General features: G+C 40.8%; 2 protein-coding genes across 4 annotated transcripts in view; both read right to left on the reverse strand.

Moving 5' to 3' along the window:
* Positions 1–9,431, reverse strand: part of C1H5orf47 (chromosome 1 C5orf47 homolog) — a 14,162-nt gene extending 4,731 nt beyond the window's left edge. Inside the window, exons 1-2 of the mRNA XM_044240914.1 lie at positions 9,155–9,431; positions 1,130–1,215 (exon numbers count right to left, since the gene is read on the reverse strand). Coding sequence (XP_044096849.1) covers positions 1,130–1,215; positions 9,155–9,431 — 363 coding nt within the window. The remainder of the gene's footprint in view (positions 1–1,129; positions 1,216–9,154) is intronic.
* A 17,668-nt stretch (positions 9,432–27,099) lies between these two features.
* Positions 27,100–90,444, reverse strand: CPEB4 (cytoplasmic polyadenylation element binding protein 4). Of its 3 annotated transcripts, XM_044229368.1 has the most exons (10): positions 87,918–90,444; positions 71,108–71,189; positions 52,273–52,323; positions 43,158–43,181; positions 41,248–41,421; positions 37,643–37,732; positions 37,136–37,254; positions 35,410–35,524; positions 33,974–34,155; positions 27,100–31,558 (listed from the first exon to the last, which is right to left on the reverse strand). In XM_044229368.1, the coding sequence occupies exons 1-10, from the start codon at positions 89,040–89,042 to the stop codon at positions 31,331–31,333; spliced, it is 2,190 nt and encodes a 729-aa protein (XP_044085303.1). In that variant the 5' UTR covers positions 89,043–90,444; the 3' UTR covers positions 27,100–31,330. The 3 variants fall into 3 exon arrangements, with proteins under 3 accessions (XP_044085303.1, XP_044085312.1, XP_044085321.1); XM_044229377.1 differs by lacking the exon at positions 43,158–43,181 and having other exon boundaries at positions 87,918–90,443; XM_044229386.1 differs by lacking the exons at positions 43,158–43,181; positions 52,273–52,323 and having other exon boundaries at positions 87,918–90,443.
* Positions 90,445–144,179: the final 53,735 nt, after the last annotated feature.

Here is a 144,179-nt window from a genome sequence, read left to right on the forward strand (position 1 = left end):
CAAGATCTATAAAGTCCTACCTAAGTTGTTCCAACACATCCAATTTTGTTTTTAATGGTATTTTTTTATTTTCTTGCAGTTTTTAATGTATTTTATTTTAGTTAAGAATTAAACATTTCTCCTAGGATACACCAAAGCAAAAATACCAGATAGTTCTCCAATAAGAACTATGGAAGCAAACAAATCTAGGCTCAGATTCTGGCTTTGCCACTTAACAGTTGCTTGATGTTGGGAAGTATTTTACATCTCATCTAATAATAACTTCATATATTGAATTATTAGAATTAATGAAAAACATTTATAAATATATGAAATATATATAAAGCACATACCCCAGTGTGTAACATATAGTAGTTATGAGTAAACATTGGCTACCGCTCTGTTCTCCTCACCCAAGGGGAATTGGTTCTTGGAAGAAATAGTTCTTAGTATAGTGGGAAGATGAGATGTACACTCAAAATACATTTAGGGTGAATCTCCTTGAACTTTATTTTATACAGTGCATGGGTTGTAACTCATACAGAGTCAAAGTGCAGAAATAATACGATTTTATATGTCATTATCACTAATAGTTTCTTTAAACCAAAGTGTAAAATATATGGTAGAAAACAAAGATTTGTAGAGCTAGTGATCTTGAATATGTTTAAAACACTCTAATTACCATGATATGTGGACAACTAGAGGTGAAAATGGTTCAGCAGTAAAGGATCATCACTGTTAGCTTTCCTTCTACAAACTAAATGTATATCCCTTGTCTTTAAAAGAGCAATATGACACCAATACAGATGTTATTCTTTTCTGTTAAATCCATGATTTTCTCTTTATAATATACTAACTATTGAAGTCTGCTATATTCTATGAGACATACATTTTCATGCTTTGAAAAATCTCCCATTACATTTTGATTAAAATGTGTTTATATCTCCAAACACTGGAAGGACTGTTCTCTACAGTTAATAAATATTTCTAAACCCAATTCCATTTCTGCTAAATTAATTCTATTTTCTCACTTCAGTAAATTAAACTTTCAAAAGATGGAACTATTTTTACTGTTGAGTATCTTCACACATTTGTATTTAGAAAGGCTAATCTAGAATTCAAACACTGCTCATTCTCCTTTATAATATACCTTTTTCTTTTTCTTCGCTACTTTGGAAGCTTCTTTCAAAGGGATGGGGAAATCAAACTTTTTAGCTAAATTCTTCTGGGTTAAAGCTAATTTAAAAAAGAGAAAGAGAGAGAGTGAAAAGGTAAAAGATCAAGGCTGGCACATATTTTACAGGATTCACTATCCTGATAACAGGCACAATTATAAATGTCTCTTGAGCTGTCTTTGAGGATTTTTACACTTGTTAGTATATTTCTATTCACTAGATAATACCAGGTTACAAATAAGGTAGTAATATGCTGGAGGAGAAAACCAAGAAACTACCTTGGAAATGCCTAGAAAACCTCCTTTCTTTACTGATTTGACAGATGAGTCCCAAAAGGTCAGCAACATCAAACAAATACCAGAAGCCACATCTTGACCCAGTGCATCTCTATATTCTCCTTTCTTCTCCATTAAACTCCAGACATACATTATGATTTCAACTGTCCCAAATACCTTTGGTTCCTCAAATGCCTTGTTCTTATACTTCCCAGCCTTCACACATGCTGTTCTATGTGGCTAAAACACTCTGTGTACATGCATGCGTGTACACACACACACACACACACACACACACACACACTGGCCAGGCAAATCTCTACCTGCTATTCAAGACTCAGCTCACACCATCACCTCTCTACAGTGCCTTGCACAGCACTAGCTCCAGGAACACCAAAGTCACATCACTTAGCACACTCTTATATCACATATTTATAATGTGTTTCCTCCACTAGGCTGTGACCTCCCTAAGGGCAAAGCTATGTGTATATTTGTCATTTTTCTACCTACACTACCAAACACATAGTAGGTACTAATAAAGGTTTGTCAGAGTGAGTAAGTTTCCTTCCTCTACTCACTAAACCATGCTGCCTTCCCAAATATTAACTGTTAGAATAAAACACAAGGGCTTGTGTGTCCAAAAACAAAGGCATAAAACAGTTAGCATGTGCTCCCTGAAAGCCTTTATATTTGTCTGTAATCCGCTCACCCAAACCCTTACCCACCTTATCCCTGCCCTACCACTACCACTCTATACCTGGCCTTCTTCCCCCCCCATTCAATATTTAGCTTTCCAGGAACCTTCTCTGATTTCAGAAAGCACCCTATGCTCAATTACCATGAGATTTTTCATGTTGTTAACTTGGGAAGTGTGTTTTATTCTTTATTAGAGATCCAGTATCTAATACCATTCATATTAGATAGGCAATAAGTACTACTTTTGCTAGTGAATTAGAGTATGTTCTAAAATGGCATTTCCCAATTTGTGAGAAGCGTGCCACTGATTCTGGGTGGGGCACAGACCTGGCACTAAAGATCTTAAATCATACAGTGAGAAACTCATTATCTGTCCCATTATTTTTTAATCTGATTACATCAGGGAGAAAGTCTGAGTTTGGAACTACTAGGTCATTATGACTTCTCTAAGATTTGTTTCTCTCTCTTTATGACTACAGACAACATTTGTTAGACAAGCTATTTGGCTAGAATTTAATAATATTGCTTTGTCTTTATTAGATTGCTTTTAATTAATTTCTATTTGTGGCAAGCTGTACAGGTTTGTCACTGAGATAATGATGTAAAGTGTTCTCAAAAGAAATTTAGTTGAGAGGAAAAAATGCAAATATTTAAATAAATATACTAAGTAAATGATAGTGCAGATGATATGCAGATATAGGGTAGGAAAACAACTCAAGTCTAAGAATCTCTGTTCTTTATATACCCAGATGTACCTTTTTCTCTAAATGCCAACACCTTTGGAATACTGTACTTGCATCACTGTCAAATGCTTTCCATTTGTAAGTCTTGCCTAACCTAGACATTACTCCTTAAGGTCAGGATAGGAGCCATCAAGTCTACCTGTAATTACTGGGGATCTAAAATATGTCAAGGAGTATAGAGGATGTAAGAGAGAAAAAAGACAAAATCATTTCTCCTACTTGTTTTGCAAACTTCACTAAGGGGAGCTCCAGTCTACACCAAAGACTTTGTTCCAACTTAATGTTTCCAGTCTTTCTCTAGCCTTCTTTCTACACACTCAAAATATACTCCTACTTCTTCCCTAATCACTCTCTGTTACAGATCTATACACAGGGCTATGCTCACACAATTTTTCCCACCAGTAATTCCCTCCTGGCTTAGCAACATGTGCGACTCTCAGGGAGCTTCAATCACCATAAAACCTTCCCTGATTCCCTCACCCTCAAATTATTCACCACTTCCAAAGCAATTTTTTGTACTTCCACAAGAGCACTTGTCATCCTCTATTGTATATAAATTATGAATATATCTCCCAAGTTCTGTGAGAATTGATTTATTAGTCTTGCTTGAAATGTTAGAAGAGTTTCCTGATTTTCCTGCTCCTGGATTTCTAAACTCCACTACACTTTACAAAAACAACTTCAAATATATCTTACAGAAGTGTACCTGTCTCTAATCACTTTACTCCACCATTCAAAAATCTTCAGTGACTATGAAATGACAGTCTCCAAGTCATTCTACAATCTGGTCCAAAACTTCGTTTTCATTCATTCAATATTATTCAGGCTTACTATATACTGCTGACTGGGATAATCCCCCCCTTTCCTCCAAACCATCTCTGTACATTTATTCTATATCAAACACTGTGCTGGGTAATCTGCATGCATTCTGTACTTCTCCTAGTCTTTGCAGTAACCTGTTGTGGTAAGAACTATTATTCCCATTTTACATATAAGGAAACAGAGAATCAGAATAGTTAAGTTGGCCAATATTATACTACTAGTAAATGACAGAGCCAAGATTATATCTTTCTGATTTCAAAGCCAATGCTCTTGATAATCTCAACCTTCCACTAGCAATTTCTCCATTTGTGTCCCTTTATTTCCTACCTTTATGACTTTCCTTTCCCTAAACTATTAAAGCCTTTGTAAGATTTCTCTCTTACAGCATTCCTGTCTACTAGCTTGTATTCATATTATTCATTTAGAAGTTCCCTGACAGCAGAATATTCTGATTCATCTATGTCACTAGCACCAAATCTAGTTCCCACAGTGCTGAGTGTTCAATGTTGTTGAATGGATACATAATTTACCTACTCCCCATAGAGTACCAAGCATAAATATTTAATAAACATCCCCTTAATATTAATATTAAATATACCAAAAACAGAGCAAAACTTAAGCACTTCTGGTTTGGTTTAAATATAAATCTATGACCCTATTCCTGGTCTCACAAGCACAGCAAGGGGGCTCTGAAGTTAATGGCTCCATCATCTGCCCAGCGGGCTAGTGCATAAACTTCAGAGTTGGCATCAAAACTTCCTTCTCCATATTTTAGTCAGTCATTGATCCTGTGCATTCTATATGGTCGCTGCCTTAGGTGAGACCTTTTATCTTTGCACTGGACTACTGTGACTGTCCTCTAACAGGACTCTGGCCTCCAATCTCTCCCAGCCCAACTCTGTCCTCCATGTCAGATCATGTTACCCCTACTACAAAGGAGCAGCAAAAATCCCAAAATTTCAAAACCAAAATTCAGGGCAAACTGCCTTATCGTCTTTTCCCACCCCAGCAGAGAAACCAAGTCAAAGAAAGTGATCCTAGGTCTGCACCGCATAAAGTTACAACAACACAACACTACTTTTATAATCTCAGCTACCCAGTTACTCCTAACTGGCATAGGTGGTGATCTCAAGCACGAATTCATGCACCCCTTCCATTCCACCCCTCTTTCTTCCAGAAGCTTCTTCATCCACTTTCAGTGTTCTTCACTTTTAATCTGCTATCTTGCTGATGGACTATTATTTGTCCTTTGATTTGTGGCACTAAAGCAATATAGGCTCTCAATCAAATCCACTGTATTTTTTCCTGGTTCCTTGCCTAAGCTGTAGAACTCCTCACCACCACTACCACCACCACCATCACCATATTCTCTCCTTTTCCTAGAGTAAACCTTTTATCCTGTTTCGACTATTCAAAGAAGCTGGAAACCCAGGGCTAAAGTGTCTTATACTACCCCTGGATTTTTCTGATCCCTGGCAGAGGGGTCAGAACAAAACAAAACAAAACAAAAACCTGAGGGCCTTTTAACACTAAGGCCATTAGAGGGGCTTGGGGTCCAAAATCATGGCCCTGCTTAGTATATCTGAAGGCTTCCTGCCACAGCTCATTCTCATGAGTTAATCATGTCAGACAGAGTACCATCTTATACATCTAAATTATCAAAGTGAATTTAGTCTGGAAGGCTAACAAACAAAATATTTATACATTCCTCAACTTGGGCTTCAGTCTTGCCTGCCTCCAATTCGATCTCCCTTATATAGCATGACCCCAGTAAATCTAACCCTATCACTTCTCTCTTTTTAAAATTTATTTACTTGAGAGAGAGAGAGAGATGCATGCAGATTCTGTGCAGAACACAGACCCAATGTGGGGCTCAATCTCACAACCTTGAAGTCGTGACTTGAGCTGAAACCAAGAGTCGGTCCATTAACCAACTGAGGCACCAAAGTGCCCCTTACTTCTCTTGTTCAGAAATCTTCAGTTTGGGACTTTCTGAGTCACTGAAGACCATGAGAGATGTAGAGTAACTGCATTCCCAAAATTTCACACCAAACAACTTCACATTTTGAAAATTCTACACAAAACCACACCCTCAGCTTTACTTAAGGACAGAAGACACTGAAACTGCAAAATAACATTGAAGTAAAATAAGAAAAATCATTCAATTACAGAGCTATGATCCTATATGCTCCAGCTCCACCCAAGCAGGGTTTTGTGGCCACCAGGGAAGAGAAGAGGGACACCAGAAAAAGTACCTGCAGGAGAGCTGTAGCAACCAACAGAAAGATTAAATCCACCCTAAATATGAAAATACTAAAATAACACCAGACAGATTAGAGCACAAATGACAGAGAAGGGATTTCAGTGTGCAATTTAAAAGGCCAGACATCACATAAAGTGATGCATAACGAAGCATGCCATTTAATGGAACTGACTGAGTTTAAAGGGAAAGCTGATTTAAAGGGACAGTCTTCCAATTGCATGGGTTCCAGGGGAGAAAAAGAACAAAACGGAAGAATCATAAATTAGGTCACAAAGAAAACATCAGTAGCATCCGTAAAAATGGAGACCTTACAAACACTCAGATCGAAATGCAACAAAATAGGGACAGCTGGGTGGCTCAGTAGGTTAAGTGTCTGCCTTCGGCTCAGGTCATGATCTCAGGGTCCTGGGATCGAGTGCCACATCGGGCTCCCTTGCTCAGCAGGAGCCTGCTTCTCCCTTTGTCTGCCACTTCCCCTGTTTGTGCTCTCTGACAAATAAATAAATAAAATATTTTTTAAAAAATAATGCAATACAACAGTGTACTAACAAAAACAAAACAGAAAATTCCCAGACATTTAAAAAAAAACCTTGACTCTATTAAGTAACTCTAGAATGAGAAGGGTAATACAAACTGAAATTATACTTTTAAAGAATAGTGGCAATGGAAACACCGTGTATTAGAATCTATGGGACTTAAAGTAGTAGTTAGAAGAAACTGCATCGCACTAAACACTTATCAAGAAAAAGGAAGAATAAAAAGAAATGAATGAAATGTCTTGCTGAAAAAAAAGTATAAAAAGAACAAAGTAAACCAAAAGAAAGTACATGCAAGGAGATAATAAAGTTTCATCTTTTTATTTTTTAATGAGAAAGAGACTAGAAAAACAAGATGTCTCATTAATAAATTGAAATCCTGTTTTTAAAAAATTAAAACAAAACACTAGCTAACTTGATCAAGAAAAGGGGGGAATACACATACATACAGAAAAAAAATGACAAATGGCAAATAACCATTGAAACACAACAAATTTTTTAAAATTATAAGACACTACTTCATGCACACTACTTCGCGTACTTCTACGCAAATAGATTTAGAAACACAGATGAAACAGATAATTTCCTAGGGAAATATAGATTACCAAAATTCACCCATTAGAATTAGAAAGCTTAAAAAGAGCAATTTCATAGAAGACAGAGAAAAAGTTGTTAAGGAATTATTCCACAAAAAGCACTAGACCCAGATGATTTCACAGAATTCTACGAAACCTTCAAACACCAGGTAGTTCCACTGTTCTACAAATTTTTCCAGAGCATTGAAAAAGAAGAAAAACTTTGTAATCCCTTGTATTAATATAATTTTAACACCTAAACCAGATGAGTACAAAGAAAGAAAAACTATAGATCATGATGTAAAATTCTAAACAAATTATTAGCAGAGTTCAAGCTACTTTAAGAAAATAACACATCATAACCAAGGAGGATTTATTGCAAGAATGCAAGGTTGGTTCAATATTGAAAATCCATTTATATTATATACCATACTAATAAATCTAACAGTAATATGTGTTTATCTCCATAGGTCTGAGAAAGCCTTTGACAAAATTTGATACCCATTTATGATTTGAAAAAAAAAAACTGAAGAAAATAAAAATTGAGGAATACTTTTTAAGATTTTAAATATGTATGCCTTGGTCCTAAACCAGTACCTTATTTAGTGATGAATACTAGAGGCATTTCCTCTAAGGTCAGGATGCCCACAATCTCCACTACTATTCAACACTGTACCTGAGGTAGTAGCTAATGGATGCAGTAAGACAAATCTACTTCAGGCATAGAAATGGGTAAAAAAAAAGAAATGAAATTTTCTCTATTTGCAAATAACATCATCATATACCTGGACAATCAGTATCAATGAGAAAACTTACTCTAATAATAAAAGAATGCCCTGAAGTGCTAGGATCTAAAGTTAACACACAAAAACCAATACGCTAATCCAAAGAAGATAATCAGGAAAGCTCACATATTGTATGATGCAATTTATATGCGATGTCCGAATCTATCGAGACAGAAAGTTTAGAATTTGCTTAGCAGTAGGGTTAGGGTTAGGGGTGGGCAGTGAGAGGGAATCCTGAGCGTTAATGGGTACAGGGTATGGCACAAATTACAGGTTTCTCTTTTGGGGTATTAGAAATGTTCCAAAATCAAGTATGGTGATGGTCGCACATTTCTGTGAAAAGCACAATTGGGCGCTTTTAATAGGTGAGCTGAATGAACACTTAAAAAGCACAGGTGGTGGGATAAGCTCTCAAAAAAGAGGAAGGGCTTTTCCAGGAAATAGAAATGCTCTGCATCTTCATTGTGGTGGTGTGTTACTAGAGATAAAACTTTATCGAACCCCCTCAAAATGTATATAAAACCAATCCTAAATACAGTTGAATTTTTTTTTTTTTTTTAAGAGATCAAGAAGTGGGGCGCCCGGGTGGCTCCGCTGACTGAGCTTCTCAGTCTTGATTTCAGCTCAGGTCATGATGTCGGGCTCCTGAGATCTAGCCTCACCGCAGCAGAGTCTGCTTACCCCCTCTGTCTCAAGGACCTTCCTATATACAAACAATAAACAGAGGGGATTACGGAGGAGACCCCATTTACAACAGAAAATCAAACACCTAGGAATAAATTTAACAAAGAAATACGCAAAACCTATAGGAAAATTTCAAATCTAGAACATTCCGAAAAGACACAAAAGCAGTCTGAACAAATGGAAAGTCATTCCCATTTTTAGAGAGGAAGTGCCTCAGCCTGGTAAAGACGTCAGTCCTCCTTAAGCTAATATATAAATTCAGTGGCCACTAAGAATACCAACAAGCACGCCACAGGCCCCCTCATTGTGCGGGACGCAAGTGGCTCCAACCAGTGACCCTTCCTGTCAGTCTGGCGGATCTTACGTGAGCGGCACGTGCCCTTCGGCGCCCTTTCCAGGACCCGCGTAAAGCCAGGGACAGGTGGGGGGCTCCTGTTTGGCCCCGCACCCGCCGGGCTGATGGGAAGCCGAGAATGGCCGCCCGCGGCCCCCAAGCCGCGGGTGGCGCGGGATTACCGAGGCTGGGAAGGCTGACAGAACGCTGAAGGGAGGCTGAGACGCCCACCGCTCTGAGACAGAGGCTCGCTCCCGCCCGCCCGTCCGCCGCCCACTAGGCGCCACCTGCTCGCGCTGCCGGCTGGGGACAGCTCCGCGCGCTCGACGCCGGAGGGGAAGCAGCCGGGGTCCGGGACCTAGGGCCGGGGGCCAGCTCCGCGCCGGCTGGGGCCGCCGCCCACGGCTCCTCAGGGCTGCATCCCACCCCGCGTCTGGTGCTCCCGCGGCCCTGAGCCCGGCGGCTGCCCAGCTGCAACACGCCGCCGCACCGGTAGGAGCCGAAGCGTGTCACGTAAATGAAGCGCGCCACGTCCCGCCTGGGCTCCCGGCCAGCCGCCGCCATCGCCGCCCTGATAGCGGAACCGCCGCGGAGTTTCCTCTGGACCCGCGAAGCGCACGTCCGGGACGCGGGGACGCCGGCGGACTGCCGGGACCGCCCGGCGGGGGCGGGGGCGGGGCCATGGTGCACGTGCGGAGGGGAGGGGCGCGCGCTGCCGCGGGACCGTGGGGCGGGGCTTGAGCAGTAAGTGGGCGGGGCGTGGACAAGGGGGTACGCGAGGCAGGAGGGACGCCATGTGGTCAGGGGACAGACAGCGTCTGGGGTCAACCGACAGCAGTCAACCGGGGGGCGGGAAGCGTTCGGTTGGGGCCATGGTGGACCACTCAGCTGGAAAGTGGCCGTGCGGTTTGGGAACCGGATCACTGGGGATAGAGAGCAGACTATGGGGCACAGCCCTTTGAAGAAATGAGCTGAACCAAGAAGGGGTGGGAGGAAAGGGAGCAGGCCATTGGGACACCCCTCCCCGTGGCTGGGTATGAGGAAGGTTTTAGAGTGAGCGGCTGGCCCTGGATTTGACCAACGTGGAGTGTCAGTCTATGAAGTTGGGGGCTTGGGGGAGGGGAGAGGAGACAGCACCTTTTGCTGCCAGAGCGTTCCAGGGGGACGCTGGTATATGTTGTGCTCGGCCATCGGCCTGAGGCCAGCTTCTTACTCACACCTATTTGAGGCCCATCGTGTTTCCCAGCTGGATTATTTGGGCAAGCTACTTTTCTTCTCTAAGCTTCCAGTTTCCTCAGAAGTAAATTCAGGGTAAGTGGGTTGTTAAATCAAAATAAGGCATATCGGGCATCTGGCACACAGAGAGAGTTCCCTTAAACTTAACTTTCATGTCACCTTTATTGAGTACATACCCTATGAAGTATATGTGGCACTATCTTTATATTTATACTTTACAGATGGTTTTCCCATAGACAATCCTTTTAAATCCATGCAGCATTTTATAGCAGAGGAACTGAGGCTCCAAAACAAATAACTTCCCTCAAACAGGCAGTGACAGAGACATATTTTCTTAAAATGAATCTTTTTAATTGAATTATAAATATGTGCAGGAAAGTGCACTGATCATCACTATACAGATGGATGAATTTTCACACCCTGAATATATCCATGTAAGATCCACCCAGGTGAAGAAATGGTGCACTGCGGAAGCTTCTCATGTCATCGCCCAGGTTCAATCCCTGTACTTTCTTCCAATTCAAACAGCATCAGTGAGGTTTGCCCACGGTTTGACTTCCTTCACTCAAGCTATGATTGTGAGATACAAGTTATTATATGAGTTTCTACATCATTTGATTATAATGCCATTCATTCATCTATTCCGCTGTTGGTGGACATTTGTTTGTCTCCAGTCTAAGGCCATCATGAATAGTGCTGCAAGGAACATTAATGTATATCTTTTGATGAACATTTATTAGCAGGTTTGTGCTTTATTGTGGAATTGCTTAAGGTATTCACAGGTTCAGCTTTGGTAGCCACTGAAAAACAGGTACCTGAAGGGGTCGTACAAATTTCCACTTCTGCTAGCAAAGCACGCAAATTCCAGTTACTCCATGTGTTCAACACCACTTGGCCTTGTCAGTGATTTTCATTTTAGCCCTTTTGTTGGATATGTGTATTAGGGCTTTCCAGAGAAAGAGAGACAATAAAGATGTGGGTGTGTGGGTGGGTGGAGGTGTATATATGTGTGGAGAGAGAGGGAGAGGTTTTAAGGAATTGGCTTACATAAATATGGAGGTTGCCAAGTTCAAAATCTTCAGGATAGGCAGCAGGTTGAAGAACCAGGGAAAAGTTGATGTTGCAGTTCCAAGTCTGCAGACCATCTGCTGGCAGAAGTCCCCCTTCTTCAAGAGAGGTCATTCTTTTTCTATTAAGTCCTTCAAGTGATTGGATGAGGTCCAACCATACTATAGAGGGTAATCTGCTATATTCAGAGTCTACCCATCTAAATGTTAATGTCATCAAGAAATACCTTCGCAGAAACATCTACAGTGATGTTTGACCAAATATCTGGGTACTGTGGCCAAGGCAATTCGACATATAAAATTGACCAACACACTGTGGTATTGTTTTCTTATAATTTGCATTTCCTTGATGACTTAGGAAGTTGGGCTTATTGTCTATTTGGATATCATCCTTTGTGTTTAAATCTCTTGTCTAGGTGCACCTGGGTGGCTCGGTTGGTTAAGCATCTGACCTTGGCTCAGGTCATTGTCCCGGGGTCCTGGGATGTAGCCCCACATTGGGCTCCCTGCTCAGTAGGAAGTCTGCTTCTCCTTCTCCCTCAGCCCCTCTCCCCCGCTCTGCTCTCCTTCTCACTGGTCTCTCTCTCTCTTTCTCAAATAAATGAAATCTTTTTAAAAACTTTAAAAGCTCTTGTCTATTTCTATATGGGGTTTTCATTCTGTTCTCAATCATTAAGAGGAGGTTTTTTAATATATTCTATATATTAACTATTTGTTAGTTGTATGTATTACAATTTTTTTTTCTAATCTGTGACTCACCTTTTATTCTATGAACTCCTAAAAGTTTTGTTAACTTTAAAGTAGTCCAGGGGCACCTGGGTGCCTCAGTCGTTAAGTGTTTGCCTTCGGCTCAGGTCATAATCCCAGGGTCCTGGGATCGAGCCCCACATCAGGCTCCCTGCCCTGCAGCAAGCCTGCTTCTCCCTCTTCCACTCCCCTGCTTGTGTTCTCTCTCTCAATGTGTGTCACTCTGTCAAATAAATAAATAAATAAATAAAATCTTATAAAGTAGTCCAATATATCAATATTTTTCTTTAGAATTATACTTTATGAATTTGGTTTAACAAATCTTTGTGTATTCCTGGATATTCTCCTGTTATCTTCTAGACACTTTGTTTTATCTTCACATTTAAATATTTAATTCACCTGGAATTGATTATGAATAGTATGATGTAGAGAGTCAAGATTAATTATTTGTTGATATGGATATCCAGTCCACTTTGGCTAAAATCTCCAATATAATTTGTGAATACAAATGATGATAGTAAATATTCTTATTTCCTATCTCAAAGGGAAGTTTTAGTGTTTTATTATTAAGTATAATATTTGCTGTAAATTTGTTTTTTATCATAATACTTATCAGATTAAGGTAGTTTCCTTCTATTTTGAGTTTAGTTTGGTGTTAAATTTTATCCAGTACTTTAGCTATAATCTATTGAGATGATTATATAATTTTATTCCCTTATTCTGTAAATGTGATGAATTGCATTGATCAAATTCTAATGTTAAACCAACCCTCTGTCTGGGTTAAATCCTACTTACTTGTGACATACTATCGTACTATATGATTGTTATACCTCTAAATATGGTTTTTCAAGATTGTTTTCTTTAGACGTTTCACTTCTATGTTTATGACAGAGAATGGCTTACAACTTCTTATGTATTTGATAGTACTTACTGATGAAGACATCTGGGCATGGGGTTTTCTTTGTAAGAACATCTTTAGTTGTTATAGGATTATTCAGATTTTCTATTTCTTTTTGGGTCAGTTTAGTAAACTGTGTTCTTCTAGGATTTGTTCGTTCCTTCTATCATTTAAAACTGAGTAACAAAAATTATTCAAATATTTCTTCATTTATCTCCTTAATGTCTCTAAAAGCATTGGGATATCTCCCTTTTCATTCCTGATATTGATAACTTATGAACCGCTTTTTATCTGATTTGTTCTCAACAGTAGGTTACCAATTTTATTAATCTGTTCAAAGAATCAACTTTTGACTTTGTCAATTCCCTCTATTATTCACTAATTCCCTTTATAACATCCTAAGATAGATATTTAAATCATTGATGTTGAGAACTTTTTTTCTAATGCAGGTATGTAAAGCTATACATTTTCTTCTGATCATAGCTTTAGCTGCATGCCACAAATTTAATATGAGAAATTTTCATTATTCAATTCAAAATATTTTAATTGTAATTTTTTAGGCCTGTGGATTGTGTATAAGTATACTGCTTCATTTCCAAACTTTTGGGAGCTTTTCAACTTTGTTATTTATTTTTAGCTTAATTACATAGTGGTCAGTGAATGAATTTCAGTCCTTTGAAATTTTCTGAGACTTGCATTAGAATGCAGCATATGGTCTACTTTTGGGAACTAACTGTGTGCAATTGAAAAGTATGTATATTCTGTAATTGTTGGGGCCAGTGTTCTATATATGCCAATTTGATCAAATTTGTGAAGTGTCTTATCTAGGTTTCTAAATTAATGTATCTTGTTGATTTCTTTTTATCTAGGTTGTATTTTCAACTAAATTAGGTCAGACTGTTCTATCAGTTACTGACAGAGGTGTGCTGACGATCATCCTCTATAGCTCTGAATTTTTATTTGTTCTTTTAGTTCTATCAATATTGCTTAGTGTATCTTTAACTGCTATTAGGTGACTACACATTAAGAATTGTTATATCTCCTGGTAACTTGACCCTTTGATTTTTATGAAGAGTTTCTCTTTATTGCTAATGATACTTCTTGGCATATATTCTGGTGGTTTTTGTTTCATGGTATGTCTTTTTCATTATTTTACTTTCAACCATTCTTCCTTCTTATGTTTGTAATATCTGTTGTAAGCAGCATATAGATTATTTTGGTAATTCTACAATGTATTTTAAGCATCGTGAGACATTAATTTTATTACTGTTTTAAACAGTCACTATTCATTTTGATTTACTGATTATGGATGTATTTACCATCTCCATTGTGTTTTTATTCATTCCTATGTATCCATTTTTCCAAATGGGATTATCTTACCCCTACCTAGAGGACAACCTTTACATTTTACATCAGTATGTTGTAGTGGTGATGAATTCACTTAGTACTTGTTTCTCTGATGTGTCTTTTTGTAACAATATTCAAAGAACATTTTTGCTGGGAATCAAATTCAAGACTGCCAGCCATTTTCTTTCAGCACTACGAAGAAATTCCATTGTTTCACAATTTCTATCTCCTTTGAGAAGTCAACTGTCAGTCATATTACTGCCCCTTTAAAAGTAACACAACTTTTCCCTTTGCTTGTTTTTCAGGTTTTCTTTTTGTCTTTGATTTTTAGTAGTTTTGTCATGAAATGACTCAGTATGATGGTCTTGGCATCTATCCTGCTTCTTGAATGTGTGCTTTGATATCATTTATCAGATTTGATCAAGTCTAGGCTATTCTTTCTTCTGGTATTGCTTCTGTTTCATTCTTTCCCTTTTCCTGTGACCCCACTACATGTTAAATTTTTTTACTCTGCTTTGTTTATCTCTTTTGCTCTTTTCTGTGGTTTCTGTTCTTTTTTCTCTAGATGTTTCTGTCCAGTTCTTTTCTACTCATCTGTAAGCCAATCCACTACTCCTCTTTTCAGTACTATCTAATCCGCTTTCCTAAGGTGTCCCAGCTTAACATCTAGGGCATTTACTAGGGCCTTCTTGGGTAACCCTGAAGACTAGGCTCCCTCTCATACACTGGACGGCATCTGTGGGTGGAGGAAAACTATAGAGCCACCTTAGAGCTTTTCTTGTCCCTGGAATCTTGACCCCTTGAGGTCCTCTCACTTCAGCCCAAGCTCTCCAGTCCTTTTGAACAGACTTATTTCTCCTCTTTAATCCAGTGTTTGAGGACTTTATTGGCAGGAGAAACCATGGATCTGATACAAAGTAGTGCCCTCTGGCCACAGCAGGAATGGGGCAGATGCAGGGAACTGAGGAGACCAAGGCTGCTGTACTTCATGGGCGTATTTTGGCCCACCCACATGCAACAAACACGGATTTCACTCTCGCTGCCCCTGTCCCCTGAAGCCCACCCAGTGCTCCACTAGCAGTCAGTGGGGATGGCCACTGACAAGATAACAAGGGGGGATGTCAGGAGAGCCTAGCAGGTGCAAGGAGTTCACAAAGCCAGAACCTTCTCAGAGTTCAGATCTCATCCCAAAGGACCTTCCTGAGAGCAGCCTCCCTGGGTCCCTGACTCCCTGTCCCTAGTCCCTTCCTTACACATTATCTTCACTGCAATCTGAAAGTATCTAATTTAGTGGCTTACTTCTTGTCATGCCACAAACCCTACAGCTGCTACATGAAAGCAAGGACCTTGACCTTTTTGTTCCCGCAACATGTCCCCAGGCACTTAACACGGTGTCTGACACACACAGGGCATTCCATACTCATGTGTTGTAACTGTAAAGAAATAAGTAAATGAATGATTAGACACATTAGAAAAGGCCAGGAACAGAAGGAAGATGCTCAGCTAACATCATCCACCAGGTGGCAGTCACAGCTCCCTTATAAAAAAGAATCTCTTTATTTTCCACACCCTTCAAAAAACAACTCAATTTTTATTTTTACCAAGAGTTAGTAGCCTGAATTCAAACCACGACTCTTTCATTTGGGATTTTTGAAAATAACACTTGGAGAAAATGCATTTCCAGTCCCTTTGCCCTTGTGGGGTGAGTGGCCCTGGCAGCAGGTGCGGGGCGGGTGGGGGGGGGGCGCTGCTTAGAAAGACCAAGAACAGTTGTATAAGATGTCATCTCAGCCCACAGAAGAGATGATTTGCTCCTCCCTCCCTCACCCCTTCATCAAACAGCTGCAGGAACTGAGAGAAAAACCAACGGATGCATATTCCTAGTCATGAATTTCATTTGGCCAGCCGTAGGCATGGGACATATGGTCCCCTAAGGAGACAGCCACAGATGACTGTCAGAAAAGGGCCTTCCCACCTCATCTGTGCCTGAAGTGCTGTTCCTCCACTCTCCCCTGGTTCTGACAAGTCCTTCCTGCCGCTTCTACCATGTTCCTGGGAGCATAAAGTGTGGGGATCTGGAACCAACCCTGCTGCTCAGCCAGCCCCAGCTTTCAAAAAGCTAACCCCAGGGCTTCTTGAGAAAGAAAAGGGCCCAGGCCAATTTCATTTCAGGGGGAAGGAAGCATGAGGGAAGGTACATTTTTTTCACATGAAGAAATTATGATATATTTAAAAATGCTTGCAGTAAAGAAATAGAGCTTTAACTCCCAAAATACAACATAACAGAATTATGTGTTTCTCAAGAAATTATAGGTGTTCTTTTTTAAGACTGGATTCTTTATGCGTTACAGACGGAGGTTGTGATAATGGTGCCCAAGCTTAAATGGGTATGATGATTCTATTCTCACACCCATCAGCAGATCTCTATGGCCATCGTTTAATCTCAAGATAATGTCAACTGACTCCATTTTACAGACCCTTTGTGAATGAGAGAACTTAGGGCCCCAGGGGAATGAATGGATGGGAGGACCCTGCCCTGTGGGGAAGGCAGAGGAATTTCTCTAGACTTGGTCACAGGAAAATTGAGCATTCCCTCCCTCTACTGCTGCCTCTCCACCACCAAAGCACACATTCTCACATGTACACACGCGTGCACACATGCCTCGTCCCCTGGTTATTAAGCCCATCTCTAAGATTAATTACATTGTCTGTGTCAGCCATCTATCTCATCTTCCTTCCATACAACCCCTCCAAATTAAAATAATGCTTAATCAGAATTAGCACCTGCTCAAGGCATCTAAGTGCCACTTGCTCTTGTTAAAGATGGATCTCTCCTGTTCTTTCAAACAAGCAACGAATTTCAATGAGACGTCCAAGGACAGGGAGGGGAATGTGGTAAAAATTTCCCCTTCTAATCAATCGATATCCTCCTTTTGAAGCTTCTGTGTGTCTAGGTAGGATTGGAACTGCCTTGTTTCCTCCTGTGGTTCCACGGAGGTTTTGCTTTTGCCCCAGTGTTCCAAGGGAGTAGGATTAGTATTGCCTGGTAAATTGTGTTTCCTCCAATAACAGCACAGCTGTTAGTGGGATTTTGCCAAACCCAGGTCATTCTCCTGTATCTGTGCCTCCAACCTGTAGCCCTAACGTGCCTACCTCTCTCTGTTCTGCCATCATCTTGGCCCACGCCATCGGCATCTACCAACATCCACCGTCCTCACTCCTAAACACATGGCCATCACTGCTGAAGTGTTCTTCTGTTCCCACTCTTGCTCCCCATAAGCTCTTTTCCACGCCATCATGGCGATCCTAAATCAGTTCCCGTCCTCCCCCTGTGGCTGCTGAATCTTCAGCAGCTCTCCATCTACTTTAAAATAAAACCCAGAGCCTTACTGTGGCTAACAGGCCTCTGCCTTCTCTGGCCCTTTGGCCTCTCTGAGCTCATGTCATGATCTCTTCCTCTTGTCACTGTGTCTAGCTGCCCTGCTCTTCCTTTCCTAAATACGCCAAGCTTGGTTCTGCCTCAGGACTCCTGCATGGGCTGTTCCTTCTGCACAAAGTACTTTTCCCTCAGATTTCACCATGGCTTTTTTTCCCTCATTCCTCAGGTCTTGACTTAAATCTCGACTGTCAGAAATGTCTTTTCTAACCTCCCAATTAAAGTAGCCCCACTTCTAGTCTCACCAAATTATCCAGTTTTATTTTCCTCATAACTCTCAGAACACTTTGTTGTTTATATATGTGTTTTCTTGTTGATTATGTGATTTCTCCCTCCAAATGTGAATGCCAACAGGACAGCGACTTCGCTGGCTTTGCCCCCACAATATGCCCAGAGCCCAGAACAATACAAACACTTGGATGAATGATTGAATGAACAAGAAAGCCCTTCAATGTAATTCTCTTTTGCTGATTTCCACCTTTGGCTAACAGAGAGCAAGTTCACAATTCACATGAGTGGTTCTGTACATAATAAGAATGCATGATCTTTGTCAGAGGCTATCCCCCAGCAACTCCCTATGTTGGGAACTGGCATCATATTTTACCAGGGCTTGAAAGTTCAAAGGACTTACCCAAATATCTCTCTCCCTCTCTCTCTCTCTCTCTCACATACACACACACACACACACACGAGGTCTCAAATCCAGGTCGTTTCCAGGATGTTCATGACAAGAGGACAGAGACTTTACCTGTCCTGTCCCCACAGTATCCTCAGGATAAATAATGTGCAGATATTTGCTGAAGAAATGAGTGGATAAATGAATGAGCAAATTCTGGGATAGAAATATCTCTCTGGGACTAAAGGCACATCCTAAATAACAAGATTCCAGCCTCTCAACCCCATCTTGCTGGTCTGCTCTGGCATTGGGAGGATACTCTTCCCCTCCTGGCCCCTGGGTCCTGGGTCCCAGCAGCTTCCAGTTCCAGAGATGCACCCACAACCCAGTCCAGTTCTGCTTTCCCAGCCACTACGCTGCCCTGTCCTCGATACTCCAAGGTTTAAAAATCCCAGGTTTTCATGGGGACTAAGTTCTTGCTTCTCCTCATGGTCTGAGAAGCAGCAGCGTGGGGTTCCCCTGAGAGCTTGTTAGAAAGGTAGAGTCTCAGGACCCCAGATGCGCAGAATCAGACCCTGCATTGGAACAGTATCCCCAGATGAACTTGGCGCCCACGAGTACAGCAGGGCTCCCAGCTACTTTTATCTGGCATTCCGATCTCTATTCTACTTGTGAAATACCTGAGCCTTGGGGCCCCATTAGCTGTCAGCCTCCCCCCTTCCCTTTCTGAGGCACAGATCCTTTAGCGGCTGTTTTGAGAACAGGTCTAGGAAAGAGAACTAATGTCTGGATCCTGTGAGTCACTTGTTCAGTAAACATTTATTAAACACTTATGATGTGCACCACGCATGACTGGTCCTGAGGACCCAAATATGCCTAAGACAATATTTATCTCCTATACCCAGGAAAACCAGGTAAACAAATTATATATAATGCTAATTACACATTGTAAGAAGTACTAGTCAGAAGGACTGCTTCTGATAACAAAGTGTGATGCGGGGGTGGGGTGGGAGGGGGTGTTTTAGAAAGAATGACCCAGGAAGTTCTCAGAGGTGATGTCTAAGCTAAGTCCTACAGGGCAAAAGGGGAGTTGAGCTGAAGCCTGAAGTCGGGGAGACAGGGCTGAGAATTTCTCACTGAGGAAACAATCTGGGGAGGGGGATAAAGACGCTGCCCTAGGAGAGGGGCCTTGTGTCAGAGGACAGAGAGGGCCACAGTGAGGCTGGAGGGCACAGTGGGGAGGAGGGCGGAGGGGGGGGGATGGAGGCCAGGGCAGATACTGCAGGGCCTGCGGACTTGAGAAAATGGATGGAGATTTCTCTCCAGGGCCATGGGAGGCTGTGGGAGAGTTTGGCAAGGCAAGGGTTTGGCAAAGCCAGATTTATGTTCCACTCCAGCTAAGGACTGGCAAGTGGAGAGCGCATGGCACAGTGTGGGGAAGGCTGGGGGGAGGAGAGATGGGGTGACAGCAGGGAGGCTCTGCGGAGTTGGGGCAGGCCAGGGGCACTCCTCTGACTCGGTTCTCATCCCACTTCTGGGAGATGGGTATCACTGACTCCTCTGTACAGAGACAGCGAGTGTGGCATCTCAGGAAGAGAGGGGAAGGGACATTCCCAGAGTTGCTGTGGCCTGCAGTGGCTGGATCTGAGACAACAATGGTGATGATGACAGTCTCCACAATGGCCTCATTGAAGCCTTATGGCAACCTGAGGATGGAGATATTATTTTCTGCCCCTTCTGACTAGTGAGACAACGCATATTCAGAGGTTACCTAATGTAGCCAAATTCACTCGCCCAGGGGTGGCAATGGGACATAAATCCTGGGGTCTCGCCCTAGAACTATGTCCCTAGCCCGAGGGACCCCTGATTTCAAAATCCAAGTCACCTCTTCTCTCTCTTGCCATGCCTGGGTCCACCTTTACCTGCGTTTTGCCATTTATAAAGGCAGAGGGGAAATAACTGAGAAACTAAAAAATCAGATTTCCTCGAAGGCAGTATAATTGAACTGTCAGCTGACAGCCTCCAGGCTGAATCTCTAGCTCCTACCTCTCTCTTCCTGCTTCTTTGCCTAAAGAGATTCTCTGCTCATCTGAAACTCTGCAGAGCTGAAACTCACCAGGGTTCCAGGGCATAGTCCCTGGGAGTTTGTGTTCAGATCAATAGCCCAGACACCTGACCTTCTGCTGCAGTGTATGGTCTCCCACTGTGGGAGGAATCCCATCCCCAATGAGTAAGGGAGACAGCAAGAACAGGGCGCAGCCCAGGCAGGCACTTGGCCTGAAGCCTCCACACTTCCACCGTCACCATGGCAACTCTTACAGGCTGGATGGGGCAGAACCCAGAGAAGACATGGAGGGGAAATGATGGAGGATGGCAGCAGCAGAGGACTTCTGCCAGCCACACGCATGGTCACCCTGAAACCTGCTCCTGCCTCCAACCCAGCGTAGGGACCGGCACTTTGTAAGTGTACAGATAACAGCAACAAGAATCTTTAGGATTCTCATAGTAATAGTTAACATATGCCAAGGGCACTAACTGCTATCAGAGACAGATTAAGACATGCACAGACCCCACTTCTGAAGGTCATGGAGCTGCGCCCTCCCTATTTACTCAGAGGGGAAAGTACTATAAAATAAGCATAATGAAAGCCAAAAAAAAAAGATTCCAATTTTCTGCCATCGTGGGTGACTACTGCCATCATAGCAAAATTTCCTCATTCTGGGAAAGAGAGGAGACAGTGTGGAAGGTTGTGGCCCCAGCTGCTGGCTCTGTGTATAGAGGGAGAGCTACAGATTTCTGGCACAGAACTGTATTTGATAACTGAGTCCCACTCCCCTTCTCCTGTCCTTCCCATTCCCCCTACTGTCCACCTTCACCTGCCCTCATTCCCTGGACCCTGGGACACCCCTCAGGGAGGGCTACTGATTCTGACTTAAGTAGGACACCTTAGGGGACCAAATTTGAGTCCCCCATAGTATGTCTTCCAATTTTAGAATGTCATGTTTGGTCTTTGTTAGACTTGAATTCTTTGGGTGGCAAAGAAAAAGGAAGTTGCTGACGACTGTATTTGACTGTGGCCTTACTATTTCCCTCAGAAGGGCATTTTGCTGCAAATCTATGTTCAAACATTCTAAGTTGGTTCTTCTAGGCTCTATAGCATCACATCTGATGAGGAGCAGCTATTTGGGCTGCAGCAATGATCAAAGCTCTGCCCTCTGGAGCTCCAGAACTCTAAAAATGGCAAACACTTCTCTTTCTCTTTTTAAATATATATATATATATATATATATATATATATATATATATATGTAAATACATATATATTTATATAAAATCAGGAAATACGTATAAATATATATTCTCTGCAGAAATCTATTTTAATGATTCTGACATCTCAGTCCAAAAGCAAAATATTCAAGTGCTGTTTAAAAATTCACCAGGAAAGTTCAGCAGTAAGAAAGTCTCTCCCTGCTCTTTTGGATTTCAGAAACTGCCTTTGCAAGATGACAGCGACTTTGCAGCGTCTCAAAGAATGAGATGCGTGAGGGAAGGCTTGATTTCTATACAAAGAACGTGTTCACTTATAGTTCTATAGGAAGAAATAAAACCCTTTCTCCTGGCTGGTATTTTCCTTGAATTCCAGCCCCTCCCCCGCAAAAAATGGGATGTATAGATATATTAATATGTATGTCAATCTGTCAGTCTATCTGCCTAACTACCTACTGATCCACCCACCCATTCGTCCATCCATCTAGCTAGTTAGATATCCTTTCTTGGCACCCATGTGATTTGGTTGGTTGTGCCACTCCTTGGTTCTCTCAATTTAGGAGATGACATAACTACCACACAAAAAAACAAAGAAAAGCGATCATGTTATTGTTGAAGCCATCCTCGTCAGACAAAATAAAGACATGATTTTTCGATTTGTAAAATGGTATCCTTTCAGTATAATGTCTTGGTAAAATTTTAATGAAATTCCTCTTTGGTTGGGTAGAAACTCAAATGGGCCAAGGTAAAACAGGACCTAATATCTGTGTGCCTAGGCTTCAATCCTGGTTTTGTGGGTTAAACTTTCTGAAGTTTAGCCACCTGAAAGCGACCACACTAAAGGCACCTATCACATGAAGTAGTGGGATGTTGGAGAGAGAAACACCTCTAGCGAGCAAAATGGCTGGCACTTGGTAAACATGGTGTCCATGCCAGTGTTGTAATTGTCATTGTTCTTCTCCCTCCCAGAACTGCTTGTGGTTCTGGGATTTGGTGGTTCATAGTACTAGAGAAAATCGTCCTTTTTATTTGTTTCCTGCCCCAGACGCCCCAGACTGATCTGTCTTTCATTGGTGGTCAAAGAGAAAAGATATGCATTAAGAAGTTCCTCAAAGTGAAAAGAAATGACACTTCCACTCCCTTGCCCCTACTCCTGGAATGATCGGTATACCAAGTCTGGCTGCTGAAACACAGACACACACATAAGCCAAGCCAGCAGGCAGACAAGATCCACAGAGGTAGGCAGAGCCATCCAGTCTTGATGATGGAAGAAGAGCTTCCATCTGGCCTTTCTACCTGGTCTCCACTACCCAACTCCATGACTTTGAGTGAATCCCTCAAGCAAGAGTCAGTTCTTTGGAAGCAAGTAGCCTCATGTTAGGACTCACAGTCCAAACTCCCATTCTCCCCTGCAACTTTTGTTTCATCTTCCTGTCTCTATACTTTCAAACGTGATACCTAGCACCCAGGTTCGTTTTAAGAATGAAGCTTCTGTTTTAAAAGTAAATAGAAGGGTTCCCCTTTCTCCACACCCTCTCCAACACATGTTGTTTCCTGTCTTGTTAATATTAGAGAGGGCACGTATTGCATGGAGCACTGGGTGTGGTGCAAAAACAATAAATACTGTTATGCTGAAAAAAATTAATTAAAAAAAAAAGTAAATAGAAGGGGCACCTAGGTGGCTCAAGTCAGTTAAGCATCTGCCTTTAGCTCAGGTCATTATCCCAGGGTCCTGAGACTGAGTTGGCCTCTCCTTATGCCTCTCCCCCTCCCCCTGCTCCGGAGCACTCTCTCTCTTTCTCAAATAAATAAGCTCTTAAAAAAAAAAGCAAATACCAACTGAAAAAAAATTCTGTCCATTGCTATTCCCCTCGCAGTGAGGTTTATAGAGAAAAAAAATGTGGGGTTTGCTGGGTGAGGACTAAATCCAGCCTTTACCACTTACTAGCTGTGTAACCTTGCAAGTCACCCAACTTTTCCCGGAGATCTGTATTCTGTTCAGTACCTCACGCGGGTGCTAACTATGCTAATGTATGTAACTGCCTGCCCAACCAAGGTGGTCACCAATGACTGGTTTCCTCTTCCAGAACCAAACCAAACTCTCAGGAGAGCTGAGAGTCACCTGATAGATGAGGCCATTCCCCGGGCAGGTCTTCAGAATCCCATCTTCAACCAGTGGTTAAACACACAGCAGCTGCTTCCCTTTTCCCTCAACTGTGAGAGGTGAAGGACACCTCCATGCATTCAACTAAGGAGGCTCAGGTCCGTACTGGACCCTGCCTAAAACCTTCATGCGGCTTCACAAATTTTTTTTTTAGATTTTTATTTATTTATTTATTTGACAGACAGATCACAAGTAGGCAGAGAGGCAGGCAGAGAGAGAGAGAGAGGAGGAGGCAGACTCCCTGCCAAGCAGAGAGCCCGACGTGGGGCTCGATCCCAGGACCCTGGGATCATGACCCGAGCTGAAGGCAGAGGCTTTAACCATGGAGCCACCCAGGTGCCCCAGCTTCACAGATTTTTAATACCCCCAGTTCTCATCTTGGGTAACTCATTTCAGAACAAATTTTAAATGCCCTGTGTTGCCCTTAGTAAGGGTTTGCAGCAGGGCGGGGGATGGAAGGGTCGTCCCCTTCCACCGGGTGTGTTTGGTTCTTTTCTCTCTCTTTTGGTGTTGGAGGCAGGATGAGAGAGGAGCTGAAAATAATCGCTTTAGAATGGTGACATTTGCTTAATCACATTGACATTTTTTATGGTATCAAAGCCCCGCTTACTGAAATAGAACTCCAGTGAAGAGGATAAAGAAAGCTCAAGCTTGGCTTTTGCCATTTGTATTCACTGATTCACCACTTTCCAGGCCCCCATCTACCCACCAGCAGTGTTTCTCTGATACTTAATCACACTATACCTAATAGAACGCACTGGTGGCTGGCACATGCACTGGATTTGAACGCCACTGTTCATTTTTAACTTCCTTCAGACAAACTGTACTTTTCCACCTCTGGTCCCCACACTGAATCACAGTATGATACTTGTCCCAGCCAGTCAACAACGACACCCAAACTGACTAGAAACAGACTCGAACTTAAAATATCCCAACAAGATTCAGGGATGCCAAAGCAAAATGTTCTTTAATAAGAGAGGCTGCATTGGTGCTGCTGAAGAATTCATAGTAGGGCACAAATGTTCATTTTCTGAATTCTTAGATTTATTCAAAGTGGGCAGTCCCTGTTCTCAGAGCATCAGCAGGGGTCAGGGGGACAATTTGCAAGGGAAAATTTTCCAAGGAGGGAAATGATATGTGTGATCAGAAAGATAGCATGTCATTGAAGGGCAGATTCAAACAAGTGGTTTGTCTGAAGATGTACCTGGATTGGCCCTCATGAGAAATAAAGGCTGATCTGAGCCAGGGAATGGCACAATCCAAACAGCTTTGCAAGGTGATGGTTCATTCCGCAAAGCAATGTCTCTCTTCTAGAGCTGGGAGCAGAGGGAGGGGAATTATGGAGCTGAGCTGGAAATGGTGCAGGGGTTAGAAGCAAGGCAACTATGTCGAAACCCTGTAAAGTTAAATGTGGACAATGACAACAGCCTTGGGTATGACTAGGGAGGGACAGGATCAAGAGCCCTTGCAGAACAAAAAAACAGAGAGAGATTCTCTGACTTCCTGATACCAGTAAACATAACAAAATGTAGAGCAATGTATCCCAAGTATGTCTTATGGGACCCACATTATCTGCAATCAGAGACTATGGGCAAAGTAATTTGGTGGTGGTAGGGGAAACACTTCAAACAAAGAAAAACAGATTTCTTCACTGTACAACCTTTCAAAGCCTTAACGAGCTAATTGCATATTTTGATTTTCTATGAAACAGGGTACCTTATTTTCCAAGCTTACTTAATGACAGAACTTTAATTTTTTTCTCTGTTTCTTATAGAGGACCACCTTAGTCCTCTGAAGATCACAATCTGTGAAATATTAAGAGTTTCTTGTTTCTCATTCCATCATTACATACTTAAAAAAAAAAAAAGAATTACCCTTTAAATGTTTTTAATTCATTAACATCTTCAGGGTTCTTAAATTTTAAAATCAGGAGTTTACTTTCCCCCACGACTTCTGACCACACATTAAGGGAGTATTTATCAAACTTAAAAAAAAAAAAACTCCTAAAAAAATGATTTTCCTTTTGAACTGAATGTTAATACAAAGCCATTACCAAAAGAGGTTATGAAATAACTCGATTGTTATGAATGGCTAAGAGTGGGGTGGAGAACTTTCCTTTTTAGGCAAGTTTGGGTGAACTACCAGGGAATAAGGTAACACAGCCTAGATGGCCTCTCATACCCTTTTCAGATTCACTGTTCTGTGATTTAAAATACCAAAGTAGTGCATCTACATATTATTTCAAGATTCAGTTGTTGCATCATTTACAGCTGATAAGCACTTGATTAAAATAAATACTTCTAAAATAAAGAAACACAATCTACTCGTATATGTGTGTGTGTGTGTGTGTGTGTGTGTGTGTGTGTGTGTTTTCTCCTCAAATGCCTAAATGAACCCAGAATGCCAAGAGATGTTATAGAAGGTAGCAACCAAATGGCACCCACATGTCCAATGTCCCTGGGGCTTCCTTAGGGTCCCTCCACTGAATTCATGGGCTGCTGGTTCAGCCCTCAGGTACTCCCTACAGTTTACAGAGCTATATTGAGGAAAAAACAATTTAGAAGAAAAGACCTCTACAGTCCATTGGTCTCAGGAGGAGAACTGCTTCTTCCAGGCTTAAGAATACTATACTCAAGGTGTGAAAGGACAGAAATCAAATCTGACAAAACAGAATATCCTCCATGTCATACTTAATGTCATAATAAATCATTAAGTTAAAGTTTGAAAATGCAGTTTAAAATGTAAACAATAATACATCACAGACCCGGTAGTCCACATAATGAATGGACCAAATCAAAGAAAACACTTTCAATTCTTGGGCTATAGAGATTATTATCCCAGAGGCCATACCCTATGTTAGCAACTGCCTCAAATCAGTTAAGCACTGAAAGTCAATGGGTTGAAAATCAAGGCTTGCTAACCATGATCCTCTTATATGATGGCCAAAAATCAAGGGTTGAAAGTCAAGACTTGCTAACCGTGATCCTCTTACATGATGGCCAAAAATCAAGGCTCTTCATTAGTAAAGACCACAAACTAAACCTCCAGATAGTGACCTTCTCTATGAAGACGCATGTTCCTTTACTTTTGCTGGACATCTGGACTTAAGCAGGTGACTTGGCCTTTAGCTTAGATCCTGACAGAGGCCTCACACACATGTACTGAAGACTACAAAAAAAAAAAAAAAAAAAAAAAAAGAAAGAAAGAAAAAAGATTCTGCAGGGCAGTATGTGACCGAATAGTGCAGATCAAAGACAACAACCCACCAATACTTACAAACTTACATAAGCAATGCACACTTGCCACTAGTACTTAAATGACTGGACACCTTTTCATGTCAGTTCGTTCTGCCTTGGCCCAAGAGTATACACCTACTACATTTTAAATGATACATTCCTAATCATGGAAGCATAATCTACTTATGTTCATAATAAAGAAGTATATTAAAAGAAAGCTGAGTTAAAAGTTTTATTCATTCAACATCTCACATTACAAATATTTAAAAATTATATGCATACTGGTATAAATAGTCATTTGCAAACTATTTAATAACATTAATTTTCCACTAGCACTTCAACAAATGAACTCTTTTAAAAAAGGAACTGTGTTATATAACTTAAGAGTAGAACATACAAAAATAGGAACTTAACGTGAAAATGACTTTAATAAAAAATGAATTACCCTTATTTAAAATGCTATAATAAATACTACAACCTCCCCATACACAGTAAAAACTATATGGAAATTCAGCCAAGTAGTACAATTAACTGACATACTTAAATAACTTTTCCTTCTGATAATATGAGCAATACACTGGGAAAAAAAACATTAGGGATTAGTAAAAACTAGACACCCACTTGCTAAAAGTTTCACTTCCAAAAAATATAACAAAAATCTGATGAAAATTATAAAAACTAATTATACTTTAAATTTTAAAAATATAAAAAATAAAACAGTTGAATACAATATTGTCCCAATTCTTACAATGCTATCAATCACAGTAGCTTTAAAATAAGATAATAAAATAAAGCAAATGACCAAAACCTCTTTTATTCCATTTTTAAAAATAATCTCAAATTTACATTAGTAGAAAGATTGATTTCTGATTCTTTTCTTTAGAAACACCAGCAAGAAAGAGGATTACTCTTAACAGTAGAAAATGACATTTTTAAATGTCTGCAATTAAAAACAAAGAATTACACTGCAAAGATCTTTCAAAAGTTTGAAATAAGTATTGCACATAACTTGAAGTTAACTTGCCACAATTCATCACATTCAAGTTTTAAATCACCTTTTTAACAGAAGATTCAACTCTTCAAAACAAAAGGGGTGAATTATCAAGTCTTTCCAACAGCACTCTCATAAAATGCTAAATTCATTCACTGCAAGTTTTATTTTGCATTCTGCAGAGGTCTGTGTATGGAGAAGTATATATATTATACCAAAGCGTGGGGACCAGAAGGGGAAGGGAGAGGGTTCCTTTACATAGAAAATAATCAGAAACACTTTATTTTACATTGCAAAAATAACCATGTAATTACTCTGTAACTACATTGTAAGTACATGGCTGGTGCCATGCTAGTGCGCTAGAACTACATGCTTGGTAAATTGCAGTGATACTCTAAAGTCTGTAAACTAATTACATGTTAATTATGTTTTGAGTTACATGGTAACTCCCAACTACAATCCCATGTAATCTGAAGGACATGTAATCAATAAAGTTCAGAGTAATAGATAATAATTGTTTATGCCCTGTAAATTGAAGTGTAACCAAATAATCTGTAAACACGCTTGTCACACAATCACAAGTAAATATTAGTAGAATAACAATTTCTTACATTAGTCATGCATACTAACATTACACACCTGTCCCACGGCAGGCTATTTTTTTTTCTTTATATATAATTAAAAGAGCAGACATCTCTGAATCAAACACTTAACATCAATTTATTAATATTAAAAATGGCTAAACATTCACCAAGAATGTCTGCGTTATGAATAATTTGAAAAACTTAGTAAGAAGCTGTAGACAATTTTGTTATTTTAAATTTCTACCCTATGCTTATGCATTTAATTTTTTTTTTCTTTTTAGGAACTACAGTGTTATCTGTCATTTTCATGCGAATTTTTTTCATTAATTTGTGACTTTACATAAACTATTTCTTAAATTATAGGTACACCAATAGCTGGTGCTGGGGAAGGATGTTTAAGCAACATGCTTTCTCTTCTCTGCAGACTCTAAAATAGCATTGCCAGTGCACAACATTCATAATTTAAAATGTATGCAGAGCACTGAAATGTATAAAAAGCAGAATATAAGAAAATAAAATTTATTAAAATTATTTATATTAAAAAATGAAGTATATGAAGATCTCTCAGTAATAAAAGTACAAAAAGCTACTCTTTGCAATATGAAAAATTGAGGTATTGCATAAAGAGATATCCCGTCAGTGAAAAGTGTGCCTAAAAATGTTCACTGTTGGAAAAACAAGATATACAAAAGTAGTGCATAACAAATATACATTATGTGCATGACAAAATAAGTTAGCTACAAAAACACTGTACCGAAATTCAGCAGGTCATGTACAAAGGGAAAAATTATTATTCAAAGCTAGTTCTCAAACAGTGTTATTTCTTGTTAACTCATCACACCTGTTTACTGAGTAGGAACAGCACAATAGCACACCCCAAGCCACCTACAAGCATTTAAAAGAATAAAAAGAGGCAAATGAACATTTCGATTAGAATTACGTAGTTCAGGAGAAAAGAAAAAAAAGTCCCTGACCAGCTACACAAGAGCACCCTCCATTCGCATGACTGCTTTCAATATTTGCAGGGAATTCTTTAAAAGCAGCTCCCTTTCTATGTTTGACCATTAGACAGCATATGCCTCCATTTTGACCTTTGGAACTTAACAGGTATATACTTCATTAAAGCCTGTATTAAAAATAAAGGACTGCTTTTCCTAACGATAAACGGTAGGGGTCATCAGCCAGGTGGTTCCACCGTAGTGCTGGGGCAAGTCTTTGGTTTTGAAGGATCCAAGATGGTACTGTTAGGTAGCACAACTAGCAAGATTGACATCGGATTTTGATTTTTGTGTTTTTAACGTTTTGCACACTGGTAATAATCCTTTTAATGGTGGGTAGGGCATTTGATAAGAGAATGTCGATTAAAATAAAAGTTACTTCCATGACCAGGGCTTCAAGAGACTATTTTAAATTTACCCCTGAAGCATACTGTTCAACACATAATAACGCCTTTCAAAGCTAGAATTTTATTTATAATAAAGCATGCATTACTTGATGAAGTTGGCACTTCAAACACTGACTATGTCCCATGCTAAGTTCTGAAACGGTAATGTTATTTTATTTTATAGGAAGAGTAAGATAAACATACGTACCTTTGCACAGATTTACACAGTTACTTAGTTCAACAGTGCAAAACACTTTGCAACTACTTAACTTTTTTTTTAACTTTTTTTTTTCATTTTCTATGTTACAACTAAATTACAGGATACCCAAAGTAACTTTAAATCGAAAAGTAAGCCAATCAGCAGCCAATTTGTATATTGGTTTTCATTTTCCAGTTTTGGCTACAATTGTACTCTAACACAAAATCAAAAATGATATCCTTGAGGTATCTCTAGATCTGTTCTGTTTTGTCTCGTTTTTTAACGTCAAAATGGAGAGCAAAGGCTGACACCTGATGAGTGTTAGTAAATTAGGATATAGAGTTTATATATAACATCAAAAATAAAATTTATACATTTGTTCTTCAGGAGAGGAAATGCTAGTTTTCCCACCAGTTGTCATTAATTCTAGCTTTGGTAGGTTTCCTGGGGCTGTGACCAGATAAAGAAGGTTAAAAATAAGTAAGTGCACTCCCCTCAGTAGTAAATTTACCCAATTTTTACATTCTAAAGTTCTTAAAATGGTTGAAAAGAAAATAAACCTAGCTCTGCCTACTTTACTTTTTTTTTTTCTGATGCGGTAGTAACTCTGAGGCGTCATGAAATTCTATTCGGCCTCTAAACCCTTACAATTTGTTCTAATGCTGCTTCAATCTTGCTCATGCATTTGTGTTTGCTTTAACATGCTCTTTCCTGTTAATAATTGTTAACTTCCTCCACTGCTGTTAAATGAATAAAAAAGGGGGATGGAAAAAAGAGAGGAAAGGAAGGAAAGAAGGAAGGAAGGGAGGGAGGGAGGGAGGAAGGGAAGGGCAAAAGCACTTCTCTGGGGGAAAAACTGTCAGGACAGACTGATAGTGTTATTGGTGCATGGTTAATTTTAATAAAAGTATTCTTATATGTTATATTATTAACAATAATTTAATTAAAAACCCAAAATACTCTATTGTTTCATTTCTCTTTTAATATTTCTCTTTCTCCTCTAAGAAAATGTTACAGGAAGTTTGGATCCTCTTGGTCTCCAGCAAAACAAGAGAACAAAACTTCCATGCAACACGATGGCAATATGAAAAAGGAGTTCTTACATATTGTTTTCAGTGACACAAGAATCTACAAAACACCTATATTATAGGTCATTCTTTTCATTATACTATTGTTAAGTTACGGGCTGCTACAAAAGGACATGCCAGCATGAAGAGGTTGAGGAAGGGGTCAGAATTAACAGAAGAGTGCACTTATTCTGAGGCCTGAAAATGAGCACTGTAGTTACCCTTTAGTTCCAGCGGAATGAAATATGTCGCGGACGGTCACCGCCTTCCTTCACCAGGGGCTTGTGGAATTCCCTGCCAGCACGAGAATGAATAGCAGCCCAGCAATATTCACAGTAATACTGCAGACAGGTAACATTAGCACAGAAAAATGGAGCAAATTTTCCCCCACAACGGGCCCCCTGACATTCATCACACAGCTGATCATCCAAGACATATGGCTTAACTTCCACCTGCAATCAAAAAGAAAAGAAACAAGTTTACATTTTTTAGTGAATGGCCCAGGCAACTCTGACTATGGTGTGTACATTTCCATCTACTGTCTGAGTGAACGTATGCCAGGGTGCCGCAAAACAAGAGTCAATAATTCTTTTATTGAAATTAAGATAATCCATCTTCTACGAACCTGGCAAGGCTTTCATGCCCATCATTTTACATTTCTGTCTAATTAAACAGCAACTTTTCAAAGGACAGTGGGATTCTACCAGAAATAAAAAAGAGAAGCCAACTGTTGAGAACATTATGAGATTAAACCCACATGTGATTATTTATAGACACAAACTGTCACTTTAACTAGTGGATCTGGATTTTTGTCATACGTGGAAATATAATTTAAACAAACCAACTAAGAGCTTCCCAGTTCCACAAAACAGCACTTCAATATTCACATCAGAGGGAAAATCTCCGGCTTCTGCGTCAGAAACTTCTAAGTTGTAATAAAGCCTGGGTCAGGGTTTCTATTTACAGTGTACACATCTTGGGTTATAATCACAAACTCAAAACTCTGAGAAAACAAGATGCAGCCATAGTATTCACAATCTAAAACCCTGCTCAGTTGTTTGTCAGTGAGAATGGTTGACTTTCATCTAAAAGTCAGAGGTGGATTTATAAAACTGGGTCTGTTCCAGTGTTCAGTAGGCCAACCTGTCACTGGAGTCTCTCAAGCATTAAAAATAACCTGGCTATTAATTCACCAGTGAGAAAAGAGTTGGCTATTTTTAGTCTTGGAGAGGCTCATGGTTAAATTCCCTTATGCCAGGTCATCACTACCTCTGGTGCCATCCAGCTCTTGTCAAGGAATCCTGACAAAGGTTAGCCGTGAACTAAAGAAGATGAGTGACATGAAGACAGGAAGAGCAGAGGAAACTAGAGCATCAGCCTTCTGGCCCCAAGGCCATTTTCTAACATGGAAGGAGTGGCAAGAACACTGGTCAAAGACCTGATCATAGAGGAATACGAATGAAGTCTGCATTTCCAATGACTAACCTTACACTTCTGACACCTTTGTTGGGATGAAGCGGCGAGGCAGAAGACAATGCACACGTGGATGTAGATATTTTTTAGTGTGAACAAAAAACAAGTGGGCTTGTTAATGTATTCTGCAACTTGTCTCGCCCTCTTCCTGTGTTTATAATAGAATCTAGACCTTTCTGTTTAAAGGTTCACAATATATTATGATATCCACTATCATCTTATATTTTACACTGACACTGAGTAGAATACACATGAAATGAAACATAAGCAATAAATGTAAACCACTATTGACTTGATAGCTTCTACATAATGAATTGAGAACAGCACAGTACAATCAATCAAAAAAGACTTTTTTGAGCACAATGCCTCAGAGTGTTGATATCAAGTCAGTCCTAATGAAAGTGCCAGTCTCCCATGAAATAAGAAGCTGACACCAGAATATAAATCAATGTATTGCTTCTTTCATCAAGAGGGTCTTTCTACGGGAGGGAAAAAAAAAGTCAGCTGAACTAAACATTATGCTTACTAATGTAGCTGATTCACATTCTGGTGTAAATTCCTATCTCACCACAAGCTAGTAACCATTTGCTGCTGGCACACTTTGAGTAGTTTTGGTATAGGATACAGTTATATCTATCAGAACATAAACTGAGGACAGGGACTTCTTGTCCTAGGGGCTAAAACATTTGCTGAATGCATGAAACACGAAGTAAGAAATAATCTATGAATGCAAAGAAATAAGATGAATACAGAATTTCAAAAACAGTACCTTAGAAAACAGAGGAGGATACTATCTCTGAGGTTTTCTCCAGCTTTTTAATTCAGAAGCTTAACCAACAAAGAGGAATTTAAAGTGCTAAAAATAATGCTAATTACTACCTAATTTCAGGTGGTAGAATATACTACAAATAAAAAGATGATTTCTTCTATTTAAACTGTTATAATGAAATATTTCAAAGATATGCAGCCCTACATGTGAATTCATTCAGTGATTTGTTACCTAGTGTACTGGAAAAATAGGGCTTATTGAGGTATTCATGATTTTTTTTAAAAAGTCAGATCATCTCAAGGGCATTGATGTTTGTACTTGATATAATGATATTTACTGAATGATTGACTAACCGAATAAATTAATGAATAGAGGTGCTAGTTTAGGAGACTAAATTGCCCTGAGTAAATTGATACGGTGTTGTGTTAGGCTACACAAAACACTAAGGGATAGAAAAAATTTGTAGGAATCCTTAGATGTATTACAAAGCACACACCTAATTGGTCATAGAGGCATACTGTCAGCTGCTAATTTTACTGTCATATAAAATCCCCCCATTCCAATCTTGGTAATGACACACTGAGGGCCATTCCTAGAACTCTCCAAAATATAATCTAGGACTTACCCGTTTATCTATCTCTCCATGCTGCAGCTGAACAAAGCGGGCACTGATAGCAGCTATGTAACTCTGTTGATTAGAGAACGCGACTCGCCCAGCTCCTTTTGGGTATTTCAACTCAGGGTCGGTATCAATCCCAGCATAGCACACACCTCCATACAGACGATCCATTATCATGGCAAGCTCCACTAAATGAGATAGGAGCAAAGAGGTTACTGAAATCAGAAAAATCCATCTAGTTCACCAAAGGTTTCATCTAAAGCAGTTCATCTGTATTCTGAGCTCATGACCTTATAATAATAAGTCAATCATTAATCTTTTAAGTAAGGACAGGAGCTCTACTGGATGCTTCACATATGTTCTTTTTTTTTTTCATTTTTTTTAATTAACATATGATGTATTATTTGTTCCCAGGGTATAGGTCTCTGATTCAACAGTCTTACACAATTCCCAGCGCTCACCATAGCACATACCCTCCCCAGTGTCCATCACCCACCCACTCCATCCATCCCACCACGCCCCTCCAGCAACCCTCACATATGTTCTCTTTTAACTTTCACAACAACCCTAGGTAGTAATTTCCTGGCGAAATCGAGCCACAGATGGTTAAGTGATAGTGCTGGGCTTGGCACCCTGGTCTGTCTGCTTTATACCATGTTGTCATCATATATTTACAGTTAATAATATATTACTTAATATAAACAATCATGTGAAGGCTAGAAAATGGATTGACAGACATTGTCTGGAGGTCCTTCTAGTTGATTTCCTTCAAACCTTTGTTACCTTTTCCTAGAGTCTAGCTATTCACCCATTTTTTATGTTAAAACCTGAAATAATGAATGTATCATGTTCTCCAGAAATGTTACAATTTTAAACTGCATTCTTGTTCATTTTATGTTCTTTTTCTCACTTATACCAATAAGCCTCATTTTACTTTAAGTTAGGGATGAAATTTCACCTGTAAATACTACTCTAAAAAAACACGATACACTGCTGCTAGAAAACCCTACTATATTCTGGAGCTCAGCAAAGAACTGGTAAGCAAATGAGGCCATGGGAAACAAACTCTAAAATTCTTGACATAAAATCTATTCTTGAAGGGTTTTTCCAGACGATGATGACAGTGATGCTCTCTAACACCACACAAAGCACTTGGCACCACTTTTTCCCACTTAATGCTCAGAACAACTCTATATGAAGCAGATACACTTACTACTCCATTTGACTGATGAGGAAATTGAAAATTAGAGGAAATAATTTGTCCAACATCACTCAACTTTTAACTGGGAGCAGAGCACATGAATTCAAACCCAGATACTTTGATTCTAGAACTCTCGCTCTTGGACATTAACTCAAATGCTTGTGGAGAATTTTTCTTAAAAACCTTTATAAGGTATTTCTTATGCTAAAAGGTGAAGAGGGTAGTTCTGTTTGTTTCTTACCAGCTCGTAATGGTCGAGGAACACCACCGACAAATATAGTTTTTCGTGGGTCAAGAGGCTGTGAACCATCCATCACGAAGTCACTGTCACTGAGATTCCAAGGCCGAATCTGTACCTAGGGAGCAGATAAACCAGAATGTCTCATTCTTAATACAGACAGTTTATGAGGAAATAAGTTAAAAATTATTGCAGAGTATTTTATTTTAAGAGCAACAATAATCCACACCATTATAAATCAATAAAATTAGAAGACTTACATATAGCATAGCCTAACCCTTCATCTCATTTTTAAGAGCAAGTGATTTTTTTAAATGAACAATTTTTAAGTGAATGAAAGTTGAAGATTCAATTTTTATTATCTATTATAAGCTAAATCACTAACATGTCCTTAATTACTAGTAAGTTAATTAGCTGTTTCTCAAATTATTTGGGCTTCTATCCTACTCAATCCTCCAATATCCACATAATTTAAGTTATCACCGTATTTAATGCTGATCAGAATACAGTGCTAGGATTAAGTGCCCAATCCTACAAGTGCAAACTACTCCTGATACTAATAAATCTGCTGCATTATTTCAAAAAGCATTTCAAAGTAAAAATTTTGATATCTACACTAAACTTATGATAAAACACTTCAATGTGTCCACTGCTTTAGTCAACCAAGAATCGTGTACCTTATTTTAATTGTTTGCATTTACTATTACAAATGCCCAAACCGAAGGCTACAGATGGGCTCGTAGTAGGATATTCTCAATATGCACAACAACAAAATCCTAAGCCAGAGGTCCCACACTCAAATACCTATGGCGACTGCAAGGGAACAAAAACAGGTCAAATATAATTACCACCTAAGCCATGGGAACTCTGGGAAAAGCATTCCAGACTTAGACAATCCCAAGACACCAAGAGGAACTCCATTAATTATTGTGTGAGCTGAACCCACAGGCACCTCCATTCTGAACTGTACCCCATTACTAGATCTGGCTGAGTGGTAATAAATTGTTGATTTGCCAGATTTGAAAAAACAGGCCGGTTGCTACTATTCCTAAAGACTAAATTTTATGATAAAGAAAAACATTTTTGGGGCGCCTGGGTGGCTCAGTGGCCTTTGGCTCTGCCTTTGGCTCAGGTCATGATCCCAGTGTCCTGGGATCGAGCCCCACACTGGGCTCACTGCTCAGCAGGGAACCTGCTTCCTCCTCTCTCTCTCTGCTTGCCTCTCTGCCTACTTGTGATCTCTGTCAAATAAATAAAAACTTTAAAAAAAAAAAAAACTTTTTCAAGAATAAAAAAGAGTATGCCATGTACATTTCTGTATATGCATAATTCATTTTATTTTGGGAGAGTACCAAGTGCAAAAAGTTAAGGATAGTTATTGGGTAAGATCTTGATCAAAGAGAAGAAGGAGACAGACAAATAACTATTTGTGATTTGGGGGTTCTATTATTCAAGGAAATTCAGCTACTTTATCTTTATCAAATGCGTTATCAAGTTAAACTTTTTAATGGTAAAGACTTACCAATATCTTAATTAACCAAAAAATTCAATATAAGATAATGTGTATAAATAACATAGAATGTCAATGTTAGGTTGACAACAATAGCAATTTGTAAGTAGGTTACGAACATGTCAATTAAAAGATACATCAAGATGTCTGTGGGTTTTCAAACAAAGCAGAGATGACAGCAAAAAACAAAAAGCTATTTTCATGTTAGACAGCACTCACTGGCTTATCTTTGATAGTGGGACTTGACACACACAGGTAGAGTTTTCCATCTTCTTCAATACACGCATCAATCAGAGCCTGAACAGAGCTTTCATCTTGAAAGAGCAGGAATGCATAGCCTGATAAAAAGGGGAAAAAAAGGCTTATTTGTTCCCTAATTTTTTTTTTTAATTCTTCAACAGAAAGGAAGTATATAAGCTGAAACTAAGGAAGTACATAAGCTGAAACTAAGGGAAAGAGTAAAAAAAAGTTAAGAAAACTTACATCTTCCTACCCAAAGTCTGATAGGATCAACATTAATTTCAGTTTGGTATCTTGGAACATCTTTTGAAGTTAAATTAAATTTGAACCGAAAGTATGTATTAGGTATAAATTTCAAGGGCACATTTGGGAAAATATAAGTTTAACTATGGAAAATCTTACAGCGAAAGTAAACATTTATGAAAAGGCTAAACACTAAACAATATCAGGATACACTGTACATGTATATTGAATCATGAAGATTACCTTTAGGAGGAAAATAGGATTTGCTCTCTGCTTTATGAGGCCAATCCACAATCAAAGGGCCAAAGCGACGAAAACTAGCTGTGATCTCATCTAACGAACAACAAAGCAAAGCAAAAATAAATAAATAAATTTAAATATTTTTATAATCATTTTGAAAAGCAGTTTAGAAAAAACATTTTCAAAACCACTATTTACAAGAGTAATATAAAGAACTCCTACATCCCTTTCACCGAGATCCCCCAACTGTTACTGTTTTACACACTGGCCTTCCCCTTCTTCTTTCTTGCCCTTTCTATCTCTATGCATGCATGAATCAACCTACCTACCTACCTATCATTTTTTTTTTCTAACATGACACTCTATAATCCAGAAATACAACCACTGGCACCTGCTCAAAGCAAGGTCACTTCCTCATACACTATCATGTAACCCTCCCAATCAGGAAACCAGTATTCATACACTATTACCCCCCAATTCACAGACTCTATCCAAATTTCAAACTATCCCAACAGTATCTCTTTCTCCTTTCTGAATCAGAATCCTATCCAGAACACATGACACACTTAGATGTTCTGTCCCTAAGGTATCCGTATTCTTCGGTTTTGGAACAGCCTCTCATTTTTTCCTATCTTTTGTATCTTTGACAGTCCTAAAAGTATAGAGACCATTCATTCAGTAGGATGACTCCCAGCCTGTACCATTTCCTCATGACCAGACTCATGAGTAGGCTATAGGAAAAATAAATTTCCGAAGAACTTCTGGAAGGAGTAGGTAAGCATGTATAGATAGGACCTGGGAGGAAGGAAGGACAGAGGAAAAGACGAGATGGTAATGTGTTCAAGTCCCAAGCTGGTAGAACTGTTTGTCTCTCCTCCAGATTGTGAAACAGTACAGTCTGCTCTGCTCTGCTGCCCATTTCTGTAATATCATTTGGCTCATGTAAGAGAGACTGGTAAATAGTGGAATGAAATCACCATAATCTGGAAGTTGTACTGGTTTGCAAATCACTGTTCCTGGGGAAGGTGAACTAGTGGGAGTAGAATTTTAACATTCATCAGGAAAAGAAAAAGCCCCTAAGGCTTGTCTGATATGCAGGCAGCCGCGCTCCTACTCTCTTAAAAGAAAATGAAAAATGAGCACAACAACCAGGGCTCCCACACTAGAGAGGCACAATCCCAGCTGTGCAGGGCTCTCATCTCCTGGGAGTGTGCACTTCCTCACGTGCTCCGAGGTCTGGTTATATCTGCACTGCCTCCAAGCCTGTAAGCCAGCATTTCTGCTCTGTTGGTTTTGTGTATTTTCAGTATTCCTTAAGGCAGTCTCTAACCACACTGAGCCACTTGCCTAAATTGTCCAAGTCATTTCCCCGGTATTAATTCTTCTTGTTAATGCTTCCAGTACAAAGGTAATTGGGTTCTGAATTATTTGCTTCCTACCCTATTTCTCCAGAAACCTTATAATCTTTAGTGTATAATTCTTCAGAACACAATATTCTCCAGGAATACACCTTGCACATTATAGTAGAAAGATCTGTCTACTTAAATTGCTACTGACTTATCAATATGCTTGATGATTATCATAATTCCCATTAATTTTGCTGTTTAAACCATCTTCTTTGCCAGACTAGTCATATTCACCTGAGCCTCTAAAAATTTTAGAAATTGCACATTTAAGATTGCTCAGTAATTTTCCAAAAAGATAGAGACTATCTGGGCCAGAGAAGAACTTTACTCCAGGCAAGGTCAGATAAAATTCAGTCTTTGGGGACGCCTGGGTGGCGCAGTTGGTTAAACGACTGCCTCCGGCTCAGGGCGTGATCCTGGAGTACCGGGATCGAGTCCCACATCGGGCTCCCAGCTCCATGGGGAGTCTGCTTCGCTCTCTGACCTTCTCCTCGCTCATTCTCTCTCTCACTGTCTCTCTCTCAAATAAATAAAATTAAAAAAAAAAAAAAAAATTCAGTCTTTGCTCTCTTTTTGTGTGTAAGCATATAATTCATTCACTAAACACCATCTGTGCTAAAGATTTGACTTTCAAGGGTCAAAGACCCAAGAATCCATAGCACTAAGGAAAATGAGGATTCCAGGCAAAGAAAAGAATAGGCCACACACAGGAGCTTATTAGAGAGGCCAATACTGTGATCACATGGTCAGCCCAGCATGAACACTTTGGAAAGCTAGATCTTCTGAGAACAGGATGAAGACTGATTCAGTCTAGCCTGAAATCCCAATACAACTTCCACCCAAGACAACTTTTCATAGATTAGACAAAAGAGAGCTGTGTTTAGTTCAATCTTTGGCTTTTTGAAACCTTTTTTTGAATCAACCTTCCAAAAGATTGACCCTCTTAAGGAAAATGAAGTGACTCAATACATTTAATCTCAATCTAAATTGGAGCTTATTAAACATTATTATTAGACCTTATAGATTTTTAGAGAAAACTCTTCTATTCTCCGTAACATTAACTGGTTTATTGTCATTTCCATTTAGGAAACCAAGGCAGAAGAGATTAGGAAAACAACCACCATCACCACCAACAGTAAGGATATATGATTCCTAAACGGTCTGCTACTTGAATTTTAGTCTGAACTTGAACTGGGGTCACTTAGACCCACAGACGAAAAAAATATTGCTGAACAACTAATCCTCTAAAGCTTTGGCTGGCTCCTAATGCAGGCCTCAGCTCGAATACTACTTCCTTAAAGAGGATATCCTTGGGACACCTGGGTGGCTCAGTTAGGCATCCAACTCTTGGTATCAGCTCAGGCCCTGATTTCAGGGTAATGACCTCAAGCCCCACACTGGGCTCCATACTTGGCATGAAGCCTACTTTAACCAAAAAAAAAAAAAAAAAAAAAGGGCTTTCCTTAACCACCTTATCTGAGAAGATAACCTGAATCGTTATATTTGTTATATCACAAAATAGAGCAATATCACACTATTTTCTTTTCAATACTTACTCTCTGATATTTTCTTGCATGATTACATACTTTTTATCTGCCTTCCCCTACTAGAATTGAAACTCTATGCACACAAATACTTTCTATCTTGGTTATACTGTAAACAAGCCTAAGAACAGTGTGTGACTTTTTAAAAGCCTGTAAATATTTGACAAGTGAAAACATACTCAGAAAATGATAAAACTCTTAAGATTTCCTTTCTTGTGGTACAACTTAAGGGTTTATTTTTCCAAAGTTCATCTTTAAGATTTCAAAATTCAATTAACTACATTTCTGGAGCAGGTAGGAAACAAGAAAACATACTGAACCTGGCTAAGGCAGCACACACAAGACAAAACCACAGTAAGCACTATGTGTTTGCCCACAACAGGTTCCTTGATAGGGTTTCCCAAGGACAGTTACTCTTTTCATTTAGTCCAATCATTAGCTACAGCAGGTTCCAAATCCCAAATCCCAAAATCCTGCGCCCCATCGTAAACTAATCTTACCTGCCAGGATAGAAAGATAAGACAAGCTAACAATGCCATCAAAACTGGATACTTGGAGTGAGATCAGATTGTTATTTTAACAGCAACCACCATCTATGAGTTAGGACTGTGCGCCACAGTCCAGGCATTATGCAATTATTGGGTCTTAGTAAATATACCTTCATCGATGTCAGGAGGTAATCCGCCCACAAACACCTTTCGAGAATATCGCTCCACTCTTTCTCCATTCTGGTGAGTGAAGCAGTGAGGTGAACCCAGGCCACTATGAAGAGGTTGATCCCCACGGCCATCATCCAAGAATCCATCTTCCATTGGAAACAGTGAAGACTGACCTGGAATAGAAAGCAGAAAAAAAAAAGCTAACGGCAAATGTTCCTTGCCACTGCTGAGCAGACATAAGAAACAAGGAAAATGGCAGATTCAATAAGACTGCTTTTATTTTTCTCACTGAATAACAAATCACTTAGATATGCTCTTGAATTCCCATCACTTTAAAGTCTCTGTGGAGTCAGAGAGAAAGTGCATGGTTAAATAGAAGGCTGCTCAACTATCCCCCTGGGATCCAGACACTTCAGTGAGGTGAAATGGAAGTACAGGAGGAGGGAGCATTCTCTGGAAAGCAGCTGGCAGGAGACTCCATTGCCTTGGCAGGGCCCCCTGGCCAAGGGGCAACCTAGACATGTACACTAAGCATTAAATTCGACGATCAGATGTTAGATCACTTAAATTTTTTTAAAACACAAAATAATATAGTCTACCCAATTTACTCTAAGACTGTCCTTAAAATAAACAAGTCAATTTTTTAAAGTGAGCACTCATCTTGGTCTACCTTAATGGGATATAATCAAAACCCATTTAACGCTGTTACCCAACTTCATAATCTAGTCTTATAGAATTTAAGATTTTTAGGCATGGCAAAGATATATTTTCTTTTAGTTGAGTAATTAACAGCTGCCACTGGTGCTATCTAATTCGAAAAATGAGACATTAAGTTTGCTGTCTGAAAATCCTATCATACAAAATATATAAGCAAAAAAGACCAGAGATGCCAATGTGGTTCATATTATTCCTGTATTTACCTGACAACAAAACATGAACTTTGGAAATCATAAGCAAAACACTGAGCTACAAATAACTAGAATTTCTCAAGCACTGTTTTGTCATTTTTCAGATGGCCAATTTACTTCTAGGTACTACATAAGGAGTTTGTTAATGGCTCCTATAGAAATAGAGCTTCAGTGCTCTTCCTTTACTGAAATACTCCAATATCCTTTGTTGCCACACTTGTTTTCCTTTCAACTTTCCGAACTAAACACAAATAATAACAATATATTTGCTATGAATTTACCCTACAAAACTACACTCAAGAGTTATAAAATGAAGATAAAAAATACCTACAAAATTAGAAGTTATTCCCGAAATAATGTTTAAAAGTCACTTGCATTTGAAAGTTAAGCTATTTGACTATCTAGCTGACTTGCTGGTAAAATGGCAAAGCTATCACAGGTGATAAAAATCGGGTTTATTCAGGAACCTCTAAGAAATGATTCTTTAAAATTCTCTAAAATTTCTAGAGCTTTCCCCCCAGTGTTTGAAATTTATAGGAGTAGTCATTTGTTTAGCTAACCTCATTTTAAACCAAATGTATCATATGCTGACTTAGTAGAAAAAAATAGACATAAGGTATTCAAGTATAATTGAGCTTCCAATATAATCAAGTATTTGAGACTAGTCACACTGTATTTTCCCTTTTAAAGATCCTTAATTTTTTTTTCTTCCAAGAAATTCCTTTCAGAAAGAAAAAGGTGAAATAAATCTTCAGATATAATTAAGCTGAGTTTGAGTTTATAATACAGGAACATTATCAATTCAAATTCAAATCCTACCATTCTGACTCCTTCAACTTAGAAAGTCTATAATCTTAACTATGACATATAAAGTATGTATGGATCAAAGCTACATTGCATTTCCCCCTCCCCTTCTTCCCCACAAGGGTAAGAAATTGAGCAATCTTGGGTCCTCTCCAAATACAACTGGTACATTCAAAAGTTAGAAACAGTAATGTTACCTCTCCTTCGCCCATATGTCCTTGCTGCATGTCAAATGAGAAAAAAAAAACAAAACAACCTTTCAAACATTGTCAGAAGAATCGACTGTGATCTTTCATCTACCAGTTTTTGAAACTGAAAAAAAATAATTGACTATATTCCTCATTTCCTAGTAAATGTCTCAAAAACAAGGAATTTGGATGGTGAGAGTTCAATTTAATGCACTTTTTTGTTTTAAGTTCTTCGAGGACACTGTAAAGCTGTACTGAATTTTACTTGTGGTAAGAGAAGTAGTTGCCTGTAACTGTCACCCAGGATCCAGACTAGTATGACACTAAGGTAATATGTAATATGATCTAAACCAATTCCTATCATACGGATCTTAAATGCTCCCAGAATTCCCTGCCAACTAGCATTTCAGTAAATATTTCAATATTTAATTCATGACTCTTTCAACACTACAAGATAAACAGCAATTTTATACCATGGCTTTATGATTAATACCTAACAAAAGAAATAGTAACAAATGAAATCTTTAGGCAATTTATCAATTTCCTTTTAGCCAGAGAAAGTTTCTTATTCCTTGCCAAATTTTCCACCACATCCCAAATGCTGAAAAGTAAAAGTTTGGCATTTTATTGCCAAGTAGGTTACAGCTAAGAAGAGAAGTATATAATGTACTTATATGTATTTCCCTCAATACTTGACAAGTGGCAGCACAAACTTGAAATCAAGAAACTTTTGAGAAAATGTCTTCCCCAAAACAAACTGGCACTTAAAAGCCCAGCTTGTCCAATTACCTCGACCCTATTCAATAAACATTGCTTAAATGCCTGATCTTGCTAGGGACTATGGATGAACAGTACATGGCCCTGACTACACGGAACTAGCAACCTGAAACGCCAGACAGCCACATAAGCAAACAATGACAATGCAGCATACCTACTGCTATTGGTGTTAGGTGCAACAAGAACAGAGGAGAAGAAACTGGCTCAGATAAAAGAATCAGAGAGGGCGGTGTGGCATCTGAGGAGGAGGTCAGATGGCATTTAAGGCTTTAAGGAAAAACCAGAGGAAAGGGCATTGCAGGCCTGGCAATGTAGCAAATTGGGGTGCTGTAATGTTCAGGGAAAGATGCCTAGAAAAGAAGCATATGGGACAAGTGAGGGCTTGGCCAGCGAGGAGTGTTCTAACAGGAAGCTGGGATAGATTCCTGAGTTAGAAGGTGTAGCACCTTTAAGAAGTCATTATACAGACTGCTCAGGGTTTTAATTCTTGGCCCACTAGATAAATGCTCAATATGTGCAACTCAGTTACAACTGAATTATAACTTAGAAATACCATATGGGTATTTTCCAAAATGAAATTGTCTCATACCAAAATACATTTCTCTCATTACTAGATACATTGGATTTCACCAAAGTACTTGAACAAATGGATTAAAACCACACAAAATTGGGATGCCTGGGTGGCTCAGTTGGTTAAGCAGCTGCCTTCGGCTCAGGTCATGATCCCAGCGTCCTGGGATCGAATCCCACATCGGGCTCCTTGCTCAGCGGGGAGCCTGCTTCTCCCTCTGCCTCTGCCTGCCATTCTGTCTGCCTGTGCTCGCTCTCTCTCCCTCTCTCTCTCTGACAAATAAATAAAATCTTTAGAAAAAAAAAAAACAACACAAAATTTCCTTCAGCTAGGATTTCACTTTGCTAGAGGTCTTAAATTTGGGGTTGGGGGGAGGTATTTTCTCAGTCAACCTGACATAGGCTAAAAAGACAAAGATATCATAAAAGCAGATGCTTAAGAACATTCTATTACTATGACTGCTTCAATGATAATGGAGTTTGGGAAAATTAATGATTTGAAAATCTTGGTTCTGTCAATCTTAAAAAGTTGATTGATGCTGCTTAGATTTCCAAGGAAAGAGATATTTGAAGAGAGCAGACTTCTAAAATCTACAAAATTAACATAAAATTCTCATAGCTTCCATTTATCAAAAATAAATATAGTTTCAGGAAGAGTAAGTGCTACAGATTAAAGGCAAAAATCAAATAAATCTCAAAATCTTTAAATGTGTACTTTCAATCTTTGATCTTGTACCACAAAATTAAGCTGGTTAATATAAAAGAATTCGTGGTTAAATTCTGAAAACTACCTAGAAATGTTTTCCCACATTAAGAGAAAATAAGTTACAGGTGTACAATGCTTACAACATAAAAATTGCCGAATCAGAAAGGGAAATTAGGGGCGCTGGGGTGGCTCAGTGGGTTAAAGCCTCTGCCTTTGGCTCAGGTTATGATCCCAGGGTCCTGGGATTGAGCCCCACATCGGGCTCTCTGCTCAGCAGGGAGCCTGCTTCCATTCCTCTCTCTCTGCCTACTTGTGATCTCTGCCTGTCAAATAAATAAATAAAATCTTTAAAAAAAAAAAACAGTAATATTCTGGAACACAGAAAAGAGTGTTTAATTTTTTTTACTAATTATAATGCTATTAATAATTATATATTATTTTAAACATAGATTTTGACATGCCATGCATACAGAAAAGTACACAAACCATAAGTACAGAATTCAATGAATTTCCGATAACATGAAGCTGCCTATGTAACCAGAACCCAGACAGTAACAAAATGGTAAATGGTGCCCCTTCATCCTACACGTGAAAAATGTACTAACCACCTTTTTCCCAACTGTTTCAAATTATATTTGGTTTAAGATTATTACGATGCCGTACCTGTAACACAGATCTTTACCACTTCACTGAGGAAAATGTCAGACAGATTTCCAATCTCATGATTATCAACTGTCACATTATTATTTGATAGTTCTCAAACATCCAAAGAAGTAGAAAGTTAAAAAAATAATTCCCTTTAAATATGTTTTAAGAAATCTAAATTTTGGAAAACTTCTAGCTAAGTTGCTGAAATAAACCCTGCTCATATTTTCCCTTTAATTACCAAAGAGTATACTGCTAAAAATATTTCTAAAAAATGCATGCTGTTATTGAATACAAATCTTCTAGTACTCATAGGGTTTTAAACAACTACTATTTATACATTTATCTATTTTTATTTTTATTTCTTGGTTTTTACTTATAAAGTCCTCAATAACTTCATGATCAGTACTAATATGATTCAAGAAGGTTCTAAATGGGCTAGAAACATTCTAGCTATAAATTTTACAATTTCTGGATGCATGTTGTTACTAGATCTATTGAAAAGCACTTTATTTCCAAAATATCTTTAAAGGATTGCTTACAAATGCCCTATATTCATCATTAAATTCCCTCAAGCAAAACATTTTACTACTCTGGGATACTGATTTGCAAAGAAGGTACAGAAAGACTTTATTTAGCAAGCAGCCATTTTCAGATTGGCACATAGTCATGTGCTGATATCTAAAGCTCTCTAAGACGTAGTTTCCATGAGTACTGTACTTCCGTGTGTGCTGCACGATTCTTATTATGTACATGTAAAAATAAAGAAAACATAAGCAGGTATGTGGAAATATAATGAAATCTTTTTTCTAAAAACAACCACAAGAACCTTAGAGAGAAAAACTGGCACAGGGAAGGAAAGAAGGATTTCACTTCTTGATCTATCCCTTTCTGTACTATTTACATTTATTAACTATTTTACTACGCTTGTGAACAGACCCCTTTTTTGTTTTCTTCTTGGTACTTATGTTAAAAACAAACAAATTCTATTTTAAAGAAAAACATCCTTTCCTCCATGAGAAGACCTAAACATTTTTATAAAGAAGATGAAGGATAAAATATTACTAGATTTTAGTAGGCAATGAAAGACTGCTCATACTCAGGCTAATCTGGCCCACCTTCTACCTCTACCATCTACCTCTCATTGCCCCCAAGGTGAGAAACAGATAGCAATTCTATTTGGAAAAAACAGGGGTAGAGGACTCAGATTCAAAGATGTTATATAACTGATTTTTTTAGTAGGACTGAGAAAAAAAAAGTATGTAGGGAAATTAGTTAAGTTAGTAAATCATTTAAAAAAGATAAAAGTCAAAGGCTTGAAGCTAAAAGGAATTAATCTGTTAACAAAAGAATAAAGTTGACAGAACCAAAAAGCAGACAATCATCATAAAGACCAGGGCATACAATCCAACAAAGATGCAAAGAATTATTTTAAATGATCTTATAAATCAACCCCTAATGTAATGGAGTGACTCCCTGTCACAAAATTATTTTAAATATATGCCTAGTAGTTGGAATTTCACATGTCACATTGGCTTGTGTTTATACTAACTTGTTCGTACAATAGTCAAAGAATGCTGATATGATACAATAAAGAAGAGACAAAGATATTATTTGTAAAGAGCTATTTTAGAAAAGGGTAGAGAATGGCACTCTAGTTTCTCTACATCCCTAACCCTCAGTTTTCTACAAAAATGGAGAGCCGAAGAGAGAATAACAAAAGATACCCTATACACACATGATGACCACACAGTCATGATCTTCAGTAAGTAGTAATTTCTTCCTTTCTGCAAAAATAAACCGTGTCTATATTCTGAGGTTGTCTTAATAATTACTCTAAGCTTTTCATTACTATTCTAAGGCTAACAATTGCAGAGCACTTTAGAATTTACAATATATTTTTTCACCAAGGCATCTTTCAACATTCTTCTTATTGTAGCAACTAGAACCACATTATATACATTTTCAGTAAGTAACTATAATCTACATTTCTTGTGGGTAAATTATACCCTCCCACTTTCATGGATTTCTATGTACTACACCCCCCTTAAGCAAACAATCTTCCTCCTTTCATTCCGAAGAACTATAATTAAGAGTTGTTCTATGCTAACCTTTTTTAAAAAGATCTCTTAACTAATCTCCTCTGGGACAAGCAAATATTTTAGTGGATGCTGCCAAGTGAAAGAAATCCACAAAGAAAAGGAAATACATATATGAATTTATTAAAATCTAATATATTTTACAGTTTTTCTTTAACTTTCCCTGCCAGAGTTTCATTTCTGAAGCAGTTAATCCTATGGACTAATGGAATGGAATGGAAGGTTGGAGAAAAAAAGCACCAAGCATGAGCACTTTCATAAAGAGGTGGTTGCGAATGCATGTTTGTTGTCTAAGGCAAAAAAGTTTTCAAGATGGGTAAAAGGAAAATTAACCTTCCAGTCTGGTGTCTGTATCAAAGCTACACCAAGATAGACCACAGGAATGTGAGGTAAGTCTGGCCCAAGCTTAGAACTCCTTTCTGACTTGGCTGAGAAACTGAGTCAGTTTCAGGCTTGCTTTTCATAACCATAAAATGGATGTTCTAACTATATACCTATTACATAAAATTTACTACGAGAAAGTATCTGTTCTGGGATAAATTGTGTTCCCTCCTCAAAATTCATATGCTAAAGTCCTAACCTCCAGAAACTCAGAGTAGGTTGTATTTGGCAACAGGGCCTTTAAAGAGGTAATTAAGGTTGAATGAGGTCACTGAGGTAGGCCCTAATCCAGTATGACTGATGTCCTTAAAAGAAGAGATTAGGACACCATTCATGCACAGAGGGAAAATCATGTGAACACAGAGAGAAGACAGCCATCTACAAACCAAGCAGGCCTCAGAAGAAATCAACCTTGCTGGCACTTTGATTTTAAACTTGTAACCTCTAGAACCAGAAGCTCTGAGGAAATAAATTTCTGATTAAGCCACCAGTCTGTGGTACTTGTTAAGGTAGCTCTAGCAAACTAATACAGTATCCAGAAAGTAGCTACAAAGTTTGGTTTTTTAATATACTTAACATCCAAGGATTTTGCCCAAGAATGTCCTCTTAAAAAAAAAAAACAACAAAAAAAACTCTACAACTAATAACAGAGATTGATTGAATAATTTTTCCACAATGTGCACCACAACATTCTTAGCACAGTTATCAATTATTATTTGTTGCATTATGGTGGCAGGGTCTTTTAAAAGTCATGAGTGGTATATGAAGGTCACTGCATAGTATAAAAACTGACGATTGAGCATGGCCAAGGGGGGAAAAAAGTAATTTGATCCACTAGATGAGTAAGCTCTTTTTATCTTTGTACATGCAAATCCCAACATTACTTCAATATAAACTGCTGAAGCTGGTAGACTACTCTGAATCTTTTTGTCTTTTTATTTATTCAGGATTTAAACCCCACTTCTTTTCCAAAAAGCACTGAGATTACTTGAAAAATTCAAAACAAGTTATACAATGAAAATCATAGTCAAAATTCAGATGTTCAAGTGAAGAGAGTAAACAGTTCTCACACGCTTTTTATCTAAACAAAAAAGAAATGGCTTTCAACTCAACAGCGGCTTGGAAGAAAAAGCTCTGAAAGTTACAGTTAAGACAAAGTAGAGTAGCTATATAAATAATCACCTTTCTAAAGGTTCTTAAGCCTGAATAGATAATTTATGGTGGACAGGGAAGAAGAGCTCCTTATAGTTCCTTAAAGTCTTAAAGTTGAATAATGAATGTGAATCAACACAATGTACTAGGCTTTTATTTTCAGCTTTAAGGAGAGACTGCATGGATATGAGATACAAAAGGACTGCATTTAAAAATGAATACAGTAATTTTTATATTACCTATTTTAATAATCAGCCAAAAAAAGCATGTTCAACAATAGATGATTTTTACACTTATCTTAATCCCATTTTGTTTTTTCCTTATAAATTTTTAGCACTAATATTCCTAACCAAAATATGTATGTGTATATTAGCACTAATATTCCTAGCCACAAATATTCCTAACCATTCTATTATTTTAACTACGTAGCAGCTCTATGCTAAATGATTTACATGCATTTCATCTTCATCACAATTCTGTGAAATGGGTAGTATTTATGAGTCCAAAGTTTATCTTCGTTAAATACAAATAGCGCTTTAAACTAGATTTATAAGATGGGTACCCCCAAAACATGAACTAAGTTGTCAGCAAAGTCACTAAAACATCAACACACAAATGAGATTAATTTATCTAGAGAAGCAATCCACCACAGAAGAGGTTTCATAAATCAGACTGAAGAGAATGGGCAATGCCTATACCCACACCAAAATGATTAAAAATTGTCTCAACCTTCCTCCACCCCCACCTTGCTTTAATTTTATGATTTTAAAGTAATCTGCTATAATCTGCACTTTGCTATTGGAGAAACAACTCTGTCAGTCACCTACAGCATCTGGTCTACCTAGTTTTATTCCTTATTAAGAATGTATAAACTGGCATCTGGTCCTAGTTGGTTGGTTATTAAGAACTAACACTTGAACAAATCTGATAAAATCAAGTTCTAAGACCTTCTGAGGTGAACACTAGATCTGAGACCATGGCACTCATAAACCCGCTAGGATTATACTTAAGGAAACAGCAAGTTCTCCCTCTTTGACAACTCTTTGTTCTTTATCTTCCTATCTTTCAGTTTGAGACAATTTTTAAACTCAGCCTGTATACCTTTCTAGTAAACACAGTTTCCACGTATGCAACAGCAAAAACCACCCAGTCGCTTCCTAGAGTCTATGGACTAATAAAATTTCAAAAAAGTAATTATTTTTTACCTTTATTTTTCTTTGCTAAGAAAGGGTCACAAAAAATAATCCATTCATAAAAGAAAGGATATTAATGGCAAGGGCAGAAGAGGCAATCTCACAATAATAGACTCTCAAAAAATGAAGTGAATTTAGCTTTAAGGAAAACCCATTAGAGAGTTCAGAGAGTCTCACCTCAACAAAGATGGACTCCAGAGGGAACGGATCTAATTTAGCAACTGCATGAGGAAATTGAGACAAAGAAGAGTTGACCACTTTGCCCATGATCGCACATCAGCATCTCAAATCCTGGGTTCACTGCCATTTCCAGCATGCAGACTCAGAAACTTGTTCCACAGGAAAAGCTAAAGTCTTGCTAGAATGGCAACCCTTAAATTATTCCCGCTTATCCTGATGCCATTATCACCACTGGCTTTGGTTTTCGGTCTACCCACACTTATACTGAAATATTATATTTTGGTATTATTTCTGGTAGCTGCAGCATGAAAAGGCCAAAGTCTGATGAATAAATGAGACTTTTATAAAATATACAGTCTTCAGAGGATCTAACGCACCCATGGCAACTCTTATAAATCAAATTTCCTTTTAACTTTTACTGGCTCGACAATCTTATGTTCTATAGAATACTGGTATCAAATATTAACCAAAAGTAGATCCAGTCATAAAAATAATTTTTTCCTAAAACTAATTTTTAATCCTCCATTCACAATATACCAGAGACAAGGAGTACAAAATTTGTTGGTTTTTTGTTTTGTTTTGTTTTATCTTTGGAATAATGAGAATACAGCTATTCAGCCAAGAACATGTCTTTGAGATGGTGGGACTTACAATGAGCTTTGACAGATGGAAGGCACTGTGAGCACAATTAAAAATCCATATTCAATAGTGAATGAGTAGAAAAGAAGTAAATAAGACTTTGGTATTTCACCTAATTAAACTATAGTAGTACAAAACAGACATTTTTTGACTCAATTCCTTTTAGGAGGAGATGCCCCTTCCTTGTTAAATTTAATCTGCTGCAGCATATGCACATAAAAGAGAACTCAACAGCCCACTGGCAATATTTAGAACCAGAAAGGAGAATTTACCAAGGGCACAGTGAAGGTCAATAAAACATTTTTCTTGTTCTCATTCGACAGCAAATAGTGAATAACCTTGTCCTCTACAATGTCAAGACCTGTGGTCTCAGGCTGCATTTTCTGGTTTCAGATCTCTGATTACCCTCCCTTTCTCCTGGAACATTTTTCTAACTACATGGAAATGGTTTTCATGTTGACATTTCAAAGGTCACTCTACAGAATCTAATGGTAGATTAAACCATTCTTTATGTATCATTAGGGATTCTCATTTATTCTGTCATCAATTTCAAGACAGAGAATAAGTTAGTTCTCAACGTTTAAAAAAGTTACTGCCACAATTTGGAGGAAAATAATTATTCATTATACAGCTAATAAATTAATAGCAACTTACAATTATCATTACAGAACAAACTAATGTCATTTTTCCACTTGTCAAAGCATACCTATTATATTTTCTCATCTAGAACTAACTTGTTTCATTTCTGTGCACTTCACTAGGGTAAATCAATTATCACTTACCATTAATAAGCAGAGAGCTATCGGATCCTGGATATGAATAGTTTAGACGACCTGAAGGTAAAAGAAGGCCGTTACTAAATTTATTTTTTTCATAGATGGTTTTAATGTATTCAGTAACAAAGCTGAATTAATAGTTTTAATTAAGGTAAGGTATTTTTAAAAAGCTTTATTATGGGATAAAACTTTGCTGTGCTGATGAACACAACGAGTCAGAGGACATATCAATCAGCATGTTCACAAACATCCAAAAAGAAGGGTAAGTTTGAAAGTGGGAAAATAAAATATCCCTCATATTTAACTATTTGGTCTCTAATTTCCAAATTCCCATACAAAGTAATTTTCTTTATAGCATTACATTCTAATAGAAACTCATAATAATAGTTTTTTTGCCCCATAAATATAAAAATGTTTTCATGTGTGTAGTTTCTTTGTTTTTTAAAAGTACATAATTAGCAGGAAGATTTCTCTATATAATTCATAACAAAAGTGCCAGACTTATGCCTACATGTACAGACACACTAATGGGTTTAAATTCTCACTTTGGAGGAAGAGTACAGAGAGTAAAGAAAAACACATTATTGTACTTACATGTGACAGAAAATATCAAAGCACATAGCACAATGCCCAGAGCACAGTAGGTACTCAGAAAATGCTGGGTTAGTTTCCTTCTAATTTTGAAGTGGTTCAAAACTAGATTTTGAACCTAAAATGGACACCCAAGATGTCCATCAAAAAAGAATCTGTGACAATACTAAAATTTTTGGAAGATGCAACATCTTTCCAAATTGGTAGCCTCAAATAAAGGGGGGAAATTGCACTGGGATCTCTCCCTTTAACAGGAATTATATTTCTGTTCTGGAAGAGTTTCTACATACTGAGTTGAGGTATCCAGACCATACACCATATGCCTACTTCTGAGTACCATACCATATACCTAGTTCTATGCTGTAAGTTATAAAAAAAAATCATTAGGGCAACATTTTTGAGTCTCCATATTCAACATCTACATCCACCTTCATAAAAATGATGGAAAACCCTCTACAAGTCTTGCTCATTTAGAGAATGAATAGGAGAATGTAATTGTTAATTATCTACCAAAGTCAGCACTCATAAATCAGGTATTATGAGAATTTAGAATTGATTCATAATTACAAACATTCCACTAGGAAAACAGGAGCCTAAACTCTAATCCCACAGAATCACAGCAGACTCTCCAAAGCTATGGAAAAAGTGGGGAAGCAGCCTTAAGGCTGAGGCAAGCCTTCCAAGAGGCCAGGAAACTTCTATCTAGTTTCACTGAACAACACTATGGGAAGCAGAGCTAATACGCGGTCCTATCAATCCATCAGCCATATATTTAGGCCTTAACTATCCTTCAACTTGTCAAAATTCTGTGTCTTTGAAATGGTCTCTAAAGGAATAAACTTATACCATCAAGGAAAAAACTTGTCCTCTATTGCTAATAGCTTTAATTAACCCATATCCAAAGCCTGGGAATCTAATATAAAATAAAATCTGAACTTAATAATTTTCCTATGATTTAAAATCATATACAAGGGTTATTAAGTTGTTAAACAGTTTACTTCAATTTCAGCTTGTTCCTATTTAGAGTGAAGATCGGGTGGAGATGGGGAAGGAGGCAGCAAAAATTAATTTTGATATTTCAATTCCTTCCTAAAAATTGGCTCAGTTACTGAAGGCTAATATACAAAGCCAAGTATCCAAATCCAGTGAAGTCCATCTGAAACTGCTTTTAACTATAAATCTGGAGCATATGACCTGTCACAAGCACATTTTTTTTTTTTTTTAAAGAACAGACTGGAGATACTGGAAAAAGAACATGTTAACAAAAGTTTGGAGGGGGTGAGTAGTGTTTCCGAATCAGTTAACTCAAAGCAGCAGCTGATTTTCTGGAATGGAACACGTGTACATTTTATAGCTTTAAAAACCCTCTAGTAAATAAACTAACAAAAGCATCACATGTACCATTTTTATTTACCATAAAACTTTTTTAAGTTGATGTAGGTCAACACACAAACAAAAATATTTAACTATATTAAATAAAGAGGAAATATTTTATTCCAAAGAAGATATTCAAATTTCTTTAATGCTAACATTTCAGTTGAAACCAGAACTGTTCCATATGAACTAAATGCTTCTCATTTGATGCCAAGAAGGGATAATCAACAATGAGAATACAAAAGACAAATTACCAAACCCGCTGGCCCAGTTTAAACAAACCAAGTTCTACCTTATCAGAAACTCACCTTTTGGGTTATCTGTTTTAAGGAGAGAGAGATAAGAAGAATATTTCAACTTGACAGGCATAAAAATGTCCCTTAACTCAGTTCTCAGAATTTTCCTCAATGCACAGCTCCTTAAGAGCCCACCCTCTATTGCCAAGGTAGGTGACCTTTGATACTTTTTCTGCTCTTCAGGCTTCTGAATGCAGTAATTCTATCCTTCAGGTAAGACAACAGGGCACTGAAGAATCACTGGCAAAGTTCATAGTTTAACTCTGAAAGTGATACTTGTTTTTAATTTTCTACCCTGGTCTTGTTATTTGAGTCTTATCAGGCTGGAATCAATTTGGGCTTCTGGGTAACAAATACACCTGTGACATTTTGTTGACCGATTAGTAATACTTTCTATTTCAATTTTTAAAATATAAGCAATGACATTTTTAAAAAACCTTTTAACTTCATAATGCTTTCTTAACCTGCCAGTTCTTTCTGTAAATTTTTATATACAACTAAAATATCTCGAGTCATCCATTCATAACATCTATTATGGATAACCCGTATTACTTCCTTTCTGGAAATCTTCCGTAAACTCTCGTAAACATAGTGGGACTTTCAAGCTTTCCTTTCATTCTCCTGTACACCTTTTCATTCTGCTTGTACACCCTTCATTTCTGCTCTAAGATCCTCTCTGTTCTACAGATGCCAGTTTAAATAGGCATTTCTGCATCTTCTATCCCACAACTAGATCACTGACGGTCCCCTCTCTTGTCTGAGACAGTGAGCTCTTCCTTTGTTCCCACTGGAGGGTATTTTTCAAATCTTTTTTCCCCCCCTTCAGATTCACCTCTTTCCAGGGTAACTTTCCCAAAAAGGCAACCCCCTTTTTAGATTAATTCACCAACTTTTTTTTTTTTAAATATTAATTTATTTGACAGAGAGAGATCACAAGTAGGCAGAGAGGCAGGCAGAGAGAGGAGGAAGCAGGCTCCCCGCTGAGCAGAGAGCCCGATGCGGGACTCGATCCCAGGACCCTGAGATCATGACCTGAGCCGAAGGCAGCGGCTTAACCCACTGAGCCACCCAGGCGCCCCTAATTCACCAACTTTTGTTTCTAGCTATGTTGCAAGAGTCAACCTTCTTAGGTAAATCATTATAGCTATTAATTTTTTCTCTCTTCTACCATAATAGCCCCCTTTAAGAATTAGAGCTTTCTTTACCTAGGTACCTTGAGTTTCCTGCTTAAGTACCAGGTAAGCACCCAATGAGTTAATTCCACTGAATTTAAAATACCAGCATTTCACAAATGAATAAAATGAAGTAAAATAAAAATAAACAACTATCTGAAGCTGAATATAATCCAGTGTTTGTGGGTTTTGTTTGTTTTTTTGATAACTCAACTATCTATAAATATAACCGGGTTTTGGTACATCTAGAACTGAATTTCTCAAGGGAGAAGGAGGGCTTTGGGATTTCAGGCAAGTGAACCCTATTTGGTGGATAAAATTCAACCTTTGAAGGCTCTTGGTATTGATTGTGTTATAAATATGAAGAAATACTGCCTGGTCAGCAGTCCTAATCTTATGACAGGAAAGCAGGAGTCTCTGGAGGCCAGCGGTGGCATTTGGAGCCAGAAGCCTGGCATACATCATGCAGAAGGCATAGGCTATATTTGGTGATATGACTCAACCTAGCCAAATATAGGCAACTGATACAGTGGGACTCTGGGGAACTACACTCTGGGGTAGTTCTACAGCCCAGAAAAGATTCGCACTTCAACTAGGCAATTCTATGCCAGGCATCTGCAAGTTGGAGAACCAACATTTACCAACCAGACTAAGAACTGCTCAGGTGAGTAAGTGCCCAAAAGAACACTACGTACTATCCTAATTCTCTAAAGACTGAAACTAAAGTAACTTAGTCAATGAGATAAAAGAAGAAAGGACCAGAAGGAAATATTCTCATACATTAGAGTATATAAATGTATGTATTCCTGTGAAAATTAGAGAAAGTTATTCTCTAAAATGTAATCCAGATATTATGGCTACTGATGATTCAGCAGGAATTGATATAATAAATGCTACTTCAAATATACAAAAACCAAAAAATATCAAATGTTCTACAGAGCTATTAGATTTCATGGTATGACCTTCTCTTTTTCTGTCATACTAGCATTGTTGGTGATATGTGTAGGCTAAGGAATAATAATACAGAATAACTGCAAAGTTACCCAAAATACAGCATGCAGTCCTATAAAGTGACAAGTAATGTTAAATTCTAAGTTAGTTTTTTTGATTGACTTACACTATAAAAACCTGGATACTCCAAAGAAAAGGGAAGGATTTTCAGTGGACACCATTAAAAATTTCTAACAGGGAAGTATAAGTATGGGCTTAGGCCCATTTTTAAGGTAGAGCCAAGATTTACACACACCACACAAATACATACGTAGCACACACACACATTTGTTGTTGTTTAGCTAGAATGTTCCTCCTGCTTCTGCTCCTGCTTATTTTCCTTAGTTCGCATTTAAGTATGTTGAATCTATACCGCCACAAATTATTGTTTAAAGGAGGTGTTGTTCCACCTGCCTTTCTCCATCTGTTGTTCTTACCAACACTGCCTGAGACTTGCAGCAAGATGGCGCTGTGGGGACCGGCACGATGCAGAGCAAGGCTCAAGAAATGTGTAATAAATTCAGTTTCTGAACACTAGGTTTATACTTCTCCAGATGCAGAACACATATCAATATGAACTAATAAAATATGTTCAATATATTCTATCACTTAATGATATAAAGATAATTATTTTTAATAATTTATTCTATTGACCTAAAAATAACTCCCCAAATCAAAATCAGTACCTTACTTTACTTATCTATGATACAACCAACTTCCAGTAAAGATGTTTCCATGCAAAATCACAAACAAAGGAGGAGCTGGCTGGGACTGACATCAGCTGGAGAATCTTGCCTCTCACCCACTCAAAGGGCCATTTAAATCACAAAGATATATACATTTTAAGCTAAATAAAACCACTCTCTCAGAAAGCTTGGCTTTCAGTTTTTTAAAAGCCAGGGCTTATTAAAAATTCTTGCCTATCTGCCTATCTCTCCAGGTTCATCAATCCACACAGCCATTTCCCTTCCCACATTAGGTACTCCAGACATTCAGAACCACTTGTCCATTAATTTTTACTTCTGGGTTCCTCCCTGTCTGGAATGCCCTCCTCTCTCTGTTCCCAATGTTTCACCACTCAGGCCACCATTCTTTTGCCCAGGTACCATCTATCTCTCGCCTCACATCCTATGGGAAGTCCTCCCAGCCCCAAACCACCTAGTCTCTGGTTCAGATGACCTCATACACTCCACAGAACATCTTTTATACCTACTACACTATATTTAAATTATCTATTTCTAAACTCTTTTTCTCTAAGGCAACAAAATCTTTAAGGATAAATTTTGGGCTTTGCATCCCAGAGCTTGGAGCAAAGATGCTCAATAAATAGCTGTTGAATGAATAAATTAAATAAAGCCAGCAACTGGTGGTCTCTCTGCCATGGAAAGGGTAGAGAGTCAGACCAATCCCATCTTGTGAGCCAGGTCAAATTACTTAGTTTCTATGAACCTCAGTAAAATAAGCATTTCTATTTACTTCCCAAGGCTGTTGAGAAATTCATGAGACCATTTTTGCAGAATGCTCAGAAAATTCCCCTGGCATAGAAGAGGTGTGTTATTAACATTAAAGCTTTTCCCCTCTCAGAATACAATCCAGAGATAACCAATGATTTTCCACTTGTGAAAGAAAGAGGAAGGATTCATTTTAGCCAAATAAGATCCAAACTGAAAACTTGGGAGAAGGGAGTGGCCATCTGGGGGATTTTTCAGCTTCAGAAAAATCAGAGTTTGCTACTGTTCTTTACAAATGCATGTAATTCTTCTTTGGGGGAAGCAAGAGGAAAAAAAAAAAATCAAACTCCTTACTTTTATAATAGCCAAATTGGCAGAGTAGCAAAAGTATTTAGGAAATGAAAACAGAAAATTCAACTGAAAAATGTTCCTTTAAAAAAGAAAAAAAAAAAACAATTAAGGAGGTCTTCTTTTGTACCAATGGCTCAAATTTACTTTTTCAATTGTGATAAGAAACTATAATAGTGGCAAAAGAAATAAATAAATAACATTTATCCATAAGATAAGGAAAGTCAATGGGTAAATTTCTATAGATTACAGAAGGATGGCTTTGACTGTAACTCAGGGCAGGTACAAAGTTGCAAGATTCAAAGCATCCAAGAATTTTAGGCAGAAGGGAATGTCTACAGAGAAACCAGCAAAGAGCTGACCCAATTAAGGAATTCAAAAGATTTCCTACTGCCAGTAAACCAACAACAAGCCGGCAAGCAGGAAGGCTATTTTTATCCCTGCCAGAGGCCTTCTGACTCTGGGTGCTACATTTAGAGGACAGAGCAACAAGATAACTTGCCTTAAGAGGATGTGATGATACCAGTGATTAAGGGTGATTTTTTAAGCTTAAAAAACGAGGCATACTTTCTGTCCAAATTTAAATTAACAAAAGCCAGTTTAAAAAAAAAAAAAAAGGTACTATAATGGAAAGAAAAGTGGGAAAACAAACCAACGGGTAGTAGAAAACTTTTAAATAATCTAGAAAAAAGTCAAGGCAGTAAGTTAAAATTCTCCTACCTTGCAAAAAAGGTTGATAAAAAAAGTCATGTGTTACAAGAGACACATCTGAAAAGAACCAGTGAATAAACATAAAGAAAGAGTTGTAGATCTGGCCCCAAGGTGAAAATGATTTTGAGAAATGGCTCTCTGTACTGACAGAACATAAAAGATCAAGACAAAGTTACAAAATCTCTAGGGACCTACGCCAAGACGCTTGCAAAAGATTGAGAACTTGAGAGAGAGTGATAAACTGCTCTTAAAACTGGTTACTGAAGTCCAACCCCCAAAAAGCAATCAGTAAAGTCACTAGTTGGCTTTCTGCATACATACCTATCATCAACTCTAATCACTTATTTAAGATAAATTCTGGTGACTTTACTGAACCTTAATGAAGAATGTGCTTGAATTTCATACCTGTTGTAATTTCACCTTTTATTATTTCTGAGAAGGCCTAGTTTCTATTTTCTCCTGTCTATATCCGAGGCACAGAGTCTTCCTCTTATTTATTAGCCTTCAAAACTAAATAATAAGCCATTCAAAGATACCTGCTAATTATTTGAAGGATAAGGTGCATGAGGCCAGGAGTCTTTGTTTTTATTCCCTGATATATCCCAACAACCTAAACTAGTGCCTGGCATGTGGTTGATTCTTGATATGTATTTGCTGTATGAATGGCCTCCCAGGGCTTTATATCAAAGTGGTTCACAAAGGGAGTGAAGATGGGGGTGGGGCAGAAGAACAGTGTATTTGAGTCACTTGGAGAATACCCATGCTTAAGTCTCATGACAGACCTGGTGAATCAGAATCAGGGAAAAGAATAAGCCGTTCCTTCAGTGATTCTCTTTTGACCTTCACCCCCAATAATGTACCCTTCAATAAGAAACCAGCAGATGTGAGAGAGAGCTGAATCTTTTACAGACTATGATAATACACAGATCTTAAATTCTACACCCAGTCTCCTAAGCAGAAATTAGGAAACTTGAATGCTTACTCTCTGTCTAAATCATACTAACAACAACAACAAAAAAAAAAATCTTTTAGTTCTTTAACCCTACCCAATGAACACCCAAGTAAATGAACCAGAAGTCAGAAGCTATGTGTTCCTATCTTGATACTCTAGCTACCCATTAATTGAGTGACTACAGAAGCTGTTGTGTCTCTCTGAACTTCAATTTCTCCAGCTATAGGATGGAGATCAAAAAACTCACATAAAAGATTATTGTGGATTTAAGTTATATAAATCTTAGACAGGGCGCAAAGTAAAAGTCAGAGAAACAGTATCAGAAGTAAGTGCTCTTTCACTTGGAAGTGGTTGTTAACACTGCTTCCTATTCAGAATGTCCAGGTCTATCTCGAGAAAGAAAAATGTAGACTGGCACCAAACGTGTCCTTTGATCTACTACTACCTGGCACACAGAGCGTGCTCAAATATTTGTGGAACTGGAATATAAGCAGAAGCTAAAACGTAACATACTTCCAAACCATGTGACTTCAAGAACACTGTCTGTCCCTAACAGCCAACTCCAAGGTGCATTCCTCTGGTCATATGGCTCTCCCTGCGCCCCAGCATCGTGCCAGATACAGCCTAAACAGCCCACACTCCTAGCCCTGCCTCATAGGGCAAATAGACTGTTCCAGTTGTCAGAGACAAAGTTCCAAAACACTATTTGGTGGAGATAGGGTAAGTGACCTCCTCTCCCCTGTCTTCATCCTCACCATTTCCTCTACTAAATTCCTTCTTACGCTATGTTCTTGATGGTAATGGGGGGTTACACTGGAATGGCAGTTTAAAGCAGAACAATTAGATAAGATCTCTAGGGCAGTTTCATAAACTTCTGTAATTACTAAGATTGACTTGAATCAACATATTTCAGATAGCCTCCCCACCATGCTAAAACTGAGGTCCCCAATCCCCACTCCAGTGAATACTACAAGTAAAACGACAAACAACCTTAATACAAGCCTTCTGTGAATTTAGCAACACCGTTAAATGTATTTAATTGCATTATGTCAGCATCCACTGGTTTTGAAAGATAATCCTATATATATAAATGACATACCTATCACCTAACTGGAATGCTTCCTCAGAATGGATTCACAGGCCCCATCAAATCATTCCCATGGATGAAGAGGCCTATGGTCCACAGACTGAGAGCAAAAACATTTCGTGAGGCCAAGTTTAAACAACTGCTTCTTAAACATATTTTTAGGCCTATCTCAAAAAGAAAAGATGCTATCTAAAAACAAAGCCTTCATTCAACTGACTACATTTGACTGATTCCTGATATACCCTTTCTATAACTACTCAATATTAAATACTGCCACACCCAAACTCAAATGAAGTTCATACACTACTTTTTGTCATTAAACTACAAAAACCTTCAATTTGTCACTCAGGAATACCATGTCAAGAGACTGTATAGAATTGCTAATAGTAATTCACAAGTTCAATCCTTCCATTTCTAGGTGAGGAAACCAAGATCTAGAGAGAAGTGATGGACCCAAGACCATTTAACCGCTAATGGCAGAGCCAGGTTCAAACACAATCCTAAATGCTTCTTTTCACCTCTTACAATTTGGGCAAGTCTTTTATAAGCTAACAACTACTGATCACTTACAACAAAGAGGCTGCGTGGCTAATTTAAATATCTGTATTTAATTAACCATACCAGGCATTTATTATTTGGAATATTAGAGCCAGTAGAAGTTAGATTTTTTTTTAAGTTCTTTATACTTCAATTAATCATGGCTGCTCTTCAGAATTCAGATTTGCACTTATTGTTGGTTTCTTGAGAATTAAAAAAGGGTCCTCTAATTGGTTGATTCCTCCCCTTTCCCAATGTATAGCAACTGGCACCAGCCCAACTAGATTCCAAAGAGATTATAGAACTGCTTTCCCTTCAGAGTTCTACTAATGTTCTTAATTGACTGGTTACCAGGTAATACCCGGAATAAAACAAAGCCTTGCTTTTAGAACAGAGTGCACTGGCATGGGACTGAATTCAGAATCAGCCAATTAGACAAAATAACGAAGCCCAGAGGCAGCCTGGCCATCTCAATACCTGATTGAAAAAGTAGTAACTAGTTCAAATTAGTTAAAAAGTATTCCTTTTGCATATTTTTACTGCTGAACAACAACAAATTCACTGAGTTTTAGCTCTTTTCCATCTTTTAACTTTAGTAGCAAGGACAGTGGTAACATGAGGGGGTAGAAAATAAGGAATGCTGGGGTAGAGAAAGTCACTGTATGAGGCATACACAGGTGATAAATGAATCAACTGCATAGAATATTCAGGTAGAAATTCCAGGCATATAAAGGAAGAAATAATTTTGTGCCACAATTGAGCAATGGTTCTGTCCTTCCTGTTATTAAACTGAATGCAAAGAGAATCTTGGATATTTTTATGATAGCTATGTCATAAAGGTGGCACTGCTTCCCTCCCTCAAAGTCAGCAAATAACAATCAAAGATTATATAACAGTATCAAGGGAAGTCTTAAGACCTTCACTATTGTAGTGAAGCTCACTATTATATTACTCCATTATCAAAAGAGCTTTCCTTATGTAGATAATAGTATATAGGTCTGGTTTAGTACCTGCCACAAAATGAGAGATCAAGTTACCACTCCATAGAATTTTATAATACAGAAGGGGAAAACAGAAAAATAAGTGATGGTACCAAAAGATGCACATATACTATTATTAAATTGGATGCAGAGCAGAAGCAAAAGAGACCTCTGTAAATACTCTGGGCCTCTTTCTACGAATTTTATGGTGTAGGGAGGGCACAAATATTTAACACTGACAAACTCCTAACAAAGTCTGAAAACCTTACTACTGAAATGTCATCCTGATTTCATTTCTGAATGGAAAATAGTATTAATTTCTATCCATATCGTAAAATGTTTACTTATTAAGTTGTACACAACACTGTGAAAGGGTAAAACATTACGGAAAAGCATTTGTCAATTTGTTACCCGACTACTGCTTGCTTTCTAAGTTATTATTTTCTTCTTATTTCTAAGTGTTATCACATGTAGTTGATTCCTTTACCAGTCCCTGTCCTGAATGTGTATCCAACAAAATTAAGTCACCACCAGCCTTAAAACATGTGAGCCTTAACACAATTTGTAAAGGAAAAAATAAGTTACTAAGTTAAAAGCCTCTTTTAAGAAGAAATGTTTAGGATCCTGAACCTTCTAGTATCACAAAAAGTTCACTCTCACTTACCACCCCACCCCCCCCCGCACCCCCTTTACCCTCACCTCTCACCCAGGTAAAATCAGAGATTAACAATGTTTTAAGAGGACCACTCAATTTTCATGGACTCAAAACGAGATTCTTTGTGCTCCATGTTCAGGATTAAGAGGACTGCTTTAGTAATTATGGACCCACATCATGGATGACATAAGACAAACTCTCCCTTTGTGACAACTGCTTATATGACTTTCAGAACAAATAAAAACAAGGGTCAATATCCTGTCAGAAATGTGGGGAGGAGAGAGGGCAAAGGATCACTACTTTCTACTTACCAGTACATGTTAAGTCAATAACTTGGGCAGAGAAGGACCTGGACAACACACAAGGAGTGTTTAGTATAAAATGAGCTGTTTTCAGTTCGGAGGCCAGAGTGAGGACTTCAGTCCAATGCTACGAGCACATCAGTGTTCACACACATATCACATTTTGTTCTCCCAGGCACTCCCCTCCCCCACTTAAAACAAAACAAAACAAAATCAAAAACAACCGCAATCCCCAATCCAAAAAAGTGTAATCACACTATTCAAAATCCGCACCTTTGTAAGCTATGCCTACGCAGAGCTGTGAGGAATCCAACAAATCCTGACCAGCAGGAAACCAGAAAGGAGACGGTGATTCAAAATTAAGAATACACCCTGCATCCGTAATACAAAGAAAACCATGCCCCACTACTTTGTCCTCTCCTTGCTCACAAAAGAATTACCTCAACACAGAAGCCCAGGTCCCATCCTGCCGCACAACTAAGCCAAGCAAAAGAGAAAGACTGTTTAGGATGTTCCATTTCGGCAGTCATAAAAGGGAGAGTACTAAAGGAGTAGAAACCGCTTCATTTCTAAACAGCCACACAAGAAGTTCACGGTAGCCGAGTTTAAACTGTCTTCTTTGTAATGGACCTTACTCTATTACTCATGAAGCTTCTAGAAGTAAGGCAACTGTCTACTCTCCGGAGGCCTCTCCCACTCCCCTGCTATGCTGCTTTGAGTTACTTGGTATCATCCAAACAGAGCTAGAAGGAACCAGACGAGTTCAGGAAGGCTCCAGCAGGGCTTTCAGAGCCTGGCGGATTCTCAGAAAGGGTAAAAAGATCCCCCAATTCACCAGAAGACATCTGACTTCAAGTAATGGTAATTTACTTGGAAGGTGGAATTTGATTAAGAATCACAAGTAAGGGGTGCCTGGGTGGCTCAGTGGGTTAAGCCTCTGCCTTCCGCTCAGGTCATGATCTCGAGGTCCTAGGATCAAGCCCTGCATCAGGCTCTCTGCTCAGCAGAAAGCTTGCTTCCCCCTCTCTGCCTGCTTCTCTGACTACTTGTGATCTCTCTCTCTGTCAAATAAGTAAATAAAATCTTAAAAAAAAAAAAAAATCACAAGTAAAATTAGCTGTTTTGCATTTCCCATTTCTTCTTTATGATACTTTGTATCCTGCTCCATTACATGTCCCTTAAAGGAAAATGTCCATCTGGTCCTGTACAAAGGTGATGGAGGACTGGGGTGCAGAGTAGTGCATAGCAGTTCTTTTCTCAAATTGCCAGAGGCAAACTGATTCAACTATGAAAAGGTTAAATACTTTAAGAAATAATAACCCTCACCACCAACTGAAATAAATCATTTTAATATTACAGCAATGAAACTTCTTTTAGTAAGAGCTCCTTTTGTTTTTATATTTTTATTTACTCCAAAATTCAAATCTATGACAATGGTATTAAAGTTAGTCCTATTTTCAGCAATTCTCATGGAAAGTTTTTGGAGCTATCTTGGTCTACATAAAGTCGGTATGCGATAAATGTTTTAAAACATCTGTATCAGTCTGCAACATCTGCTCTTTAAAACAGAGAATTGCGTGCCTGCAATCTGGAATATAGAAATATATTAAAAATTCTTTTAAAGGAAAATTTAAGGTTTCCTGGTTATTTTTTGCCTTATCTTTTTTTTAAGTAGAACTTTCTCCTCACCCTACTGTAAAGATAAAGAATTTAAATTATCCCAACGGTCATTCTCTTATAGTGACATTAAAAAAAAAAATCTTATACAGAATAAATGAAACAGGCTTTGTGTACTAAACTTTCAACAGAGTTTCATGATTTTCTTCTAGAGAGATCATTATAAATTCTTTTGCTTAGCAACAAAGAAAAGAGGCACAGATGGAATCATCACTTGCCTACTCATTTAAGCATTTGTTTCAAACAAATCCACAGCAATGAAAACTAGTGGGGGAAGGGCCCCCAAATTTAATATGAGTAAAAAAGGAAAAACGTATATATCAAAAATATAACGCAAGGTCACAATACCTTCAGCAGTCAGAAATTAAATACATTTGGAGTAGATCCAGCTCTTAAAATAAATTTGTATTAAATGAATGCATGAAACAAGTGTGGCAGTAATGTCTAACTGTACAACATACTCCCACTACTTACTCTCCATATGCAATAGGTTTCTTGGGCACCATGGGATATGCAAAAGACTGGCACTTGAAACTACTTGCATTTCTGAATGCAACCATTATTGCTTACATTCAAATCAAGTATTTAAATGTCTGAAACTCAGGGGGATGGGGAAGATATGTTGAGTTCCCTCTTCCAAAAGATGAAAGCAAGATACATCCTATTACAATATGAAGAGAAAAAGATTCCAATTTCACAATATTCTGAGGAAAAATGACATTCTGACTCATAATTTAGTTAATTAATATCTGAAGAACAATTATAATGTTTTGACAACTTACAAATGGCCTTTTTTCTCTCAATTTTGCTGTCTTATTTGGCATTCTAGTGAAATGAAGCAAACTAGATACGAAATTGTTTTCATATATTGGATTTAAAATACCCAACCCAACCATGATGAAATCCCAGATTATTCTACTCTATCGGACATCTGATAATTTTCAAGAACTGTTTTTTTTTTCCCCCTCTTTATTCCAGTGTGGTCTCCCGCTGCTTCAACTCCATAAGTGCTACTTCTTGGTTTATGTCTGTAGTCTTTTATTTCCTTCCCACACAGAAAAGAAAAAAAAAAAAAAAGGCTCCTTAATTTTCCAAGGTCTTTCCTCCTATACACTGAATATAATACCATTTCATGAATCTTTATTCCACTGTGTCCAACCTATACTTCAGAAGGCTGAAAACAGATGTACTCGTATGTGGTTTTCACGTTATTTCCAGCTGCTCCACTTCTAAACAGTAAGTACCAATTTCAGAGGTAAGCAAAGGCACAAATAACTGTAAGATACAATATTCCCCAAATGATCAGCTGACTACCTGTAATAGTAGGTATACCTAGAATAGTAGAAGATTCTTCTGTCCAGGTGAAGAAAATACTTGATAAGCCTAATAATTTTGCAGCAATGAGCATGCTGCCACCTGGGATATCAAAATTCCAACTCTGTCTATAGCTTAGGCTCTTAGCTTATGAGACTGGGTGTGCGGTAAAGAAATGAAATCAGTCTCGGGGGAAGAGCTTCTGTGGACTGTTACCGGCATTGGTTATGGAGAAGGCAATATACAATTTCGGGGATAAAAATAACATACAGACATGCCAGCTGATCAGAGAAAAAACATGGAGATAAGGTGGGGGGGGATACTTTTCCTCCCAAAGAGCTAATCCCCTTTAAATGGAGAAAATTATAGTAGCCTTAAAATTCTTCAAGAAACTATTTAAATAGTAAACAATAGTAATATAAATCATGAAATGAAACCCAGGTACTCCTTTTCCACATTGATTAAAATGATAAGAAAAAAAAATGAAAGGTTTTCAAAGCCAGTTGGAATCAATAACACATTCATAAAGAAACTCAAAAGCTATATTTGAGGGTCCCTAGGCATATTAAGCATTTTGTCTGTTGACTGCAAAAATATAATTTTAAACTGCACTACAGGAAGGCAGTGTTTTTTAATTTGTTTTTGTTTTTGGTTTTTTTGCCCATAAGGAAGAACAAAATTCAGTTTTCAGTTTGTATTTTAAACTTAAATAAATAATACAGCTGTATCAGGATTGATACGACATGTAGTTCCTGTATCAACTCTTGGCTTTATTATTTGAACACATATAACAAATCACATTTCTATGAGGAACTGCAAAAGAAGGATAAAAGTAAGAGGTCATTTGTAATATACTTTATGAAATTTTTTTAATATAAAATAAACCCAAATATAAAATTTGCCTCCCAATGATGGGCTTTTTTAAAAAACAGTTCTAAAATTAATTCTTTTAATTGAATTCTTACAGTTTTTTTTTTGTAAGAGGCATATTATATTCTACTAGTCTCACAGAAAATATGTCCGTTTTCTATTTCCTCCATTTCTAAGGTAGCAGAGCATATGGAGGGGTTTTTATTTTCAAAATGGACTGGCAAGTTTTATATACTTATTTTAAAAGGATAACAAGTTGTTGTTTTTAAGATATTCAGCTTTTGTTATCACCTTTAAACAAAATCTCACAATAGAATCACTGTTAAAACCAAGCACAGCCTTTCTATAGCTGTCTCAATCAAAAGAAGAATTTGACCAGAAATGAAGTATTCCCTTATGCCAAACTACATTTTGGTAGTGACAGCCTACAGTGATATAAAGTTCATCACTGTGGTCTACAAAAAAAATACGCATAACTATAATTTGGCATTTTAGGATCATGAACTCACCTATGAATTCTTTACTGGTCTTTGAAGAAAAAAGGGACAGAGTTCATTTAATACACTTAAGTTACTTTTGGGCGCCTGAGAGGCTCAGTCGATTAATATACTTAAGTCACTCTGGCACTTAAACTTACATCGAAACTGACTTTCTCATTTGATAAGCATAAAAATAGACTTAATAGATACTTAGTAATAATCCATACCATTTACTGAGTGTTTTCTATGAAATGCGGTATGCTGCATTTCACAAATACATCGTACCATTTAATCCTCACAATCACTACAAACTGTAGTGGCAGAATGGCAATTTAAAACCAGATCTATCTGACTCCAAAACCCACTCTGCCACACTTCCTTTTATAAATAAGTATTTTACAAAACTTTTATGTTCCCAGACTAGGCCAATCAGATTTAATGTTTTCTGTCATCAGACTTAACTGTTCATTATCCTTACTGAATCAGCTTAAAGAAACTTAATTTAAGTAAAAGTTGGTAGAAGAAATTAAAAAGGGAATAAAAGCAGAACTTTACATAATGATTTAGCAAACTACGAGAAAAAACAAATAAACCTGTGATATGTCCTGGCTATATCTGATAAATCAAGGAAATGCTACTGTTAATTTTATTAGAATAATGTGTGCAACTCTTACATCTAACCTAAGTACTAGGTAGAGGCTTGCTTCTTAGAAGCAATACATAATAGATAGTTTATATCTGCTACAGCTTGTAAACTGTTTTCTCTGAAAGGCCCTTATCATGAAATAAAATAAACAAAATATCATGAAATAAAAAGAAATAGGCACTTATCATGAAAATGAGTTCTAATTATTTATTATCCCTAGTATCAAGTACATAAGAGGCTCTCCAAGAAAGAAAGAAAGAAAAGAAAAGAAAAAAAAAAAGAAAAGAAAGAAAGTTAGTTGCTGAAGGCATCTAATACATTAATAAACAAATGTCCTTTACCTTTAACTATTTTTTCAGTACTTAGCTTTTAATTTTGAAACAATTGCAGGTTCAAAGCAAGTTGCAAAAAAACAGTACAGAGAAATCTATATACCCCTTACCCCAGTGTCTTCAAGTGGTGACATCTCACATAACTATAGTACAAACCAGGAAACTGACACTGGTACAATCAATGCACAGACCATATTCAAATTTCTCCTTTAGCTACTTTTTAAGAGTGTACAGTTTTTCTGGTGCTAGAAAGGGCCTTACACTCTCCTCACTTTTCTGATGAAAATACAAAAAGAAGGGTGAAAGAGGCTGAGATACCACTCAAAGTCAGAGTACTAAGAAATGGCAAAAATAAAGCCCACTCTGAATGAGAGATCATCTTTCCTCAGAACCAGATTGTGTATTCGGATTAAAGTCACCCATCAGAATTCCATGAGGAATTCAGTAAGGATCTTCAAAATATTTTTATTTCAAAGTTATCTCAACAGCTGGATGCATACTTTTATCATATGTTATTTTTCATCTCTCCAAACTTCAAACAGCTCCCCTCATTAAAAAATTTACCATTGTTGGTCCGTTGAAAAACACTTAAAAGTTTCACTCCATTAGTAATGTAATAAACTAAACTCAAAGGAAAACCAGGCCAAGCTAGTCAGCATTTAAAGTACAGGCTGTTTTGCTACCTTTGACCCCAGTGCAAAGCTATGTCTGGCACAAAGCAGGATCATAAACACCAAATGAATGAATGAACAAATGAATGAACAAATAAATAAGTGGGATGACCAAATACATCAAACATTCCAAATTTCTTTATAAAAAGCAAAGAAAAAAGAAATCTCCTTTCTAATTAAAAAATTTTTGTGCAGAAAAATATTTTTTTCTGTGCAGTAGTTTTCACAAAATCAGAGCTGGAAAGGTCCTTAAAGAATACCTCCTCTGGTAATTCTCAATCCTGGTTACCCAAGCACATGAGACATTAAAAACGAACATGCAAGCCCTACCCCACACCTGGAATATGACCCATGCATCTATATTTTATTTATTTTTTTTAGAAGATTTTATTTATTTATTTGACAGACAGAGATCACAAGTAGGCAGAGAGGCAGGCAGAGAGAGAGGGTGAAACGGACTTCCCGCTGAGCAGAGAGCCTGATGCAGGGCTCAATCCTAGGACACCGAGATCATGACCTGAGCCCAAGGCAGAGGCTTAACCCACTGAGCCACCAAGGTGCCCCTCTATATTTTATTTTTAAAGCTCCTCATTATAAGTCCCTTACTGCAACAGTAATAAAGATCAGAAACTGAGGCCTTGGGGCCTGGGTGGCTCAGTAGGTTAAGCGTCTGCCTTCCACAGAGGTCATGACCTCAGGGTCCTGGGATCTCAGCATGGAGTCTGCTTTTCCCTCTCTGTCTGCCCCTCCCTGCACGTGTGTTCACCGGTACTTTCTCTCTCACTCCATATAAATAAGTAAAATCTTAAAAAAAAAAAAAAAAGAGAGAGAGAGAGACAGAGGAAAGAAACTGAGGCCTAGTCAATATGAATGTCTTATTCAAAATAACACAGCTAGTTAGTATTAGAATTGAGAACAGAATCCAAGTAGAAATAGCACTATTTTTTCTTAACATGATCCACAGAAAATATTTCAAGAACACAACTTCATCTCAACTTTGAAACTACTGGCCTTTTTTTTAAAAATGTGAAACTAGACCAAAACTCTATCAACATTTGAACTCTTATGAGTGTATAGTCACTGTCATGGGTGGAGAGACATAAGAGGTTTGAGGTACTGAGCATTCTTTTTTGCCTCAGATATTGAAAAAATGAGGTATATGGTTCATGTCTTTCCCATTAACTGCCCACCCTTAGCAATCAGTACTAATTGGTATTTTGATGGGCATACAGTGATGCCCATCAAATATGTCTGAGTTTTTAATGAGAGGTACATGTATGAAATTGATGGAACTGACTACATACAAAGTATGAATCCATAGTATTTGCCATACTGTTCCTGAGAATATATAAATAATACAACATTTTATCTACTTCACTAAAGATCAAATAGATTTTTTAAATTACCTTTAATGGAATCATTTTCAGCTCTCATAATGTCAATGAGTGAACTCTCCAGTGAGTGCATATCAAACGTTCTGGGGCGATCCTGTAAACACAAACAGCCATAAGTCACTTTTACAATAGCTTTTAATTACAAAAGGAGATAATAATAAGCTGCATTCGATGGGACACAGATCAAAAGGGGCAATTTTACTCCCTCTGTGTATGAGGTACATTATTACAGCATTTTATTTTTATTTTTTTAAAATATTTTATTTTTTTATTTTATTACATTATATGTAATGTATTATTAGCCCCAGGGGTACAGGTCTGTGAATCGCCAGGTTTACACACTTCACAGCACTCACCATAGCACATACCTTCCCCAATGTCCATAACCCCACCTCCCTCTCCCTACCTACTTTTCCCCAGGAACCCTCAGTTTGTTTTATGAGATTAAGAGTCTCTAATGGTTTGTCTCCCTTCTGATCCAGTCTTGTTTCATTTATTCTTGCATTTTATTTTTTAACACTTAAAAAAAAACAAACCACAAAAGTAACCAGGGCTCAGCAAAGAGTGATCCGATTTCTAATAATTATTTCAATGAAAGCATTATTTTTACTAACAAAGCAGAAGCAACTAAAACCAATTTCCATATAGCCAACAACATGAAACAAATGTAAAATAAAATTTATAACCTTTGTCTGCCACTTAAGATTGCAGTAACATGGCAAAAGTTTCCAAACTTGTTACAGCAGTTATGAACTTTGCTGACATCCAGCAGATACTGCTACCAAATGGCAATATTCAGAACAGTTATTCAAAATAGCTGTATTTCCTCATAAACCAAAGTGTGAAAATAGTTATCCAAGATCTGTAAGACCACTAAGTGGCAAAGGAGTCTTGATTTTGTGGCCATTAAAATTAAAGGGAAGACAGAGTGTCAACATGTTGATCTAAACCCTGGCTTAACAAAATGCATTTCAAGAGTGGGTGAGGAATCTTAAAATATACAACGACCCAACTGCTCTGGCATTCTTCCAGAGGAAAAGTACCAGTAATAACTAAAATTAAAGTGTGGCCTGATAAGTGAGAAATAGATGAAAACATTTTAAAATTAAACTCTGAAAGGAAGCAGTAATACAGATTCCTGACCCACCTGAAGAATAAAACTGGTACACATATGCATACAACCACAAAAATATGAAAGAAAAAGGGGCTTCCAAAGGAACTGGACAAGCAGAATTCTATAATCTCCTTTTCAGCTTTCTTTTATATTATTTTTTAACTCAAAGCCCCAGCTTTTTAAAAAAGTTCACCTGATTTTATCCCCCACCCCTTTTTTTAAGCTTGTTGAATCTCACATTCCCTCTTTACTAGCTAATTTCTAGAGTTTCTAGAGCCTTAAGGCTGATAGAGCACGCTCTCCACTGGAGAGCATTTTGTGATCAACCTGACATTTCTCTTCTGTCCTTCAATAACACTGTTTGTCTTATCCCGTGAAACAGGGATCACGTCTCCTGACCCCACCACACCGTGTAGATAATCAGAGTGTTCACTGAATGAATTGTTATAGGATACCAGTTTTTTTTTCACCTCTGCAACTTTAGGAGTCCAAAGATAGTTATATTTGGATATATTCCAATAATTAAAAGAGAGTATTACAGAATTTTTCCTGGGGCAGAGGTGGTATGGAGAGGATGAAGATGGGGATGGGGAGCAGGTGCCTTAACATGCTATTCTGCTATGAACTGGTATGACTCCCTCCAGAACATCTTTCCCATTTTTTTTTCTTGATTCTTTCCTCATCATCTTCATCTACTCAACATGGTCAATAGAGAAGCAGGAGGACACGTGGTCAGAATCAGAATTTTTAAAGGTTAGTGTTCACAAAAAGGAAAACACTGTTCTGTTTTTCTTATCCTTCTTCATCTTATGCACTGAATTAACTTGAAACTTGTATTGCATATTCTTTTGGAAGCAAAGTGGATTTGAGGCAAAATCTGAGAAAGAAGTTAATTTAAAATTCCACTATCTCGTTCTACAGTTACTAGATTTGTCCTCTGTTCTGAAATCTATGAACCACACCCATAACCCGGCCAGCCACTGTCTCTACTATCTCCAGTACAAAACCTATCTTGGAGGCAATAATTCTCAGTATCTAGTAACTCGCTTATATCTTTAGCCAGTTTCCCAAGAGTAGGAAGTTATGTCTTACATCAAATGTTCTCAATGTATACAAATCCAAAGGATGACAATATGCCAAGGTATCCATTTCCTAAGCCCACAGGACTGACAGCTAGGGCAGGAACTCTCTAGCAGATGATTTCTGCTTCAGTATTATGTTTTCTAGGTGTGCCATGAGGTGACACAGGTTGAGAAGCCTTGTCTTACATTTCTGTAACACTGTGCCTCACACAGAACCTGACAGGTAGAAGGCACACGTGTTTGCTAAAGCAATGAATAAATGTTTAAAACATTTCTTTCCTTCTGCTTCTTTAAGGTTTGTTTTTACATTTTCCCTTTCCTGCCATAGAGTTGTAGGTTTTCTTCTGCCAAAATAACTATAATGGGTAGTGGGGTAGGGTATTTTTTTTTTTAATGCAACTAAAGCATTAAGTAACCTTGTGAATTTTCAGAACTTGCATTTTGCCAATCACTAAATAACAAGAACATTGAAGAGAAGCAGCTGATAAAGACATACACATCCACAGTATGTTTTGGTTTATGACAGCTGTGTCCATTAAATAAAGAAATTACTTTTTTAGCTGTACATTTCTAAAGGTACTGGAATTTTAGCAAAGCAACTTCGTTACCTCCTCCCCAGCTATCACATACTGCCTGAAACAGAAGATTTTTTGTAAGATAACCCCTGACTTCTAATTGGTGGAATACATTAAAATTAAAATCCTTAATGAAATTTTTAAATTTTCAAGTAATGTTTTATGGGATTAAAAACAAACCCTCTATCCTTTTTACACTTTGTCATGATTTAATACAAGAGTGACAAATAAACACCAATATACAAACTCTCATCAACTGGTATCGCCCCTCAGATGCAATGTGTTGGGAAGGATTTTTAGGCTCGGTATGAATTCAGAAGGGAACAGTGTCTGGACAGATTGCTAATGATTTAAGTGCAAGGTACAGGACCCAATGGCACAGTTACCACATTCTTGCCAACCCTTGCCTAATCTGTATTCTTTCCCACAGTCCAATCTTATTATAATTATTATAAATGACTACATTTGTATAACATTTTACTTCTTATGATTCTTTCGCAATTCAAAGAGTTCAAAAGCCACATATTTTGTCAAGTAAACATTCTATTCTCAGAGAGGGTCTAAAGTTATCCTTCTCACTATATTCTCACTGATCTTCTCCATCTACTTTTAACCCCGAATTAAAAACAAAAACAAAAATCTAGAATGTAAGTATGCCATCAGGAAGTAGGTGGAGTAGATCCAAACAAATAAACCCAAGGAATAAGAACAGTAGCACAAACAATGTTGGTTTTCTTACCCGATAAAGTATCAAATCAAGAGGGCTTTGGTTTCCATATTTCATTCTTTGATTTTACCCTTTTGATTGCTAACTGGGCCAAATATCATAACCACTTATCTATTTTCTTGGATCCATTTCCCAGAAAGTAAACTAACTATAAAATAGAAACCCTGCTAAGTGAAAACTCTTCTTGATTGACTATGAGCTGATAACCAAAATATAAATATCAACATAAATCAGAAGAATGAGCATTAGACACTAGGAAGCCCCAACTCCACGACTGGTGTGTCATGTGAGCTTGGACCCTTTCATCTTCTAGACCTCTTTACTGATCTGAAAAAGGAAAGAGTTTTATTAGACCTCTAATATCCTTTTCCTAAGTCCAAAATATATTTGTATTCTAGCTTTCCGACATCCTTAGCTTGTGCTCTCCCAGGATTTGGATTAAATTATGGTGATGAGTATGGCAAGAAGCAAAGCATAAAGGAGAATAGCTAATGAAAACTCATCACTTTGTGTCCTTTGTGCCCACAAACAGGTGAGGATCAATACTGTTAATAAGAAAATGAACCCTTAGCGACTTAGGACATTTGCTGCATCTTCTTATGCTATATACAATGCAAAATAACAAGATTTTTAATAAAAAAAAATTTACTTAAAACAATTGGTTGATGTGGGATGTCCTGATTTAAGATAATAGGGCAAAGAATCTACCATGAAACAAAAAACACCAGCAACCAAATCTGCTTCAGCCCACCACCAGCCAGTTTCTCTTGGCAACCTAAAGGGAGAAAAGGTAGAAAAACAGAACTACCTTTTATTGAGCATCTACTAAGAAATCTGACATTATTTTAGGTACTTTATTAATACTGTCTTAATACCTCTTTATAAGTTAGATGGCATTATTCCTGTTTTAATGATTAAAACTAAGACCAAGAAAAATTCTGTAATTACTGCATAGACAGGTTACTGCATAGTTCAGCAGCTTAGTCAGGATTCAAGCCTAAGTCTCCCTCCAAAGCAGGCGATAATTCCTTGGATAACATAATGATCATGGGAGTCAAAGGACCACACTAATTAAGGCATACATTTGAATGAATAAGACATTCTGTACAGGTTCCGGGAGCAGGAACATGCTGGCAAGTGCCCAGCAAACAGGAGGCACTCAAGTATTTCTCAATAAATCAAAAGAAGAACAAAATGTATGTATAAGAATAATACAGGAATAATATCAGAGGTACTAAAAAGATAAGAAGCCTTATCTTCCTTCTTCCCATTGAGGTGACAAAGAGACGTGGTACGCAAATTAGAAAGCTACCACAGATGCCTCTCTTGGTTATCTACTGCTAACCACAGAAGTAGAAGTGGTAGAAACAGTAATAATCACCATAATAACAGCAGCTGAACCTTATCAAGATCTAATGCTTTCCATGTGGGATCTTATTAATTCTTCACAAAAATCCCACACAATTAGGTATGTTCAGCAGTTATCCCATTTCACAGATGAAGAAATGGAGGTTGAGAGTGATTAGACAACTCTGTCAATGCAAAGTAAGTGGAAAGGCAGAATTTGAACCTAGACCTTCTGACTCTACAACATGTGAGCTTATTAATCATGAATGAAAATAGAAGAGCACCAATTATCTTCAAGGCTCAGCAAAGCAAACTTGATTACCATACTTAGACCTCATTTTATTTTGTAATCTTAATTGTTGTATTTAATATATTGACTTGCATGTTAGTAACTGGTTGGCTTTGGTTTCTGTCAACTCTACAGGACAATTTCCAAAGGAAAAACCATACAAATCAATATAAAAATCAAAGTTGGGAAAAAAATAATGTTCTTATAAAACAAATAAGTATTTAAAAAATCAGGACCCATCCTTTTAATTTACACCTGAGTAATCCTGACTGCCATGGCAAAATAGGAAGACTTGCATCAGCAAATAACTGATGACATGACTTTGCATAACATTCTAGAAGTAGCCAAAATAAACACGTGAACCTGTTGGTCTATTACCAACAGGAAGAACAACTACACTGCAATTATACCACAAACCAAAATCATCATTCATGGCTTTTTTTTTTTTTAAGACACTCAGATGGCTACTCTAAGCCAGTGTTTCTCATACTTGGGAGCATATCAGAATCTTCTGGAGATCTTGTCAAATCACAGATTACCCATAAAGTATCTCAATCGGTAGTTCTGGGTAGGGTCCAAGAATTCACACTTCTAATAAGTTTCTAAGTGATGACAGGGACCACACTTTGAGAAGCACTGAGTTAAGCAATTATATTCAACAAGTTAATTTCCTTAGATACATTGCATTGTGACTTGTAGCAGACTGGCCATGATACAGTTAAGTTTAAATATTCTACATCAACCATTTTAAGGTATCTGCATGAAGAGGCAGCCTTTGCTCTCAGACCCCCAAAAAAAGACCCCCCCCAAAAAAAAGCCTTCTCCAAGCTCTGAGATGCCTAACTTGGAAAAAGATTACAATCAAGTTCAATTTCAACAGATCAACCACCATGACCATTCTATTACTGGTCTTGTCTTTTTATATTTGAGTCAGTATGTTTTCGCATCACAGACTGGGTCTAAAACACAAAAAGTACTTAACTGAATGTAACCACATTATTAAGAACCAAAGCCAAAAGTCAGCTACTCCTTTTACTCACTCTCTCCCTATAATATAGACAGACACTACTATGATTGTCACTTCCCAGACAACTATGTATCTGTATCAGCTGATGAGGTTTCTCTTCTTGGCTTAAAGTTTCCCTAGTGAAGAAGGGAAAAGAAAATATTTTGGTTTGAAAGGAAAGTATATGCCAGTATGTCAGCTGCCAAAATAAACAGGAAGTTTGAAGTGCCAGTGAGCCCATAATTAATCAAAGGTACTATGGGAGTTTTAATCTGAGATTTGCCAAAATATAAATGTTCTTCTTGGATTAAACATTTAAGTCCACAGGCATCAAAAATTGACTACATAGTCAACCTTCATGATTCCACTTCCAGATGACCCTTACATCCCAGTGCAGGCCCAAGTCCCTTTTCCCCCACCCCACTAGCATAATGCCATTCCATAGGATGTTGACAAGTTCCCTTATAGCTATCCCCCCGGCAGGCTGTAAGCACCACTCACATCATCCCTCCATAGCCACAGATTGTAGCATAGGTGTAGCATGCTGTAGTCCATCATCATCAACACCACCATTATTAAAGAGTGGCTAACATGTTCTTCCTGGTTCCATGTTGGGCATCTTATATGAATTATGTACGATTTACATACATTCATTCCTCACAACCATCACATAAAGTGTATATAAGTATCATCCCCATTTTAGGCAAATAATGCTATGAGAAGTTAACTAATAACTCTCAAAGTCATATAGTAAGTGGAGGAGTCTGACCTCAGAGCAGAAGCTCAGAAAAGTGGCTCATTTCATAAGCCTCATTAGGACCTAGAAATTTCAATGTATAAACAATCACCTGGCAGGTATGACATCCTTCACTATGTAGAGAACCTGAATGTTGAGAATGAGGGTCAGAGGTTAAAGTCAAAGAGGTAATCATCTACACTAATCACCTTCAGTCAGTACTTTCTCATTATGATAGCTTAATAGTGAAGGCAGAATCTTACAGGCTACCAAATGTTCCCTATAAAAAACTATAACTAAAAAATTAATGTCTTTGGTGTATTACCCTGATTGAAGCAACAGGTCCATTTGCTCCCATGTGAACGGATGAATCAGATCTCTTCAGAAAGCCTCTGAGGAAACTTTCTTTAATTCCACCTTAATTAAATAAGCCATACTCATTTTGAGCATGAGAAATCCTTAAAATAGAAAACATTTCTTATCACCACTTAACTGAATTTAAAAAACAAACTGCCATTCCAGACTTGATCGGTCAATTCCTGGATCAACAGACTACTTCTTCTCTTGACTGTGTGTAGATTCTCACCTTGCCTGGCAGAAAGAAGTAATTAAAATCTATTCTATTCTAAAGGATACCTGGGTGGCTCAGTTGGTTAAGCATCCAACTCTTGATAACAAGTCAGGTTATGATCTCACTGTCATGAGATCAAGCCCCACATCAAGCTCTTACACCCAGTAGAATAAATGAATACAACCCTCTCCCTCTGTCCTCCCCAACATGGACTCTCATACTCTCTCTCTAAAAAAACAAAAAACAAAAAAACAACAACAATAAAAAAACTACTCTATTCCAAGACCTGAGTTTAAATTACCACTTACTAGACAAGTGATCTTGACACCACAGCATCTCTGAACCTTGGTTTCATCAACAAAATGAGGAGACCTTATAAAGCTGGTGAGGAGAAATGAGATAAGGTACCTGACAGATTGCACAAAATGTGCAGCAGTTAGCAGACCCATTCAATAAACATTCCTTCTGCCCCTTCTCTCTGGTGAAATGGCAAAAGAGCCTGAAATTAACATATTAAATTAGATATTGTTATATCTGAATAATTCAGCTGTTCTGTGCTATTTCCTGTAGCCTGTTTTCATAGGAAAATGAAATAGAAAAAATATTAATAAGCTACTCAGGGCCAAGAAGTCACTAGTTTCAGGAAAATACTTAAATATTACTAACACTCAACCCTAAAGAATGAAGTCATTTAGACCCTTCTGACCCTTCCTCCATCTTTGGATGCTTACTGGCTTTTAGTGTTCCTCTGCTCCATGTCTGCTGGGCCTGATCAGGGTCAAGAACCAGCAAAGAAAATGGTCACCCAAAAGCACAATCTTTATTTCTAAACTGAGGCTTGCTTGTGTCCTGTAATCAATGAAATCTCTCTTGCGAGCCCGAGACCAAAGTCAAAAAGCAGCCTATAGGCAGTATCAGCCTTTCTGGGCCCTCACAATTCCCACCCCCGTATCCTTAGCTCTCCAGAGTTTCCCCGAGTAGAAGGCACTTCTAAACACTCAGGTACAAAGAGGTCACCAGACTATACACGTCACAAGGAGAAGGAGCATGCTCGCCTTGGTCATGTGTTGCAGCATATGGTGCACTGAAAGTATCAAACATTTGTAGATTGAAAGAGAGCAAGGGGTGAAAAAATTTGATGCAGTGCAAAGGCCAGCAAAAGGCCCCAAACCTCGAAATTCCTCTTTAAAAATAAAAGCAGACACACAAACAAAAACACAACCAAAGAGCTCCCAGTCCTGTCTTAATCACTCTCCTTTCAGAGAACCTTCCCACAAGTCCATGGGAGTCCAAACGGGGCTAAAAAGGTAAGAATGAGCTGGATAAAGGAAAACTGGAGAATCTCCTCCCAAATTTTCAGTCACCAATTGATGTTTTGTCGCTTTTGATGGATCTCTCACCCCTCCCTTATTTTTTTTAATGGCCATGTGACCACCAGCGTACTTCTCTGCCCAGAAGGGAGGAGATGAGGCCAGCAGCGATTTCCTTAGAGATTAGTACCAGCTTGAGTGGGGAAACAAGCTGAGCAAGTGCAACAGAAATGTGGGCCTTGCTTCAGTTTCTCACTATCTTTTCTTAAAAACCACTAGGAAATTTCTTTGTAGTTGTTTTTACGGAGGGTGGGGGGGTGGGGAAGACTCCTAATCTTTTAGAGACACATACTAAAGCACTTACATTGGAATGATACAGTATCTGGGAACTGCTTGAAAATAACACGCAAGGGGAGAAGGTTAGGAAAAAGACAGAGGAGTTGGTCCAGGAGTCAGTCATTACTGAAGCCAGATGACATGCACATGGGGGGCTGTATACTATTTTGTCTATTATTGAATATGCTTAAATTTTTCCCTAGTAAAAAATGTAAAATATATGAGGTTAAACACTTTACCAAAATAGAGACAGGGAATATAAAGAAAAAAGAAAAAAACAAAAAAACGGTTGGTCACTAAATTTTTTAGCAGTGTTCAAGAAAATAAGGACATTATCTAGCTTGATTCCCGCTATTATTTACGTACAATGAATTTATTTTAAGGAATCATAGTTTGGTTTATGAAATTCTTCTTTAAAATTAAGCTCAAATTAACACACACAAATTATACCATATTTCACATTTCGTATTTTAAGAATATGTGCTATTTTCAAGATTTTTAATTAATATTTCTATTTGATAACCAGTTAAAACAAAGGAGAAAATGAAAGATCAGGAAGGTTGCTTGCCCCAGGTCTTAGAGTTAGTAAGTGGAGGACCCATATTTGGAACCCATATCTAACTTCCATACTACAATTAGGAGATTTTTCTGAACAACAATATTCTTATGCTGACTTTTTTTTTTTTTAAGGTTCTTACAGATTAAGATGACAACTACTTCACTGACTAGCACTATATGCATTCCTCAAAAACACCTGGAAGGACTACTATTAAAAGTATGTTATATAATATTTAAATATAAATATGGCTTTAGAATGTATAATCCTGGAGGATTAACTATAATTTAGTTTGGATGTATAAAAAAATAATGATTAGGATATTTCTGGTAAATACTCAGCAAACAAAAATTGCCCAACCTAAATACTCTACAATATGAAAAGTACTTGAACAGCTTAAGACTTTGAACTTTAATAATTCAGTTTGCAAACATGAGAGAGGACCTGTGAGTGAGTGGCTGATGGAGTTTCTTCCTTGACATGTAATGAGACCCGAACTCCACTCCCATAGGTTAAAGTTTGCCTTTTGTGTTACCATTTTGCCACAAAACTTAAACAAGCACATGCTGCATATAAGTGTACAAGTAATACATTTATAAATGTGACCATTAATAAAATATTTGAAAATACCACATTGTTTTTGTTACACCTTAAGTGGGATCTGTTAATTTGTCTTAAAGTTTATAACAGCTCCTGGATTAAAATGACATGAAACTATCAGTTGCTAATTTGTTTATAATGAGAAAAAAGTATGTTTAGTATCATTCAGGGGTTAGCACAGGTCAGAAATACATTATAAATCAAACCAAAACAACTTTTATGAGATATCTAGCCTTGTCCCTAGTCCATAACGTAGGAGGTGTTTAATAAATAATGTACTAAATAAGTTAATATAAAAAACAAAACTGAAATCCAGGATAAAAGATAAAATATACTCAATTCAAATATATGGTACCCTTTCCTATCTCTTATCCAAAAAAAAAAAGATCACAAATTCTCCTTTGAAATAGTCTCCTTTAATGTAAAGAGAATGCAAAAACAATCAAATGTTCTAAATCAAATGTTCTAAATTTCTTAAAATAACCATAGGCAAAATCTTTCAAAATACTGAATGATATGGTCTGCCAATACTAATGAAAGATTAGATATATACAATTATAAAACTTCTCAAGAAAACTGATAATTTGGCTAAATGTTTTATCTGTCTTAAGCTGCATCTAGTTTATTCAAAAGGAGTACTCTAAGAAGTAAAGCATGTATAATAAGATAAGCAATACAAAGGACTGTTCAAAAATACTCTATTTGTAATTAATTTCATTATTTTACAAATTTTAGAGAGCCATATTTTAAATTTAAAAAAAATTAAGCTACCTACTATGGCCCTTAAAGTACTCACAAAAACCCTTCACTACTGGGTATTAAAACGTTGATGAAATGTGGAAGAAAACGTTGATGAGGTTTTCTTCCTGAACTTAAGCAATTTGTTCAAGGTCACACAGCTAATTAGAGTGCAGAGTCAAATTCAAGTCTACTTGGATCCAGAGGTTATGCTTCACTCTACTACATGTTTGGCCTCATAAAATAGCCTATCTCAGTAATTATTTAAGTCTCACCTTCAGAAACTGATTAAAAATAACATTTTTATTATTCTACCTACTAAGAATTTTCTGAAAACCTGAAAGTAGAATTCCTTTTGTTTCAATAATATAAAATGTGATGAGAAACTATACTAAATTTGAAGTAAAAAAATTACATATTGCCATAGATTTATCATGGTAAAAATACACTTAAATTTCTGCAAGAGGAATTTTCTTTGTACAATTAAATATAAAATGAGTTTGTCAGAAAATATTAAAACAGGGGCGCCTGGGTGGCTCAGTGGGTTAAAGCCTCTGCCTTCAGCTCAGGTCATGATCCCAGGGTCCTAGAATGGAGCCCCGCACCAAGATCTCTGCTCAGTGGGGAGCCTGCTTCCTCCTCTCTCTGTGCCTGCTTCTCTTCCTACTTGTGATCTCTGTCTGTCAAATAAATAAATAAAATATTTTTTTAAAAAAAAGAAAATATTAAAACAAATACTCATGTTATGGGCTCCCTGCCTTAAAGAGAAATGCATTATACACATTATCTTATTTGTGACGGGACCAAAAACTGAGATACAATGTAGTGCTGAAAAAATGTGATAATGGATCTTCAAGCTAATTTTCCTTATAGCAAGATAAAGTCATAAAAAAATAAATATAGGCTATAAAATTTAAACTAGGCATACATTAACTTTAAGATTACTTTTCCACTTCTTTCTCATGAATACAACAAGGATTATTCTCAAAAGCATAAACCTATGAACTAAGAGCATCTTTCTAGTTGCAACTAGCAACAACCACGCTCACTAAGCTTGCTATAAATAGGTTTTTCCTGAAAGATGTGGAACAATGTGTTGATCATATTCCATGGCTTCTGTGAAGACAACAAAAAGTAATCAAAAAACTCCACCCCGCCCAAGTTTTGATTCCATCAGAAAAGCAATTAAACCTAGTTCAAAGGCTTTCTACAAAAAGGCATAAAATTATAGCTGGTATGCTTTCCCAAAGTTTCTCCAATATCTCAGTTCTGCTGGAGCCAAAACCTTCCAACCCATACTTTATCGTGAAGAAATTAATCTCCGTTCTTCTAATATAAATAAATACAAAGTCAAAGAAAACATTTCCCATACAAAGATCCCTCCTGGGACTATTATTAAAAAACAAAAAGTGTAACAAGGTTACAGTTAAGACAATTGTAATAATTCACCCTGACTTTCAGAACTGAAGCAATGCAGTAACTGTTTTCAAATACAAGATGCCATATATAATTTGAAGGATCAATAAACTGACAACATAAGCAGAGTTATTAAAGTGACATGAATTATTTGCCTGGTTAAGGCAACTCAACAAATCCATGGTGACTGCGTCTAAAGTAAGAGCAAATGGGCTCTAAATCCTAAAATGTCTCCCTATTAAGTTTTAGGATGGTCTTTGCGAAAGATTCTGTCCACTCTCTTCCTTTTTATTTTTTGTTTTTTATTTTTTTGCCTACTTCCTGGTTTTTACCTAATGGAGGTGTGAGCATAACTGAGCTGAAGATAAGAGACTATCAGAATATATACTATACATTTCTCCTTTACTTTCCTGTAAGGACAGAAGATCTAGGCACCCCTCCAAAGAGGTGCTGTAGTCAAATAAAATTACTGGCAAGTGCTCCAATGTATTATTTGGTTTAGACATTGGAATTCCAGGATGTGTTTGGCAGGACAAGGAGGATTTTTTTCTCCTTAATACAAGGGTCAAATCATGCCTTTAGTCACATGAATATTGACCTTGTTTCTTCATTTTGAAATTGGGACAATAAAATCGAATATGTGAAAGCACCTAGTTCAGTGCCTGGTATATACTAAAACTATAAAAGAAAATTTTTTTGACTTGAGTATTATCTAAGTTTAGTATTTTTAAAGTTGATAGGTATATTCCATTATTTTCTATTCTTTTCCATTTTCAAATCTGTAATCATCTTTTGATTATCATGCATCAATCATTCAAACCATAAAATTTTTCCTCTCATCTTGTTTCTGGGAGGTGATCCCTCCTCCCCACTACACACCTGTTTATGTGAAGAGGCACTGTAGTATATTGGTTGAAAGCCAAGACTTATATATGAATAGTAATAATAACTTTTACCTCATAGGATTGTTGGATAAATTAAATGAGTTAATAAATGTAAAACATTTAGAAACCGTAAGCATGTTAGTCAATGTATATTCATTTAGTTGTATCTGAAGACAGAATTTGAGGCATGTCATTTGAGTTCATATAATGAGAGCTTTAAGCAAGCAAAAAAGAAAAAAAAACTAGAAAAATACCCTTTTTTAATATAAAAAACATTTCCAAAATACATTGCCTTGCCATATCAATTATTTAGAGGACTAGTCACATATTTGAAATCTGTTTTTGCTCCACAAGCTTAGATAAAAGAGAATGTTAAGACTGGACAACAAAACAAACTAAAAATGTTGTCACTAATTTTAATTCACTATATGTACCCAAATCTGCATTAAACAAATGTAAAAACCATTCTGATTAATTTTAATATAAAACAAACATTGTCCAATATTAGTTACATAGCAGGTAAACTCTTTCCTTTCAATAATACTAAGATTATAATGTAATCATGTAAGCCGGATTCTGTCATTTCTGTGATATATTTCCAGAGCTCTCTATAACACCTAAGGAATTCTCAACAATAGCCATTAAAACTAAATTACTAATATCTGTAAAATTTCTTTCCTAAAATTAATAGTGCTTAGGGTAATACATTTAAATAAGATGGCAGAGGTTCGGAAAGAGTATGGTTGTGGTTGCAGCAATTTCAATTCCACAACAGCTCACATCAGGACCATAAGGAACTTAGACTTTCACCTCTGTCACCCCCCACCCCCCACATTTTATGGAGAAACTGAGGTCCCCAAATGCCAAGAGCCACCTAGGTCTCCAGGCTCCCAGTCAAATAAATATTCCTTCAAGTTTTTCATATCAAATCTAACCAAGTAATTCATACCAAACCAAAATTGTATTTCTTCTTTTTGCCAAAAACGAATTCAAAAGAGAACTGTTAAAACGCACAAAGACACGCACAGAGAACTACATTCATTTAAGTAAGCATACAGTACTCAGTTTACTAACTTCTTGTGTATTTTTTTTCAAAACCCAAAATGCTACTGTGACTTTCAAATCACCCCCACATTTGTTCCTGGCCCCCTGAACCCTCCTCCCATTCCTAAAAATGGTAGGGAGTGATGAGCAGAAATCAACCATTTACTTTCTCATCCTACCATATTTCAGCCAGGTATATGGACTCATCCTTTTCCATCCTCAGCATGATAGACAACAATTCTAAGGGAAGAGTTTAGTTTCTAACACTATTTTTTAGTGTCAAGCTTAATTTTATTATTTCATAAATCAGCTTAATCTCCAACTGATCCAAAAGATTTCATTAGTCCCCCAAAATATTGGTAATATGCATGTATATAGTTTATTCATTTCCTGAAATTTTTATTTTTCCCAAAGCAAACTTTCAAAAGTTGGTAAACTGACAACAGAAAATAAACCATGAGGTAATATAAGTTTAGTCCTATAAGTTCGTTCTGTCAGTGTACTCCAACAAAATAAAGTGTATTCAATTCCAAGCCAATCTTTTTTTTTTTTTTTTTTTTTAATTTTTTTTTAACAGACAGAGATCACAAGTAGGCAGAGAGGCAGAGAGAGAGGAGGAAGCAGGCTCCCTGCTGAGCGAGAGCCCGATGTGGGGCTCGATCCCAGGACCCTGGGACCATGACCTGAGCCGAAGGCAGAGGCTTAACCCACTGAGCCACCCAGGTGCCCCCCAAGCCAATCTTAATCCAGTTAAAATGTACAGAATGCCACCTTAGATTTAAAAATTAGCAACATACGACTAATTCAAAAAAGTCACCTTTGCACTAAATTTTCTTTAAATTTATGTTCAAAGAATATTAAAAGCAACTTTTTAAAAAACAGACTTCATGAAATCACCAATGTCTAAAAGCCTTTTACCTAGCCACTAACGCAAGATAATTGCTCTTCAGTTTGAGTAAAGACCTTTTTAAAACAAAAAGCCAACAGCTTTCTAATACTCAGGCAAAAAATTATTTTTAAATATCTAAAACTAAACTTAATCAAATATTTTATGATACATCCTAACTATTCCACCTGAAACCTTGAGGGAAGGGACATTTAATTCCTTGGAATGACACAGGATTCTCTTAGCAAACTTGCCCTCCCACTAAGCAAATTATTAATCAAAACATATAGTTCTGCTTTGTGCTGACATCATATCTGGGGACATTGAAACTGTTTTGTAATGTGTCTTAGCCCTTGCAGAAACATCTCTAAAATAACCCTCTATCTGTGATACATGTATATTTGAATACACATGTATACACGTGTATACGTGCATACAGATAGGTATTTTAATCCTTGTTTTTTCAACCTAGGGTTTGTACTCTTATTAGTTGTGCACTTTTGGGCAAGTTATAGTTTTCTGATACTCAATTTTCTCATCCACAGAATGGGGATAATAACAGAACTTACCTTGAAGGGTCACTGTGAGGACTGATTCAATGTTAACTTATTATCCAATATAAATTTCCCAAACACATATAAACAATCATACCCTCAAATATACAAACTCAGTGGGGCATCTGATGTTCAATTAACTATGAAATTCTCTTTATCTCATTTCTATAAATTAGAATGTCTGCTCAATTCAAAAACATCAAACCATGTGACTCTTACAGAATAAGGAAACACTGGTGGCAAGAAAGACAAGTGATCTTTGCCTGGATCTATTTTTAGGAATGGCTTATCTACACCCCTAGTGTTAACACTGGAAAATAAACAAATGGATGAAAGGCATCATAAAAGAGTCACTCTGAGATCAACAGTTCCATGGTATTTGAAAATAAAAGGGGATGAAGAAAACATTTAGATCATTTCTGTACCAGTCCTTTCTGACACAGGGCAGGCTGGAATTTGCAAAGAGGTTCAAGTGGAATTGCTGAATTGATGAATTCAGACTGTTCAGACTGCAAGGTTCAGAGAGGTTCCAGGTTTAAAGTGCAACCAGTGAGAAAACTATAATTCAATAGTTGGCTTTCAGTGAATTGCTAGCCTACAGTGGAGGGAAAAAAATGAATTTTTTGGTTATACGGTTACTTCATCCGGGCAGAAAATGATCATCAGTTTCCACAATGAAGTATACTTATATCTATATATTATTTATTCTCACCTAAAAAAGTAGGGAAAAACCAACACTGATGATCCTGTCCGGCTAGAAAGCTATTATAGTTAATAATTATAACATCTCTAGCTACCTGGTATTCATAATTATGCCAATTCACACTAGTATCTGTGGGGAAGATTACAATTAGAAATTTATCAAAGAAACAGCTGAATATTTTATTCCAAATCATACTCCTGTCCTGGCAAAATAACGTCTGGTAATTAATTCATTTTCTAAGAAGAGTTCTGCTATATACATGGACCATTCAAACTCTCTTAGTTAAATAGATATTACACCATGCAACTTCCTTGTTCATCTTAATCTATTAATGGAACATAATCTTACCGGAAAAGGAAAAATGTTGTCAGCCCTGTTCAAGCTATCTTCCATCCAGGATTTAGGAGCAAAGGCAGAGCTGGGGCGAGCGTACTTCTGCAGCTGAATATGATTGCTTGCAAAATTTTTCTTCAGAGGCGAGATGGAATTCAGGGGCGTTATTCCTCCATTCAGCCCTCTGCGGTGATCTCGGCCTTGGGAACCTCCCCAGCCCCCATATCCACCACCTCCCGGGCTCCACGAAGAAGATGGTGTAGGAGAGGGACTCTGGTAGCTGCTCCATGGAGAAGGGGGTTTGTTAAGATTATTTGCCAAATGAGGCAGCTGGTTAAAAGCAGCATTTCTATGTGTGAAAGGTGGGGGATGGGGACTGGCAGGAGACCTCCTCTGCTGCTGATGCTGGCTGTGATGATGCTGGAAATGAGGGTGATGAGGGTGGTGCTGTGAGAGAGGCCCGATCTGAGGGGAGAAGCTGCCTCCAAAGCCAGGGCTGACATGATGGGGAAAATTTTGAAACAACAGAGCACCGTTATTAGCCGAAGCAGCCGGGACCCCTCCCTGGTGAAAGAAACTTGCATCTTCATTGATGATTGTAGAGGAAGAAGGTGCTATCGCTGCTGACCAGTTACTGAAACCAGTAAGAGACGAAGCACTAGACGTCAAGGGTTGAGTCGAAGTACCTAGCCCCGTGGCTTCTTGATAATCAAACCCTGTCAACACTGGTGACTCGATTCTTATTTTCTCCTTGCCATTGCCATTTTCTGAAGAATTGTCCCCTTGATTTTCTTCTGATTTTGCCTTCTCGGGTTCAGGCAGTATTCCAGCTTCCTGACCTGGACTGGGTGAGAGCTGCTGCTTTTCTAAAGGGTCTTGCTGTTCCTGTTGCTGACTTTTTGCTTTTTCCGACCCCAAGATCTCATCCTGAATGTTATGGGTAGCGGGAGCAGGAAAGAGCCAAGCTGACCCGGCACTGCTGCCATTGGCAGCTGTGTTATTATTTATAAAAGCAGCAGGGCTGGGGGTGGCATTTTGGTGATGGTGTGGAGGCTGCAGATGTGGATGGAATCTGACTGGAAAAGCAGATTTATTCCCAGTATTGCTTTGCACTAGCACTCCAAACCCGTAATCCCCCATTTATTATTTTTAGGATCAGATTCTTACGATAAAAAATGACAACCTAATGTCTCACGTCTTTGTAGCCTCTACTCAAAATTTAAGTTGTTTGTTTGAAATATCTTATTTATAGCTAGCTCAAAGATCGCAGCTTATCACTTGAAATAGTTCTGATTTGGAATTCTGGTCTCTGAAAGGAAAAAAAGAAAACTAAAAAAAAATCTCTTAAAACATTGACATGAATCCAACTGGGCTTATTTCTAGGAGGGAATAAAAACGAAGAGGGTAAAAATCAAGTCTTTGGTTAGTAAAATAGGCGCTTTCTTTTTCCAAAGGAAAATGTACATGAATGACAAAAACACAGCTTCTCAAGCATCTATGGATGTAGAAGAATAAGCATTGCGCGGAGTAAAAATATATATATATATATAATTTAACAATCACATATGGTCTTCCTCAGCAGTTTAGATTCACTCACATAAAAATTAGAATAGGGCTAAGAGGAGAATACGTTCTTTTCTTGGCAGCTTGGTTAAAAAAAAATCAGGAATAATTTAAGGACATTATATATTATATATTTATATATATAGATTATATTAGGTTATCTGGGGTGGGAGGTGAATTCCTGGTTGCGGGAGAGGAAATCAGCATTGACTAATGGAAAGATGATTGTAGGGAGGTTTCTGCTGTTCCTGGTCCTGTTTCTGCTCTTTCACGGGGTGCAGTTTTGGCCTCTGGGGCTGTTCCTGAGGCTTTGGGTGCAGATCTTGCTGAGGTCGCTGTTCTTGGGCTCCCCCCGGCCTCCTCTCCCCCATGAAATGGGTTGAAAACACCCGTTTCTCCCTCTTGAGGGGAATCGCGATCAGGAAGGATTAGCGAGACTCGAGGAGGGTGAGCTGGCGGCCCGGGGGTGCGGGGACCAACGGGGCGACCTGGAAGGTCCTGCGGTTTCGGCCTCTTCCCCTCTCTGCGGCTCCGGGGTTTTTTTCCCTCATGGGACCCAGGGGCGGTTTGTTCAGTTCTCTCAGTTCGATTCTCCGCAGGGGGGAAAAAAAGAGGAAAAAAAGGGAAAACCCACTAGTGTAGTTATTCTAAAAGAGAAGGGCCTCCCCCCTTTGTGCTCTCTCTCTTTTTTCCCCCAGATTTTAGAAAAATCTATAATTTAGAAGGCTTTTGTTTCTCCTCACGGTTGCTGGGCCGTCGTCGTCGCCGCCGCCGCCGCCGTCGCTTTACCCCAGTCCCGCAGTCCCCGGGGTCGTTGTTGCGGACTCCGCCTGGCTCTGCTGTTTCTCTCCTTCTTCCTCCTCTTCCTCCTCTGCTGTCGCCGATGCCGCCGCCGCCGCCGCCGCCACCGCCTCCCGGTGCCCGGGTCCTGCAGCCGCGGCTGAGTCCTTCTCCTCAGGACCGAGCCGAGTGAAATGACAACCAGCTGGAAAGACCGAGAGACACTTCCGGTTCGAAGAGGGAGGGGTGGGGTACCGAGGGCACTCCGCCCACCTGTCGAAATACCAATCAGCTGTTAGAATTTAGAGGCGACCACGCCCCCGGCTCAGGTCCCCTCCTAGGAAGGTCGAAAGCATACCTCAAGAGACGCCTCTTCCGTCTGAGCCTCGCCCAGTGAGGCTTGGAGCCTGGAACCCGCTCCCCCACCCAGAGAGAACGCAGCAGGTTGCCATCTTTAGTGTGGGCAAAGGTCTCCTTCGCTGTTTCTCTCCCCTCACCACGCTTTGCAGGAGTTGCATATAGGGATGCACGGAAGAGAACGGATCCCTCGAGCACTAAGAAAAAGAGTCAGAGTCTTGGGGATCCAAGGGACGACGCGGATGACCGGGAGGTCTGCCCACAGTAAAGGTGGGTCCCCAGGCGTCACGTGCTTTGGACCGAGCTCCGCCCCAGAGGGATCTGGAAGGGGAGGCGGGTCTCCCCCGGCCGCTGGGCCGTGCCTAGAACTGCGTACGTCCTTATCCTGCCTGTAGCCTTCACGCGGGACTCTCCCTTCACCTTCCACTCCCCCACCCCCACTCCCCAGCTTGGCTTAGTTACCCGTCTGGTGCAGTTTCTCAGGCACAAAGATACAGCTGCTGTAAGCGTACGTAGTTGAGCCCTCTTCTCCATCCTATTCTAGTCTGCCGAACAGGCTGTACTAAGGGACGTTTCCAACACGAAAATCGTGGTCCTCACCTGTTCAGATCGCTTTCCATGAAAAAGGCCAAACTCGTTAGTCTGGTATTCAAGGCCTTTCCGCTCTGTGGACAGTGCACCTTAACGCCTCATCTCCGAACAAGTGCCCCACATCAACCTGCTCCAAACATACCAAGCTGCTATCGGTGCCTTTTAACATGTCCTTTCCTTCTTCTCCACTTGGTAGACTCCTGTTTCATTTTAGCAATCCGTTCGAAAGCTACCAGCTCTGCCTTCTGAATTCTCTCCTGCGAGCATACATGGCTCGTAAGTCCTGTGTATGTCTCTCATGCTCGTTTATCACACTGTCGTTATGGCCGCTTATGTCTGCCATACCTGGGCTCCACTGTGGGTTCGTTGAGGAGAGGATCTTGTGGATTGAAAGCATTGCTGAATGGATGCTGGAAAAAACGAGTCAACAAACCATCTACGGTGAATGACAGTCCTTTTTCCAAGTATGAATTATTTCATTACTTCTGCTGTTTGATTTGGAGTTCACCTCTCTCAAACTTTCATCGTTCAGGGTTTTCATTAGCTGGTCTTGTTAATCTCTGCATTCCCACTTACCACGACCATCAAGGACTAGGGTAATGCCTTGCTCTCAGCATATGCTCTAAAGACTTTGAATAAGTGTTTTCCTTTAGTAGGAAATGAGAAGTGAAAAATGAAGAGAAGGAATCACAGTAGAGCCAGAAAAGTAGGAAAACAAAGAAAGATCAAAGACTTTTAAAAAGAATCTTATGAACAAAGGTGGCTTCCATTTCATTACTATGGCCCTCCATGAATGGCCCTAGTTTCTGCTGCCTGTTTCTCAGTCTGCCAACACTTCCATCTAGAATACCTGTTTAGAGCCTTAAGAAGTGATTTTTACTGTCCTTCCTTATGTCATGACCATGAGTCTTCCTTCTACAACTCTACTCTGAGTTCTTTGAGCATAGGGACTGGGTCTTACTCTGTTTATTCCCCACAACTGGACATACCTCGAGACTTGCTGGTTCAGTTAGGTGTCATTTCCTCCAGAATGATTTCCCTCACCACCCCTCTCTCTAAAATCTTGCAGATTACTCTCTTTAAATTATGCTAATTGTCAGTGGGCTGGTTTCCAAAGGGCAGAGGTTTTTATCTGACTTAACTTTTTATCCCTAGTGGCCGGCATAGTGTCTGGCACAAAGCAGACTCAGAAAATCATTGAGTGAATGAATGAATGAAAGCTCAATATCCAGTAGATGGGTGAGTCCTTTGCAGCTACCAGTTCTCAGTGGTTAAAATGGCAGCCAGGACTTGAAAGAAAAAGGACTATCTTTGGAACCCAACATTGTAATTTGAATCCTACCTCTGCTACTTCCTACTTGTACTGCCCTGGGCTTTACCTCAACCAGGCCCTAGTTCCTCGTGGGAAAAATGTGAATGATATTTCCTCTCTTACCAAGTTGCTGAGTGACATGAGCTATATGTGAAGTGCTGGGCCGAGGTTTTTTAAAAAAAAATTAGTTCCTTATTAACACATGAAGTATAAAGAACTTTTACTTCACAGGTGTCTTTTATTTAGAAGCAGCTGTGATGCATGACTGAATCCATGAAACTTGTGTTGATTTGTAGACAAGGAGGCACACCCGAGCCACAGTCAGCATGCTACTAGGTCAGCCTGATCTTTTAAGAAATCAAACGGGGGCAGTAGGTTTGGGCTGGACTGAAACTAAGATGATCACCATAGACGTCAGGCTCCTGGTTAGGAGCATGGGAGAGTGAAAGAGGAAACAATTCTCTTGGGTCAACTGCCTGCTCAGAAACCCAGGATACCCAACTCAGGGCTGCCCTCCTTAAAAATATTCTGGCCTCAGAAACTGGCCGAGGTAACCATGACAACAATTCAGCAGCTCCATTTAGGATCTCCAAAGGGATCTACAGTCGCAGATAAGTGCTGGCTGGAACACTCTGCTGGCAAAAGAGAGCTCCTCCATGAAGCATGTTCACTAAGACCTTTAAGAGAAAACAAGCTCTGTCCAAACATTAAGTTGCTACCAGATAAAAACAACAGCTAAAAACAAAACAAAACAAAACTTCCCTCCCTGTCCAGCAAAAGGTTGACACACCTTCAGAGAACTTGTAGATTAGTGAATGCATGTACCTGTTGGATACTGCCCAGCCCCCTCTGGGGTTTGAAGTCAACCACACTCCCAAACCCAAGACTCCTAGGAAGCATGGTCCTAATATCTCCTTCACCAGCCTCTTTTAAAGTCTGGGAGATGATATAAATCTCCCCTTATAATCACACAGGATGAACTCTGCCCCTTTCCAATTCTGAGGTCCTTCACCTCTGTCCTTGAAGCATTTGTCAGCCTTCTCCCAAGAGCACACACTCAGCTCCCCAGGGGCCTGCCTGGTGATTTTAGTAACCAGGGTTGCCACCCCAGGCCGCTCATGTTGTGCACTGTACAACTCCATAGGGCACCTTAGACCATTATGTGAATACCACCCCCTAGAGTTGTACAATGTGGCAGCCCTGCTTCAGTTCATCGGAGTGAAACAGAGGCACCTTATGGAAATACGACACCTGTACTAGAAAGCAACTAGATACTAGCATAAATTACATGAGTACAGGCTCATTGCATGCAAAAATATTTAAAACAGTTCGCCCATTTTTATTTCAGAGTTGGTGGCCCAGGAGCTTTCTGTGATGGAATTGAAGGACACACTGTCCTTGGTGGTGTTGAGTAGTAAGCTGTAGCAAGAAGACAAGTCTGGGCAGGCCCACGGTCCTGTCCCCTAAGAGATTAATACCCAGCAGTTACTTTGCTTAGCTTTGTTAATAAGCCTTCTCATGTAGTAGTGGACTATATATTTTACTGAAATTAAAAAAATATAACAATAATATTTAAAGGCCGGTCCTATGAAGGTAGAGGAAGAGAGTAAAGTGGAATTACCTTCAGAATATCTTCTTTTCCAAAAGTATCTGGATGCTCACTCCCAAAAGGCAAGCGGGACAGAAACAAAGCCAAGTCCTGAAAGCAGGTTTTATTAAACCCCACCTCTGGTCTTCACCCTGTTTTATTATTGAAAAGTGTGCACATTTACTTAGAAAACACCACTGTGTTTTGTGTTTTCTTTTACAGTTAATTGCTGGGTTATATTTTCCCTTCTTGTTTGTTGTTTTATAATCTGCACAAACCCTCTGCATTTTAAACACTGTTTTCCTCCTGCTTTCCTATTTAAGGTATTATCATTCACGTAGAGTCCATAGTTAACAAGCCATTTTGGTGGGGGTGGTGAAACCAGTTCCTCCAATGCATTGTTACTGAATAAATGGCTTGGAAAGGTCCAAGACACAGACATGCTTCACTTGAAATTGCCTTATCCTGGCAAAGATTTAGGTGAGCAGGAACAGGGGGTTGACCTTCCAGACTGTGACATGCATCACATGGGATGACTTGGATTCTTTCGTGGCCTCAGCCACCTATGTGGATGGGCTGCTGACCTAGATTACCCCTTGCTGTTCTGATTGGACACACTTCGCTTCCCTGAACCCACCCCCAGCCAGCCGTGCTGTTGAACAGCTGCCATCTCACACCCTGTGGATAGGCTGGAGGATTTTCACCTGTGATACTGGAAAAAGGAATAGCTTTTCAGAGTTTGCAGGGAAGCTTCAGGGGCCAGAGCTCAGAGAGCTAGGAGTCAGAGACCAAAATTCTAGCCCCAACATAGACATAAACTCATAGACACTAATTCAATTTGTCTGATGATTTCCTTTCAGCCAGAGTTTTTACTACCTAAACAATTTCACTTTGAAACCCGTAAACAATAAACGTTCAAAGGAAGGCATCTATTAAAAAAAATTACTAAAAGTGCTCCTTTTCTTTTATGTCCAAATTTCCTGGTCCCCTATTCTTGGAGTATATATATTCCAAAAGAACAGTTGTAAGAGTTGATTCATAAGTATCCAACCGCACACTTCAGTGTGCATCCGTCCCCATAGGAGCCCATCAAATGCACATATCCAGACCTTCCCTGCCTCCAAGATATTCTGATTAAGTTTTCTCATACTATTTTCTCATAAGTTTTTTTTTGAAGATTATTTATTTGACAAAGAGAGAGAGAGCAGGAGAGCACAAGCAGGGGGAGAAGGAGAGGAAAAAACAGGCTCCTGGCTGAGAAGGGAGCCCAACATGGGGCTTGATCTCAGGACCCGAGGATCATGATCTGATCTGAAGGCAGATGCTTAACCAACTGAGCCACCTAGGCTCCCCTCTCATAAAATTCTAAACTTCAAGAGAGTCTCTCAAAATAATATAGTAGCATAGAAAAACCTAAGTGAGAAGCTAAAATGAAAAGTTCCTTTCTTACATAAAAAGGGTTTGGAAGAGTCAGTATAGGGCTTGTGGGGTGGTTTCAAGAAGTCACCAGAAGCCAGGTTCCTTCTATCCCATTGCTTCCCTCCTCAAAATGGAACTTCTGCCTGTGATCCAAGATAGTTGGTCGAGTTCCAGCCATCATACCTGTGTTTTAGATTGAAAGAAGGAGAAAGATGAAGAAGGACACTACTCTTCTCTTAGAGGAAACTTTTCAGAAGACATACACATCCTTCCATTCTCCTCTCACTGGCAGGAATTTGGCCATATGGGTACAACATACTTCCCAAAAGAGGTTGGGAAGTATGGTACATGAGTAGGTACTCATGTACCTACTTAAAAAGTGACATTCTATTACCAATGAAGAAAAGGGGAGATGGATACTGATGGGTGAGACACTTTGGCCTAGAGAAGTTTAGCGACTGACCTGAGTCTTATAGCCAAGTCAATGCCCTCATTTTGCAGTTAAAGAAACAGGTCCAGGGAGGGACCTTGTCTAAAATAATTCAGTTATTTTGCCCAGGTATCTTGACTCAGAACTCTTCCTCTACCCAGTGGTCCTCAAATTTTAACATGCTTCAGAATTACCTGGAGGACGAGTTAAAACAAACTAGAATTTCTGATTGAATACATATGGGGTAGAGCCAGAATCCATTTTTCCAATAAATTTTCAGATGCTAATGCCACTGGTTTGATGAATATGCTTTGAGAACCTGTGATCCACAGAACATCCCCACCTGGGATTAAGAAGGGCCTTCAGTTGACTGTGGCCAACCTTAGTCCTCCTTCCCTTTTCTCTGGTTTACTCAATGGTGCCATGATTCATCGCAGTTGGCTAAGCCAAATGTAGGAGTCATCCTAAATTCCTCCTTCTCCTCCTCCATTCTCTTATAGTTTGGTCCCCAGGTTTTCTTCATTTCTCTCTTCCTCCTTCTCTCCATCTCCTGCTTTGGTTCAAGTCTGGTCATTTCTTACCTGGATTTTTTTGCAGGTGCTATCTTCAGGCTTAATACCTGGTCTTGCTCACTGATGCTTTCTAAATGGGGAGTCTACCTAACAATTACTCCATTGTTCAAACATCTTCAGTGGCTTCCTGGTATATTCAATTGGACTTTTTTTTTTTTTTTAAGATTTATTGATTTATTTGAGGGGGAGGGGCAGAGAGAGAGGGAGAGAGAAACCCAAGCAGACACTATGGTGGGCCCAACATGGGGCTTGATCTCAGGACCCTGAGGTCACTACCTGAGCCAAACCAAGAGTTAGACTCTTAACTTACTGTGGCACCCAGGAGCCCTTCAACTGTATTTTTCAAACTTCAGTGATTTTCGTTCCAGCACCACAATTTTTGCCATATTGGGTGTAGTTCCTGCACTGTCACACATTTAATGTTTCTGTAAATTGGCTTAACTTCTAACAGAACTTAAAAGCTTGTTTAAGGTAACGTGATTTACCGCTGGAAATGAAAAACAGTTATCACTTACCATAACCAAGAAGTAATTATCATGTTTAAATATTGAAAACAAAACAATGGTATGAATTTCCTCTAGCTCGTGTATGCCTTTCAAAGGCTCTGATGTTAAGGGCCTCTTCCTTTTTGTCAAAAAGGAAGATTAATAAGGTTAGGAAGGTCCTAAAGACTTACTAGCCCAATCTTGAAAGGTCTTATTTACATAATTAGAGGGACTGATAGAGAATGGAAAGGGAACTAAATTTTTCTTTGAGCGATTAAAGAGTATGCACTGCCTTCTCTGGGTGCCACCTTCACTCATCTCGTGTACCCCACTGGAAAAGGACCTACTGTCTGAAAAACACTGCCAGACTCCTTAACATGTCATCCCATGCACCTGACAAACTGGATGATATTTCATCATCATTTTGTGCAACTCTCCCAGAACATTGTTTCAAGCATCCTGAAAAACTTGAGGTTCCATGAACTTGCCATCAGTCATGAATACTATTTGCTACAAGTAATAGAAGGCAAGAGTAAGAATGACCTAGCCAATAAGAGGTTATTTTTCTTATACATCAAGGAGTCTCGAGGTGGGTGGCTGCTCATGTTGGCTTGTCAATGATGTCAGGACTCTGGGTTGGAATCTCTAGATGTTCTTGGCCTTTCCTTCAGCATCTTAAGATGTCTGCCACAGATCTGGTCATCACACTGTGGCTTTCAGAGGCAAAAAACCAAGGGCTTCAAAGAGTTCAGTTTCTTTAGTCACGAGCTTTCTTCTGATCAAGAGTAGCTCTTTCCTAAGGGCCCTTCAGCACACTTCCTGTTACATCTTTTGGGTCAGAACTGGGTCATGCCGCATTCTAGACCAGACCTGGGCCCACCTTCCTTGAGACTAAAGAACCCCCAACATGAAACATAACCCGGAATCAGGATTCTGTTAGCAAGGGTAAAGGGAGAGTCTTTAGAGAAGGCAAAGAGTGTGTCCTTTGCTCACCACATAACTTCCTTAGGCCTTTTCATACAGGTCTGTTTGCCAAGAAAACCTACTTTGTTTACCATGGGGGCTCCTACTCAAGCACCCTCACTGGTCTTCTTTGACCTGCCAGCAAAGGCAGGTGTCTTCTCCTAAGTTGGCAGAGACACTAAACCATATAACTGACTTTTACATAAATGACCATTTAGATCCCGCTCACTAGACCTGTTCTTCTGGGTCCAATACTCTTTTTTCTTTGTATCCTCTGGGCCCTGCATTATGCCAGCACACAGTAGGCTTTTACTGAGTGAGTGTTGAATTAAGGTTGAATTAACCCTTTTTCTTTCCCTTCACATATACAAGTCACAAGCAAACCCAAAGTGAGAAATGTTAGGTTGAATTTAACAATAAGCGTACTTTGGAAAATCTTACAAAGAATACTCTAGATCTTGCTGTTGGTCTTTTGTGTTGTTCTATGAAAAATACAGCAATCTCCTATTAGTAACATCAAATTACTATCGGCATAACACTTCTACCACACTGCTGATCTTCTGGCAAATCAGTCACTGCAAATCCTGGAGAGTGGTTTATAAACTTAGTAAACCACTTCAATCTTGTGTAAAACACATTATACACGGTAATAGCTTCATTTTGGTCGAGTCCGTTTAGGTACAGTTCCACGATTGCATTAAGCTGGTCTATATTGATATACCCTCAATGTTAAACAGCTTCCTAATGAAGTAGACTGCCTCGAAGCCACTGGAGAGTGCAAGCATACACAAACACACATGCATACACGTAAAGTTATCACCACCCAAAACAACTGCAGGGGCCGTAATTATATAATATTGATGAACAGTATCATATACACTTACAAGTGCCGGTTTCTAATGTAGCTGAGTTGATTCTCAATAATGGGTTTCTTGAAATGACCTGGCCCCCACAGAAGTAATTCAGGTTCAACAGCCCATGTAAAATAAAATAAATGCATAAATAATGTAGCAAGGGAAATAGGTAGCATTATGGCCACACTTCTGGGCGGCTGTTATTTAAAAGCCTGGCAGCTTGGCAGTTAGAAACCACTATGTCCAGGGGTGTTGTAATTCACCATTTGCTCGGAGTCGAAATGAGGCAGAGGAGAGCTCCAGGCCCCTAGCTCATTTTTTATTTAGAGGCAATTTTTTTAATCCATTCGGCCATTTAAGTTCCAAAAATAGAAAAAGGAAAAAGAAATAAACATGCTTCAAATTTAGAAGTTTAGAGGCTGGTTTGGATCCCTCGTTACGCAAGGCCTGGGATGTATTTTCTAAGCAACATTCTACAAACTTGTAAGTGCATGGTGAGAGTTTAAACATTTGTTTCGGGGTGTGTATGTGTGTATGTGTGTGTGTGTGCGTGCACGTGTGCATGTGTCTGTGTTTCTTTTGAATCCGTATGTGATGGTTTATGGAGCTGAGTTTTTCTAGTTTTCTAGTTCAGAGTTTTTTTTTAGTCTTTTTTATATGCCCACGCACATGTTTTTTGCTGTGTTATTAAATTACCTATCTTACTATTCACCCAATGTTATTTGTAAATGGACTGAATTTTTTAGAACTTAACTAAATAAGTTTACAAGGAAAATTTTATACCACTAATATGAGCAGAAAAATCAATGTCATGTCATAAACAGATGCTGCCATTTAATTTTTTCCTAACACACACTGAAGTAAATACATACGCAAAACAAATGCCTAGTGATTCAGAGCTCCTCTGTGTGCCACCTGGAAGAGTCTCCAGGACTGTCAGTGGCCTTTTTAGGGAAATACTCGCTTACTGTTTAAGAACACACATGTTCTAAATCAGGCAGGATTGGTTCAAATCCCTTCTTTGCCATTTACCAGAGTGCCATTTGCCGTTTGCCAAAGGACTCATGAGCAGGTCTGTTTGTCTCTCTGAGCCTCAGTTTCTGCATCTGGAAAATGGGAATGAAAATTATTAAGCAGTTAGTTGAGAAGATACTATGAGGCAGTACAGGTAAATGTCTTGGCACAGCACCTAAACAATAGCAGATGTCCAAGAAATGTCAGCTATGATTATTATTAATTTGTGACTGAGGAGATGTGGGTGATTACAGAGCACCAACCACCAAAAAATTCAGTTCAGAACAAACAAAATAGATTAAGTGTCTACCATGTGACAGGCTTCATGGTAGGCCCTGCAGGCATGGAGATAATTCTCAAAGGGACAGCCATAACGAGCTAATGACAGCAGTGTATGGGAAATGCAGTGAGAGGAAGGTGCTCACGTTATTATGGCAGACCAGAGGAGAACATGAGGAAAGCCAGCATCACGAAAGCAAAAGGTGCAAATCCATGCATCAGGCCTTTCCTGCGGGGTTACGGGAGCATTCATCTGTACTGAAAGGTACCAAGTAAATTGGATTTCTGCTGGAGAACAGAAGATGCCTGACATCCAGACACATATACAGCAATGGAGACATATCATCATTTACTTATGGGCTTAAGTGACACTAATGAATTGGTGAATATCATTGTCAAAGCCAAATAAGTGGTCAAGCAACATGTAAATGGAATTCTAGTTTTCTTTCCTTCCGTCGAGGTCACAGGCAGGGGGTTCACAGATATTTTAGATTGGGCCTATAGGAAAATTTACTTTTTTTTCGAGTTGTTACTTGCTAACACGTAGAAATTATGCAATTTTATAAGAAAACCCAGATTTGTATCTTTTTTTTAAAAAATGGAAGATGTGGCCATCTGGATTCCCACATATGGTGATTTGGGGCTGGAGTTAAATAGTTGCTGATCTCATAAGATGGGGTGTTCATCATTGAGTTCACCATAGTCCCTACCCATCCAGCTGATGGTGCTGCCTTAGGAACCAGGCAAGTGGGGCCCTTCCTTTGGCTCCATGCCTTAGAGGCATTTCTCTGCCCCTTCTCCAAAGATGCCCTTCCCCAGGAATTCAAGGAGCCAAGGGATGCCTGCGCTGCCTCTATTAGACAATACCGCTAGTGCCAAGGGACCCTGGAGATGCCTGCCCATGAGACCTTTGCCTGCTTCCAGAGCCTGTAGAGACCTCTTTCTCAGCTCTTCCTGACATGACTAGCACTGCTAGGATACATACCCTGGGCCTTAGGGGTGGCCAAGAGAAAGCTGGGGTATTCTCGTGGGGAAGGAAGAGAATGAAGCTTGAATGTGCAGGCCAAGGTACCCATCCAGTTACACAGAGTCCTTTGCTATGTGAGCTGGAGTCCAGCAAGGGAGGAACAGAAGACTGGATGGTATGATGCAGGGGAGCACCATGGGCCAGGGACTCTATTATCATCTTCAGGTAAGGAAGTCTGAGAGTCTGAGAATTCTAACTTTGAACTTGGCCTTCCAGGTCATTGTAAAGTTGTATCCATCCAAGTAGACTAGACCATACTTCAATTTGTTAATTCTATTTATAACATAAGTATTTAGACATATGGGAGATGGACGTCCATTTACACTCTTTCCCTATGCCTGCAAATGTTAGCAAATCTTAGGAGTGGGTCAGTGGGTGGATTTCACTTCTTTCTCTTTGCTGCCTGATCCCTATTAGTACTTGAGTTTGTGGCTCCCACTAGATGTGAGTGTTGTGAGGGTGGCATTTCCACTTTGCCCCTAGCACAGTCCTCCCCGTACCCAGTGAATTTTGAATGAGTGACTAGGTAAGCTGAGAACTTATAACTCAGGTCAGTCCTGCTGGAATTATTTTCTTCTGTCATGGATGTATACACATCCCAATTATATAAAATTTTCTCTTTAAATGCCATTAATTGGGGCACCTGGGTGGCTCAGTTAGTTAAGCGTCTGCCTTAGACTCGGGTCATGATCTCAGAGTCCTGGGATGGAGTCCCACATTGCACTCCCTGCTCAATGAGGAGCCTGCTCTCCCTCTGCTGCTCCCCCTGCTTGTGTACTCCCTCTCTCTGTCAAATAAATAAATAAAATCTTCAAAAAATAAAATAAAATGCCATTAATTGCTAGACTTTTTTTTTTTTGCTGATTTCTATTTTTCTGATTCAAAATGAATTTTTGTATGTGGCAAAATAATCCAAAAGGTTTAAAAAGGCAAAAAGAACCTCACACGTTGTCCTAACTCCTCTAATGCCACCATTATTCACATTTTGATATCTTTATTTCCAGTCTTTTTTCATCCATTTCTTTTCATAGTGGAGACCCTACCCAGAGATTGATGACAAGAAGCTGCCACACTCCAACTATCTAAGCAGGTTTTCTGCTGCCATTTGTCATCCCTGCGATGCATTTTAAAAGATAAATTGCCTAAGAAACTTCTCGATTTCGTGGAGAATTATTGAAGTGAGGAGTGTTATGAACACTTTCCAGAGAGGTGAATGACACGGTTCGAAATCTGTGTGTGTGAGAGAGTTCATGATATACTGTACTTACCAATCGTTCATCATTTTTATCAACATCATGCTCACCATCAAGGGTCAACTATTAACCATCTAATTGTTTACAACCTTTTCCTGTGAAGGTCTATTTGAAAAATGCTGCATACACTTGGCCCATTCCCTTTGGAAGCTGACACACTGCCGTGAATACATGCTTATGGTTCAGCCTTTAGTCCACACACATGTATCAGGTGATGCCCCAAAGCCAGGCACCATCGAAATCCTGAGACTCTCCAGTGCAACAGGGGAGAGATGACTAAATTCCAAATTGCAGTAAGCATGACAAGTCAGTAAATAAGGGTGCCGTGGGGACATGGGAGAGAGGTTGCCTTACTCAGCCTGGGCTCCAGGGAGGGCTTCCAAGAAGAGGGGAAATTTGAGCACTGTCTGGAAAGATGAGCTAGGAGTTGGCAGGTGTGGAAAGGAATTGGGTGTCGGGTTGGGGCCCCTCAAGGGTGTGGCTGGTGAAGAGGAGAGCACCTAACCCACATTCATTGATGACTGTGTACTCCATATTAAAGGGCCATGCTGGGTACTCAAGCTAGAGATGGGTGGGCTAATGAATGAATACACGAACAGACCTTGGGTGATACCCCACCTAATGGAACATTTCAGATCTACATACCGATAATAAAGCCCAAGTCCAAGGTGTTCTAGAAATCCATAAGAAAAATAATTTAAAATGTCCTCTATCATTTGGCAGCATCTATCCAAAATTGCCTGGACCATGACCCAGGAATTCTAGTTCTTGGTTTCTGCTGTAGAGAAAAAAGACTTGTTCAAATATAACTTGCTTGTATAAAAGGGCAGCACTAGTTGTAAAAATGGAAAAAAATGGAATCCCCTGAAATATTTGTGCATAGATGAATGGTTGCCAAAACTATATGGAAAGTTAGAATGAGATAGATTTATATGTATCCAGTAAAGATTCCAAGACAGCCAAAGGGGGGGAGGAAATCAAGTAACCCACATAAAATATGATATCATTTGTGTAAAAAGAGATTTTTACATGTTGCGGACACAAAAAAATACGATGTCTTCTATAGTTACAGAGATATACAAGGTTTTATTAGTTCATAGGTACACATTTCATATAAGTACTCAGATAATCAATTAAATGCATTACCAAAGGACATTTGCCAACTGCAAATCGTGGCTAACTGAGGGCTTCAGAGATCAGAGGAGGTAGTTCGAAGAGAATATGGCTTTAACTTTTAAATTCCTTTACAGGGAGCCTACATTCTGTGAATTACTTCTGCAACAGTTTAATTAAAACAATGAAAATATTCTAACTTTCACAATTAATCAGTACCACCGATTTGGGAAAAAACTAAGCAACACGAAACAAGACTCTACAATGTTCCTAACTCTGTGACTCAATCATTTTCCTTTCAGAAATCCATCCAGAGGAAGTCACCCCAGGGAGTCACAGAGGCTTTCCTATAAAGATGTTCAATGCATTATTAATTATCATGGGGGGGGTGTGAGGAATCCTCTGAACTGTTCAATAATGGGTAAAAGCTTAGGTGGTAAGTTTGTATATGGACTGTTGGGAAGCCATCAAAACTTGGTTGCAAAAGAATTTTTCTTTAACTTGTAAAAGTGTTCACAAAGTATGATTAAGTCAGAATAGAAAAATGTGAAAATAGTATGACTGCTAATATACTACAAGCACAAACACACATATACAAAACCCAGTGGGGTGGGATGGGGGACCCAGGAGAGCAATTGGTTGGGGTCTCGTGTTTCCTTGAGGTCTCAAATTTACCCTCTTGCATCTCTAAATGCAGTTTTATAAATAATCACAGGGGTACTCTGAATAGTTACACATAGTCACAGGCATACTCTTGCCATTTAACAATCATGTGACTCTGATTGTCGCATGTAAACATTTAAAATACAGCACTTTTTCCCCCCCCATCCTGCTTTACAGTATTGCCTCACAAATAGAGGAAGCCCAGACTGCTCTCAGTCACCGAGAGGGCCTGGTCTGCCACAGGCACAAAGGGGCACAAGGAAACACCCTAAATGGGAGTGTATGTGCTGCTTGTCTGTTGGTAGTGGGATTATAGACTTTTTTAATGGAACATTTTCTGCTTTTCCTAAATTTTCTACAACGAACACGTGTATTTCTTTCATAATTTAAAAATAGATCCTAGAGTAAAAATTAAACAAACAAACAAAGAAAAAAAACAACAACCAAAAACAAAAACAAAAATGGAAGAGGAAATGTCCTTTAAAACAGAAAAGCAACGCCCGGCTCTAGAATGTGCCATATCAGGATGTCCGGGCGGAGACCGAGGCAGACTGGCACTAGGGCTGGCCAGAAAGAATGCAGCTGGACCTTGCTCCAGTATGTCCCAGAAAGGCCAGCGATCACTTCTGCCCCGACCCGTCCCCACACTGTGCTTCTGTGTGAGGCCAGGGTGACTCTGCGGGCCAGAGGGACTAGACGATTCTGGTTCAAAGCAGGATCTGACAGTTGCAGGGGGCAGGGAGTTAATCCAGGCTCCTGATAAACTGGGTGATCCTGCAGCCCTGGTTCTGTGGCTCTAAATCAGGGTGCGTGGGAGCAAGGAGGAGCCGCTCATTTGCAGGAACAAATGGGATACTCAGGTCAGGCTGATAATAAATCCCTTTATCAGGGGACTTCAGAACAGGATTTATTTGCATGACAGACAAACAGCACGCGAGAGGGCAGGCACAATAGGGTGAGAGGAGACGAGAATCACTAGATTACAGAGGAATCTCTTATTAGTGGGCTTGGGCCCTATTCTTGTCAGGTTCACGGGGTGCGTGCATGCATGCGTGTATGCGTGTGTGTGTGTGTGTGTGTGTGTGTGTTTTATAGCCAACAAAAGTGAACACTCTTTCCCACCACCCTCCACCCTCGTGCTCCAGGCTTTTCTCTTCCCACTAACAAAGCGGGTGTAACTGGTTCTATCAGCAGAGCAAACACACCAGCGTTCAGTTTTTCCCCTTGCGAGGAAATCACTCCTGCCTCTTGGCAGGAGAGACAGAAGCACGATAGGTCAGGGAGCAAACAGAGTGTCTAGTGGCCAGCAGCGGGGGCCGGGAGCCAGCACCCTCATTAGAGGAAGCCACTACTGTTTCCAGGCTGCTTCTATTCAGTGAAAGCAGGTCATTACAAACACAGCGCGTTTTTGCATATTAACCAAATTAAAATAATAATATGTTCTCTCCTTTCATGTGCTATGCTGATAAATCCCAATTTATGAATGAAACATGCTGATTAGTTAGTTAAAAAATAATTAGTCCCAGAATGTGTTTCTGAGTTGGGAGACTTAATGAATGCACACAAATACGTTTTTCCCGAGTCCTCAGCACATTAGTCTTTTAAAGCAAAATATTCATAAGATGCCTTCATGAGAGAAAAATGATGAAGTAGTCTGATTTTATTTTTCTTTCTTTCTCACTGCCTAGGGTAAAATTTGGATGTTATTTGCTGCCTGGCAGGCTGGGTCACTTCAGAATTATGGATCCAAGCGATGGCTGGTATATTTGACAGAGTCTTGACATTCTGATAGTGAAGAGAAAAGGTCTCAGCTCTGAAGTTCCTTCTTGTTCTGGAGAAGACCTTTTCAATTCTGTTATGGAGCCTTCATTTCTGGGGTCAAGAGGTTCGTTACACAAAGACTGGGACAGTTGAGACTCAGAAGCTAGCATCCCAAGACCACAGTGGGGTCTATTAGATTTTATTGTGTTCCTCCATCTGGGAAAACGAGTCCTGGGTTTTGGACAAAATCTAGGTATTTGGGCCACTGAGAATCAGAAGGTTCCAAACACTCCAAGGACAAAGGGGCATAAGGATGACCACCAGGCTACAGGTCTTTAACCTGAAGATCACCTGAACCATTTCAAGTCTGGAAGACTGTACCCAGCAAAACTGCACAATTCCACAACTTCTAGTGCATTGCATATTGTAAACCCCCGCCCCTTGAAAATTCCTTGACTTGGCCATCCGATGTGCGTCATACAGTTTCCATTGTTGGACCAGATCACTATTTCTTTGACTGAGCCTCCAACGAAATAGAGGCTTGGGTTTAGAAACTTTGTTGTGTTGAAATCACACACCAGACTCTCTTTCTCTTCTGCCTCTCTGCCTTGAATGTTTCTTGGTCCTAGAGTTCCCCTTCTCACAGTCTGCCTAAACAACATGCTCTCACAACTCAGCTCAAGCATCCCCTCCTCCAAGAAGCTCTCTCTCAGTCCACCACAGGCTGACATTCGCTCAATCCTGTGTAAAGGCTGGGATGTGTTCTGACACATTAGGCAACCACTCAGCCTTGTCTGTCTGTACCAGCCATAAAATGTCTCGAAAATCCCCTGGATCCCTCCTCCCTCCTCCGTACTCTATGGTCCCACAGCGCTCTGCATGTATCTCTGTCTTTATTATCCTGAATTTTCATTGTTGGTTTTTCCTTTCCTGCCTCCCTATCTGAGTGCAAGGCCCTAGAGGGCAGGTGGAATATCACTCATCTTTGTAGCTAGCCCAGGGCTCCCATAAGGAAGGTATCAATAATGGAGAGAGAGAGAGAGGGCCTAGGAGAAGGAAGATGGGTAGAAGATGAGCAAAAGGGGGTGGGGGGGAGCTGGTATATTTTGGGCCCATGTGCTGATCACCATGAGGAAGTGGCCACAGGCTATAAAGCTGTCTTTATAGACACCTCCCCCAACCATCTGCCCCCAAAACTCTGGCACAAGAAATCTCTGCCTTTCCTATAAAAATTTCAGCTCATATGCAAATTGTATATAAGTGTTGAGTATTATCTGGGTTTTGCATTTGGAAAGGAAAAAAAAAAATCTCTTGCTCTCGCCTGTGTCTGTTTTATTGTCCAGCCCTTTGAGGCTCTGGTCTGTGAGTGCCTGTGCCAGTGTGTGTGGCTGAGAATGGGCGCTTTATGTGCAAAGGAAGCAAGGCTTTTCTTTGGCTGGTTCTCTGAACCCAGCTGCCAGTCACAGGGCTGGCCGTGTCCATCCGCATCAAGGAAGTCTCGGCCTGTGTTTGAGCTCTGTACTGAGGAGGCTGCTGCCTAGCCGAGCTGGCCTCTAGGGCATCCCGTGTGTGAGTCAGGAGTGCCTTGGGCCATGGAAGGCTCACAGCTCAAGCGCCAGGCAGCCCAGAGCAAGGGCACAGAGCCCTTCCGTGCCTTCCTCATTCGGGAAGCTACATGCTGCTATGGAAAGGAGTCAGGCAGACGGCGCACATCTGCTTCCAGATCTTCTGCTGTGTGATCTCGGTTAGGCTTTTCCACCTCTCCGTGCCTCCCAGGTCCTTATCCATAAAATGGGGAGAGCAGAATTGTCACCCTGACAGAGTTGCTGTAAGGAATTTATTGAGACAATGCCCCATCACATTTTGTGAACGGACAGGTTAAATGTACACGTGGGTTTATTATTCACAGGAGATCAAAATGGGACTTTTAACAGAAGCGCCAAGGTACAACGCTGCTGCATTCTGTAGGCAGGGCAGGGACTGCCAAGTAAAGACTTTACAAAAGAAAAATCCCCAAACCAGTGCTGCACTTCTTGAAGCTCTTCACCACTTTGGAGGATAGAATGGGGTTGGGTGGTTGAGATTTAGGGAAGGTTTTGTGAAAATTTCTTTGGAAAAAGAGTTTGTGCTTCAGTCTTCCTCCTTCGTCATTCAGGGACTCCCAGAGAGCTTGTTTTGCAGTGGGGGATGCGGTGGGCCTGGGTGGGATGCTTGCTCGGGGAAGCTAGAGTGGCTGATGCCGGCAGAGGAGGGAAGGAAGTGACATGACCCTGTGATGGGCAGGTGACAGGCTGTCATCATAGGTGGTCAGGCAGGGACATCTCCAGAAAATCTGTGTGAAACTGTCAACCTAAAACATTTGTCACGCTTAGAAAGGGCAAAGGCTGCCTTTGACAGTATACAAGCAATTGAGAACTTTCTATCCCCATTATCTTCCTTCTCTAGGCCCACAGGATCCTTGGAGGATCCAGAAAATAGGTTAGCAAGCTAGTGGGGGAGCAGAAATGCTGGCAGCAGGCCCTATGGGGAAGAGGGGAGAAGATGTAAGTACTGAACTCGGGCAGTGTCCATGAGTTAAAGTGATTACAGAACCTTTTATTACCTAACAGTGGTTAGGAAACTCATGGGATTGACCATATTCTCATTCCAGAGCAAGGAACAGACTGCACACAATGAATAAGTATAAAGGGAAATGATAGGCCAAAATAAAATTGCTTTTATAGGAATCTTGCTTGGTCAATGTCTTGGATGTATTATTATTATTATCTAGCACTAATCATGTGCTAAACATCATACAAAGCACTTTAGATTATTTTTTAAATAACCCATGGAGGTACATGCTATTAACATGTCCATTTTGCAAAGGAGGAAACCGAGGCTCAGAAAAGTTAGATCACCTGCCATGGGTTGCAGGACACTGGGAGGGAGCCAGTACTGGGAGCTGGGTAGTCGTGCTCTAGAATTACCCTCCCACCTTCCCACCTCACTGTCTCAGTAGGCAGATCAGACAAGGTATTTGGTGAAGGGTGAGAGTTGTCCTTCATGCCTCCAAGTGCACTCGGCTAAAAATACTTCAAGAGTGCATAGGAATTCTCAGCAATTCCTTTAGGGAGGGACTCCAAGGAGACATGCTGTTTTGGTTAGAATGATTTGGTTTTAAATATCAAGACCCACTCAAGTTAGCTTAGGGCAAAAGGGAGACATCAAGAAGATACAGGCACATGTTCCTGTCGCCTGCCTGGACTCTCCCTGCCTCCATCCCCCTGGTTTCTGTTTCTTACTCCTCCTTTTCCCTCTGCACATTCTTCAATCCATTTTGCAGAATGTGGCTGCCTCAGATCCCAGGTTAGGACAGGCACCTCAGTGCCAGCTCTGCAGAGACCAGTCAGCAGAATCCTGATTCGAAGTGAGGAGGCAGTTTCGGTTAAATATACACGCAGTACCTACTACATTGCCAGGCATTATCGTAGGCATTTGGGATATAACAGTGCACAAAATAAGGGGAAAAAAGAAACAAAACACATCAAAACAAACGGGGGGGGGCGGGAGTAGAAAGGAGAGAGGGGAAGGAGGAGGGGTCCCCTTCTTGTGAGATTCTGATTGGTCTATCTGGGGGGGGGTCAGCTGACCTCTTTCCTTGGCCCAATCAAACGTGTCCGGAGGCGGGGCCACAGAGTACAGGCTGGTGGCTGGAAGCCCAGAGAGGAGACTGAGCTAGGGTGGAATCCAGGGCTCCCTGTCTGGGAAGCCATCTGAGCTGAGCCAGATTTCAACCTATGGTTGAGCTAGTTCAAGCAAGGTTTCAGCCCTACATAGTGACAACTGCCGACTGTTAGGTACCGCTGACCGTCTCTCTCAGGAGAGTCCCCACCTCATCAGCCTCGTCCCCAATCTCTGTCATGGCAGGTTTGACACACATTGTCCCTCATCCCACCCCTTTTTGTGGTGGATGAAGCCGGATATTATCTCCCCGTTGCTTTTTGTTCTTCTTTCTCCTGCCTGAGTGAATGCCTGTCGTGGGGAAACTGGGCAGTCTCTCCCTGCGCTCGTGCAGGCGGCGGGCAGAGGCAGAGCTGGAGAGGACAGCACACCCCGAGGAGGAACTCTATCCTGGGGCTCTCGTGCCCCCACACTGTCTTCTCTGAAGCAGTGACACTGCTTTGTACAACCGAGCTTAGCTGTGTGGGAGCCTGTCTGAACGGGACCTTGTCAAAGTGGCCTCATCTCTTTCATTGTCCTACAGGTGGGGGATTATGATGACCTGGACGGTTAGAGTCCTCCCCTGCTTCCTGTTTGATGGCCGCTGGGATGGGCTTCGGTACTGCCAGCTGCTGCTTTTCAATTGGCCGGCTTCTGGGCCTCCCCCCCCCTTCCGACCATTTCTACAGCCATTTTCCTTCTTTCTTTCCTTTGCCTTTTTTTTTTTTTTTTCAAACATGAGCTACTGCGCACTCAGTAATGGAATAGATTACATCAGATCCTGCGTTTGCCAGCCTCAGCGCTAAGCTGGCTTCTCACTGCTGCAGCCCAGGACACCGACCTGGTTTATACTGGGATGGAGCTCACAGCGCAGATCCCCTCCCCCAGACGGGTTTCTGTGGGATCTCCAAGTTTCGTCGGTTGAAAAGTGTGGCACTTTGTCTTCTCATGGTTATGGACATGAATGTCTAGGTGGGGCGCACCAGAATTCCATCCAACCAGAGTCACGAGTATGACTTAACCCTTGATGCCCCGGTTTCCTTGTGTAAAATAAGGTTGATAATAGCTTCCTCCTTGCCTAATTTTAAGTTTGAATTGGGATAGTGTCTGTCCTGAGCTTAGCAGGGTTCCTGGCACATAGTAACGACCCAACACACTGGCGGCCATTGTTAATGTATTCTTTACATCTCCTCCCCATCTCTGTTCCCCCATCTCATCTCCACAGACACAGTGTGCTAGAAGAAGGTCAGACAGACCTGCAAAACTGAGACAATCACATACACTCTAGGGTTGTCATGAAGATTAGAGGAGCTCATGGCCATAACCATAATAAACATGTGTCAGTGCTTTATACATTGTACTATTTTAATCCTCACAGCAACTCCAGGAGATAGGGACGATTATTACTTGGGTTTTACACATGGGGAGGCTGAAGCATTAATGGGGGCCTTAAGTAGCTGGCTCAGGGTTAGGAGCTGGTCAGTGGTTAAGGCAGCAAGTGGGTAGGGAAACATGTCCGTTCGCTGTGTCAGTCCTACTTCCTACCACAGGCCCCAAAGTGCCTGGCAGCCAGTAGGAGTTCAAAAAAATGTGAGCTACCTTTCTCCAAGCTGCAGATCTATAAATGACAAGACTACAGAACAAAGGATCTTAGGGACACTGTCTATGCAAATCATTAGGGAATAAAGTCAAGCCAGTAACATACCCAACTAAGGTTAAGGGTATGCACCCTGTGTGTTGGGGTCCTCCTGAGAGCTTGGTGTGTGTAATTGAATATTAATCCTGAGAAGTTTCCTGTATGATAGGGGAGTGTGCCTCAGTGGTTCATGTGAATACTGTCCCAGTATACATCTGAGATTCCTGATCTCAGATTAAACCTGAAGAACCACTTTTTCTTACAACTGGGAGGGAAAATGACTCTTGCGACTGGCCCAAACCGAGCAGCAAACAGGATGGGCAAAGATTTGGAAGGACAACCTTGTCGTGGCCAAATTTCCAACCTTATTTTCCACTGGTCCGGAAAAATATATGCACAGAGCAAAGCACTATCCAGGCTGAGAAGCTGGAGGGGTCAGTCAGCGGCTGGCAGGAAACAGATGCCACACTTAAATTAGTGATTCGAGAAGAGTTTCATAAAGGAGCTATTTACAAAGATGTGGGGAAACCACAGGAATAGTGCAGTTTGCTGGGGCCGGTAATAACTGAGTGCTATCACCTCCCTGAGGCCTGAAGAGAGAGGGGACAGAGCAGTGACCTGAACCCTGAGGCAGCACTGTATGGAGAGGCCCAACTGGCAGGAGCTGTGGCTTTTGGTAGAGGGACCCAGCCAACCTACAGTGGCCCAGCAAGGCAGAGGCAGGGGACTAAATAAATAAAAACCTTGGTCTCCTCCCTCCTTCCCATTGCTGGCTCCCTCTGTTTGAGGCTTCCCATTGTTTGAGCCCAAACAGAAACCAGAGGGCAAGGGGCTCCATTGATTCAATCCACCCAGATCAGCCTCCCCAGGGCACAGAGCGTGGTGGAAGAGGATGGAGTGTGGGACTGCATGGACAAAGGGAAGATTTCTGGAACACTGCTTCTCAAATGGAGCTGTAGAGAGGCCATTGCCTCCCTGGGACTGGAGATTCGCGGGCAAAGAGGAAGTTTGGGATCGCAATGGTGGTGGCCTGTTTCTGGGATAATAGTATAGGCTGGTGCGCTCATATGCTTGACAGACTTGTGCAGGCTGAGCCATTAGCCTGACATCCCCCTCAGTCCCTTACACCCTGGATGGGGTCTCTACCAATTCAAACTGAACAGAGTATTGAATTTCATTTTTCTTTATGGTTATGCTCTTTCAAGTCAGAAATGGCCAAAGAGGACTTTGCAAGTTCAGGACCATCTCTGACTGCAAACCCATTCATGTCCTTTAAAACTGGCATAAATCTGACTACTTCTGTGACTTCTTTCCTGATGTTTGTGTATGTCCCTCCCATTGTCTAAAATAAAAACCCCACGATGGCATGTTTTAGTCATCTCTGTATGCCCAGAACCTGACACAAAGCTACCTTAGAATCCTAAAAACTATTGATTCAGTCTGATTGTCCCTATAGTCCTCAACAGATTCCAATTTAACCAGCATTTATTAAGCCCCTACTTTCCAAGCACTGTGTCAGGTCATTTTCATCTCAATTGTCTAACGTAATAGACCTGAACAGCCCTTGCTATTATCCCCATCTTTACAAATGAGGAAACTGAGGCTCAGAGAGATGAAAGAGGTAGAGCCTGGATTTGAACAGAGTTTGGCTTCCCTGATTGAACACCCTTTCCTCTCCTGTTCGGAAGATGTTCCCCAATTGGTCATTGGACAGTTACTTCATGCATATGCATGAGCTGACTGCATGAATAGCCCAGTGGAGCCTGTGTGTGTGTGTGTGTGTGTGTGTGCGCGCGCGCTTTGTGAAGCTCTGAACATCATTGATGGTGCTGGCCTTCACACGGGGTTCGCCCCACTTTGATGGTTGCAGCCCAAAAAAATGCCCCTGGATATCATCCCCTTCACATCTACCTTAAACCCACCTTGCAAGGTGAGCTCGAGAGCAAGTCAGATGGATGCTACCCTTAAACTTGGCTTTTGGAGTCAGGATCCTGACCCTCTCCTAAGTAGCTTGTTCCCATTGATTCAAAAGTCACCTATTTCTGAGAGTTCCTCTGCTGAACATGGGAAACATAACATTACCAAGTGCTTACCCTTTAGGTGTTGTAGAGCTGTCACAATTTTTTTTTTTTAAAGATTTTATTCACTTATTTGACAGACAGAGATGACAAGCAGGCAGAGAGGGGGGTGGGAAACAGGCTCCCTGCTGAGCAGAGAGCCTGATGTGGGGCTCGATCCCAGGACCCTGGGATCATGACCTGAGCTGAAGACAGAGGCTTTAACCCACTGAACCACCCAGGTGCCCCACCTTGCCACAATTCTAATCAACCAGTAAAATCCACCTGTCTCAGAAGAGCCCCCAACACTTACCAGGAAGAGAAAGAAAGTTAAAAGCTGATTCTTATACAAATTCTATATGCTCTGAATTGGCATATAGTTCTCTCTGTCTTCCTAACATCCCTAAATATAGGAATTGTTGTTTGTCATATTTTGTAGGTGATGGGTCTGAGGCTTGGGATGATGGGGCATTTGTCTAAAGTCACACAGTTAGGAATGGCAGAGCCAGGCGCAGGGCAGACTTGGACTTCTGGCTCTTGGCTGTGGATGTGAGCAGCCTGAGGGAGCTTTCTCAAGTGTCTAAGCCCGCTGGCCTCAATCGCAGGTAGGATCACCTCAATTCCTTCTCATTACCTTCTGCCCTATTTTACTGAGGATTCAGGGCAGATTCAGATCTGGCCTAGAAAAACATCATTCTGACCCCTCAGAGAAAGACAGAGAGAGATAGAGAAAGAGAGAGGAATGTGTTTCTGGGCTGTTTGGTAGGACCGAAGGCATTTTCATGACAAGCCTTTCTCCTTCCCGCTAATCCTCAGGACACTTTATCTTCCCCTTCCTCTGGCCCTGTCACAGCCTGCGTTGTCTCTGCTCTATCTCCCTCTCTAGGCAGAGGCCTCTCCAAAGGTAAGGTCTGTAGCCCATCCTCAGCCTCCTCTCACACCTGCTCCTCTCACAGTGTCCATCAACATGTACCAAGCACCCATCCCATGCCAAGTTCCCTATCAGACACTTCCACAGCTGTGACGGCTTCTAGTGAGCGACCACCCATGTGGAGTACATTGTAGGATTAGCCCATTTTACAGATGGGGATGCTGAGGCTGGAGGGGCGAAAGAACTAGTCCAAAGCCAGAGCTAGTCAGTCAGGGGCAGTGGGCAATGGCCAGTTTTGCCCCACCTCCGGCGATCTTCCCACAGCGTCGCAGCCAGCAAATGTTCAATAGATGTTGCCTGAGTGACAAAGGAAGGAAGGGAGGGAGGAGAAGAAAGAGGAATATTGAAAAAAATTCAAAGACAGCAAAATAAAAGAGGAAACAAGAGACTGTCTCAAAGCGGTAAATTGGTGGAAGATTAAAGAAACGGGCCTAGGTCTAACTTCCTTTCTTCTGAGGTCATGAAAAAAAGAAGAGAAAAAGGCACACGGCCAAGATCAGAGAAAGAAACACAGAAGAAGCTGGAATTTTGGCTTCAGATGGATCTTTCACCAGGCCTTCTAGGGCTGTGGCAGCGCTCTGTCACATCAGGAGGAACAGCATCGCATATGCGCCCCATGTTGAATCGGTAATATTTTTTCAGCAAACTTGAGCAATTCATACATATGGTTTACATATATAAATACACACAGTGCAGTTAGAGAGGTTATTGCCCTTGGAGTTAAATGACCAACGTCCCCATTCTAGGTCTGTCTTTCCCTAGCCGCCCAGCCTTAGGTAAAAACGTCTTCTCTCTCTTAACCTTGGTTTTCTCATCTGGGAAATACGCTTGACCAGAGTCCTCATTTCACAAGGGGTTAGTAAATCTAAGTGAAGTAGTAAATAGAAGCCCCTAACAGGGATTTAGTGAAGTGTTTCCTGCATTGTTCTATATAATTGATTCACTTCAAATGAGGAAAAGAAAAGCAGCCTCCTCCGCTACCAGCTCCAACACCCCTGCCTGCGATAGCATGTGGAGACAGTTCAGAGTAGCCTAGGTTTCCATGGAGTCTGAGGCCAGGCTGTTGGCATTTAAACCTGGCTTTGCCATGCCTAAGCTGGATGACCTGGGGCAACTAACTTAACCTCCTTTTGCCTCAGTTTTCTCACCTGTAAAGTGGGCATAATTATAGGACTTTCTTCTTAGACATTTCAAGAAGGGTATGGTCCCTGGGAAGTTTGCCTGGCACAGAGCAAGTGTTCAGAAAACGTTCATTATTATAGTATTAACATCTTCATTATTATGTGCTGAGTGTTTTCCTTATGGCTGCATTCCAACTGTTGCATCCTCTTCTTCACCTCCCCTATATCCCTGCCGCTGAGCTGGAGGACCAGATCTGAAGGGCAGAGAGCCATTGCATAAGCGAGGAGGGAGCCTCATCGTCTTTAGTGATGTCAGGAGGGCTCCTTATCAATAATTGAACAGTTTTTCCAGGAGCCCAATCTAGAGAGTGCAGTGCCCTGGCTGCAGCGGGGACTGGCTGCCTGGGGCCCCCAGAAGGTTCTGGGCACAGTGGAGATTGTTATCTGTCTGCTTTGCAGGCAGAGGGGTCTGCTTGCTGCTGGAAGGGCTCCTGCTACAGGATGGGGCTTGAGATTCAGGGCTCATCGCAGGTCCCTCCATTTGCCCCCAGGTCTTGCTCTCACAGTCCTGTTCCAGCAGCCTCAAAGAGATGGTCCTAGTCTTCACCTGGTATGCTCAAGGGATCCTGGGACCTGGAAGTCATTCTGAACACCAACCCCCACCACTGCTCACTTCCAAACCATCCACAGGCCCTGATAACTTTTTTTTAAACAGGACCCAAATCGGCTCCCTTCCTCCACTCTAATCACCACTACCGTGGTCCAGGCCTGCTGGGGACCCCACAGCAGCTTCTTTCCAGCTTACCTGACTCACACTTGCAACCCCACCCCCACCCCCAGGGTGCATGCGAGCTTGTGCACACACACGCACAGACATACACACAGAGGCACACAAACACACACAGAGACGCGCACGCATGCGTGCACACAACAGCTAAGAGTAATCTTTCTAAAATGCAAATTCGGGTCCTGTCACGTCCATGCCTAAAACTTTCAGTGCTTCTGTGATGCTCTTAGGAAAATATCAACCCTTCACATGTCCTCAAGGCCTGTGGTGAGCCTCTGTCCAGCTTCACCAGAAGCTCTTCGCGTCTTCCTCCATGACCTTCCCACTACGCCCCCGTATCAGTCCCTGTCGCAGAGACTTCACGGCTCCAGGACCTCACCCGTCTGTTCTTCTTCTGTGTCTGCCTCCTACTTAGCCCTCAGATAATGTCACCTCCTCAGAGAAGCCTCTCCTGACCTCCTTGTCTAAGTCAAGTGACCCCACACCCCAGCCCTTCTCCCCTCTTCAGCCCCTGAACATTTCTACCATGAGACTCATCTCAACCAGAATGATTCTGTCAATCTGTTGACTTCCTTCTTAGTAGTCTGTCTCCCCCACCACAAGGGGAGCCCACATGGACACACAGATCCTGTCTGTCTTTTTCACAGCTGTATCCAATAGCTCCTGATGCCTGGGAGGGGGGCAGTAACTATTTATTAAATGGATGGCTGGAAGCTGGGAGGTCAGTGGAGAGTTGCAGAGGGAGCACTGGACTTGGAGTCTAGAGTTCTGAGTTTGAGTCCCAGCTCTGTGACCTGCTCACCGTGTGTGATCAAGCATATCCTTACACCCCCAAAGCTGCAGCTGGAGTCAGGAGCCCTGGGGTCTAGCCGGGGCTCTGCCGCTTGAGGACTGTGTGAGCTCAGGCAGCTCACCTTATCCCTCGGGGCCTCCGTTTCCTCTGTTGTCAAATGAGGGTGGTACTGTGTACCTCACAGGAAGGTTGTCAGTGGAATGTGTGAATGGAGGGTGTGGAGATGGAGTGTATGGAATCCATGCATGGAGACAGAGTCTGGGATGTTCTGTGGGTGAGGGGGAATCTCGGGCCTGCCGGATCCTACGAGAATTCTGCACTGAGCGGGAAGACAGATCCTGCATTTACCCTACAGAAGCTACAGCTGGAGAAGCAAGAGGCAACCTTACAGCCTAAATCCTCTCAGATGGCATCCCATTTGCAAGGAACCAAGCCAAAACAACAGCCCCCCTCTCCCCACCGCAATGTGTGCTTCTTCCCTTTAAGGAGGGAGCGTTCCCTCCTGATTTCACTAAGTTTCCCTTTGGGAAGGGGCTGCCAGGGAGCTCAGAGACACCTCAGACCCTCAACCACAGGCTGTTCTCCTGCACTGTGAGTGTCCATGATGCAAATCGGCTTTAACCCAGAGGATTATTTACCAGCTTCACAGGGTCCCCAGGGGAGCCGACATAGGTGAATGACTCTGAAGGGTTCACATTTGCTTTGAGATTTTATCACTGGCTGGAAAAAAGGATCGACAAGGTAAAAAAAAAAAACAAAAAAAAAAAACAAAAAAACATATATATATATATATATATATATATATATATATATATGTAAGATGCTTTGCACTGAATTGAGCGCTGCTGGCATAAGGGGGATGGCCCTTCCTCCAACGGTCCTAGAGTGACTGACATTTAAATTTTACAGCTTGAACTCCCAGCTATAGAACAGCTTGACTACTGGGACTCCTGTAGGAGAAAAGATTTTTATTATTGTGACTCTAAAGATCTCTAGTCCAAAGCCCCCCTCCTTTTTTTTGTTTTGGCTCCCACTGAAACCATTTCTTTCGCAATTATGACCCAGAACTTGGGGTTGTGCTGGTGTTAAAGCCAGAAAGGGCCATTAAGGCTTAGCAGATTCGCTCCCACCTGTTTGCCGGGGTGTTGCTTTTTTTTTCCTTATCTTTGAAAAAACATTAACGTGGGTAAGTCACTGAACTCCGCACCTGGTATACAGCACACACTCTGTAAACATTGGCCTTTATCATTCCTACCCCTGTTTTATTAGCGGGAGAACATATAAACACACTTCATAGTCAACAACCTCGGATCCTTTTTTGGGAGAATGATGTGAAGGGCGAAGAAATTCTGGGAACAGGGAGTATGTTCTAAGGTCCAGGATAGAATGAATTTTGTTCTGGTGTCGGATGACCCTTAATGCAGTCACCTTAGCACCATCAAAGGATGCCTGACTGTCTCTCACTCCCAAAGCTGACCTAGATAAAAAAAGAAGCCCCTGCTTGGAAAAGAGGAGGAAACTGGCATAATGTAGATATCTACGAGGTCCCTCCAAATACCTTGTCATATTCAAGGCAGGCAGGACTTATTTTTCCCCCACTAAGGTATAGAAAAACCAAGTCAAAATACAATTCAGGAACTTACCAAAGGAATAGAGCTAGAAAGCAGCCATGTTGGATTTGAACCTAGATCTTTATGACTCTGAAGACTGCTGTCCTCTACTCTCTGGAATCAGTTCTCAGGCCCCAGCTACTTCTTTAGGAGCCTGCAGCAAGTTTTAGCTCGCCAAGTTTGCATGGTTCAAAAAGGGGCATCCTGACTTGTGATTTATGTATGAGGGTTTATTCCTCATTTGGCAAACAGCCCAGCTCCAGACCTCTGACTTCTTGTAGTTGGTGAGACTTATCTGTAACTCAACCTACGACCCAAAGTAAGTTCTCTGCTCTCAGGGATGCTTGAATATTTCATGGCGGCCTGGGTGGTGGTAGAGGACAGATCGCTCAGTTCTGGGGGCAGGTGAGGTGGCTAATGGATCAGCCACAGGCCTCAGATGTCCAGGGGCAAGGATAGATGGCCCATCAGAGAAGGCAACCAAATGGTGATGCTTCGAGTTAAGCATCTTGCTAAGCACAGGGGGGCAAGTTTGTAAGAGGTCAAATTTTTAAATGCTTGATTTAGGGAGTCCCTCAATCCAGGACTTAGAGGACAAGCTGCTTTAACATTTTTTATAACCCTTATATGAGCCCTGAAACACACACACACCCTAGAGAAGGCTGGTTGAGCACCCCAATATGCAGATGGGCAAACCACAGCTCTCAGAATTTAAATGACATGCTCTGGGTTACCCTGGAGGTAATGGCAACTCTGGGATCTGATCTCAGTTCTCTCTGGCTCCATCTAAGAGAAGTGACTTATTGTGGAAGAGGTCTTGGGATATGGAGAAAGAAAAAAAACTAGGTTCTGTTGCCATGTTTTCCACATACTTGCCTATGACCAGATTGCTTTCCCCCTCTGAGCTGCAATTTCCATCTAACGAGGAATTCTTGGGCTCTGTGATATCATCACTAACATGGCTTTTTCCCCAATAGCAGGTAAGGTGGGAGGTATGGCAGAGAAGGCAGGAAGTGAACCAGGAGATGGAAAGGCCATTCTAATTCTGTTCCCGAGTTCCCCAACCAAAGAACATGGTCGTCGGTCTTGGGCAGAGAAATGACTGCCCGCCAGGAAGCTGCTTGTGTGTTGGTTGTTTTTGTGGGGTTTTTTGTTGTTGTTTTTTCTTTTTAAAGACTTTATTTATTTATTTGAGAGAGAGCACAAGCAGAGGGAGCAGCAGGCAGAGGGAGAAGCAAGGAACCCGATGGGCGACTCTAACAGGACCCTGGGATCATGACCTGAGCCAAAGGCAGACGTTCAAGGAATTGAGCCTCCAAGTTGCGCCTGTCGGCTGTTTTTTAAGAGTTCAAATGCAAAGAAAGAATGCTGATGGTTAGGGGGAGATGCCTGGGAGGCCAATCGTCTGGATGGTGCCTCTGTGGGCCATGCGGTCTGTGCTGCTAGGGAAACATGAACACGAAACATGAACTTGAACCCAAAAAGAGTGAAGGAAGGGTTCTGAAAGGTGGGGTCCAGCCAGGTGGAAGGTGGCTCACTTTAGAACGCCAGCTCTCCACTTTCCGCTCGTCCAGAAGTGATTCAGTGCATGCCTACTATATGCCAGGCACTGAGCGAGGTCCTGGGAACACGAGATGAGCAAGACAGACACGGCCCTCTCTGGGTCTACGTCCTAGTGGGGGAGGGACGTGCTATCCCTAAAAAAGAGCAGTTTAAGGGGTCCCGAGGGTTCTGCGGTAAATTGAACAGGGTGGAATGGAGGGACTGACAGGAGGCATGTCCAGTAGGGAGGTGACTGGGAGTGACTTCAGAGCAGGACCTGAGGATGAGATGGAATGAGCTGGGAGGAGAAGGTAAGCAAGAATAAAAGGTTGTGGGCGTACGGTGGGATGACTTCAGCTAAAAGTAACCGAAAACCCAGATGCAAGGTGGCTAAGATGATAAGAACACTTCAGTCCTCCCAGAGCTGGGAGTTCTCAAATAGAAGGGACTGTCATGTGGGGGAGGACAAGGCAGGGCTCAACCGTGTCATCAGGGCCCAGGGTCCTTTCATGGGTCACTGCTCTGTCAGTCCTTAAAAGCAGAGCGGACGTGTTTGAAACATTCGGTATAGAGTGAAAGCAACCTAAGTTCGCGTATGTTTTGGGCCACTCAGCGGCGATGGGACCTTGGACGAGACCCCTGCCCTCCCTGCGTCTGCCTCCTCTTCTGTTGTGTTCGGTGCTGAGAGGATCCGCAGAGGCCATGGACAGGAACCTTCTAGCCCACCACTTAGCACGTCCGGAGGGGCCCAGCAGTGCCCTTGTTTCTCTCTGGCAACTGGGGAAAAACTTGAACATAGCTTCCTTTGGTTTCAAATCCTCTTTCCAACCCAATGACCCTAAGGAAAGCCCATCTTGCCTTTTGCCTTCGAGTCAACCGTCCCTAGAAGTGGACTAGTCCAGATGGTGGCTGAGTCAGCTCGGTCCACCCTGCCATGTGGCCCAAGCACTTTGCTCTTTCAGTCACGGTCACTAAGTGCTCCCGTCTAAACCTCTTGAGGCTACAAGGTACCAAATGTTTTGAATTAATTGGCTTCTATTTTCCTTCCTGTGCATGTGTCTCGGTGCCTTTTTAGGGCAAGATTGACTAGAGGAATCCTTCCTGAATTCAGGCAGCCCTGATTCAACTTGGAGTTAATTATCTCTAATATGCTCTACAATTCCCTCTGTACCTTTTATGACATGAAGTGGAGGCATAATTTATCCAAGTCTATCATTTGAGGCTTTTTTTTTTTTTTGCAAAAAGAAAATTATTGTGTATGCCTTATAAAAGTATTCATTCAGCCCGCCATTGTTTACTCACAAGATGTTTATTGAGGACACACCTCTGTGCCAAAGCATTGCACTGGGTCCCTTATAATTCAGGTTAACTTCTCGCAAGCCTATCAGGTCAGTGGTCTTGTTGCCATTTGGTAGAGAAAAACAAAAAACTAAGTTCAGAAAGAAGAGAAGGATGGGGAAAAAAAAAAACCAAAAACAAAAATAAAAAAACAAAAACAGAAAAAACAAAGGCTGATGTCTTTTATCCTCACCCCTACCTGCTTGGATACATGTCTACCCTCCATGACTGCGGTTCCCAATAACACGGTTTCCTCCCTCTGTCCCCTGGGCCTCATGGCTGGTCCCAGCTCCCCTCTGGTTTGTCCTTTCGCTCTCTATGTACCCTTTCCTGCAGATGTCCTCATCAGAACCACGTGCAGGGCGTGGCCTTCCCCCGGGACCCTAATGGACCCACCTGGGAAGTGGCCTCCAGCTGATAATGAAGTGGCAGCTCTGAGACACCAAGTTCTCTGTCTACTCTGTCATTCTGCCCTCCCAGCCCCTGTTATCCTGAGAACCTGTTCCTTTGTTTGCTTGTTTGTTTGTTTGTTTGGGAAAAGAAAAAGGGAGCCACATTGTATCTTCAACTCTGCATTTTTAACAGAAGGGAGAGGGCCTTTTTTAGAACCCAATGAAAGTGTGTGTGTTTCACTTCCAAAATTCCATTCCAGTTGACCCAGTTGAAATCCATCACCTGGTTTCTTTTGAGACCTTGTCCTCCTGAAGATTCAAAAACAGCTGTGGGGAGCCCAAGCCTGCCTTTCCCCTGGGTACTTAAAACAGCAGATTGGGGTTCTCCCCCAGTTCTGGAAGCCACAAGTCCGAAGTCACAGGGTGCGCAGGGCTGTGTTCCCTTTGAGACTCTGGGTTGGATCCATTGGTGCCTCTTCCCAGCTTTGGGGGCCGGCGGTACTCTCTGCCTTCCTTGGCTTGCCGCTCCATTGCTCCGTGGCTCCAGGTGCCTCTGTACGCACCTGGCATTCACCCCATGTGTCTGTGTGTCTCCTCTCCTTGTAAGGCACCAAGTCCTAATGGAGCAAGGGCCACCCACCTCCAGTCTGGCCTCAGCTGATTACACTGTCAACAGCCCTATTTCCAAATAAGGTCACTTTACAAGGTACTGGGGTTCAGGACTTCAAGATATCTTTTTGAGGGACACAGGGTAACCAACAGCAGAGCTCTCACTGAAGTCTGGGGATCCATCTGGTAGGGATCCCACTTGGAGATGGGCTTGGCAAAAGCATCTAAGAAAAGGAAAAGATAGAGAACTACGGCAGACACTGAAGGGCAGGTCTTCCTGCCCCGCTCCCTCCCTTCCTTCTTTCATTCCTTCCTCCCTTCCTTCCTTCTTTACGTTCCTTCTTTCTTTTTAACTGACCACTGGTGATATCTTCACACAGCAGCTCGCGCCAATTCATAGTCCCGTTTAGACTGACAAGGACGGTCGTGGTAGGGACTTAGAGAAGTGGATGGTGGGACTCATCACCATTCTCACAGAGCTCACAGCTCCCGAAGGTGTGTTTAGCATGTCCATACATGTGCAGTGACTGGAGGTTGTGGAAGACTTAAAAGCCCTTATTTTTGTCTTTCACAGTAATATTTATTGATCTGTGCTAGTCTATTGCAATATACAAGAGCAGGAGACAGCCAGAGTAGAAGAATAAGAGAAACTTGAGGCAAGTAGGGAAGGGTCAGGAGGAAGAAAGGCTTTGGAGAGGCATTATACACAGCTGCAAGAATCAGAACTTCTCCCTCCCTCCCTCCCTTTTTTCTGTCCATCCTTCCTCCCTTTCTTCCTTCCTCCCTTTCTTCTGTCTCTTCCTCTTTCAGGCTTCCTCTCTCTTCCTTGACTGGCTCCCATATCATGATCTTGCTTTAAAAAGAAGCACAGACATGAGGCCGCCTGGAAATCACAAATCAAACGATTAAGCCAAGTAGCAGCAGGGGTGGCTGAGGCAGGTACGTGGCAAGGAAGAGGCCGTGAGTGTGTAGCGTGTCATGTGTGGTGAAGACAAGACATCGCCTGAGCCATCTCCAGCCTGATCAGGCATTTAATGAACAAATGCAGGAGTACGCCAAGAGTAGAGCATCCAGAAGGAAACTGAGTCAGGGGAGCAAGAAGAAAGACCCTGGGAGTGTTTCCCTGTTCTTTTCAAGACTTCCTGTTATAGGAAAAATGGAATTGACACTTTCTAAAGCTGTGAATTACATTAATGACCAACTCTGTGCTCATCAAAGTCCTTGTGATGGGAAGACATTGTTTCAATGGTGTTTGAATTTCTCATATTTGAGTTACTTTACTAGAAAAAAAAGAAAATGGGAGAAAATGGGAGAAAAATATTCAGACGATGCCAAAAAGTAAACAGTAAAACATGTATTTCCCTTCCATTTCTAATTCTTGGTCCCCCCAGAGGCAACCTCTGTTATGGTTTTTTTTCAATTATCTTTGTAAATCAAAAGGTCAATGTCTTCTTTGCTGGTAGTGTTCTAACTATTTAGTCCAAATGAAAGTGCTCTAAAGAAATTCAAGAAATTATTTTTCCTCCTCAAAATAAAACTTGTTATTCTAGGGACCAACTGCTCTTCTCTTCTACTCAGTCCTGCTACCTTAAGGCTAACCAGGAGGGCTAAGATTCAGGACCAATGATACCCAGACATACCTTGTGAGATGGGTGCTGCAACAGTCCTCTGTAGGTATACTTATCCTCATTTCACTGATGAGCAAACTGAGTTCCAGAAAGACAAGTGACTTTCCCTGAGGTCATGGAACAAACAAGGTCTGACCATGGGTCTGGCTGCTCTCTTCGTACATCTGCCTTCTCCCTTATTCCAAGACTACTGATCTATTTTATGGTCAGTGATTCCCACCTAAATTAATAAGTAAATGACTTGACCAGTTGATCAATCAATCCCTAACAGTTATTTCGCATCCTATTCCATAGCAGATGATTTCAAAGGATAAGCAAGTAAGGGATGGTGCATACGAAGATGGCTGCTAATGTTTGCCTCTTCTCCCATGAAGAGGTAGAGTCTATTTAGGATCTGGGTTGGTCTGTGTTTCACTTTGATCAATAGAACCAGCAGAGGTGAGCTGTGGAACCCAAGGCTGGGCCTTAGGACATCTGCAACTTCCACTTTCACACCTCTGGAATACAGAGATGGAGAACCTTGGAGATAGAGGGCAAATACCAACTCCCTCTTTTGGGAGATAGTACCCAGCAGTTGCTGGGTTCACATCCACTGCCCTCTGTCTTCTACTCTCAGGAAATCTGAAGCCTGGGCGACCATTCCAATAAGCATGATTAGTCATGTCTCTACTTAAGACCCTTCATGGCATCTCCAGTCTCCTGGGAGAAATCCACGGACCTCATGACTTGCTCATGACTCTACTAGCCTCCTCCCCTGCCTCCTCTCCTAACATTTCCCTGTAAGTTCTAGGAAGATGCAGGTGCCACCATGTACCACGTTCTTACCTATTTCTAGGCCTTTTCTCCCGCACTTCCTTTTGCCTGATCATCCTTCTCCTCTTCTTCCCTTGGCTGATTCTTATGTTAAGATTCAGTTGTCGCCTCCTCCAGAAGCTTTCCCATCTCAGGGCAGGTACTGATCCTCCCAGATCTGAGAACACCCTCTGTTTACTCTCGGAGCCGCCCTGATCAAATTCCATTGTAATGGCCTGTTTATGCGTCTGGCTCTCCCACTGGACAGACGGAGAATTCCCTGAGTATTTGTGTCCTCAGGGCTGGAACAGAGCTGAGCTAGGGCTTTCCCCATGCATTACCTCATTTCTTAGCTACACTATTATCATCAGCATTTTTATTATTGCTGTGGCTTCTCCTTTTGTAACAGAGTGCTCCTGGGACAACACTGTCCCAAAAAAGCCCTAAGTGTACTGAAGAAAAAGCAGAGTATTTCAGAATTGAAAAACAAAATAAAGTAATAGGCCCAAAGTTTATGTACAATCTCTTCTGGTAGTGGTTTAAGCGAGAGAACAATTAGTCCCCAGGTAATGTTTACAACCAAAACAAGTCCTAGAGGACATATCGGTGACCCTGAGGAGTAGGACATTGTATAGGAACATTGGGGAACTTTAGTGGAAACAGCTTTGGGAGGAAAAGCAGTCCAGCTAGGCCCTATTGCTTTGATTTCAGACACCTTGCCCAAACTGCTTGCAGCCTAGGGGGTCTACTCCCATGCCATACACCTGGGGGTCGGGGGAGTCTCCCTTCCAGGGTCATGTCTCAGCCAGAAGAGCAGGAACCACAGAAAAGTCCTATGGAGTTCCAATGATGGCGGTCCCATGGGAATACTCAGATTTCTTTCCAAGTGCTTCCAGCATCCCATCTCTACCCTTCCCCAAGGACTCTTGGCTGCAGATTTGGGGGGCTTTGTTGAAAAAGAGACGTTGTCGGATCTTACCATCAGTGTTGTAGGTATTTTTCTGTGGGGGCAAGCCTGGGTGGACAATGTGCAAAATGCCAAGTGGGACAAGTCGTCCAGTGATACAAATAGGTGGAACTGGGTCAAGGGCAAGGTGGTAGAGAATAGTGAAGGATGAACTAGGCCATTCAGCTTCTACCGATTCTTGCCACGAGGGGATGTTGGGTCAGTGGCAAGAGCTTCCTAGGAGCTGGAATTTGAACGTGAATTTTCCCAGTGTTAAATATTGAATGTGAATTTCTAAAATTAAAAAAAATTTCTTGTCAAATGACACACAGGCCCACAGGTGTCCAGCTGGTGACCTCATCTACTAACATCCTGTGTTCCAAGTGATAATCCATATCTGAACGTTTGCCACTGCAGAAAATCACAGAATCAATCTTTTCTGCCTCACCAGTTCTGGGTAATCGTAAATCCATACGTGGAATGAGGCAATGGAAACACCTGAGGAGTCAGAAAAAAGTGAGTTTGAATCTCAGCTCCACTATTTCCTAGATTTGTGGTGTTCTCTGAGCTTTTACTTTCCACTTCTATAAAATGGGGACAATAATTGTGACAGACACTGTTACCTGCATGCAGTATTCCCCTACCCCCAACCCCTGATTCATTCTTGAAAATAGAGAATGATTTTATTCAGGCACTGGAGGAGCAGCAGTAAACTCAAGGGATGAGCTGTGCTAGTTTAAGTCTTTGTCAGACTCTATCCCACTTTGCCAATGATTTGCCTGGGGACAGGCATGAGACCCAGGTCTGGGCAACAAATTGAGAAGGGAAGTCTGCTAAGGAGGTTCTTGAGATGTGTTTCTCTCCCTGATAAAGAGAAGGTGTTAAGGAAGAGGAGCCCCCTTTCTGCCATCACCTTGTCCTTGTTTGGGACACTGCAAGGTGAGTACAGTACGTGATGCTTAAAACGATGGCAGCCATTTTGTGACCATGAGGGGAAAGGTTAAGAGAATCCCAGAAATGCTGCTCCATAGTCCTGGCAGTGTGGCGTCTGCTTCCAGACATTTTATTAAGAAATAATAAATGTCCTTATGGCTTAAGCTATTTTTTTTTTCAAACTTGAGCATGCATTGGAATCACCTGGAAGTCATATTAAAACACAGATTGCTGGCCTTATCCCTGAGTTTCTGATTCAGTAGGTCTGCAGTGGGCCCAAGAATGTGCATTTCTGGCAAGTTCCTGTGACACTGATGATGCTGGTGAACCACATCTTGAGAGCAACTCTTAAAGCCACTGTCAACTGCATATCCTATTACTTGCTATGAAAAACCCCAACAGATAAAATGACACTTATTTGAGAGAAGCATTTGGCCATTCATGGGGACCCATATGTGGCCAGCAAAGCCATAGTGCTGATAGACTTTCGTTTCTTTCATTGTCTTTCATTTTCATTCCATGGGTTCTCCTCCCACACCAACCTGATACAGGTCCAGCTTGAACTAACAGTCTGCAAATGCACCCAGGATGCATTTCTCAAAAAAAAAAATCCATTATGCTAAAAGCAAGGACAATGACATTTCTACTACGTAACTTTTAATGGAACCTCTCACCTCCAGCACGTTTGAGAAACCTCCATGAAAAGTACATGATGGGACTGGCTTCTACCTTCAGGACAAAATTCAAACCATTGGCAAATTTAACCTGTTGAGACATAGCCCTGATTTTGCAGTGTAAGGGCTTGTGATCCAGAATTTCCTTGCACAGGGGCATCTGGGTGGCTCAGTTGGTTAAGTGTCTGACTCTTGACTTTGGCTAAGGTCATGATCTCAGTGTCCTGGGATCAAGCCTCATGTCCTGTCTGGCTCCACACTTAGTGGGGAGTCTGGTTGAGATTTTCTTTCTCTCCCTCCCTCTGCACGCCCCCCCCCCCCACCGCATGCACGCTCCCTCTCTTTCTCTCTCTCTCTCTCAAAAAGAAAAAAAAATTCCCTATACAAGTCCTTTTGGAAACTTTTCATGTGGTGACCTTGGACCACTCTCATTGACTAGACACCCCTATAGTCAACATCAGGTCATCCCTTCTGGGTCTCAATTTCCCCATCAGTATAATGGGCTTGATGGTAATAGTACAAGAAAAGTATTCATAGGAAGATGAATTGAGATACTATTTAGGGAGGACTTGGAACAATGCCTGGCTCAGCCTAAAAGTCATACAAATGCTAGTTCTCACTCCTATAAATCATGCTCACCAGTACAGACTATTTATTTCCCATTCGCTCCCAGCAGAAACTGTCTCCTCAGAGCATCCTTCCCCAGACCTTCCTGCTGTCCCCCTTTGACCACGCTCTTTCTCAGCTTTTTCCCTTTACACAGATGTCTCCCCTCCTACTTCCTATATGTCCTTTTCTTACTCTTCAAGCCCCCCACATTTTCCTTTTTCACACTGTGCTGCCTTTCTGCCCAGCTGGAAGGGCCTTGGGGGAGGCAGTGTGGATTAACAGGAAGAGTCTGGCAAAATCACCCTTAGGAAGGGACCCTGCACGTCTCCCAGTCCCGCTCTGGCCCTCTTTGGTTAGAGTCAGCAGGTCAGGGAGCCTTCTATAGAAGCCAGCCTGCTAAGCTTTCATGTCCATCTTCTTCACTTGAGGATCTGGCTAAAATGCTGTTTCTGTCTGGGGCGGGGGACGGGGCAGTGGGGGTGGGCGTGGGAGTGGGCAGGTGGAGGGAGCACTGTGATTTTGCAGGCGGGCTAGATGCCAGTGCTCCACAGAGGACACTGAGAGGGCAGAGCTGCTCATCTGAGTGACAAGAGGAGGCAGCCACTAGCTGGTCGGTAGCTGCCCAGCTCCTGAAATGTGGCGAGACCCAATGGGGATGTGCCATCCAAGCAGAATGGTACAAAGATGTCAGATTTCTCATAATGGTTTATAATTGATTGCATGTTAAAAGGATGGCATTTTGAGAAATATTAGGAGACTCCCTTGCTGAAAGTCACGTTACCTGTTTCTTTTTACTTTTTTGTTTTCAGATATGAGCTAAGAGTAAGATTGAAATTCTGCATGCGACTAGCATTTGTGGCTCACGATGTTGTATTTCTGTTAGATAACACTGTTCTGGGTCATGCTGCATGCACACATAGTGGGGGCCATGAATGTCGCGCTCAAAAGGCCAAGAGCCTATTTCTGGGAACTGAAGAGGTTCCTTTCCCAAGTCCGTCCTCCCAAAGGCGGAGCACTAGCCTCCCCTATGCAAACAAACCCGGAAACTAGTGGAAGCCCAAGGGCAGCTGTCAGAGGGCAGAGGGGTTGAGCAGGAGGCTGGAGTAGCCTCGGGTGTTGGCCTGCCCAAGGCCCATCTCAGTACAGGACAGACACCAAGGCTGGGGGTAGGGGCCAGGCCTGGGGCTGGAAGCGGCCTTCTGATGTCACCGATTTGAGTCACAAAATCCTGAGGCATCTGAGAACCCTAATTCCATCCTGGCTTTCCGGATTGCTAGGCATATTTATCTGTCAAAGTATGTGGATAAGACATATTTTATTTAACAGTTTGTTAGCTTGATTTATAACTTTTAATATTTAGACATGTGATATGTGAGCCTCTATTTGTGCACTTGCTCTGGACAAGTAAGGTAATTACTGTGCGGTTGTATAAGTGCTCTGATATGGGATATACTTGGGACCGTGGGAGCCCAGAGCAGGGACATGCTTTGCCTGGGACCCGTGCTCTTTTAATAATATTATAATCCAGAGGAAAATGTAATTGCCGAGGGACCGCTAGGTGAGTGGGAAGAGGTCAAACCCATCTATTCTTCCGTGGCAGAAAGGCAGGAGGAATATCCTGGGCATTTGGCTGTTGGGTCCAGGATGCTGGTGAGCAACATGACCAGCCAACTTTGCCCCTCTCCATGCCTCCCATCTGCAACCATTGAGCATCTAGTTGTGACACTATCCACCTGCTTCCTTGGGGTAAACAGAAATTGATTAAATACTGGGAGGACCTGGGCTGGGCTCTCCCTCTTATAAGATTCCTAGTCACATGTAAGACACAGGAATGCTTGAATTTGAACACCGGGTCATCCTCTCTGGGTCTCAGTCTCCCCATCAGTGTAATGGGCTTGATGATAACAGTGCAAGAAGAGAGTTCATAGGAAGATGAATTGAGATCAGTATTTTGAAAGGACCCGGCACAATGCCTGGCTCAGCCCAAGTGTCATACAAATGCGCATTCTTACTAATGCTGTTTACAGGTGGAACACGGAGGCCCGGGAGAGGGAGGGGATCTTGCTGAAGGACAGCACCTTCTCTCCTGACAGAGCTGAGGTTCAAACCCAGTTTCCCTTCATTCCAAAGCCCGCGCTCTTTTCTGCTCTCACGCGCCTCTCACATGTGAGTATTTCTCAACCACAGAGATAAATTTGTCTCCTCTTTCATGTGGGGTGCATTCACTGAGTCGAGAAAGAAGGCTAAAAATACCGACGGGTGTAAATCTGATCCAGGGAGAAGGGGTGAGCTGTGGTTGGGGTGGGTAGGGAAGGAAAGGCCCCTCTCCTGCTCAGTTGTGATTTGTCAAAGGCCTTCAGTCTGAACGCGCACCTGGGCCTGTGATGAGCTTCTGAGACCAGGGCTGTGATGGCAGCACCGCATGAGGCCTGTGCCAGGGCCCCAAGTCCTCTTCGGCCTCTTCCCCAGCCTCCAGCTGCCTTCTTTGGGCCCTCTCCCTGCGCTCCATCCAGCAGAGCCGAGCATGTTTCCACCCGGCCCAGCCAGTGTCCTCCCCAGGACCTCATGCACATGCCCAGAGCTAGATCTTCCCAGGGCCAGCTGATGGCTCGAATGTCCCTACCAAAGCGACACTCACCGAACCCCCTTGCCAGCGTGGCCTCCGCCACCTCCCCAGACCCACCCTCTCGCTCTCTAGCCTGATGCCCCCGACCTGTTCGTTGTCTGTCCAGCGCTTAGCACAACCTGTCCATTTCTGTGCAAACCTGCCCCTCTCGCACGTGAGCCCGAAGACTGCAGGCACTGCGTCAGTCTCGCCCACGGCTGTGTGTCTGTAGCCTGCAGTATGCCTGATGCTTCTTCGTCTTCAGAGATATTTTTTTGAAAAAATAGATGCATGCACATAGGAATGAATGAACAGAGGAATGAAACCTCAGTTCTCATCCCCATGCTGCTACACACTTGCTGTGTGACCTTAGTAAAGTCCCTTTGCCTCTCTGGCTCTCATTCTTCTTAATTATCAAATCATTGAGAAGGGGATTGCACTGGATTAGCAAGTTTTAAGGTTTACTTTGTGGGTAATACTGAAAGGAGAGGCACATGCTCGAATCTGCGTTAAAAACAAAAAGAGAACTATGCAGGGATCCAGTAGAAAGTGGATTAAATGTGCGGGTTCTGGAGTTTAGGGAGGGGCCAGAGGACTGGGACAAGTGTCCAAACCAGAGAGAAATGAGTCACCCGGGTTTATCAGAAGATAGAAGATAAAGCTCACCAACTGTCCTAGGTGACAAATGCACCAGGGATTCAAGCCCACTGTAGAGTTGTATGTGCTGAGGTTGAAGCTTCTCTTTGTCTCGCAAACACACACACACTTAGACACACATGCACCTTCCCCTCCCACAACCTGCTTTGTTATTACCTGGGTTTGCCAGATTGTGCAATTGTGGAAGATTAAAAAAATATTTAATATCTTGGTAAGTTATCATCCCAATGACTATACAAAATTGACCTCGTTCTAATGGCAGCTTATAATAATACATTAAATATTATGTATGTACAATAATATAATGCAATAAAATAATATGGTAAATAGTAGGAAACCATAAATAGAGACGAGGTCAAGATTAGGGAAAGGTAGATTTAATAGATCAAGACCAGAAGGCAATTATAACATAAACAAGCAAGCAGAGGATTCTAGGCTTTTATCAAAATTGAACCACAAATTTGGCTTTGAGTTTCCTAGTGGCCAGAATAAAAAGAAAACATGACCAGCTACATTATTTGCATTATATAAGAAATGAGTTATACTAATATCTCAGGAGGAAAATATTTCCTTGGCAACAAACTTGGAGAGAAATGTCTCACATGGGTTTTTTACAGAGAGACAAGTAAGTGATGTCATGTGCATGTTTCCAATTAAAAATATAGACATCAATTGTGTTAGTAATCATTTTATGAAATACTTATTTTTGTTTTTTAATTTTGTTTAAGGGGGGAGGGTGAAGAAGAGAGAGAATCTTAAGCAGGATCCACATCCAGCACGGGGCCCGACGCAGGGCTTCATCTCACCACCCAGAGATCAAGACCCGAGCTGAAATTGAGAGCCAGATGCTTAATTGACCGAGCCACCCAGGTGCCTGAGAAATATGTTTTGATTAAGAAAGGGAGATATAAAAAGGAAGAAGGATGGGGCTGTTTATGCCTCAGCAACATGTGTTTGGACTTGGGGTTATAAATTAATCAAGTAATCCTAAACTGAAAAAGATCAACTCTTCCTCTCAGTAGAAAAATGAATAAAAAGAGCTACAAGTTACTGAGTCTTTTTTCCATGCCAGGCACTATGCTAAGCAGGTGACCTAATTGAGCTCAGTTCTCCACCAGACCTGAGCGGGAGGATTATCATCATTCCATCGACGGATGGGTTTAGCTAGTTCCTGTTCCTTGCTGGAGATCAGAGAGCTCTTAACTCTGGTCCTTCTGACCTCAGACTTTTGCCCTGAAGCACAAGACTCTTCTTCTCTGAGGAGTCTGTTAAATGCACTGACGGTGTGAGTAACGGTCACAGGCCAATTTTGTTTCATACTGAACCAAAAAGGAAGAATGTTGCAGGAGATTTCATCCCGAGATTTTGTGCATGAATGCACAAAAATGTCCACATCAGTTTCAGAGGAAGAAATTGATCAAACCACTAAGATGTAGCAAAACCCACCAGATTGCTATAACGCGGTGGCATTTTATCCAGAAAAAAAATAAAATGCCCAGGGCGCCTGGGTGGCTCAGTGGGTTAAGCTGCTGCCTTCGGCTCAGGTCATGATCTCGGGGTCCTGGGATCGAGTCCCGCATCGGGCTCTCTGCTCAGCGGGGAGCCTGCTTCCCTCTCTCTCTCGCTCTGCCTGCCTCTCTGTCTACTTGTGATCTCTGTCTGTCAAATAAACAAATAAAATCTTTTAAAAAATAAAATAAAATAAAATAAAATGCCCATATCATCAGAAGGAAAACATGTTGCCCTCACATTGCTGGTAGGAGGGAGAGAGCGGGAGAGCCCAGGCAGCCAGATTGTTCTGTGGGACGCCATCCTCCTTCATTTTGTTTGTATTGCTCCCTAATGCTGGCCTCACTAGAAGACAGAGTCTTAAAATTACGAATCCTATTGTTTGGAGAAAACATCCAGAGTGCTTCGTGTCCATGCACACACTCAAGTGCAAGAGTGGCTTCTGGAGTTGGGAAGAATTGAGTTCAGTTCTTTGGCCATGCCCTCATTGGGTTCTTTTGGCAAGTTCCTCACTCACTCTAATAATGATAGCTCTGACCCCCCCAAGATTATTGTGAGGGTGAAGAAGTGAGATGCTTCTGGTTAAGGGTTTTGTCCCACGTTGGGCACACAGCAAATGCTTAATAGATGAAAATTTTAATTACTCATTGGCTGGGATTACAGCCCATCCATGAACTAAGCACGCTGGCCAAGGGGTATGTTGTACTCCATTTGGCCAGCCTAGCTCAGAGTTCTGACCTGAGGGGTTAATACTGACTCCTGCATGGACTAGGGGTTTGGAGAAGGCAAGGGTGGAAGCCTGGGGAGTGGTGATTGGGAGACCATTGCAGGTACCTGAGAAGAGATGACGGCGGTTGACCAGAGGATGGTGACTTTGGAGGTAGAACTGAGGGTTAGGCTTCTGGAAGCTGTGGGCCATGAGTACCAAGGGCTCTCCATCGTACCAGTAGCTCTACTGCTTTTCATCCCTGTGGACAGGGAAGGAGAGTACCAGAGGAGCAAAGGCCGAGTAACATACATGCCACGGATTCATGTAGAAACCAAAGAGCAGGCTATCTTTCTCACACCAGGTCAGGCCACCAAGTAATGCCCTTCTTGGATCTTGGATCTCCAAGAAAATGCATGCCATAGAGGAAGGTGTGTGGTGAAGCCAGAAGCGGGCTCAAGAGCACACTACCAGTCTTGCTAGCCCCGGGTGACAGGCAGCCGTTTATTCCTGTGGTACTGGTACTGTCTGTCCCTAGCCTCTACTACTCTTCCTTGATTGCAAGCAGGTCCTTGGGTTTCAAAACAGGAACTAGCCCGATGTGGGTTGCTGTTCTTCCTGGCAGCTTCCCTTCCGGACTGCCCCTCCTTCAGAAAAATAGGCAAGGCAGCTACTCCACAGAGTGAAACAACACCCTTTACGGCACTCTGGGGCGGAAGACAGAGTGTGCAATAGCCCTGATTAGGGGACCCTGGGAAAGGTCAGCATGGAAGAGCTTCAACATGGCCCATCACCTTGCCCAAGGCCCCCTGGGGACTGATAAACCAAGTGCAAGAGGGGAAGGGACATGGCAGGCATTCTGAGCCAGCCATATGTCACGCATTGGGTTAAGATATTTGGTCTTGGGGATGACTCTCATCAACTCAGAGAGGTGGTCATTGTGTCTCTCATTTGACAAGCTCTGAGTTGGTAAGTGGCACAGCCAGGACTCACATCTCTGTTGGACTCCAAAGGTCCTTACTCTCTCACCCATCACTTGGTCATTTTTACCTCTGGAGTGACCCTGTGATTCCCATTGATTTTTTTTCTCCTCTGATTCGGACGAACCAGTAGGAGAGCAGTTGGAGACCATCAGCATCTACTACCAGAAGATAAACAGCCTTGTAGCTAGGTGTACGCATGCACGTATATGCATGTACTTTGCATATTGTAGAGGGTTATGGAAATGTCACGGCTTATCACTGAGCAGCTCTACCATTTATCATCCCAATTCTCCTCTTAAATTTGGACAGTCTAATTTCCTTGAAGTGAGGAAACATTTCTATCAGTTTCATCCTGTTCACCCAAAGGATAGTCCCCATCAGTATCTCACACATGCCAGGTGCTTGCTGTATGTTGCTTAACCGGAAATGAATTGAATCACGTGTTTTATCTGTGCTTCACGGTTCTTTGGAATTTAAAGGGACCTGATACCCCACAAGTTTTATTGCCTTGTAAATGTCAAAGAGCTTTTCAAAGGGGGACATTTTCTGTAAACTCCAGAGTGGTTGGCAAACTTTAGTTTGAAAGAGCATAAGGGCATGGTATTTGGGCTCATTTCTCAGAAGAAGGTCTCATATCTAACACATACACAATTGTGTTGCATCCAAGCCAGTTATTATGCTTTTCAGTTTGACTCTGATGAGAGCCTGACCAACACCCAAAGGCTTCTACAGCTTAAACTGAGGCTTGCCTTGCCAGAAACCAAAGCTCCCAGCCATTAATCAATGTCTAGTCCCTACCAGGCTGAGAATAGACCACTTGCCTGTAAAGATGTTCAAGGAAACTGCCAGTGGCTTCCGGTAATAACTAGTGTGAGTGGGAAAGACATAAATTATTACGGGGGGTGGACAGGAAATGAGGGACCATTGTCAATAGTTTCATCCAAAGCAAGGGTGTGATTTTAAGAATAGCACAACACAGCAGAGCATAGAATAGAAGAGCATAGCATAGCACAGAAGAGAAGAGAAGAGAAAATTAAATATAACGTACCATAAAATAGAAAAAATAAAATGAATGCAGTAAGGTCAATGTCACTTTCCAGTTCATCCTGAATTGGACTTCAAACAGTGATGCTTTGTTTCAGTCTTTTCTATGAGGCAAGATGTGATTGCAACCGAAGTACATTTATTAACCCAAAATAACTTTCCCTCAATTTGCTGGACGCTCAAGAACACTCTGGAGACCCTGCTTTTGTTTTGAGTTAGCCATTTGGGAGCTTGGCGCCGATCCTTGTGCAACCATTCAAGCTGAGTGAACCAGAAAAATGTCAGGAACTACACAAGGACATATAGTACAGTTTAATTAGTTTAGAGAGAGGGTGGGTTCCCCCCAACCCCTAAACATCACTCAAGCAAATTGTTTTTCTTTATGGTCTTGTTAAAATAATTTCATGGTTGTAGTTTTGTTCTCATGCTAACTGAGCAGGAGCGCGTGGGTTATTAAAGAGGGTAGTCAGTCTGGTGAGGGTGGGTGCATGCTCTTTGCTTTTAAAACACATAGGGGTTTAATCACCTGGGTTGTGAAATGACATATTCAAGAGCCCCATCTGGAATGTCAGAACAAGGCTGAAGCTCCTATTAATAATAGTCGCTAGCTAAGAAACTCGTCTGCTGACTTTAATCAGGAATTTTCCATAGTAACCGAGGCTGCCCACGGGTAGCCGGGCAGTGGGGATTTTCATTCCATCAGGCACATTTTTCTGTTCGTCGTGGCAAGGAGAACATTACTTACTGGAACATGTGAGCAGAGCTATGCTCTCTGCGAGTGGAAACCTTGCTCTTCCTCGCCCTTAAGACAATTCCTCAAACTGACTGGAGAAGTGTTCCCTTTAAAGGGAGGGAAGCCACCACAGTTTCCAGAGATTGGTCTGTTGCATTTGACAGCAAGCCCTCAAGGCTTTCTGGTGTCGCCCTGTCTTGTCATACGAATCTTGCAGGTGTGATGGCATTCAGGGCAGCCCTTCCACATTCTGTGGGAACCAGGTTGTGATTGCAGAGATGTCACATTCCTGCTAAAGAAACTTCCATGGCTCCCCATGGCCCCTGGGATACAATTCAGACTATTTCAGCCTAACTTTCAAGGTCATTCATAATCCAGCCACAAACCATGGCTGGCTTTATTTCCCTGTCCCCATGCTACCTGGCTACCCTGAGTGTCTTTTTGGAGCCTCCTTAACAAGGCTCTTCCTGTGGCCTTAGAATGCCCTTCTCCAGCCTCACGCCCATGAGGATGGCTACTATCAAAAACCAGAAAAATAACAAGTGTTGGTGAGGATGTGAAGAAATTGGAACCCTTGCGCACCATTGGTGGGATTGTAAAATGGGACAGCTGCTGTGGAAATCGCTGTGGCAGTTCCTCCAAAAATTAAAAATAGAATTACCATATGATCCAGCAATTCCACTTCTGGGTATTTACCCAGAAGATTTCAAAGCAGGGTCTCAAAGAGATATCCGTACACTGTGTTCACAGGAGAATTATTAACAGCGGCAAAAACATAGAATCGCCCCAAGTGTCCAATCGACGGATGAATGGATAGACAGAATGTGCTGTAGACACACGGTGGAGTGTTATCCAAGCAGCAGGACATTCTGACATGAGCTACCATGGGGAGGAAACTTGAGGACATTATGGTAAGTGAGATAAACAAGTCACAGGAGGACATAGACTGTACATCTCTGAGGTACTTTGAGTAGTCAAAATCATAGACACAGGAAGTAGAATAGCAGTTGCCAGGGCCTGGCAGTGTGGATAGAGGAATGGAGAGTTATTGTTTAATGGGCATAGAGTTTCAGCTTAAAAAAAATGAAATAATTATGGAGATGAATGGTGTGATGGTTGCACAACATTGTGAATGTGTTCAAAGACGCTGAACTGTACACTTAGAAATGGTTCAGATGTTACATTTTTTCTTATATGTACTTATCACGATAAAAAAAAAAAAGAATTGGGAAAAAAAAAAGGGAAAAAAAAGAAGAATGTTTTTCTCCAGGTATGTTGGACAAAGCCCTTTTCCCTTTTCATCCATCATCTTTCAGGGTGAAGCTCAAATGGCGTCACCTGCAGGGGCTCGCAGTCTGTGCGGTGGACTGCCCCCACAGCAGTGGGAGAGCTATTTCGGACTGAAGCTTTCATAGAGGGGTGTGTGGGGGTTTCCGTGTGTGGTTGTATAACATAAAACTGACTTTTAAACCATTTACCCTTTGGAGGAGACAGTGACGATGACTCCCCCGAGCTTTGCTGCTCTAGCATCCATGTCAACTGGGAATTTGTGAGGAGAAACGTATCTCAGACCCAACCCCAAATCTACTGAATGAACATGTGCCTTTTTACCAAAGCTTGAGGTACATCATTTGGCCCTGTATGTATTAAGCCCTGGTCTAGAGGGCCCAACTTCATGAGGGATGTTTTTAACTCTTCCATGGGACAAGGTCGTGCAGCAGAGTCAGCCTGAAACTCTTTGGATCACACACCTGTGAGTGTCCCTTCCTTTAGGAGGTCCAGGGCACTCTCAGAAGCCAGCTTATATTAAGTTCCCAGGTGATTCAGAGGGACAGTTAGGGTAGAGAAGCATGGGCTTAGCCCAGTGGTTCTGTAACTTGAGTGTTGTGTCAGGATAACTCAAAGGATTTGCTAATCCAGGTTGTTGGGTCCCACCTTAACATTCCTGAGGCAGTAGATCTGAGGTGGGGCTCAGAATCTGCATTTCTAACAAGTTTCTGAGTGAGGGCAGTGTTGCTGGTGTAAGGACCTCACAAAGGGCTACTGGCTTCACACATGGGAAATACTTGAAGGAATAAACTGAAGGAAAATTAGAAAAAAAAAATAGATTCAAGAAATGTCTGTGGTTTCAGTGATCAATTGTGTAACTTGTCATCCCCTAATGTAGGGGTTTAAAACAATAAAGTAGGGCACCTGGGTGGCTCAGTTGGCTAAGTGATCAACCCTTGATTTCACCACAGGTCATGATGTCAGGATCATGAAAGCCCCCAGCAGGGCTCCATGCTCAGCAGAGAGTCTACTTGTCTCCTTCTCTGTCTCTATCCACCCCTCCCATTGCTCGTGAGCTCTCTCTCTCTCTGTCCCTCTCTCTCTCTAATATAAGTAAATCTTAAAACAACAATAATGTATTATTTCTCACAATTCTAGAGGCTAACTGGGCTCAGCTGGGTGGTTCTTTTGCTCTACATGGGGGAGCTGAGTGTTGGAACCATCATGACACCCAAGATGATCTCTCACCCTCAAGGCCTCTTCCCATGCCATGGCTCCTCACCACTCAATAGTGTGGCCTAAGCTTCTTGGAAGCAGCCGGTTTCCAAGAGGGAGAACACAGAAGCTGTCAGTTTTCCTTATAAGGCCTTGGAAGCCCCAAAATATCACTTTGTCACATTCTATTGGTAAAAACCAAGTCTCGAGTCCAGCTTAGATTCAAGGCGATAGAAGCTAGATTTCACCTCTTAATAGGAGCAGCAGCAGAGAATTTGTAGCTATCATTAACCCACCATCTCTAGTTTATTACAGAGGACACATTAAGGGACCTAATGAGAAATACCTATAATCCTGCTAATCTGTCAGTTGGTCAGGTTAGCAACGCCTGCAGCAGCCATCTATTGCTTTCCATGCTGGACCTCCATGGCCGGGAGTTCAGGGGTGGGTGTCAGCTTTGCTCCACGTTCCTGTTCAGTCATGCCTTCCTTGTGATCTCTCCCTTTTTTTTTTTTTTTTTTTTTTTTGGCCAAAGGCTTTTCTTCCTGTTTTATCCATAATGCCAAAGATAGAGGGGGCTTGGGGAGGGGGATCGGTTTATGGGTATAAAATACTTCACAGGAGGTTCTATAAGACTCACATGCTGAGGTAATGAAATTCCCTAATTAGTGCAATAAAACACTGAATCCCTTCATCCCTGATGGTCAAAGGGAAAAAAAAAACACACACACACAACAAAAAACAGAGTTTAAGGAAAGAGTGACAACTTGAATGACTGTGACATAGGACTCTATGATGGTACATTCAGTTGGGAGTTGTGATTAGTAATACTATTATTTTGGTTTTTAGTACTTTAATAGCAAGTTACTTTAACACCCATACTTTCTGTGACGTCTACAGAGCCCTTTTTTCAGGGCATTATCACATCTGATCCTTCATAATCACCCATCAAGTGGTACTTAGCCTCATCCAACAGACGAGGAAACAGTTTCTGAGTGGAAGTTGCCGAAGGACATGATAACGAAGTCATGACTAGAATTCACACCCAGGACTCTTAGCCACAAACCTTTTCCATGACTTATTCAGGAAATTCCTTCCAGGAAAAAGTTTAATGAACATCCTGTAGTCAACCCGAGCAAAGCAGGAGAAAATACAATTTGATCTAGATCTTCATTAAGTAAAGTATGTGCTCCAATCAGCTGTATCGTCATGTGAAAGCTTCTTAGAAATGCTGAATCTTGAGTCCTAACTCAGATCTGCACTTTAACAAGGTCTCCAAGTGATATGTATGTCCCCCAAAAGCCTGAGAATCTCAAATTTAGGACACAGGCTTGGAGTCAGGCAGGTAGATTGGTGTCAGAACCTACCTTTGTCACTTACTAGTTGCCTGACTTGGGCAAGCAATTCTCTGAGCTGCAGAGTGTTTATCTGGAAAATAGTGATTTAAAACAACAACAACAACAACAAAAACCCAACCATCTGCCCTCCCAAGGTTATTGCAAACATTCTCCAAGTTAATTCATATGAAGTGCTTTTTTAGACTGCCTGGCTTATAGTAAGTGCTCAGTAAATGTGAGCCACTATTATTATTGTTAAAACAAATAACCTTCCTGATCAGCCAGCCAGATGGCCCACGACTCCCCACTGTGGAAAGCAAAATTCTCCATACTTACAAAAAACTGCAAAAGAAAGAAGAGACAGAGCCCGTGTCCTTGAGATGCTCTCGGAGCAATGAGAAAGGGAAGACGGACGCCTAGAAAAGCAGACAGGCAAAGTTCTCCCACAGATCTCTCCCCACAGAGCCCGCACTCTCACAGGTGAGATGGGCTGTTTGATGAGGTGCCACAGGGAAGAGGAATGATTCTGGAGCTTGTTAACTAACTGATGAGTCAGAAAACAGTGACTGAAGCATGAAGGTGGGAATACACAGACAAGGCTCAGTGTAGCTGGGCCACTGGGGAGCACTCCTCCCCATCCCCCCCAACCCCCTCTCCTGCCCCATTAGAATGCAGAGCTGGTGGGAGGGGACAAGCCTAGGGTGGGGTGGTTGGGGTAACAGGGAATGGGGTCCGGGCTGGTCCTACCAGGGGCAACAGGGGACGCTGAGCCTGAGGGGCTGGGTAAGCCAGGATCTGGAAGGGAATGCTAGTCTCCAAGCCCTGGGACAAGAGCATTGATTCCAAATCCAGAGCTGGTAATGGCAGGATCAGTGCCAGCAGCTAAGATTACCCTGGCAAAGACTTGATTTGTGTACCATAAGCTGGAGTGGAGTCTAAGTAAGGGTCAGTGTCCTGAGGGCTGACTTGAAGCATAATGCCAGTAACAACTGATAAAATCACAATATAACAATAATAACGTGCGTCAAGTGTTTAGCATGTGTCAGCATTTCCTAGTATTAATTCACTCCATCCTCACAGGTATATAAAATCAATTTTAGCTTAATACAGATGAGAGAATGGGGACATAAAAGTGGTAAATTATTTGCCCACAGTCACACTCATAATTGGCAGGAACAGGCCATTTGGGTCTTGGAACTGGCCTTCTTAACTTTTTTTTTTTTTTTTAAGATTTTATTTATTTATTGTTTTGACAGAGAGAGACATAGTGAGAGAGAGAACACAAACAGGGGGAGTGGGAGAAGGAGAATAAGCTTCCTGCAGAGCAGGGAGCCCAATGTGGTGCTCGTTCTTCAGACCCAGGGATCATAACCTGAGCAGAAGGCAGATGCTTAATGGCTGAGCCACCCAGGGGCCCTGGCCTTCTTAATTCTTATACTAGATTGACTATCAGCTGGTCTTTGTTCCTGGATTCTGGGGAAGGGGGGTTGGGGGAGGGATCTGGTATGTGAATTGGGTCCACCTGACTCAGGAGACTGAGGGAGAAGAAATGGGGATGACCTGTGACACTATCTTTCGAAGAGGGGGTCACCCTAGAGATGAGGAACCCCTAATTCCACCTCATCTTAAGTTGTAGTTTACAAGGGGCAGATTCTGGTAAGTGTCCACTCTGGGTCATACACGAAGCCAAGCTCTGAGAGACACAGATGGGTCAGGCACTGTTGTGGCCCTGAGGAGTTCAGGATCTCATAGATGCTTGTCAGAGCAATTTGTGTTGGAGAGATGCAAACCACAGAGAGTCAGAAGAGGATGCTGTAGCTGTACTTTGCTTCTTGACCAATGAAACCAAGATGGTAGAAGGATTGGCATCATCCTTCCTATTTCCAGTTTCCCCCATGGCCTGGTCTTTGTGAATCTTTCCCTCAAGCCATTTTGGCTCTTAGTTGCTTCACCTTCTCATCTTCTGGAATTTCTTCCCCCACCTCCTAAAGTGTCCTTATTTACGAAATTCACAGACCTAGTCTCAAATTAGGAAGAAGCTTTGGCAAAATCTCAATTCATCCAGCATGCACTTAGAAATAACCCATGGGCCAGAACAAGCCATGAACAAGTTGAGAAGGAAAATGTCCTACACAGCAGTGGGAAGAGCCTTGGTCTATGGCCTCAAAAATCTTGGAAGATCTTTGTGCAAATCCCAGCTCTGACACCTACTAACAGTGGGATCCTGAGTAGTGACTTACCCCTGTAAACCCGAATTTCCTTTCCCTGTGCAAAATCCTTCATATGCCCCAACTGCCTTTAGGGATCCTGCCTAATCTAGGCCCTGCTAACCTCTCCAGCCTCATTTCTCACAATTCCCTTTGGACTTTGAATAACAGATGAGCTAAAATCACAAAGAGGTAAATTGTTTACTTGTCAGGAAGTCTGGAGGTACATGCTTCCAAGGTTGCTTTAGCAGCACTTCAAGGTCCAGATATTGGATCCATCCCTCTCCAGTTCTCCTGTCCTTCCTCTTGTCACAAGATGGCTACCATAGCTCCAGACATGACACCCCTACATAACAGTGAGGAGATCTCTTCACTGGCTTCTTTGCTTTAAACTGAAGCTCCTCCAGGAAACTTCCCTTGACATCTTTTTGGGTGCGACAAGGTTATGCGGTCATCTCTAGTAAGGTGAATTCTGGTAAAGTATATATCATGCTTCTCTCTGTGTGGTAGAGTTGCATGAGGGGTGGATTGCAAATGTCTGTTGAGTGACCAAGCAGCATTGTCTTCTATATTCTTAATCAAAATTTTGTCTAACACACCAAAGCCATTCAATGTTTCCCCAAAAGAGCATATAATTTCAGCTTCTATGTCATTGCATATGTTGATTCCCTCTGTCTGGAATGCCTTTCCTTCCCTTCTCCATCTGGTAAACCCCCACCTACCTTCCAAGATCCAGTTCTGTGATGCCTTCTTATAATATCACTTCCACTCCAAAGTCTGATTTAGACAGAGCTTCCCTCTAGGAGCCAAAAGCTTCTCTTCTTTATTTCTATACCCTAGAGTCTAGCATATTACCTACCATAAACTAGGTGCCCATTAGATGTCTACCAGACAGATAAATGAAGATAATAGTCACTACCTCATAGTCATTGTGAGCTTGAAAATGAGATAGTTTATGAAAAATAGTATACTTTTTTATTAATAATGATTGGCATTATGATATTAGCAATTTCAGCTAACATTCATTCAGTACTTACCATCTTCTAAAGATCTTACACACCTCATTCACTTAATTTTAACAAAACACTGTGAAGTGGGTCAGCCACCATAAGCTATGTTTTGTTGAACTGACCATGTTCAAATCTCAGTGGTTGAAACACCAAGGATTTATTTCTCACTCAAAAAACATCCTTTGTGAATGGTAGGGGGAGGGGATGTCTAACCACTTCAATAATTCAAGAAACCAACTGACCATCCTGTACTCGAGAACCTAGGCCACATAGTGGCCTTGGTCAGTGTGGCAGAGAAAGGGCATGGGAAGCCCATCCTGGCTCTAAATGGTTCTGTCTAGAAATGACACACTTGCATCTCATTGCTCCAGGCAAGTCTTCCGGTCATGACCAAGTTTAAGGGAATGGGTGCCACTGAAGGAGTCAGGGAGGGCTGGTAGCATCTTCCACACAGATACTATTATTACCTTTAATTAATGGACAAAGAAACTGAAGCAGAGAGAGCGGAGATAGAACAGTGTGCCCAAGATCACACAGCTGGTGAGACCTTGATCCAGGATTCAAACTTGGCTTTTGTGAATTAGAGCAGAGGTCAGTAAACTCTTTCTGTCAAGGATCAGATAGTGAATATTTTAGGCTTTGCAGGCCATACAGTCTCTGAAGCAGAAGCAGCCACAGACAATGTAAATGAATAGGCACAGAGGTGTCCATTCCAATAACACTTTATTTGCAAAAATCTGAGGTGGGCCGGATTGGCCGGTGGGCCAAGGTTTGCTGACCGCTTGGTGAAAATTCTTGCCCATGATCCCAAGGTTACCCTGAGCTCTGAAGACTGTGAAATGATGAACAAATGTACGTTATTATAACCATTTTCTATCAAA

This window comes from Neovison vison, chromosome 1 (assembly GCF_020171115.1).
Source record: "Neovison vison isolate M4711 chromosome 1, ASM_NN_V1, whole genome shotgun sequence".
Taxonomy (NCBI): domain Eukaryota; kingdom Metazoa; phylum Chordata; class Mammalia; order Carnivora; family Mustelidae; genus Neogale; species Neogale vison.

Excerpts from the sequence above, each read along its gene's own strand:
- CPEB4 (XM_044229368.1), bottom strand. The coding sequence starts at position 89,042 with ATGGGGGATTACGGGTTTGGAGTGCTAGTGCAAAGCAATACTGGGAAT. Across the intron at positions 35,525-37,135 it reads CCACTATCAAAGATAAGCCA|GTACAGATTCGGCCTTGGAA; the intron begins GTGAGTGCTGTC and ends TCTGCTCCCTAG. Across the intron at positions 31,559-33,973 it reads ATGGAGAGATAGATAAACGG|GTGGAAGTTAAGCCATATGT; the intron begins GTAAGTCCTAGA and ends TTTTGATTGCAG.